We start from the raw sequence: 144,179 nt of genomic DNA, 5'->3' as shown, positions 1-144,179 counted from the left end.
CTAGGCTGACAATAAAAGAAAACTCAAATTAGTAAAATCAGAAATGAAAAAGGAAACGTTATAACTGATACAACAGAAATATGAAAGATCATATTATTATAAACAATCATACACCAACAAATTGGAAAACCGAGAAGAAATGGATAAAGTCCTTGATGTATACAATCTACAACAGGTGAATTATGAAAAAGAGAAAATGTTAACAGATCAATAATGAGTATTGAATTAGTAATGAAAGTTTGCCATGAAAGGAAAGTCCAAAACTAATACCTGCACTGCTGAATTTTATCAAACATTAAAAAAAATACTAATATCAATTCTTTTCAAATTGTTCCAAAAATTGAAGAGGAAAGAATACTCCCAAACTCATTTTATCAGGCCAGCATCACCCTAATATTAAACCCAGATAAAGACACTACAAAAAAAGAAAATTATAGGCCAATATCTCTCATGAACATAGATGTGAAAATCCTTAACAAAATAATAACAAACTGAATTTAAAAGCACATTAAAAAGATCATTCACCATGATCACATAGGATTCATGTGCAGAATGCAAGGATGGTTCACCATACATAAATCAATAAATATACTACATCACTTTAACAGAATGAAGGACAAAAACCATATGATCATTTCAATAGATGAAGAAAAAGTATTTGACAAAATTTAGCATCCTTTTATGATAAAAACTCTCAATACATTAAGTATAGAAAGAATGCACCTCAACGCAATAAAGACCATAGATGACATACCCATAGTTAACATTATACTCAAGGGTGAAAAATTCAAAGTCTTTTCTCTGATATCTGGAATAAGACAAGGATGCTCACTCTGACTACAAAGCTACAGTAATTGAAACAGCATGGTACTGGTATGAAAATAAACATATAAAACAATGGGACAGAGTAGAAGAGCCCAGAAATGAATACACACATGTGCGGTCAGTTGATTTTTGACAAAGATACTAAGAATACACAATGGGAAAAAGACAGTTTCTTCAATAAGTGGTGTTGGGAAAACTGTATATCCACATACAGAGAATTTAATTGGACTCTTATCTCACAGAATATACAAAAATCAACTCAAAATGGATTAAAGATTTGTAAGATCTAAAACTATGAAACTACTAGAGGAAAACATAGAAGAAAATCTCCATGATAATGGTCTGGACAACACTTTATTGGATACGATCCCCAAAGCACACCTAACAAAAGCTAAAAACTGACAAATGGGTTTACATTAAACTAGAGCTAAGCTAAGCAGAGCTAAGGGAAAAGTCAACAGAGTGAAGAGATAAACTACACAATGGGAGAAAATATTTGCCAACTATACATTTGATAAGGGGTTACTATCCAAAATATACAAGGTACTCAAATTACTCAGTAGTTAAAAAGTAAAAAATCTGAATAACTCAGTTAAAAAATGAGCAAATGACTTGAATAGACATTTCTCAAAAGACATACAAATGGCCAAGAGGTATATAAAGAAATGCTCAACATGACTAATTATCAGAGAAATAAAAATTAAAATCACAATGAGGTATCACCTAACACCTATTAGAATGGCTACTGTCAAAGACAGAAAAGACAGAAAGGGTCCTGGAACCAATCTCCTGGGGATACTGAGGGATGGCCATATAAGGATATTGACAGCAGAATCATGGCAGTTTGGAGAATTTTAACAAGTCAAAGACACTGTTGGTGAGAATGTAAATTAGTACAGCCATTATGGAAAATGGTATGGAGGTTCCTAAAAAAATTAAAAATAGAACTACTATATGATCCAGCAATCTCAGTGGGTATATATCAAAGGAAAGGAAATCAGCTGTTGAAGAGATATCTGCACTCCCATGCTTATTACAGCACTATGCACAGTAGCCAAGATATTAATTAACCTAAATGTCCCTCAACAGATGAATGGTCAAAGAAACCATAGTGTGAATACATACAATGGGATACTACTCAGCCATAAAAAGAATGAAATCCTGTCATTTGCAGCAAAATGAATGAAGCTTGAGGACACTGAGTTCAGTGAAATAAGCCAGGTACAGAAAGATAAAAAAACACATGAACTCACTCGTATGTGGAATCTAAGAAAGTTCATCTCATAGTAGTAGAGAATAGAATGTTAATTACCAGGGGCTGGAGTGGTTGGGGGAAATGTGGAAACGTTGGTCAAAGGATAAAAAATTTTACTTAGGAGGAATAAGTTGAAGAGTTCTATACACAGTGACTATCGTTAATAATATGTTGTATTCTTGGAAAATGCTAAGTGAGTGGATGTGAAGTGGTCTCACCACAAATGATAATTATGTGAAGGAAAGCATATGTTAATTAGCTAGATTTAGTTATTCCATAATTTTACTTGCTAATATAGACATGCTTTGCAACTGATTTCTCAAGTAATTTGGAAAGATAAAATTCTTACCTTAGTTTTTGGATTCTTTACAGTTTCATGGATCTTTTCATGTTTAGGATTGTTTTACTTTTCATTATACATTATTTGATTAATTCTTTTCACAATGGAATGTAAACTTATGGTTAAAAGCTCCCTCTACTGGTTCTCTTCAACATATCTGAAGAAAACTTTACACATACATACAAGGGCTGTCCAGAAAATATCCAGTCATGAACTATGAAAAATTATGAAAACTATGGCTGGAAACTCTCTGGACAGCCTCCATCCATCGATCTATCTATTTATATATGAATACATATGCACACACATATATCCAATTTATATTTTATAAAGATGTTATTACTAAATTATAAAAAAAAATCAGAAAACTCAGTAATGTTATTAGCCTTTACAGTCTGTGATTTTACTTATATGATCCAATTTCTGAAGAATTTATGTTCTTAATCTTTTATTTCTTCAAAAAAAAAATTGGATTCCTATTCTGTGCATAAATTCTAGAACCCTTCATCTTGTAGACCCAGCCACGCTTCTGCTCTGATGTTTCCTGGGAGGGAGGCGATGCAATGCAGTGATTGAGCCCTAGGATCCCGCAGTCAGATGGCCTTACTCTGCACACTTGCTCTGCGCATTAGGAACAGCAATTAAATCAAGTTACTTAACATCTGCTTGTATCAATTTCCTCATGAAAGAATGGGGAATAACAGTAGTTCTTCCCTCATCATGTTGTAGGTTTCCGATGTGCAGGTAAACATTTAGCACAAGTAAATAATAGATCCTCAAATCCTCATAGGCCATGCCTCAGAGCCTCCTCAAAATCAGAGGCTGAGCACATTTGACTATCTTTTTTTCCCGTCTTTGACTATTTTTTAAATTCTCTGAACTGCCAAAATTCTGGTGCCAATATCCTTATGCAATTCTCCCTCAGGATCATCCGCAGGAAACCGGATCCAGGACTGCTACACCCCCATACCCAAATCCAGGGATGCTCAAGTCCCTTATACACAATGGCATAGTGTTTGCATATAACCTACGTACAACCTCCCGTATGGTTTAAATCATCTCTGCATTATTTATAATACCTAATATGATGTCAATGCTATGTAAATAGTTGCTATACTATATTTTATTGGTATTACTTTTATTATTGTGTTGCATTTTTACTTTTTATTGACCAGTAATAATTGTATATATTTATGGGGCACAGAGTGATATTTCAATATATTTATACAATACGTAATGATCAAATCAGGGTCATTAGCATATCTTTCCCTTTAAACCTTTATCATTTCTTCCTGTTTGGAACTTTCAAAATCCTCTCTTCTAGCTATTTGAAAATATACAATAAATTATTTTTAACTACAGTCACCCTACAATGCTGCAGAACACTAGAACCTATTCTTCCTACCTGGTTATACTTTTGTACTCATTAATCAACTTCTTCCCATCACCCCTAATCTTCCCAGTCTTTAGTAACCACAATTCTATTCTCTATATTTATGTTTACATATAAATACCCATACATGTATGTATGAAAACATCTGTAAACATAGATGGGCAGTGCTAAAAAGGTTATTATGGTACAATATTACAATGCACATTTAAATATACACATTTCAAATTACATTTTTAAAGGCTTTAATGTGAAATCACATTGACTTCTTTTTGGTAAAATGATATTCCAGGAATTTACATTTATCATTCAATGGTAAAGCTAAAAAGATTAAAAAGAGACAACGATGAATGCTTTCCACATACTACCAGGTTGTTAATACTGCTTACAGGGAAGGTCATTTCAATAGCAATTTGTTTTGATCTTCATGATATTTTGAAAGCATTTCAGCATATTTTCAAAAGACTGTTTCAAATTTAGATTTCATGGTTAAACATCTGGATTTCTTTCTCAGTCCATTTAGCTGCCTTTAATATATACACCCTCAACTCCTTCAGAAAGTAGGAAAAAATAGATTTCGTGAAAACTCAAGAGGTGAAAGATAACAGCATTATGCAAAATTAAGGATTTTGGAGACTCATTTTGGACATACTTAGCTTTAATTTTGGAAAACACATTAAGATCCCTGGAGGAGAAGATATTATGCACATTTTAGCATCATTATGTAGAGTTCAGAATTATGAAGTATACTGAAATTCATTTTTTTAAGCACACGTATTAATAGCATCACAAATATTTAAAATTATCTAGTAGCCACTATTAGTATTTCTTGCACTGTATAGTTCTAAATATTGGTCCAGAACTCTTATCTTTATACCATGCTACATTTTAATCTATTCCCTTGACATAGATTATGTTGACTTATGCAAAATCTATATTGTCTAAATTTTATGTTAACAGCTATAATCGGTCAGTTCTAGACTCTCACACAAGACAATTTTCTGTGTTAATAAAATTATTACTCCTTATAGATTTTGAAACTAAGTTGTTAAACATAAATCTTCAGACATGGTTTATGCTTTTTTTCTTGGTATTATTTGATATTTATTTACACTAAATTCGGTATAGAACTCTATTTCTTTTTTCTCCTACAGTCACTTCCATTAGGTGAACTCCTAAAATGCTTTTTGAAAATTCTTTTCATGTTCTGTATGTTTATATTAATAAAACAGTACAACAGGTGTATAGCTCTACATTCAGCCTTGTAAAATAGACTTATGTATTTCCTCGAGTGGGGTCAAATACAGGAAAAACTAAGCTTCTGCCGTCCTCGCTTTTCTCTGATGCACCAGTGGGTAAAGCATTAAGTTGCCACCCTCCACCCCAGCCACAGATACCCCAGTGCAGAATAGATTTTTCTTATCTCCTGTTCCAAAATGATTCTGGCTCACCTTTAATACTACTATATAATCAGAAAACATTTTTTGTTTCGTTTTGGTGACCAAAACCATAGATACAGACTATCAGTATCTTCATTATTTAAATTATTTTAAGGAAGGCAATGACAGATACACAGGAACTGATTCATTCACGATCTATAAGAAATTGATACGCTGAGATAGCCAGAATCTAGGAGATAAATATTAAAAGAAGAGAGGGCAATGAGAGGAGTTTCCTGTTTTATCAGAAATACTTGTACATTTAAAAAAAAAAAGAAAATTCTCACACCATGGACATGATGAAGAAACAGATGTGCAAATAAAAGCTTCTTCCCATGATTATATTCATCCCTCAGACTCAGTATTCCCATTCTTTCATCTCTCCTCAAGGCTTGTCTTGCTCCTTCTTTTCTCTCTTCCTTTTCCTCACTTATTTTTCCTTTTCAGTTCTTGTAATTCCTACCTGACTGCACATCCTCATCAGTCAATCTTAACTATCAGCAAGTAGCAGCTTTTTAAATGTCAATTTATTCACTTTAGAAAAGGAAACTAAAACTAAGTAAATGTCATTTACTCTTGATAATATGAAACCTCACTAGTTCAAACAGATTAGAAAAATAGTGTTATTTATTTCAAAATCTAAAGTTAAGTTTTTAAAACATAGCTTAAAATTTAAATTTAAAAATGAATTTAAATGTATAAATTTTATTTCTTGGTTTTTTTTTTGGCTTTTTGAATGTAATTATAAAACAATATACAAATAATAAAACAAAAAGACAATTGAAGAGAATAATGTTTTCTTCCCAAATATTCTGTTTTCATGTTTTATTTCCTAGGTAAACACTTACTTTGATGGACAATCAGTAGACTTGACATTGATCAAATCTGTAGCGTGTACTGAGGGTCAGGATTCCTAAACGTTTGACTAAACTGAATAAAGTGTCTATTTTCCATGGGCCTCTGAAAGACTAGCTAATTAACAAAATTAATCTATTCAGCCCATCAGACTTTTCAGCAATCATAAAATTCTCATTCTTAATCCCAATTAAGATACTTTCTATTAGTAGTCTATGATTCTTAGTGCATTATAGTTTTTCTAAATATCAACTTTTGAAAATGTAGTTTCTCTTTTATATATCATAAATATAGTCACTCCCCCATCCCTGCAAATTCAACCAACTGCAAATAATGTATTTAAATTAATAGATAAAAATAAATACAATATAACAACATTTGCATCACATTTTTACATTGTGTTGCATCTAGAGATCATTTAAAGTATATGGGAGGATATGTGTAGGCTATATGCAAATACTGTATCATATTAAATAATGGATTTGAGCATTCTTGGATTTTGGTATCTGTGGGGTCCTGAAACCAATCCCCTCCCCCCTCAAATACCAAGGTACAGCTGCATTTCTTTTTAGTATGGTGGTCAAATCAGTTTTAAACAATGGTTCAAAAATCTATCATCTCAAGAACAACATGAGTAAACCTTTGCATTATAAATGCATTGAAATTATCTCTCTTCCTTATAAAAGCCATAGAATAACATATATAACAAAAAAAAAAAAAAAAAACAAAGACAACAATTTCAAGAGGGAAAAATAGGGCCAGGAAAAGTAGCTGACATAGATAGTTTTCTCACTGACTTAATGGTTAGCAGCAAGAAATGCATGATATATTCTGAGTTTAACTGGAACAGCAAGGTGAACTCATTGTAAATTGAAACAAAGTCATAACATATGAAGGGAAAAACAAGTTTTAGGGTACGTGAAATGCACTTTTTTGTATAAAATGCTTTTATGTTATTAGTTCCATGGAAGAAAATGATACCTGCTTCACAGGATCAAAATAATGAAATTTATACTGCTGGAGGTCTACTGAAGCAAATTGGAGGCTACTACCACAAAACTGTTTTGAATCATCCAGGATGTTCTAATTCTGGTGTTAAATGTTCTTAAGGGGGGGGGAAAAAAAAAAAACAGAACTCAATTGATGATTTTTGGCCATTGTATTTTATCTGACTCTACAGACTAATGCTTACTGGGAATAATTATGTAATTTGGGGTGGGTAGTCTGCACTAAATACCACTCTATTCTCAAAAATTTTGGATGCTCAGATATATTTAAAAAGACCAAAAAATAAAATAATTATTACCAAATATCTAGTAACTATTGACAAAAACTAAGGAATATACACTCATATATACTTTCAGGGATCATTTCCAGTATATGTATTCAACAAATGATTTACTGCTTTCTGGGTTCCAGGCACTAAGCTTTAAGTTAAATTTCAAAAGGAATTTTGAAAAAGCAATACAGAAATCAAATACCAGGCCCAAATGACAGTGTTCTGCTTTCCTAACCCACTTCTGTCTGTGCTATTTGAGTTTCTTGAAAATTCTCAGCTTAAGATTTCCAGGTACTCCTTAACTGAAGATACTAATTTCCAGGCTGCCAATCTGATATTGTGAGTTATATCAAAACCCTGCAGACCATCTTCCAAATTTATGAGACGTTTTTTGATTCCATCTCACTGTATTGCTCAGGTCTTTGAAGCCAGATCTCTTGGGTTATGTTCCCTAAATGTTCTATAAATATTCAAATGAACACCTTGATGGAAATTTAAAAAAAATAGTACACAAATATTCATGTGATTCTATGTTTCCATGTGATCTGTGTCACAGTCCAGCAATTCTGGTGCCTTTGGCTCCTGCGTTTCCTGACTTGTCATCCAGCTGCACTGGGAGACATTAGCCGGGGCTCTTCCCTCCTCCCTGACTATGGTTTTGTAGCTGAGATACCATGAAGCTCTGGTATAATCTGGATGCAGCCAGGGCCTAGTGGACTTTGATTTCAGCCTCAGCTGCCACTCACTAGTGATTTGACCTTTGGTAAATCATTTAACCTGCTTGACACTCAGTTTTCTCATCTGTAAAATAAAAGTTTGTACTAGATGGTCTCTTAAATCACTCCAAGCTGGAAAATGTCATGAGTTTATGAACACAATAAACACCAGGCTCCCGAAATTTTAGCACAGCCCTAGTTTGTTTTTTTGTGGTTAGAAAATTCCTCCAAAAACAACATTGCATTTGTCGAAAATAATAAGAATTGATTACTATTTGTCAACATGGTAATCATCTAAAACCCAGGTATAGAAGGCATCATTAGGAATGGGAAATGATGCAAATAAAAACACAGAATGGCAAGGAGAAATGAGGTGAGCGAGAGAATTAAAATGTCACAGAGAGTAGGGATTCTAGTCACTGAATTATTTAGTCACGCATTCAAGAAACTGTTATTGAGCATCTATATATGTCAGGCATGGCTCTTGACCCTTAGGACACAACTGTAAATAAAACAGAGAAGGTCTCAGTCTTCCGGTACTTACATTGTAGTCAGCAGGAAAGGATGGAACATATGTAAAGAACTGAATGAAAGATGTTCAGTTATAAGCAAGGAATAAGCTGGGAGAAAGAAAAAAGAGAGCATAGAGTTGAGAGACTACTATAGATAGATAGGATGGTTAGGGAAGGTCTCTGTGATAAAGTAACATGAACGTTGAGACTTCAGTGATGACAAGAGCTTTCCCATACAACCATCTCCGTGCAGAGCCTTCTAGGGAAAAGTTGCACCAATGCGGAGAATACCAGAGCGCCAAATGCAGGAAGTGCTCATGAGTTAGAAAAAATAAGAGAGGCCAGCGAGGAGAAACTGCAGTGAACAAAGGGCAGGCTCCGGAGACATGAGGGCAGGTGCAGTTGGAATCCAGTCTCCCTGAGGAGTGTTAAGAATTTGGGGTTTTATTCTATTTCAATGTAATATGTAAACTTTAAGCAGTCATTAGCTATTTTCAAGAAAGGTGGTCCAATTGACCTTTGAAGACATTTGCTTGGCTGATGAATAAAGAGGACACAGTGGGAAACAAATTTCCAGTGGAAACAATGGGATAGGATGTGTTAATATTTTAGCACCATAAGAGAAAAATGATGAAATTTTAGAGGAGTTAGGTGAAATAGTTCAGCAATTTATAATTATATTAAATAAAGCCTGAAGGTTAAGTAACATAGGAAATATGTGCCAGGTGAAGGCAAGTAGTAGGAAAGTCCCCATGTTGTCATATTTGTGTATTTGCAAACGGGACGACTGATTGTCCTATTGCATTGTGAGCAGTAGCCAGGGCTTCTTTCAGAGTCTTAACAGGCCTAGACTTCAAACTGCTTCATTTTCTAATGCAGCAAGATCAGCCTGGGGCAGTTCATTTTTGTGGCTTCAGTGAAGGTAGCAAACTGCAAGCTTCAGACTGCAGTGGTTTGGAGAAACAGTACCAAGTTTTTAAAACTTATGAATCCATGTTGTCTCTGTTTTTATCCCAAGGTAGATAGCTGTTCTCACTTGCACTAAGGAGTCAAAAACTATTTCCATGTTTTGCTTGGCTAAGGTAAGTTATTACAAATAAAAAGAATGGAATCAAGATTTCAAGATTTGTAACATATAGTTTGCCCTGGTGTTTAAGCAAATAATTACAATTTTATAGATGTGTAACGTCTTAGTATGTTTTTTGTACCTTCTTTTTCATTATTCATCTGAAAAGAAAGATCATTCATTACACTCTTTGTGTGGTCCTGCCACTGAATTATTGATATAAATACAGATTGCAGAGATGATGTAATTAGGCACTGTAGGGAATATTTTGTAATTCCAAATCTACCAAGTTACTGACAGAAAATGTCACAATCTCAATTCTGCTCAATTATAGACATTTATTAAATGTGTGTAATATTATGGAATGGAAGGAGGAATTACAAAAGATATGCAAAGATCCAGGGGCTTAAAATCCATTGGGAAAAACAAAGGACATATGGAACAATGAAACGACAATGAAAGTTAATGTGATATTAAATGTCAAAATTAGTTACATAGACAATAATCTTTATTGGAATAGGGAAAGAGCAAAACTGAGTTTGTCACTGAGTTCTAAAATTCATTTACTTTACATGTTAGATATATTATTTTCATGATCAAATTCTCAGAATGTTGCTTTTGGTTTTTTGGTTAGGGAAGAGTTGTAAGGAAACAATCAAGGTTACATTATCAGAAGAGAAAGGGAACCTTAATAGCTGTTCAGACGTAACAGATAATGACAAGATGTTGTTGCCTAACAATTAATTGTGTACTAAGCAGCAACGGGGCCATTCCTTCCTGACTGGTGATGATTAACTCCCCAGCTATTAATTATCTAATTGTTAAAATTGATTAACTAAAACTTGTCAGCACTTCAAATTAGCTCCACTGTTCCTCACCTTTTATAAACTATGTAAGTGGCCAAAACATATTAGAACTTTGATGAAATTTACAGTAAGCTGTAAATTTTTTGTTATTTTCAAGGGGAATTTTCTTTCAAAGGATTTGAAAGATGTAATTTCCCTCACCTTTTGTAGAAAAAAATAGATGCAAACAACAAACAGATAAGAACCACCAATTGGGGTAATGGACCTTCAGATTAAAGTCTTTAGAAGGGCTACTAAATTTAATAAAAGCCTGGCCTGCTTTTTATTAGGGGTGTGTGTGTGTGTGTGTGTGTGTGTATAATGTGATATTTAATATGAACATATAGAAATATATACACATACATATATATTTTATATGTATGTGTAATTACGCATCTATGCTAGTAGTTAACACAATTTCATTTTTGGAATCTGATACAACAGTATAAATGTACATTTCTCTCAAGTTCTTCTTCTTCTTTGTTAGCACAAATTGTTTAGCTCCAATAGCTTCAATAACCTCCTAACCTCTGCACATCCTCTTGCCCTTCTCAAACTGATGCTTCCACTCTGCCTTCAGGGTGATCTTTCAAAAACTGCAATCTGCTCATATGAATCCCCTGTTTCAAACTCGTTGTTACGATGCCTATATTTCAATTTAAAATGCTTTTGTCTGAACAATGTAATATTGTCTGTTTTAGTCTACTCCCTAGAGGTGGTGAGTTACTGTCTCAGGAGCCCTCATGGAGAACACATTTGCTGTGCTGGGACTCAGGAGAAACACACCTCCCTGAGGTGACAAAGTGCTTCAACTGCCCTCCACTTGCATCAGCACCAGAGGGTTTATTTGTATATTGAATGGCAGAAATGATTCTTCACTGGTGAAATGAGTGGTATTCAGGATATGTGGTCAGGCTTGGAAGACTGAGCAGGCATTTCTACCCCTTTCTAAACAAGGGTTAAGAATAAACCAAAGGCAAGTAGTCTCTACCAAATACACTTCCACCGAGAATGACAACCTAGTCCTAAGCGGCCATCCTGTTCTATGGTCGCACTGCCTGACTGGCAAGGTATGTAGTGCAGTACTGCTGCTGAAATATTGTCCCATTTGAATGCAAGCTTTTAGGTTTAGATCTTTTAGATTGTCTAAAAGGACAGAAAGATGAAGAATTAATTCACAGATTGTATGACTGCTTTTTGTCCCACTATTTAATAAGTGTTTTAACGTGTGGCAGAATTAGAATAACTGAGACTTTTATTTTTTTGTTTTGTTTTTCCAGATTTATTGAGATATAAGTGATAAATAAAAAGTTTGTCTGTTTATGGTGTACAACGTGATGTTTTAATGTAGGTATACATCGTGAAATGATTACCACAATTGAGTTAATTAGCATACCTGTAGCCATTACCTGCATCTACCTATTGGGAAATACAGGTATCTAAAAACAAGCAAAACACTAATGAACGTGAATGCCCAAACTGGCTTACATCATTTGCAATACACACTGAGGGCTCCCCATTGCATATTTGATAAAGGTGAAACTCACTTGCAAGTCTTACAAGCTTTTCCATGACCTTCCCGCCCCACTCCCTTTACAGCTTCTTATCTTGACAGACTGGGTCAGACTGTACTATTCTTATCTCCTTCAGACCCACCTTGTTGTTCCATGCACCTCCTCAAGATGTACCCTTGACCTGGAACGCCATACCCTGCACCTAAACCTCATTCATCTTGTACAACCCAGCTTAGGTATTGTCTCTCCAGAAAGCATCCCTGTCTTTGCAGGTCTGGTTTGTTGCCCACCACCTCCACGTGCTTCCTGAGTGCTCTCATGATGCCATTTGCACTGTGTGTTGAAATTGTCTGTTTAGCACTTGAACACCTTCTCTATTTAGTGACCAACATAAGAGCAGGCACTTTGTTTTTCTGACACACATAATACTCAGCAAAATGCTAGTTGACCCAAATAAAATCTCCTGTGAGTACTTCAATGGACATGTAGAAAGAAAAAAAATCATTTCTCCTCTAGTCCAAAAAAGAAGTGTTGCTTACTATAAGCATTTTCTTAAGATGTTGACCTATATATTGGCAGTGCTAATAAAATAATCCTCACATATTTCTTTTAACAATTACACATATATTTCCATAAACATTACTGTGTAGATCTTGTTACATTGGATATGAGGATGTTCTTACCTAATGTCAAAATGTCCTGAAAAATGTGACGCTACATGTTAAAGGTCTGCATTTAGTCAGCATGCTAGTGCAAATAGCAGACAATTGGGAAATGTCCACATAAATCACAACCAGGCTATCCAGATTCTTTGGTCTTCATTTATGTAGGTAAGTGCTAGTTTTAAATTTCTTATGTGAAGAACACAGAAATGGTCTCATCATCTTATGGATGTGGCTTACAAATAACCTCATCCCTACATCCTTCCTGTGGCAAGTGCCCTGGATCTAAAGCACCGTTCTGCTCAGGGATAGTAAATTACTGACTTTGCTTATGCTGTAAGGACAATAAAATCAGATCCATTAGCACGTGCATTTATATCCCATATACACCACCTATGCTTCGGTGAGTCAGTTGTTTACTGGAAATTACCAAAACAGGTGTACATAATCTGTCTTTTTATCCTTTACGATGTGAAGGACATTGTATCGCACGTAATTGTTTATCAGACAATGGCAGATTCATGGGTATTTCTCATATTTATTCTATTGATCACCTGAAAGCTGCTGATGGTGGGTTATAGGACCAAATGTTTCCTACAGTAAATGCTCCTGCTCATATCAACTGGAATTACAAAGTAACTTCAATTTTTAGCATTTATAACTTCAACAGAAATAAAAGTAATGAAAATTCAAACAACTCCTCTTTACCCCTATAATTCCCCCACAAGAAAAATACAAAAGCAAAACCAAAGAATAGTATGTATCTGGTTATGTTTAATTGGCATATCTGAGCAGTTTATATTAAAAAGTGAAGGAAGGAAGAGAATATATTTTGAATATTTTCTATTAAAAAATCTGTTATAGGCACTTTACTAATCTGGAGTAAACATGAAAATTGCATTATAAGTAAGTATTTAATCCTCATTTATAGATGAGTAAACTCAAATATGAGGTCATTCACAATCCAGAACTTCTCTTATTACACCCCTCTAATTTTGGAAGTATTTGTGAAAGTTGTGATTCTTATGAGTAGTGAAAATCTATGTGCTGGCATTTATTTTTTGGGCTGAGCAAAATTTATTCAGATTTCTTTGGAAAATGATAAAAATTAGATTCATGCAAGAATATTAGTTTAACATACTTTAGCATTCAGTTCATCTAATCTCTCACCCAAAAAGGAAATTTGTATTATTGCTTAGTAAACACTGGTTACACAATTGAAAATTGAATGGCACTTTAAAAATAATGAAGTATTTCAAAATACAGAGATGAAGGCCCACAAATAAAGGAATCTAAAAGAAAAAAATACTTCTGTAACTTTACTTTTTCTTCCCCTTATTTCTTCCTTGAAGATTTGGGAATTCTGGGCTCTGAAATTTATTTTACAATCAAATCATAATATGTTTAAATAGAGTATTCATGTATTGCTATCTAGATATTGTTTCCCTCATTTCTAAAACTGTGCTCTAGAAATTTTGACAAAAATGCTATTTTTTGAAAGAAAACATTTTCATTTCTCTGTAGCAGTGATAAACTGCACAGAATAACTCAAATGTTATAAAAAGATGTGTATCAGTTAATATGTTGCAATTGTTGAGGCTTTCGAAATACCCCTGAAATGTAGATACTGGCTGTTGTGTGTTGGATCATGCTCACCCAAAATATGTTGAAGTCCCAGGCCCCATTGTCTGTGAATGCAACCTTATTTGGAAATAGGGTCTTTGCAGATGTAATCAAGTTAAAACGATGTTATGCTACGTTAGGGCAGGCCCTAATCATGTATGGCTAGTGTCCCTCTAAGAAGAGACGCAGATACACACAATGGGGAGAACGCCAAGTGAAGATGAAGGCAGAGATTGGACTGATGTGTCTACAAGTCAACGAACACCAAGGACTGCCAGCAATTGCATGGAACAGATTCTCTCTCAGAACCTTCAGAAGGAACCAACCCTACCAAAATCTAGATTTCAGCCTTCTAGCCTATAGGACTGTGAGAGAATACATTTCTGCTGTTTTAAGGCCCCCAGTCTGTGATACAGCACAGCCTAGGGAACTAATACACTGGAAGCATAAATGTCTAGATCCAATAGCAGGACTTTCTGATGCTTCTACAGTCAGATGCTTCACCAGGCACTGAAACGGAATCTTACCACATGATTAAAACAGAACAAAACAAAACCTGTCTTTTTTCAAAGATTTGATTTTTAGGATTCACAAACAGATTAGATATTTTTGTTAGCAAATGTATGCATGTGACCATGTTCTGTATCCTCACTGAAAACACAAGAAAATTCTCTATACTAAGCATTACACTAGATTTTGAGAAAAAAAATCTTATGCAACATTTACAGTGCCGTAACTATTCAATAGTAATGACTGTAACACACATAATGCACTACACCTCATTTAATCACCAAAATAGTCCTAAGACTTAAGTACTACAGGTGACTTTGAAAACTGTTAACAGATCCACGGAGATAGCAAATTGGCAATAAATAACAGGAATTGTAGGACTATAGCTACTTCTGGGTGATGGTCCTTTAGTTTCTCATTTTGGGTCTCTTGCATACAACTTTTACTACTACCTAGGCTGCCACATTTAATAAGTGAAAATACAGGGCATATAGTAAAATCTGATTGCCAGATATCAAATTTTTTTAGCATATGTCCGAAAGATTGCATAGGACATATTAATGCTTAAAAAATGGTTCAACAAATTCAAATTTAACTGGCCCCTTGTATTTTATTTGACAACCCTACTACTGAGCTCTGGAAACAAAATGCATCATCCTATAGAGAATTCTGAAGTTTTGCATAATAATTCTAAAAGGAAATACCTGGTCTTTGTTACATGCAGAACCAAATTTTGTAATCACCTCTGAATTATCTTTGCATCCTTGTTCTTCCCACAGGGCCTAGGATGTAGTAAATTTGAAAAATGTAACTCAATGAATTAAATTTATCATTTTACCTAATTTCTCCAAATTTATACTATTCAATTTATCTTAATAGTCCTTCCCAGGTAAGTCATTAGTGACAATGTTTCTCATTTGTAGTTTGGTAATTGAATCTAATTGATAGCATGTATGTCATAATTCTGGTCAACTTCTTTGATTCAATTTGTGAGTGTTTTGTAATAAGTAGGATTTTAGTAAGTCCAAATGATTAGGAAGAGGTTGCTAACTGCATTAGTTTCATAGGGCTGTTACAATAAAGTACCACAAGCTGGGTGGTTTAAAACAACAGAAACTTGTTGGCTCACAGTTCTTGATGTTTGAAGTCTGAAACCTGCTACATGAAGGAGTTGTCAGGGCCCCCTTCCTGCCTGCCTGCCTCTTCCAGCTTCTGGAGACCACAGTCATTGCTTGGCTTGTAGCTGCATCACTCCACTGTCTGCCTCCACTTTTACACAGCCATCCTCTCACTGTATCTCTGCTGCCGTGTGATATGGTATTTCATGTTCTGATAAGGACACCAGTCAAGTTCGTGCCCACTCCAATTACCTATCTTAACTTAACTACATTTGGAAATACCCTGTCTCCAAATAAGGTCACATTCATAAGCACTAGGGTTTAGGACTTCAAAATATCTTTTTATATGGATATAATTCAACCCATCACACTAACTTATAATGTAGTATTGGCAGAATGCACATTTTTTTTTAACAATGTCAGCTTCATAATTTATATAATGAATACGGAAAATTCCTAGTCCTTTGGACCAAGGAGATCCAACTGCCTCTCCTCATCTCACTGACCAGCATTAGAATAAAAATTCCTGAACTATTAATACATTGAGAAATGAGAACAGAAATGGTTGTTGCTAGCTTGAACCTTTGCATTAATGTCCAGGTTATACATCTAACCAAATGGAGCAATAATCACCACCTGTGTTTGGCACATTAGTGCAATTAATTTTTTGTCTCCTCCACCCCAGTGTCTGGAGGGCACAGCCAATGACCTACACCTGGTAGGATACACAAGGCCAATGGTCACCTAACGCAGGGTTCAGGCCACTCTTATCACAAACTGTTCATGTTGTACATCTCAGAAAATAATGAGTGCCCTACAGGTCAATGTTTACACAGGTTAGGTCTCTTTCCTCAAATAATACTTTCATAATTACTAGTTTTGTTTTCTAGTTCTAATGGCTACATTCCCTACACATTTCTAACAGTTTATGAACACATGACATAAGACTAAAAGAACCAAACCAAAGGGAGACACACAATCTTCAAAAAAGAGTGAATACATAACAGATGGTGGGTGGAAATGAAAATAAGACACTCCAAAATAGGTGTCATTTCTATTTTAGAGTTCCTTTCCACATTAGTAATTACCACGAGAATTATTCAATATTTGCAGTTATCCTAAAAGGGTAATTCCTAAATAAAAATGTGGCAGTTTTAACCTTATATACAGGACTCAATTTGTATTTATAGGCATCTAAAATTGATTTAGGTCAGCGCCAGCATGAACAGAGTATGTAGGCACTTCCCTGCGTGAGCTATTTTTTTGTGTCCCCTAAGCATAACAGATAATTGCCTTCTCTGGGGAGACTACCAGGGTCTTTTGTAATGTGGAAAGCTGCAACATTAGCAAACTCAGGTATTTTAAAGCGAGTGAGTAAAGAGGCACTACCCTGCAGAATGATAAATGGGGCTGGAGAAACTGTGCTGACAGCATTTTGAGACAGACAATGGGGATAAGAGCTACTAAAACCAGAAATGTGCACCAAACCACGGACACGATCCTTTGTGGACAAAGTAAACATCTTCTTTTTCATGAAATAACTGGGAAAAAGTTTTATATGAGTGTAATAAAACAAAAGATCACAAAAATTCAACTTTCCTTTATAAGCAAATCAGTTTTGAAACCAGAAAAATGCTCCCCCTTCCCCATTTTTAAGGAACTTAATGTATTCAGCTCTCTCAACATTTCAACCTTTGGGTCTTGGCAGGTCTTGATGAAATGGAAGCTAGCAATCCTAGAGGCTGTTCACCGGGATTCATGCTATAACGATAGTTTTGGATATTTATCATGTCATTGAGAGAGAGGGAGACAGGTTTCAAATACTCAGATGTCTTTGAGAATTGAAATCAAGAACAAGTTATGCCTTTTCAATTAGAAATAATATGTAAAGATAGCAAAAATGTCAAGCCAAAACCCTAGGAATAATAAAAAGTATGAAGGTAATGGCTAAAGTGGGGTTTTTTTTGTATTGTATAAAATCTGGAAATCTCCCTGTGAGTTGAAATGTAGGTTTTTAACATAATTTCAATTCACTAATTTAAAGTCTGAAAAAAAAAAATGAAGGCAAAACTTTTCATCTTACTCTTATATTTTTCTCAATTTTTCTTCAATTTAAGATTGTTTCAGGGTATAGATTAGAAGTTGCTGAAATTGTGTTTTCCTCAGATCAGCAGCCTTTGTGAAGTTTCCAGTTTAGCTTTCCTGTCACCCATTTATGGGGACGTTACATCTCTTCACGTTCTCAGCAAACGTGACCACTGGGCTGAAGTGTCCCGATACAACAGATGCTGAAAGCTAGAAAACATCCATGGGGGCAAATAGAATGACATGAGGTTCCACATCAGATGCAGGCCCCTCTGCTTATTATGAAGGGTGAACTTTTGGAATTAAAAAGTAATGGAAAAAACAAAATCCTTCTTATTGCTTCAACATTGGGTAGAGGACACACTAGATTCAATTTAGTAAAAAATAGAATGACTTATTTTTGTGAGTAAAATCTTCCTTAATTCAGGGCTAATAAATATAAATCATCCTATGAAAATAAAAACTCTGGAATGAAGGCATATTCCACTTTCAGTCAGTAAACGAGATAATTGTAAAAGAAAGACACATCATTTTCACGCTGTAAATGTGAAGACAGAAGTTACATGCTTAACTTTGGCATATTAGGAAAACGAGAGGAGCCTTCTCAAATAAATAACTGTCAAAGGAACAAATAATGAGACAGAAGTAAACTTCTGGGCAAAAGAGACTGTTATTGTTTCTGTATTTATGATTTCTTGGTGGCAGGAAAGGGAATCACGTTAGCTGGTAATTAACTACCAAACAATAAAACTAAAACTGAGAAGAGAGAAACTTGGATGTTCTTAGCCAAATGGCAATAATTATTAAGTTGAATGATAACCAAAATAGTGTCAGCCAGGCACTCAAAATTATTGATTGCTTCCAAGTTGTAAAATTAAAACTTGCTGTTTTCAGTTATTTCATTGTTTGTTAAGTGATAAAATCCGGCATCCTTCATTCTAATTAAACAGAAAAGGTTTAAGAAATAGATGTTGTTTCCAGTCACTGAATGCCATTTTCTTACCCACTAATAAGACTCAAAGCAGTCTGAGCACCCACACGCACAGATATCCACCAACAGACACACTTCTTCCATCCAGTGAGGCCACCAACAAGCCACAGAATCTTTTATTCCAGTCCTCATTTTCAAGACCCTTTTCTTTGGTAGAATTTAGGCTAAGCTATCAAGAGAAAAGTGGAAATTCAATTTATTTTATTAGTTAGTAGACAACTGATCTTGCCGAATTGGACGAAGGCACTGAGATTTTTGTAATATGTGACAGTGTAAATATTTAGTTCAGTCAACAACACGTGCACTGATTGTTTACAGCTATGCAGATGGTAAACAAAATGGACTAGCATATGGAATATTAAAAGAATACCTGAAGTTGGAATCTTCTGTATGTATTATAATTAGGATCGCGATTGTTTTTATACAGCAGTTTATTGACTGCTGCCTAAAATGTGTTTTCATACTATCATTAATTTGTGAAACATGCAGAATGAGGATCTGACAATAACTTCAAATGGATTGCTTCATTATGCAAAGGTATTTGATTCCTGTTTTGACAATGCCATTGGTCATCTGTGTGACTTTGAGCAAACTACTAACATCATTAAGGCTCAGTTTAATCAACTGTAAGGTGGGATTATGCATTACTGAACTTCCAGGATCACTGGGGCACTTCATAAAGTTCTAAAGAATATACAGAGAACCTGGCAAAAGAAGTGCCTAATTACTATTAGTTCCTATAATTTCCCCATCCTTGTCATCATCATCATCATCATTCACTACTCATAATCATTATGAAAAAAGTTAAATTTAGACGTGAGTTTATAGCTAAACATTTTGTGACACAAATCAATTCACAGCTCTCTTTATCTGTTGGCAGTTCTCTCCTTGGCAGTTTGAAGGCGACTATTCCCCAGTAATATGTTGTGCAGACACATAAGGATCTTTCATATATGGGTACATTTAAGGAAATCCACCCAGATGGATGTGTGCTTATGGGATTAAGGGAGGTCATTTCACGACCAGTTCAGAAAACCAATCTTGGAGTGGTTTTGCCTCTTGCCACAGACTTCTCTAGTAAGAGTCTATCTCCTTGAATACCTTTCTAGGTGTAACTGAGGCCTCCGTTTATTGTAATTTTCCTGATTATTGAAGACACTTTATTATCAAATGCTGTAACTGCATGATAGAGGTGTGACCTTATCTGGAAGTTATCTAGTCCAAGCTCCTACTTAAGTTTCATCCTTTCTCACTAATGAACATTTTCTTTCTACTAAAAGTTCACAAAGTGTGCTCACATATTGATCTAATATGCGATCCTACTAACCACTGATAGAGGTAGGCAGGTATGATAATTACCCTCTCCACAGCAGAGATGAAAAAACTAGGACTTGTCCTAAGGTGCCCACATAGCTCACAGAATGCCAGACTCCTAAAATATTAACCTGATTATTTGGTTAACAGGTGTCAAACAGAAATGCATGCAAAGAGCAAATACAACATCAATGCACGTATCAAGCCTGGTATAAGGTATCAGAAACAGAGGTGTTTGTATTGCAGCAAAGCATGACTGCCTGGTTGCATTATCTTTTAGAAACACTTTGGGGAGCAATTTAAAACTGTTCAACAAAAAACCTCTTAAAGCTAAATATTGTTTAAGGGTCTGAGTTTTTGATCTCTGATTTCTTTGAATTCTGTCGGTCATTTTTTAGCCCAGGAAAAGGAAATGATATGTACACATTTACCCAACTAGTACCAGAAATACTAAGGATTTGGCCTCTTTGCAGCAGAGCCAGGACCCCAAACCAAGTCTTTTTTCTGCAGACTTAGCTTCCTTCCCAATGTGCTACACCAGTGCTGGAGGAAGGGAACTCAGCCAAAGCTCCAGGTCACCGTTTAGAAGTAAGTATTATACTTCAGGCATTTGGTCTCTTGTGCCAAAAACTCCTGTTCTTTTCATATGGTTCTACCTCAATTTAATGGGTAAGGGAATGATGTAGAGAACACATTAATGATGTATTGTAGCTATTCTTCTTCTCTCAGTCTGGCATAGGTAAGTCAGCGCCACCTGAGGCCCAACACTGCGACCAAGATATCATTAGGAACAATCTAACATTTGCTGAATACTCAGGTCAAGTCTTAGAGCCAACGACGGGGACAGGGAGATGGACATGACAGAGCTCCTGCGTGCCCAAAGCTCACAGGCCAGCTAAAGCTGTGGCTCAAATATTTTTTTCATCAAGTCCTTTAGATAGGCGATTAATCCTCATTAGGATAAAATTACTGAAATATAAAAAGACCTATAGTATTAGTTGGTTTGTACCAATATTCTAAAACTTCTATGTTAGTGATTCATCAACAGCAACAATTGCCTGCTCATCAATTTGGGTGTGGTGATTTTGAGTTTCTTTTTTCCCCCAGTGGCAAATGGAGCTGAACCTAGAATATGGTCTGTGGGGAGTTTGCTGTTGAAACTATACACACATCCAAACTACAGCCCTTTAAAAAATGAGAGAGATCCAGGTAGATTATCTCCTGATAAGGTGACTGAGGTAGCAGACAAATAGTCCTGGATAATAGATGAGGTCTTGAGTGAGAGAGCCATCAAATGCCCAGAAACTTGCTGTAGCTCACAGTATCTGTGACACTATAGAGTTTTACAGTATAAAAATACTTTATCTCGTTTCCTTCTCTTACATACCATTTGAGTAGGAAAGAGAGAATTATTAATCCCTATTCCTATTTTACAGATGAAAACACTGACAAGCAATGAGGCTGAGTGACTTGCCTCTGATGACACAAATAACGGGGCTAGAGGGCCCAGAATGTCAGACTTCTGATCAGGACCACATACCACAGCGATTCTGTTTTGTCAAGTTCAGTAATGTGTCATCAACTATTTGTATAAGCATGCAATTTCCTTTTCTCAGTTACATGTATTTCTAGAGATAACCATTTTCAATTTAATTCCCATGTCCATATAATTAAAATTAGTCATTTTAATGTAACTTTACAAACTTGTCTGCGTCTATGTTCCTATATCCATGATATCCATGGACATTTCTATTTCCTATAGGCACATACTTTAAGAAAAAATAAGTAGGAAATAACGGATTTTTAACACAATACTTATAAATAGATTTGTTAACCCTAAACTTACAAATGGCTCTCATCTCATCTGAGATTTAAATATAAAATAATTTTAATGTGAACCTCAAAGTGACTCTCAGTCTGAAATGGTTCCACCTTAGTGTCTTAATTCTACTATTAGAAACTGTTTTTTTTTTTTTTTTTTTTTTTTGAGTTCTATTGTGGTATTTCTAGGGTCCATCTACTCAAAAGCAAATACTGACATCTATCCTGTTCCAGGCACATGATAGCAGAGAGGACCAGAGTATGAACAAATAGTTCTAGCAAGAGTCATTCTCGAAGTCTCATAAAGCAATCAGATGTGCAGCATAGTTAAATGCAGCATAATGAGAGAGATAATGAGATATGCCCAAGGCACTGTGATAGCACAGAGAATGAATCATCACGGTAGCAGGCAAGGAAGGCTTTTATATGAAGGTTGTATAGAAGATAGATCTTAAAGGATAGGCCATGCAGAGAAGTGCATTCTAGGAGAGAACAGTAGTAACAAAAGAGAACAAAGAGTAATTTTTTTGTTGTTATTTACTCTGTGACATTCATTCAACAAACACTGAGTGTCTTCCAACCCCCAGGTAAACAGCCTACCCTTTATATACATACACTGGTTTGTTCTATTTTTACAATGACCCTTTGAGCTAGGTATTAGCTCTGTGGATAGGAAACCAAAATCTAGAGAGGTTAAGTCACCTGCCCAATGCCACAGAGCAAGTGGCTAAAGAAGCCAGGAATCAATAGGAATTTACTGATTTTAGAGCCTGGGTTCTGACCAGGCTTTCCTGAGTAATATGCTGTGGCTGACATATAGGATGAATAGGATTGGGGAAAGAGAGAAGATGGGTTTGGAAATGTCACCTGGAATCACATTTGGAAAGGTATCTGTCACATTTCAAAGACCACAAAAAATTAGCCATTCTATCATTTTACATAGAAAGAATCAAGATAAATAGCAACAATGTGAAGAACAGATTGCAGGTGAGGTGGTAAGGCAGGAGAACGGAAATCTGGGGGCAAAATTCTCCACTTTATCTAGAGCCAGCCCAGCTCACGAACCCTCTGGCAGGCAGGTAGTACTGGGCAGAATGACGGAGATGAGGACAAGCTGAATCATTTCCCATTAAGAAGCAAGCTACAAAGCAAATGGCCTGCCAGAGAAGCAAAAGTATTGATTGACCATTTAGTGCAAATGATGGAACACTAATTAATAACTGCAGCTGTCAGGAAGCAGTGATTGTTTGGCTTCCATATAGATTTCTTCCCCTCACTTTCATTTGCTTTAATGTTCAAAGCTTTGTTTGATGTGAATTTAATGCTTCCTTTTCTCATTCTGTTAATTCTTTCAGTATTTTATATTTTATCCTTTTGTGTGTGCCTGCCTTCGTATGTTTTTCCTCTCTTGCATTACTAATGTTATATTTAGGGTTCTGAAAGTCTGAGATTTCTTGCAAGTTTTAGTTTTGAAAACCAAATGAAATACTTCAGAGAGGCGAGTGAATCTCAAGGTGAAGGTTATCAAGGGTGTTTCGTCTCTAGCAATAAATTTGAAGGGAGGGACATAGGTCAGCTTGAAGAAATCAACATCAAGGGAATGTGTATATATTAAAAGAAAGGAAACTGAGCCAATAGAAAGAAAAACAAAGCTGAAAAAATATCCCAAGAATACCATCTAAAATGTATGGCTGTGAAGTCACGGTTAATGCTTTTGAACTAAGTGACAGGAATAAAATATGAAAGGTAGATTCTAAAGATCAAGTAAGATGTGATATGAGGAAAAAACCATGTTTATAATCAAATTCAGACAAGATATGTAATGGATGTTAGGCTATTTATTTTATCTTAAACTGAAAAAATAAAAAAAAAAAAAAAACAAAGGCTGATCAGAATTCTAGCAGTGGGAAGGAGTTTATAAGAAAAGAAGGAAGCATATATAAAGAGATTGTCAAGTATTAATATTCTTTTAAGGATAACACTTGATATAAATCACTCTGTCCCTTCAACTGTTTTCACTGCTTTAGGGGGAAAAAAGCTTACTATTCTCCAAAGTCCAATTCAAATATCTCAAAATTATTTTCTTTCTCCTCTGTACTCTGGAACCATACATTTTCTGTTTTCTAAATATATATACATCTATCTTTTTAAGAGGAAATTAACACTTGCAGAGCAGAGTTTGCTCTGGTCAAACCCTGTGTCCCCCCTGAACCTGAGCCATCTTAGCCAGGCAGAGAGACAGGAGGTTCCAGGTTGAGTGACACACCCAGGGAAGCAGGTGCGTGTCTGGGCTTGTCACTCTGCCGCAATGCTTTGTATTTGGCCAACTGGAGAGTATGCAACTTGGCCAATTATTCCTACTGCCAAGGCCAGATATATATCAGTGAGGAGTACCACACCCTTATCTTCAAATATGCTGCGGTCCTGTGACATAGCTTTGCAAGACTTCAAATGGTAACTGATTCCAAGTTAGTGATGACTCTAATGAAGCTAAGCAGCAGCTGCAATGGCCACTGTCTCAGTAACGTATAACCTGTAAAATAAATACCATATGCAAAAGGCCAAATAAAATAAGAGAGTAGGACAGAAATAAAATCAGAAGTGTTTTAGTGGTGAGGCAGGTATGCCCCCAATGTCTCAGAGTGCCCCCTCTCTCTCCTACATAAAAAAATGAAATAAAACTGATAAGAAACAACAACAAAACTCCAAGGAAGGAACTAGAGTCGATTCTATTTAAATGAGTATGTCCTGTCTGTTTCTAGGAAGGATAGGGTTCTGGTGGCTAATTTCAAACTTCCCTTGAAATCTACGTCCTCATCAATGAAGGAGTGAGAAACAGAGAAGAGCTGGGCCTCTTGTCCTACAGGTTCCATGTGTGCCTCATTTGCCCGACTTATGGGATCAGGGCCCCCACTCCCAAGCAGCAACCCTAAAGTTCCTTTGAGAAAAAATTCTGACCCCCACTGCATTTCTTGCTGTATCCTAGAATTGACTGCAGGTTCTTAGTTTTTGCATTTGTGTCCTGGTTCTGTACCTGCTAGTTCCCGATCCTGACCCTAATCTGTGATCCCTTCCCTTACTCCTGGGTCACTGCCTTCTAATTCTGAGCCACACTGCCTGCCTTGTGGATGGCCCTTGGTCACACCACCCTTTCCAATCCAATCCTTGTGTCTCACTTCTTGGTCTCACCAGTCTAACTTTTCTGAGCTCCCAATCAATTGTGAAAACATTGAGCCTTTCCTATGAAATGCTGACCTTTTTGTTGTTCTAAAGCTCTGTACATAGCCTGTATTTTCCTCACTGACAGAGGCAAATTGTTGAACTCTGAACAGAGCTTGGACATTCAAAACTTGCTTTTCCCTCTGGCTCCCCTTTACATCCTAAGCACATCTCAAGATATGACATACACCCGGAGCCATGGTGACACCAAGCCCCAGCTCTAGTCCTGGCCATCCCTCACCTACCTTATTCTGCCACCATCCAATTTCTCTTCTTGATAAGTAAAGGCTGAGACCAAAACCTGGTCAAGACTGGCCCAGTGTTATAAATCGGGCTTAGAATCAGGCTGCGTCTCTGAATTAACATCTCTGCTTATGTCTCTGTGTTATTTGGCTACGTGATTCTCTGGGCGATTCTATCCACAATTTTGCTTCCTCCTGAGCAAAAGACTGGTTAGATTAGGCATGAATGGGAGTCTAAACTGACCCATTCTCAGGAGTGAGGCCCTAAAAAGCTTTTTTGGTCTGTACTTCTGAATCTAGACACCAATTTCAATCACTTTTATATATATGAGATCCTTTCCATTTTAGGTTTTTCACTTATTAACACCAACAAGATTTATTGTAAAGTTGTGGATGTATGATCACTTTCATAATTACGACCTATTGTGGTGAGTATAGTAAAATGAAGGTTCATAAACATGATCTGGTTCTGCTACCAGTGAGTTAAGGATTTTTGACAAGTCTTTATGAACTCTGAATCAGTTTCCCTGTCTCTTAAAAAGAGGGAATTTGACTAAGATTCATATCTAATACTGATTCTATAATATGGGAAAAACTATCTGAACTACATAACATAATCTTATATTCATCTTTACAAAGGAAACCACAAAAAAATTACCCAGAGAGATGACGTTTAAAACTGTGATTCACTTTATCTGTTCATATATAGAAAATAATCCCCTCAAAAATCTCTTAAAAGTTCATATTTTATTCCTGTAGTGGTTTTAAACCTTCATACTTCTGAAGTGTTATTTATATCTCAAACATCCATATCAGTGAGGAGTACCATACATCAACCAAGGCATATGCCTTTAAGAATCACTTTTATTTTTTTTTTCGGTTTCTTAAACAGAGACTGTAGAACACAAATCTGCCATTTTAACACACAATAATATAATTTCTGGAAATAGCACTTTAACATTTCAGGGTTAAAAGCTCATTTATATGTAGTGATTAATGTAATTATTTTAAAATTATTTTTAAAGCATTTAAACTTCGGCAGTTTCCCAAGAGAGAACCACAAAAAAAAGGTGCCAAAAAATTGCTAACAAGTGGTTATCTTCTTGATTCTGTTGAGATTTATATACACTAAATAATTTGTTCAATATGTAGTCATTGAAGACCTCTTTCCAGTAAGTCATTGTGTTATACTGAAGACAGCTACGGCTGCAAGAGACTTTAGCACTTTATAGCTTTGCAAAGGGAAGCACAAGTGTCAAAATTATGTAAGACAAGGTATAAAGCAATAATTCTTAAGTAAGGAGACAAGATGTAAGTGTTCATTGTGTTTATTTCTTTACTATTTTTATAGATTTTTGTTTTCGCCAGTTCTTTTACTAAACTGTTACTTCTCAGGCCTGAGGTGTGAATACAGTAGCTTTATTTTTGGCTTAAAAACCCATCACTCATGGAACAGATACAAACAGGTGCCATAAATCATAGCTGCTGATGCATACATAATAAAAAATGTCGCCTTGTGTTACCTGCGCCCTGCATGAAATGGCAAAAAAAAAAAAAAAAAAGGTGCTCTGCCTACCCTTCATACTTTGCCATCAATTATCAAGACACAGTTGCACTTTATGGCTGAGACTGAAGAGTTAACCCTTGAAGCATTAAGAGTTCACATTCTTATTTTGGTAATAAAACAAACATATAGTGCACAATACTTTCTTTTCTATAGCATTTCCATTAATTGAATATGGAACTTACCAACAGACTTAAAAAGAAATGGTAACCGTGTACAGGAAGGCCTGACCATTTCAAAGCTCAGGTTGAGCTAAAGGAGCAGGATGCTTGCTGAGAAGTGGACGTGGCAATCAAGGGCAGCTCTGAATCTGGAACAAAGAGGAGCTGTGGAAGGCATGTGAGGTGGCCGTGAATAGAAGTGGAAGCTTGTTATTAACATTCTAGTAAATAGTCATTCTTCTCAAAGAATCCAGGCACACCCAAGTGGCTTCTAGTCCTGGCAGCTAGAAATGACTGTGATGGGGAAAGCACGACTTTTTAAAAGGTGGCTAACTCTCACTGCAAGGATGCATTTTTGCTGGGCTATTCCAAAACAACATCACTGGATTTTTGCAAGTCTGTATTTAAGACTACAGAACCCAATTCATTTTAATCTCAAGCATCCAGAATTTGGATATTCAGTGGCTTCCATTTAGAATGGATTCTTATTTTATTGGCATGGCATACATGAGTCTGTCAGATTATGCCCTTGTTTCTGTCTTTAACTTGCACCCCTGGTCCCCTTACTTATTCTTCTCCAGCTATCTGAAATTTTAGGATTCCTCTACTACACCAAGCTCCTTCCAGGCTCTAGGGCTTCCCTCTTTCTGGAATTGATTTTCCATAACGATTCATCTGGGTAAACCCCCCTCATTCTTCAGATTTCAACACTCTCACAGATAGCACTTCCCTAGCCATTCAGGCTAAGATCCTCCACGGACCTCATTTTGTTCTTTTCCTTCATAGCACTTACTTATCACAACATATAATTTGTATTTATTTACTTGCTTAATGCCTTTCTCACTAGGCTATAAGCCTGGAGAGGGCAGGACCCATTTCAGGTCAGTTTGCCCAGGCATCACCAGCACCCCTGCGAATACATGACACAAAGTGGTGCAGGCAAATGCTACTTATTTCCGTTCCCCCACCACAGTGGCTCTCGACTAGGCAGATTCTGAGCCTCAGGGATATTGGGCTATGTCTGGAGACATGTTTGGTTGTCACAACTGGGTGTTACTGGCACCTAGAGGCCAGGGATGTTACTAATCTTATTACAATGCAGAAGACATCCACCATGACAAAGAATTATCTGGCCCAAACTGTCCATGGTGTTTTTCTTGAGAAACTCTGCCTGCTATGGTCTGAATGTCTATGTCTCTCTTAAATTCATATATTGAAAACCTTATCTATAATATAATCCTAATTCTAAGAAAGAGGAGATACCACACCAAGGTGATGGTATTAGCATGTAGAGCCTTTTAGAAGGTGATTAGGTCATGAGGGTAGAGACCCCCATAAGTGTCATTATGCCTTTATAAAAGAGATGCCAGAGGGGTCCCACCATGGGAGGAAACAGAAAGATCTGTGTACCATCTGTGAACCAGGAAACTAACTCTCATGCCATTGAATCTTCATGCATCTTGATTTTGGTCTTCCCACCCTCCAGGTCTTTGAGAAATAAATCTTTGTGGTTTATAAGCCACCCAGTTGATAGTATCTTTGTTATCACAGTCTGGATGGACTAAGACTCTGTCCCAATCGAATTGATTCCATCAGTTAACATACTGAGGCAATGGTCAATAGCTCATCCTAAACACTTTTAGCCAAAAGCTGTTATTGAGGCCATGCCATGGCAAATGTTTGTCAGATAGTCAAATCCTTCCAGCGGAGAGGCCCCTTCTTTCAAATGGGAGAAACATTCAACATTTTATATCCCAGAAGTTTTAGGGTCCTGACCACCTAGTTAGAAAGGAATGTTCTCTTAAAGGAAAGTTGCCAGGAAATAAGCTTTTGGTAACATCCCCCAGCCCAATTCTTAGAGCCTATATTGCAGACATGGGCAGATATCTTGCTCATATTGCAGATATAGTCAACAGAAGATACCTAGATAAGGATGGAGTGTATTTCTATCCTAACATCCTAATATAGGAACCAGATTTATTTTTTACATTGTCAGTTACTCAAAGTTCCCTGAGTGCCCTTTTGTTTTTAAGCCAACCTGACTTACACAGGATGTGGGGAATATCTGACCTTATATTAGGCTAGTGTTTGCTAACCTATTTGGTTAACAAAATGACCTTACATTAAGCTAGTGTTTCCTAACCTATTTGGCAAAAATATGATCCAGATTATGTTAATGTGTATAGCATTTGTAAGAGTCTAATGGGAACATGGGCACAGGACCTGAAATCGAAATATTAGTCCAACTTTGCTGCTAATTTCTGACCTTGAACAAGTCATGTGGCCCAGCTCCATATCAGCCTTTTCATCTGTCTAGTGATGATTTCTAAGATTCCCTCTAACTTTAAAATTCTATAGTATTATTGTAATAAGTTCGTATTTGCATCTATCTGGTTTTGGTCCCAGGTCGTAATATCTAAATCTTATTTTTTATTTCCCTGCCCCATATCCCCCTACTAGAATATAATAAAATTTCTGGGAACAGGCAATGAGACTGGGCTTATAATGCACGTAACACACTGGAGACTGGTGGCAAAATTAAGCAATTTTTACAATGAGTGGAAACGACAGACTTTAAAATTGACCATGTGTATCAATGCAAAAATATTCTGTCTCCATGATTGCAATGTATAAAATGTATTTACTATTTGACATTTTGTTCCCTTCTCCTTAGACCTGCAACTTTCATATCAATTAATTTGTTCAGTCCATTTTGAAATATGATACATCTAACAATCAAAATTAAGGAGACATATGACCTATAAAATTCTCTCTCTGAAAATATTTGAATTGGAAATGAGAGAAAACCCTGATGAAAGGAGTTTATCAGAAAAAAAAATAAAGATGACTAGGATTAAAGCAGGGAGAGAGGATTTGCAAGACAAATGGAACACATTTCAGGAATACAGTGCTGTGGTACAAAAGTCTGTGTTTCCGCATGATGCAATTGTTGAAACTTACTTCCCAATACGATGTTATTAAAAGGTAGGGCCCTTGAAAGGTGATCAGTTCATGAGGAAGGAGCTCTCACGAATAGGATTAGTGTCCTTATGCCTCTTCCACCATGTCAGAACAGAGCAAGAAGGTGCCTTCTGTAGGACATGTGCCCTCAATGGACACCAAATCTGCCTAAACCGTAACCTTGAACTTCTCACAGCCTCCAGGATCATGAGAAATAAATGCATATTATTTATAAGCTACACACTTTATGTTATATTGTTATACCAGCCCGAATAGACTAAGATATAAAGTAAATGCAAGAAAAAACTTAAAATGATGAGTTTAGAGCCTATTTAAAATCACAGATGTCTGCTTTTTTGCAGGGGGGGTGTTAATAATGATAAAGTTATTAGCTCTAAAAGCATTTTACATCATTTGATTTCTTCATTCTTTGTAGATATTACCAAAGAAAGTAGTTGTAACAGGAGGCTGGGCTAACCCTCATGGGGACCCCTCCAGAGAAACGGCTACTGTCTCAAGTTTCAAGACCATATGGTTTATTTCAGTTTAGGATATTGATTTGTCAGTAGAGCTGAAAATAATAGTGTTACTGAAGCTCCTATTAATTGACTAAATGTTAGTACAATAGGTCAAGAATACCTTACAAGTGTAGCTACATCTGCTGACTTTGCTTCCTCTCCTGTAACTATAATGAGTTCAGAATTTATGGGAGGGATAACTTGCTTTGTGAGGAGAAAAAAAAAAAAATCTTTGTTTTTAAAGATCCCTTGAGGATTTGTTTCAAATAAAAACAGAAACTATCAATATGCATGTAAGATCAACAACAAAGCTTTCCTGAGGTATGCTAGCACCGTTGCCAGTGCTTACAATATTTGGATGGAAATAAACTTGTTTTAACTTTGCAGTTTTCAGTGTTGTTTGTATATGATGCTCAGCATGTTAAAGATTGTTAAACAAGCATCTGAAAATTAAATTGAAAGCCACACAAAATTAACTTTTGATAAAAACACAAATATGAAAATTATGCCACTATTAATATTATTCAGAAATGAGAGATTCTGCCTAAATGGATTTCTGGATAACTGAAGTTTAAAAATTTTGAACTATGCTGTCCAATAAGGTATGTTAAGCACACATGCCTATTTAAATCTCAATTTAAGATAGTTAAAAATAAACAAAACTAAAACTCATACCAACCACACTTCTAGTCCTCGCTGGTCACATGTGGCTTATGGAACTGTATTGGGCAACGCAGATACAGAACATTTAGACCATCACAGAAAATTCTATTTGTCCTGATTTAGAGTATTTAAAAATATTTCTACATAGATTGTGTTCTGAAGAATTTTTATAATTCTCTGCCCTTGTAACAGAGAGAAAATACTTAGCTTTTTCTCATTTATGATCATCTATTTTTTAATACAGTAATTCAGATGTAGTTATGTACATTGATGTAGGATTAAAGGGATACCAACTGTAGCAGTGTCCCTAGGACTTGTTTCCAAGAAAAATCATTTTATATCTATTAGAAATTTTTGTTGTTTTCTCACAACGAGGAAGAATAAAATTAGCATTTGCATGGTTTCAAAGAAAGTACAACATAGCTGCATGTCTTCAAAATTATGTAATAAAAAGCCAAAGTCTTCAAAAGGATTATTTCACTTTCCAACAAATCACCACCCCTTTCTTCCCCCTTGTTATAACTTTCTTTTGTTTTGACAAGAAATTCAACATAAATATTACTTTTCCAGGTGGGTTACAAGCATATTCTATATTTTGTCCACTGAAGTGTATTATAGTTTTTGTGACTGTAAGTGAAAGACTTCCTTTTTTATGCTGGAAGACTTCATGGAAATAATATTTTGGGGAGGGCTTTCTTTAAAGCATACAAATTTCTCAACATCAGAGTATGATATATTTGCAAGGAAGACAGCAGAGTATATGCCACACTACTAATTCTTCTTCAAACACAATTCTACATATATGCGATATTTTAAAAATTATATTGAATAACATAACTTTGTATCTAAGTGCTTTTAGGATTGAAATCCTCTATATTTTCTCCATAAAATATTAAACTCTAAATAACATCCCTGACTATGTGTTACATCAATAAAATGATTCTGAAAGACAAGAAGAAAGCTTCTTAAAATAACAACCAAACATTGTAGTCTCCTTTGTCCATGATTTGAAGGAGGCTATTCCAAATATTTAATAACCAATAGAGCATGGCACTGATCCAGGATGACGTAAGAGTAGGGTCATGCTGGACCTCTGCTGCTGCAAGTGCTGTCCATAGAGCTGCAAAAAAGGTCAGGTGCTCTGAGGAGATGCTCAGAAGGGCTGAGTGGCAAGGGGCATCTGTAGGTTTAGAGCAGTTGGCAATGGCTTTACCAAGTTGAAAAGGATATTTTAATAATGGGTAGAGCCTCACTGAAACATGCCAGCTAAGTATCAGCTTTGTACAACTGTCTAGCTAAAGCATAACTTTATTGTCATCAAACATCTGGTCTTATTTATTTTTTCTATATGTATTAAATAAATTAAATCAACCATTATTAACCTTCCAAAACAGGAAGCACCAGTCCCAGATGGTTTCACTTGTGAATTCTGCCAAACACTCAAGGAACAAATTGTATCAATTTCTGCAACCTTTTACGGAAAATACAAACATAAGGGATACTTCTTAACTCATTCTATGAGGCTAGAATTACCACAATACTTCGGTACCGAAGACATTATAAAAAATAAAAATTCATGACTCATGAATATAAATGCAAAAATCAACAAAACATTAGCAAATCAAATCCAATGCATAAAACTATTATGCATCGTGACTAAGTGGGCTTTATGCCAGGTGTATAAAGGTTGGTTCAAGACATTCAAAAACTGATTAGTAAAATGTGTAATAATACAGATGTTAATTAGCTATTTAGCCATTCCACAATGTATACATATTTTAAAACACCATGTTGTACATAATATATACAATGTTTATTTGTAAGTTAAATATAAATTAAAAAACCAATTGATGTAATTCATCACAATAGGCTAAAGAAGAAAATCATATAATCTTATCAATAGAAGCAGAAAAAGCATTTGACAAAACCCAATGCACATTCTTAATAAAAATTCTGAACAAACTAGGCGGAGATAACTTCTACTTGATAAGGGATATCTACAAAAACCTACTGCTAATATCATAGTAAATAGTATGAAACTAGATGCTTTCCACCTAAGAAAGAGAAAAAGATGAGAATGGCTGTTCCCACCACTCCTATTCAACGTTGCAATAGAAGTCCTAGTTTATGCAATAAGAAAAAGGAAAATAAAGGTTATACAGACTGGGAAGGAAAAACTGAAACTGTTTAAGTATGCAGATTACATTATTGTCTATGTAGAAAATTTCAAATAATTAACAAAATATTTCTGGAACAAATAAGTAATAATAGTAATGTTGCAGGATCCAAGGTTAATGTACAAAAATTTAATTGTTCCCATGTATACCAGCAATGAATAATTGGAATTTGAAATTAAGAACACCAAACTGTTCACATTAGTACAAAAAATTATGTGTTTAGGTATAAGTCCAAAAAATATGTACAAGATCTACATGAGGAAAATTGCAAAATATTGATGAAATAACTAAAAGATGATCTAAATAAATCTAGAGATTTCTATGATCATGGATAGGGAAACTCAATATTGTTAGAATTTGAGTTCTTTCCAACTTGATCTGTAGACTGAATGTAATCCCAACCAAAATCCCAGTAAGTTATTGTGTAAGTTTTGACAAAATGATTCTAAAGTTTATATGCAAAGACAAAAGACCCCAAATGGCCAATACAATACCGAAGAATGACAAAAAGGATCCATACTACCTAATTTCAAGACTTAATATAGGTTATTAACTCTGTAATCAAGACAGTATGGTGCTGGTAAAAGAACAGGTGAATAGATCAATGGAACAGAACAGAGAGCCCAGAAATAGACGCACATAAATGTGGTCAATTGTTCTTTGATAAAGGACCAAAGCCAAGTCTATGGGAAAAGTTCAGACTTTTCAACAAATGGTGCAGGAACAAGGGGACATCCATATGCAAAAACATAAATCTAGATACAGACCTTATACCTTTCACAAAATGAAATTCTGTTTGTATGTTACTCAAAATTACTTTCACAGAATTAGCCCTTTCTCTGTTCTTTACAACTGTAACTCGCCGCCTCAGCTCTCTCAAAAAGGAGTTTCAGTTGTATTTCTTCTTCCGCCAGTTCGTCATTCATATTTTTTATTTTCTAATTATATTCTTAAACAATGTGTAATTTTTCCCTCAACACAAAATATTTTTAGCTTCAAAAAACCAGCATACAAATATTCAAACTATGTGAATGATTTCTTTATTCTGGTATTTCTAAATAGTAGCACTGTTTTTCAACTTAAAAAAGTATTTCATTTGATACTAATGAAAATAGTAACATCAATAACATCACAATTTAACAGATGAGTCAACAAAAGCTCAGAGAGGGGAGATGACTTATCAAATTCCAATATTCTGGTAGAATTAAAATTAAATCCTTATCTTCCAAGACCTTTTCCTAGTATCAGGATGCTGGGGCCTAGCTCAGTTTAATAATAATCCATGTCTCAACAATTTCCACTAAAAAGAACACATGCAATGAGAAAATCAAAACAGAAAAAAACTCAAAACATATACAGAGTATAAGATGAAACCAACCTAATGGAGTTATAAAAATTTGATTGAATAAATTATTTGATCCTACTAAACTGATTTTTTTGCAGACAATGCCAAAAAGTAAGACAACTAACTCATAGCATCAGTATAAGAAAATACATCAAATTGTTCAGGGAAATAAACTTAATTTATCAAATAAAATTTTAGAGGCATTTAGTATATTCAGTGCCAATTTATTAACTTTAATTGAACATTATTAAGTGCCTAATATGTCAAATACAATGCTATTTTCCATGTTATCTAATTCTCTCAATGATCTCTTGAAGAAGTATTATCTCTATTTTATAGCTAAAAAGCCTGAATTTCTGAAATGTTAAATGACTTATTCAAGATCACCCAAGTCAATGACACAACCAGAATTAAGACTCATTTCCCTGATCGAGTCCAGCACACTTTTACTGTACACTGGAAGCTCAACATGAGGGATACTGATGAGCATAATGGATGGCAGGTTTAATGGAAGTTTTGCACTACTGGTGGATGGTGGATGGTTAACTGTAGAGAAAAAAGGATTACGTTTTGGTTTGCTTTATGGCACGAGGATCATCAGGATTACTTTCCGGGTGACTAGCACATGTATGATCTATACTTTGTTAGGTGGTTTCCAGCTTTGATCTCAGTTCTCCACAGCAACTCTGCAGTGAAGGTATCGTGACCCCATTTACAAATGGGAAAACTGATACTTACAGGAACTAGGGGACTTGTCCAAGGTCAGACAACAAAATTTTTGAACTAAAGTTTGTTCCTCAAGGGCCAAACTCTTTGTTCTATTTTAATTCTTCTTTAACCACAGTCAAAATGGTCATTTTCATCCTTTCTATTTTCCCTCTTGACAATAGGTTAAAATTGCACATGCAATTAAACATTTCTTCAGTTTGCTAATTGTGTGCCCAATTGCATGCTCTGGCTGTAAGCACCTACAATTAGCAAGCACTAATTAGATGCTTATGCAATTTCCAAAAGGATAACTTTTAGGATGCATTAAAGGAGGACAGATTTTAAGAAGTTGGCCTTTGCTGGTATAAATTTTAAAAGATTTTATGTAGTGAAAAATGTCAATTCAAATGCAACATGAAACTGCATTTTCTAAATGCATTTTAAGTGCTTGCAACTGTGACAGGCCTCTATGTAAATGTTTATTGTATGAAAGCATAAAGTCTGACAGAAAAGTATTTTTACAAGACAACAGGAAGTGTACAAGACTAGATAAGACTGCAGAGATGACAGTAACTAGAGATGAAAAACATAAATGTGCCCATTATCTCCAGGAACCTGGAAAACACATTCCTTGTTTGCTAGTTACACTGCCATCTCTGACTAGTTTTAGGCATTTTAAAGTCAGCAATTCTAGAACGATCCCTGTGCATCATCAGATGCCTCAGCAAATTACTAATGGATTTTAGGATCTTAAACTTCTAGGTCTCTGGTTTGAATCCAACCCAAGCCATTGCCACTTACATACCATACTTCCACAGTCCAAAGTAGCCACTGAAAACTAATTTGCCCATTTCATACATCTCCAAGTACTGCTCAGTTTACATAGTAACTCTTTCATGCCAACTTGGCCATTGCACGACACATAGATTTGAGGTGAGAGTGAGAGAGAAAAGGGGAGGGGAACTATACTGTTCAGTGGGTTAGGTGTATTAAATGCATTTCAACTTATGATATTTTCAGTATACAATGGGGGTACTGAGTCATAACCCAATCATAAGCTGAGAAGTACCTCTAAACATTTTCTCATTGAACATACTGTTTAGAGAAAAGAAACAATCCCAAATCACTGGTTTTATATTTATCACTATTTCTCAGTGTTTTCTTAAAGAAACTGATTACACAATGGAAATATTAAGAAAGTGGAGAGGCTTGTTTGGTTAAAGTAGTTATCCTTTGCATATAATTAAGAAGCTGTACGCCTATGTATGGACATGCATCATATATCATATAGGTATTAATTTAAAGTAAGATTTCAAGACAAATTAAAATGAGAAATGAGCACATTGTGTATTTTCCAAAATCACAGCATAATCACAGGATTGTGAATTAGTGACTAAAAATTCATTCTGGGAACTGTTTCAGAAGAAAGTATTCAAAATTCTTTAAAAAATCATTTTATATATTTTTAACCAAGAAGGCTAACAAAATGAGCTACGTGCTCCACAAACTAAATTTCCTTTTCTCCTTTGTACTCAAACTGCCTTAGAAATTAGAATTTTTAAAAAAGCCTTTTAAAAAATCATCTGTCATGACGTAGTTCGCCTTTTCTGATAATTTATACATAAGAATATATAAAACATTACTTGTTTTCATAGAATTATCGGCTACAATTATATAATTTCTGGCAAATACTATCTCACCTTCTGATTAAGAGCAGATTCTAGTTATAGTATGAATCAAGACACTTACAAATCAGAGTATTAAAGAGCCTGGCAAGTTTTTTTTTTTTTTTTTTTGAGACAGAGTCTCTCTCTGTTACCCAGGCTAGAGTGAGTGCCGTGGCGTCAGCCTAGCTCACAGCAACCTCAAACTCCTGGGCTCAAGCGATCCTCCTGTCTCAGCCTCCCGAGTAGCTGGGACTACAGGCATGTGCCACCATGCCCGGCTAATTTTTTCTATATATATTTTTAGCTGTCCATATAATTTCTTTCTATTTTTAGTAGAGATGGGGTCTCGCTCTTGCTCAGGCTGGTCTGGAACTCCTGAGCTCAAACGATCCGCCCACCTCGGCCTCCCAGAGTGCTAGGATTACAGGCGTGAGCCACCGCGCCCGGCCCCTGGCAAGTTTTTATTACCGGTAACATTTATCTCAATCTCTGGTATTTTGACTTCAGTAGTCTAGAGAAATCAAACCCTATCAATGATTATGTTTTAAAAGGACTTTTGAATGCTGCAAACAAGTGGCCTTAGCCACAAGGCATTCTGGGAACTCCAACTGGCCAGAAAACAATGGGCTGAGGGATGAGTCCCTGCCCCTGCACATGCGCAGTGACCAATCACCGGTGACACTGAAAGAAGTGACATGACTGGTTACTGATCATGATGTACATCTACTTTGCATAATGCTTTGTAGTCTGAAGGCCTAGTAGCAAAGTTTATAATTTATGCAATTACAGTTAATATGCTGTGGACTAAATTGCAACTGCATTTTTGAGAGACTGGTATTATTTAAATAAACCTTGATAAATAAAATTCTTGCAGATGGAAATCTTACAAAGAGAAGACTGACTGTAATTATGTGAAGTAGAACTCTCACCAAATTTAGCAAGATTTTGTTGTATCTATTTGCAAAAATGTCTCAGATTTAGAAATTTATATATATTTTATACTAAAATTTGATTATCTATATGAAACAATCAAATTTTGATTCAAACACCATTCTCTTCCCATACAGATTTTGACATATGTGAAAAACTGGAACTTTAATAATAACTGATTGAGATTTCCATCCTGCTCGCTCCTTTCACTAAAGAAAGGAAAAAAAAGGATACACAGTATTTCTGCATGACAAACTGGATAAACTAGTAGATTCACATGAAAGCCTCCAGAAAATAATTCCAATGTGAAATATTTTTGATTCCCTGAAGAAACCAAATATATTCTTCATCGTACCTCACAACTGTAGCTTTTTATCAGATTGTTTTAATAACGGCACAAATGTTCAATTTGGTATATTTCATCAGACATGCATGGCAGTCAGTACAAAGGACAAGTTAGACTTTAAAATGAACTGTTCAAATCTTCTGATAATAAAAGGAGAGTGACAGATATAATTATAAGGCAGTGACAGATAAATGAAAGATTCTCAAGGACGTTGTGGCCTACTGTTTTGAGCTTATGGAACAAACACCACTGAGAAAATTCCTTTGTGTGAAAACTTCCATCTTTTTCTTTCTTTCCTTTTTTTTTTTTTTAATTTGCGGAGGGCTTCTACCCTGGATGATGTCATGGTCATTAAGAAGGATATACATATAAACACATACTTACAATAACAATACAAATGTGATAAAATACGCATAAAGAATTTTATGGCAATTTGCTGCTTTATAACCCCTATCTTAATTTAGCTTTCAGAAGACAAGGTGGGCATTTGGATTACCATTCACAGAGAAGAAAGTAACAGTAAGCAAAATGGAGTAATTTGCTCAAGGTTACCAGCTCATTAGAGGGCAAGTCAGAAAGGAAATACTCTTTTTTTTACTACCTCAAGTATATACAACTGTATACAGTTTTGCCTCTTGAGTGCTGATTAGAAGAGAACTTTCAAGTAAATTCTTTAATAAATGCTTTTGCAAATGACAAAATTTATAATTATTTTGATGTTTTGAAGGATCATGTAAGCTGTATACAAAAGACAAACACAAAGTTTTAATGGCTAAATATTAATATCTTAGTTTTGTACGTTATTAATTGCTTACCAGATAATTTTTTTCATGCATATGCTAATCAGCTAATAAGAGTGGTAGCTAACTGATGAAGAATTTTGATTTCCTTCCTAGTGTAATTAGGATAGTCATTAATAGTCTTTATTTATTTATATTTCATCTCATGGCAGTATTTTCCAATTGGTCTGTGATATAGCATGATGACTTAATTGTTACAGAATTCAAAGTAGGACTTGTAAAAGAACAGTTCTTACGTAACTATTGCTGTATCATTATGTAACTGATTGATATTATTAGAGTAAATAGCACAGAAATTAACAATGATTAGAATATTACTTCAAATTAGTTCCTTCCTTATAAATGAATCACTTCATTGCAGAGTTTGTGTCTAAAAAATATCATTTAACACTGTGGGATTTCCTCTCCACTTTGGGTCAATATTACCTTAGGAATCAACACTGTTTGGTGAACTCTTCACCTTCAGACGTTTTTAGCCACAGAAATTAAGTTTCTGCATATTCACCCTCTTCACCACAAAATACAATCCTTAGTTGATTATCATGGGCAAAGTTTGTTTTTAAGCGGGTAAAACATAAAAAAAAATTGAACACACATACACATGTACACCCACAGCCCTCTGTTCTTTCCATGGGAAGTGTCACGGCTAGATTGCAATACGGTTAAATCTATTTGATTTATCCTATAAACAACAGAATCTTGTGCTTACTCTGGCAAGACATTGCTCATGTATTCTCTGATTTAAACCTCACAATGACCCTATGAAACTGGTATAATTTTTGTATATTAGGAAATTGAGGCACAGAGAAATTTTGTTCCAGATCACATATTTAGTGTCTGAGCTAAGTTTCATTCTAGGCAGTTTACAGAGCCTGCGCTTTTAACCAATAGTCAATACTTACAGATCTTAAGACTATTTTTGGTAAGTTCTGTGGTTTTAGAGAGCCAGGCATGGAGCATACTGAATTCTAGAGATATTTAGATATTTCATTTTTGCAGGACAGCTTTTGTCCCATTAGGACCTATGCAGCGTAGGCTGCAAGGATCATTTTCACCATTTGTCCCTAGGTTTTGACATACGTTGGCTGAATCCACTCCAAAGCATTACTAGAAATTACATTGACTACATCTCAAAGCGGTATCTAGAAATTATATATTTTGTTACCAAACTTCTAGAGAATTAGTCAAGTAATATTTTTAATTATCATATAGTCTTTTTAAGCACCATATAAGAAGCCGGTGTTTTGTTCTAATATATCACGTAAAAAAGTAATCCTGTGGGAAGTCATCAAAAATGTTGGGAAATTAGAATTCCTCAAAACTTATCATCTTTTAATGTCCTTTTATACTAAGTATTGTGGGGTAAATGTTTATGTCCTCACAAAATTCATATGTTGAAATCCTAATCTCCAATGTGATGGTATTAAAAGGAAGAGTCTTTTTGAAACGATTAGGTCATGAGGATGGACCCCACCATGAATGGGGTTAGTGCCCTTATAAAGAGACCCCAGAGAGCTCTCTCCCCCTCTTTCCTCCACGTGAGGAACCAATGAGAAGTAGACAGTCTACAACCCAGAAGAGAGCCCTCACCAGAACCCAACCATGCTATTATAGCACCTTGATCTCAGACTTCCAGTCTCCAGAACTGTGAAAAATAAACTTCTGTTGTTTATAAACCACCCACTCTATGGTACTTAGTGTCTTAGTTCAGGATGCAATAACAAAGTCAATGAACTGGGAAAGTGGACAATAAGGCCCCATGGAAGGATAGAGGGTTTTAAATTAATTGAAGCTGATTTAAAATATCTTTAAATTTGTGGTTAGTTTTTATTCTATATGAAAATGATAAAAGCTATTCATATGTATAAAAACTCTCTCTTACGCATTATTACCACATTGATCTGGTATTACAGAGAAGATAATTATTTTAAAATAATATAATTTTCATAGTAACTGTGAAACTTCTTACTAGGCTAAGTGTCAATATTTATTTTGTTTTAATGGCAATCTTTACAGCAATAAAGTGAAACATTAAAATACATCTGGACATAGGAGGATATATTTACAAAGGAATCACAGCAATATTATGATGCTAACACCCGGACTTGGGGATTACACGTGCCTTTAGTCTTATAGCATATGTAGCTCCCCAGTAGAATGCAGTCCCTATAAGAAGAATATATTATTCTGCATTTGTATCTCAGTGCCTAGCACATATTAGTTCCCATCAAATATTTGTCAGTAACTGGAGAAGTGAATGCTGGAGATTCTGTCTGAAATTTCACAAGTATCCATGCATGGAAATGTGTTGCATTCTCCATAAATAACACAGGATAAATATAGTAACACTGAGGCTCTATTCTGACTTCAAAGATAGTTTCAGATTTTTTTTAATGTAAGTTCCAAGGTCAGTATCACACAGTTATTAAATATTATGTTTTTGTTAAACTGAAAAGAAGAAACATTTTCTAGTATCAATAACCACTGAGCACATGATTTTAGAGATTTAGATTGTTTTCCTCTTTAAATTCATTTTCACATACATGAATTCTGAATGATTCTTTTCATTTGACAGGTAATTATTTCTAAGGTTAATAGAAAATATATCAGTAAGTAAAATGAATATACAACATGTCTTAGATGTTAAAAACATTTTTTCTAATATATCCAGAAATCTTTATAAACTATCTCCTTTACCTCAGGACAGAATAATTACTCCTTCCCACATTGTTATTACTACCTAGATTTGTTTTTCATTCAAATGATCTTTATCTAGTGCTTATTGTGTATAAAACACTGTTCTGCGTGATAATAGCAATGCAGAGTGATAAATCAAGCATGGATTCTTTTCTAAGGATATTATCCAAAGTCATACCTGAGGAAAGAAGTTTTATTTCAGGTTTTCCCATCCTTTTGCCACAACATGTCAACCAGCCTGTACCAGCTCAACTTAAAAGATCAACCAAACCACTAATGATGTATAATGTTCATATATGTCCATGTAAATATTTGTGGATGACCAGAGAAGTGAGTGCTGGAGATCGATCCTGACTGAAATTTCAGAAGTACTCATGGAGAGGTGTTATACTCTCCACAGGTAACACACTAGCTGTTCAATAATCTGAGATGCATCTTGTTAGTTGTGGCATCTCAAATGCCCTGGCAGTCATAAAACCACCTTTATGTAGGCAGGTTCCAAGTTTTAACTATTGTTGATTCTTTTACAAGATTAAAGTGGCACAATGCCATAATATGTTTTAAAACTGGCATGATAGTGAGTTTAATTTAGTGGTTAAAATGTTGTCATTCTTGTATGTGAACTTGTTTGGTTTTGAGACCTTGCTCCCCCACTAACTAGCTGTGGGATCCCTGTACATTAGTTTCTTCAACTTTAGAAAGAATGTTGAAAATAAAAAAAAATGGTACTTGTCCATTCTTTTTTTTTTTACTTTTTATGAGGATTAAAGTGCTCAATACTAAACATTATGTGGTGCTTCTTTGAGGATCATTATTTTTAGGAACTTTTCTCATTAACATTTATGTAACATTTTAAAATTTACAATTCTTTAGCTTACATTACTGAATTTGAACTGTGCAAACACCAAATCCACTGCTTACAGCTATAGGGTGATGCACCATGGAACACCATTCATAAAGAGTAAACATGAATGGCACCTCCTGGAGTTGGGTAGCCTGATTGTGTAGAAACAACCCTATGAGGGGCATTAGTATCCTTAATTTCTGAATTGTCATGTGATTTGAAAATGTCAAATAGGTAAAGTTATTTGCACAAGGTCACATAGTCAATAGCTGGCAGAGCTGGAGAATCCTACAGCTCTTGGTTTTGTGCTGCATCTATTGCTCAAAGCTATTCCGGGGACATCTCATTCTGTCAAGGTAACCTGCCATTGTATAAACGTTAAGACTCATCATTTTCTAGTTTATTTGGTCCATACAAGTTATGCCATATTATTGAGTAATTTAAAGATCTGTAGTGATTTAAGGTAGTCAAATTAAATTAAAAAATATCTAGTTTGGAGAACACTGATTTTAATTTTTTGCCTCCATTTGCTTTTACATAAATATACTTGTAAGAAGTGTTCAACACACAGCTATTTTTACACCAGTAGGGAGATTATTATTGTTTTATTCTTATTTAGTTCATTGATAAAAGCAGTTCTTTGCCCTCAGGCTGTTCCATGAGTTCCTTCAACTAGTTTGTGAGCTGGCCTTATATTTTGGTATTTGATATAGAGCATGCTCACCAACATTCCCATTCCTGGGAGGTAAAACCATGGGTCAACGGGTCCAACCTAAGGCTTTGTTCTATGGAAATTACATCCAGCTCAGTAGCGGTAGATGGAAGGAGCCTGCTCTGGAAGTCAGTGCACAGACTCTCCTGTTACTCTCTGTGGGGCTGGCTAGAGAGAGAGCCAGCAGGGCAAGAGACAAGCTTGTCAGAGGAGAGCACCAAGGTTTGAACTGGAAGGTGAGAGAGAGAGCTTGGGGAAATTCTCTATTCCAGCAAAAACGGTCAGCTGCTATCACTGTTTATAGGATGCCAATGGTCTCATGCATAGGAAAGGAGTCACTAAGAGCCCCAATCCTGCAAAGCCACAGGGCAGCGTTCCTCGTACATGTGTCGTTTGTTCAACATATCTCTTATGAGCATGCATCTCACACACCTTGTATCATATGCCACATGCAATAAATCTTAATGTCTCAGTAATAGGGGAATCTTTATATGCATTATCCTTAGGCTATTTTTTAATCTTGTGACTAAACTCCTCAAGGGGTAGGTGACCCATTGAACACACATAAAAATGCCCAACACACAGTAAGTGCTAAGTAAACTATTTGCATATTTACTTGGCTAGCCTATCCAAGTAATTCCAATTATTTGAAATATAATTAATATCATGTCTAGCAGGACACACTGCAGAATTTCCAATGTGTGTTGTGTTGACCTGTAGCTTCAGTTCCCCAGGGTTTCTGGGAGTTTCAGGTGTAATAATGACCATTGTAAATATTAGTAATAAAAGTGAGATAATTTACAAAGAATTTAGGAGATTACCTTTTGGTAGATTATCTAACCATCTGATACTTTTACTAAGGAAAATATTAAGCAAACAGGATTCCCCCCCACATACATTTAAATATATTAGGTAAGAAAAGTATTATACATATAATGTTATATATGTGTATGTACACACACAACATGAGAGTGGCTAGCATAGCAGGCTTGCTACTTTAGCTAAGTACTTAATTTCACCAACATGGAATGCCTTCATAATAATTGAGGTAACACCTGCCTATAAATTATTACCAGGATTAAATAATCTAATGTATGGAACACATCTGGTACAGAGATTATAATACATCACGTACAAAAGGTCTTCAATGTTAGTATATTATATGCAAAAGAGGAAAAAAAAAACTAACTATATGTGCATGATGTTTATCTGCTTGGCAGTGCAAAAAATCTTTGCCCTAAAATGTCTGTTGACCAAAATATCATTTTCTTTGATGGGTATATTTTGATTATCGGTATAACTTTTACAGCCCTTTTACACAGGAAAGGTAGATTGAGATCTTTTGCTTAATGTTTTTCTGTGGTTTTCTTGCTTGAAAAAAAGACCTCTCTTCTTATCCGGTTTATATAATTTGCTATTTTCTGACAGTGTTATGTTTGCAACCCAGAAATAAAGGCCAATCACATTAGATCTGTAGACTAACATGCCGTTCAGTAATCATGTTTTGGTTGTCACCTATGTAATAAGCCACTGATAAAACTGGTTAACATGGTCCTTACTATAAATGCTCCCAGAACTTTTATGTACTGACAATGTTCAGAGATTATTAGTCTAATATATTCTTTCCTGGTTGGAAGTGATCATGTTCTTATACTGGGTTTATGACTTTATAGTGAAAATTTCCTGGATGAGGGAGGACTTGCCTTTTACATCAGTGTATGTACAAATACACACATTACACATACCATCCTTCCACAGTGAGGAGACTAGGTCATAATTCTAATTAAAATTTCGATATGAAGAATTTGGAAGATGAATGATGTATGTGAAATTCACTTTCTCTTTTCATAAAGCATCATGTTTATTGTCTTGCTACAGAACAAGCAATGATTTGTGACTTAAAATGTCAAAGTGGTCCTATACGATTATGTAGCTTATGCATGTGTTCCTGTGCTTCTAAAATGAGAAAACTTTGGATGGTTTTATCTGGAAACATGAAATATAAAAATATTCAATATTCATCAGTACTATGTGGATGCAGATTATGAACTAGAAAACTAAGATAATCTAGTGAGGAGGGGCAAAAAAATTAGGAACACTTGGTTTCTGGGTATAACACATTAGCATGCATCTCTGTAACATTTAGCAAGGCATTTAATCTTTCAAAGCCTTCACAATCTCAAATATGAAGTAGAAATAAAAATTTTACTGCCAACCTTAGGTCTACATTCAGTCAGATGAACAATAGATATGAAAACACTTTGCAAACCGTAATTCAAAATACTCCAGCAAATACTTATATTAAGTGTCCTATACTGTGCAAAGTCCTAAGTAATTGCAAAAATGTCTAAAATGTCATAAGACTAACATGCCCAGCTAAACTTGTGATAAAGAATGTGAACCCAAAAGAAACCCTTGGGAAAGAGGAGGACAGTGGAGGATGAGCAAGATTATTAGAATGCTAATAAGCAAAGACATGCTATACCATAAATGTAGAGAAAGACAAAAAGAAAACCTAACATTGAAATCCAACAATCATTCTATGGTTATAAAGGGTCATCTGTGGGCAAAACTCCACGTGAAACTGGCCAGAAATAATTTAAAAAATTTATCTGGTCATTTCAATAATATGTAATTTTTCAAAATAAGCAAGGAAATATATAAGGAATAAACTTGTAAAATGAGGTGAAATTGTGCTTGTGAGAAGAATGTAAAAATTATGAAGTTTCAGAAGTTTGTATAATTTTATGCCTCAGCACACACCGAAGGATTTTATAAGCTCATTTAACACAAACTTTACATGAGTATTTAACTCATATTTTAAAGATATTATTTTGCATATTAATACTGTAACTCATGACCTTGAAAAATTATGAAGTAAAATTTTTCCTTGGGTTTAAAACAAATTCTATCAGGAGTTTAAATTATTTACACAAATTAAAGTTCTTTAAGCAAAGTGAAAACTGTCAATTTGCATGCAGAAAAATTATTCATTGGTCTTAAATTAATATTATTTTACATGAGGACCAATGACAAGTAACAGCATACCTAAATTTGTTAATGCACATAAGCAATCCCATCACATGTTAAATCATTTTTTATTGTAAAGATAAATTTCTGGTAAACTAGATATGCAATATAAGTCATAAATAAACATACAAAATTTGACAGAATTTAGTCAGTCTTTTATAATCCTTACAAGGTACTATTTGTGTTTATACAAGATGTGGGTATACAGTAGATGTGTAGCTTCTTAAAAATGAATTGAAACCTACCAAGATAATAGATCCTACTGTTCACATACAGCTCTAATCAATTGATTTCCTTTTCAACCTATGTCTTTTCTTCCGAATATGCACTTAGAGGGGGAAAAGGCCAGTAATTAGTCTAAAATTGTTGTTCAGTTGAGAGACATGAAAATGAGTATTGATTGTCTCTAACTTGCAAAAATATTCATATTTTGTAATCAAGATTGGTCAGTAATGCAACCAGCAATCCGAAGTGTCTGAATTACATGTTTTGTAGAAGAAGGAAATATAAATAATATGTCTCTAGAAATAGGTCAGGTTGACTAGCTGATTGGAAGTACTACTACCCTGCCCATACCCACACCCACACACAGAGCTAGGGAGAGTCAGAGAGGAATTTTGTTTAACAACATTGGAAGGGACCGAGAAAAGATATTTTTTTCACTGAAGATTATTGTTCTTTGAAAAGGTAGATACACTGAGAAGGGAAAAAATGAAAGGTAATTAACATGTATAGAGGCGCTAATATTTTTCTGGAATATGATAGGCTTTTAGGTGTGTAATCTTATAGTAGAAATAAACAAGAAGTATAGGTTCTTAAAGTGACATTTTCACCATCTATAGGAAAAACTGTGGGCAGAATTGAAACAGCTTGTATTCATCCCTATTTTACAAACCTACATATTTTGCTAAATGTCTAATATATAGCCTATAGGATATAATAATGGACCATTATTTACTCATGTATAATAATGACAATGAATTTAGTAACTATTACACTATTTTTTAATAATGTGTCATATACAAAATGGAAATCTAGATGAACATAAAATTTAGGCTTGGGGATAGGGACAGGGGAACATTTTCTGAAAAACCATGAACAAAATTTTGAGAACAAAGAGCTTTAATAGGGGAGCTCACAGTATTCTTCAGGATTCCTAGAAACAAAAGTAAGCATTTAGTGCAATTTATTTTAACTCTATATACATGCTTAGAAAATGTATTTTATATATGCATGTTATATATATAGTATACTTATGCATATGTGTCTAATAAAGCAATTGCACCATTTCTAAACATTCAAAAATAACTACATTTTATATTCTCAAAACAACTGTTACATTGAATATCGCCTCTTTCCTTGGAGGAGGGAGAAGGACGAGGAAAGGGGCGGAAGAGGGAAAATATATACATGAGAACATGACAAAGGAGAAACCGAGAGGAAAAAACACCAGAGAGAGGCAGCAGGTATAGATTCAGTCAAAATTGGGATCGATACTGGTTTATTACTACCTACTAGTTTGGAATCTTAAATATGTTGTTATCTCTCCCACCCCCCAGCCTCTGTTTTCTTATTTCCAAAACTAGATAAATAATATCTACTTCAAAATGCTACTGAGAAAGTAAGATACTACTTATAAAATGCCTAACACATAGTTGCTCAATACATAGGACTTTTCTCCTTACCCCTATATATGTTATTTTGGTTAAACTCACTGAGGTAGTTTTAAGGTCTTGAAAGGTAACTACAACTTGGACTTTTGAAGATTTTAGAAATTTTCCTTTGAATCTTGGTCATGTTAGCTTAGTAGCTGTAGCTGATAATTACTCCATTCATTCATTCAGTCAATTTTCATTAGGCTAATTTTTATCAAACTGCTGTTACGTGGTGACATCATGCTGAATACCAGGGAATCAAACTTAGTGGCCCCTGCCTGGGAGGAATTAGGTTTATTTACAGAAGTAATTGCACAAGCATTCTAGTAGTGATAGGTACAGAGTGCAATGAGAACACATCCTGGATGACTAATTTGGTCTTGGCTTAGTTTTGCTGTTGGTTTGCTTAGAAATTGGGGCTCCTTCATCCTATAAAACATGAAAGTAACATTTGTCAACAACCTATACTTTATTGCTGGGGATGATTTTTCTTAAATCAAATTCAGTTTGTGGCTTTCATAGTTCTATTCTACCAGAAGTAACAAATAATTTGCAGGAAAAATTTGTCCTGGACAAAAATCTCTACGAAATAAATGGGTTAAAATGTAATTTATAAGTACAGTCTTGTTTCTGATTGAATTTAGTGTGCCTGAATTTGTGCAATTTCACACAAACACAACAAACTAGATTGTGCGTAGAAAAAGTTTGTTTATTCCTATAGATATATTAACATTAAGTCTTCCAACTACTTGTGCTATTGACAATATTTTTTAATACTACCGCCTAGCTCACATGTATTCCAGGGTACTTGTCCTACAACTCAAACATGCCTTTTTTTTTTTTTTTTTGCAAAACATTTAGGCATTTTACAATCCTGATCTAACTCACTGTTCAAAAATTTTTGAGTGCTAAATCATACCAATTAACAGATACCAAAAACATCAGCTTTTTATTTATAGAGCACCCTGATTATAATAAACTCTTGTTTAACATAAATATAAAAAATAAAGTAGAAATGGAAGAGTGTATTTCTTGTTCTATACAATTTATAGGAAATTGGGGGAGTGTGTATGTGTGAGAATGGAAGGTGTTGTGAACATTATTTACAGAATAGCGTAATATTTATGAAAACATCTCCTCTTTCAACTGCTTCTTGGCCTCTACTTTATTTAATTATTAGCTGATAATTACTTCATTCAATTTTCATTAGGCAAATTTTTATTAAACAGCTATTTGGTGACATGATGCTAAATACCAGGGAATCAAACTTAGTGCCCCCTGCTTCGGAGGAATTAGATTTATTTACAAAAGTAATTGCACAAGTGTTCTACTAATATACACTTGAAATTCTTTTGTTTGATGCTTGTTCTTTTCCCTCACATGTTAATTCCTTGAAAACGTGTAATATTGCAATAAATTTCAATTTTCATCACTTCCTTCCTCTTTATCATGCCATAATCTACTATTGCTTTCATTGTGCAAAGAGACATCCCCACTTTATGGTTAAGAAACCTCATTGCCACGGTCATAGAACTCATCGACGGTCATAGAACTCAGACTCGATAGAGTCTATGAGTTTATTTTAAAGAGTTAAAATAGAGTTTAATAGAGTTTATTTTATAGAGTTAAAATAGAACTCACGGTCATAGAACTCATAGACTCTATGGACGGTCATAGAACTCATAGCCCTGACTGCTCCATTACCTGCTATAGTTACAATTCCCTTCCAATGCTCTCCTGAGTATTCTCTTGTATGTCATTTAAAATGGCTAGCATTTCTTTATGACTTCTGATTTTTACTTCATAAATGTTGGTACCCTGCCTTCTCAGTGGCTTTAAACTGAAAATTTTAATCAATTCTTTCATTCTGTTATTTTTCCTACCATTGACAAATGAATTAAGTAACCAGTACATTCTATATACTCTTAGGCTAGATCTCAGTCACTCTTCAAGAACTTATTGGTAATTTCCACCTGTTCATTAACCACATAACATCATCTTTTTTCTGAAACTAACTCCCCTTCTTCATTTCTGCTGATGCTTCCTTCAATTTTTCTCTATAAAGATTGGAACTTCCTCCTCATTTCTGGAATCCTAGAACAGTTTTCTGGCATCATTTTCTTTCTATTCTGTCTTCCTTCATGGAAACTTTGCCTATACCTCTTGCATATTCCTGCCAGACTGTATGATTTATACATGATTCTTGTTGCATTACCTCCCTGGAAAAAAACAGAATATTAATTTCTTAGCAGATAAAGCCAAGACTCAAGAATCTGGAATTTTAGGTCCTCTATTACCGTAACTTTTCAGGCATGTAGTTATTAGTAACAGATAAATATTGCTGAAATTTTAACAATTTCTTGGCATGTGTTTTCATTTATTTTTCATAAAAACCCATAAAATAGAGATGTTTGTTGTAACCATTTTCAAAAAAAAAATAAAATAAAAACATGAAACTTTGAGTGGCAAAATAGCACGCTCAAAGTCATGGCCAAGAAGTGATGGAGTGAGGGCTCCCGGATCAGTTTACATAAAGCTACATCATGTGCATTAAAACACCCACTGCCTTCCCATTATAATCCATCCTGTCTGCTAATCCCCAAAAATGCAACTTCTGTTCCAGTAAGTTTAGCATTTCTTTATCACTATGAAATTGATTTCAATTTTTGCCCCATCTCTTAACACATTCTTTTGTCCTATGCTGAAATAAGTTTCTCCTAGTTTTCTGAAAGTGCACACTCTATATGTTCTTCAGTGTCTAGATAATTTACCTTCTTTATGAAACCTCTGACAAGCTCTATGTTAACTAACCTTTTTGACAAAAGGTTCTAAGAACACTCACTGGGGAAAGTGCAGTCTCTTCAACAAATGGTGCTGGGAAACCTGAAAATCCATATGCAGGAAAACAAAACCACCTCTTACCCTATACAAAAATCAACTTGAAATGGATCAAAGACCTAAATGTAAGACCTGAAAGTATAAAAACCACTAGAAGAAAATTTAAGGGACACAATTAAGGAGGATTCACACTACCTGTACTTATTATAAAGTTAAGCAATCAAGACCATTTGATATTTGTGAAAGGATATAAATAGAGATCAATGAAATAGAATAGAGAGTCTGGGCATAGACCCACAAATATATGGTCAATTGAGGTTTCACAAAGACACTAAGGCAATTCAAAGGAGAAAAGGTAATATTTTCAACATTTTTTAACAATTGGATATTCATATGCAAAAAAAGACCCTCAACCAACTTAAAATGGATCGCAGACCTAAATGTAAAATACAGAACTATAGAACTTCTCAAAGAAAACACAGCAGAAAATCTTTGTGATATAGGTTTAGGCAAGGATAGAAAAAGTATGAACTATTAAGGAAAAACATTGATAAATAAAGTTAATACTTATTCTCTTTGAAAGACACTGTTAAAGGAGAAGAAACAAATCACAGACTGGGAAAAATATTTGTAAAACACATATATGATTAAGGACTGGTATGCAAAACATGTATAATGAATTCCCACAACTCAATAAGAAAATAAACATAATTAAACAAAACCAACATAAAATTTGAACAGAAATTTCCTCAAAGAGAAAAGGATGGCAAATACACACATGAAAAAATGTTCAGTATAATCAACCATGAGGGAATTACAGATTAAAACCACAATGGAAAACCACTACACCTATGGAAATGGCTATATACATTTTAAAAAAGACAATACCAATTGCTGACAAAAATGCAAAGCAAATAAAACTTTGATATTTTTCTGCTAGAAATTCAAAATGGCACAACCACAGCTTGTTATTTTCTTGTGAAGTTCAACATATAAAAAATATTAAGTATATTTACCATACAATCCAGAAATCCCACTCCTAAGTTGTTACCCAATGGTAATAAAGATGTAAATTCACACAATCTGTAAATGAAAGCTTATAGCAGCTTTATTCAAAATGGACAAAACCAAGAAAAATCTCAACTGTCCACCACCTAGTCAATGTATAAGCAAATTGTAGTATATATATATATAAATTGTGCCATAATGAAATAATTCTCAGCACAAAAAGGAACCAAGTGACACATGCTAGACAACTATGAATCTCAAAAGCATTATGTCAACTGAATGAAGCAAATATCAAATGGTTACAAACTGTGTTATTATATTTACACGACATTGCAGAAAAAGGCAAACTATAGAGACAGAAAACAAATCAGTGGTTACCAGGGGCTGGGGACTGGGAGAAGATATTGATTACAAAGGGGTATGAGGAACCTATTTGCGAGCACTGGTTACAAGACTGCATATCTTTGCTAAAATTCATAGACACGTACGTCTGAAAAGTGTGAATTTTAACACATTAAAGTATAATTTAATGAACCTGACTTAAAAAAAAAGTGAAGAGAAAGCATTTGAGTATAGATGGTTAAAATTAGCTCAGGAATGGTTAAACCCAAGGTTGTCTGTAGATATTTGAGCTAAAATGGTCAAAAACTAGATACATGATTTTCAGGAAGAAATCCAAAAAAGAGAGTGTGTTTTCAGGAGAAACCTTTCTGAAAATCCACAACTGTGAGTGGAATTACAGCTTAGTGCCTCTGGAAAAATGCCAACCTCAGCACTGTGTGAATATCAGTAAGCCGATCAGAGCTGCTGAATCTTTCAGTTCAAAAATCAAAACTGGGGCTATTCCAATACTTTTTACCCTCCATTTCCCATTCTTATCTCTGTGTTTCAACCACTTAATCACAATCCTTTTTACACTCCCTGCCTCCCCTCAGCATGGCAAGGTGGCTAAGAGCCACGGAATGTGAGAAAAGGACAAGGAAATGGCTATGTTTAGTCTGTTAAAGAAACAATGAATGAAGTTACAATTCTTATCTTCAAAGATGTGAAAGGCTGCCAGTGAAAGATAAAATACCTTTATCATGTGAAGCTCTTAAGCCATAATGAGGATTATCTGGCTCAAGTTACAGAGGAAGTAAAATTAGTTTAATATAAAGAACATTTGTCTAACCATTAGAGACACCCACAGATAGAATAATAACAGTTTCCATTTATTGAGACAGTGTTATACACATTATATCTTAACATTATAATAGTTTAAAGCAACATTTATTACCATCTTAAAGATATGCATGCTAAAATTTAACTAGATGATAATAAAATACTTAAGTTCATACAGCTAACCACCCAGCATAGTGAAGATTTGAACCCAGATTTTTCTAACTTAGCCCTGCTATCCTCTCGTCCAGTGGGGATCCTGAGCTTCTATCATTATACTTAAGCCTGCTGGGAACCACTTGTCTGAGATGTTTTATAAGGGATTCATTAAGGGATGAGCTAGATACCACCAACTTGCTACTCAGGTATCAAATCATGAGATATTATGAGATTTTTTTATTAGTGCATTTTCTTATTTGCGTAATAAATGAATATGAACTGTCACCTTTGCCGTGTTTTTGGTCTCGTATTGAACAAGTCTTTATTTCTTTTGCATACAAAGAAAAGGCATTGTCTTCATAACCCTGAATTACCAGAGTTATGTTCAGCTGCAAGGGAAAGCTTCTTCATCACCAACAGTACGACTGTGCCCCTGCCAGTGAGTGGAGTTTGCCAATATGATAATCTGTCCCCACATGCAGATGCTGCTCCTGGCCCTGATATGTGACACTGGCAAGCTGGTTGCCACCCTGCAGCACCATGCCAGTATCTGCATGGAAGGAGGAACTTTTCCCCACCCACATCTTGCATAGAGCTCCAAAGGCTTATCTGGAGCACTGATGGATATTTAGAAGAAAAGTTCAGAATCCTGGAAAGGGTTGATAAGACAGCTCTTTAATGTTTGGTTCCTCTTCATGCACTCAATTTCTCCCAAGTTCAACATATACAAACATCTCGAATGTGTTTAACAACTTTGGCTAGTTACCTTTTATGTTTTGTATATTAATTCATCTACTTTTTTTTTTTACATTTTTTTTAATGTTTATATCTACCCTCCCATAATCTTCCCTATACCCTTTTCTTAGATCATTGAGAATCAGAAAACTGAAGTCTGTAAGACTATCTAGCCAACTGTATTTAGTCAAGTTTGGAGGTAAAATGGAAGACCAGAGAAGAAACAGGCATTGGATCTCTGCCAGCAGCTACTGAAGTACCAGCATGAAAACAGGGTTCCTGCAGCATCAGCAGCTCTGTTATCTCTGCCAGCTGCAGGGGAGGTGGCTTCTGCTCAGAGGCTGCAGTGAGTGTGAGGTTCAAGGCTCCAGTCCAAGGACTACAGCAATATCCTGATTTCTGCCTAACGCCACCTTTTTCCTCTTTCCCTAGATCATCACATCTCTTCTGCCTGTAGTCTCTAGAGACACTTGTTTTCCTGACTATACACTGATGTATGAACTACTGTTACACTTTTCTCATTCTGCACTGTGGTATAGTTTTTTGCATCCACATCTTACCTCATCACTAGATCAGTCATGGGAATCATACGTAAAAATTGACTCATAAATGTTAGACAGGAAGATTTCTTATCAGTTTGCATTATGCCTCCCCTTAGCCTTCTCATCTTCAGACTACACGCTCCCCATTTACTCAGTGTTCCTCATAAAGCATGAGTTGCAAATATTTCATCTTCCTGATCATTGTCCTCCTACCATTGTCTCCTACTTCTGTGGCGCTCAAAATGCCAATGCAGAAATAAACAAAACATTCCAGATATGGCCAAATAAGAGCAGATTTCAAATGAAAGGAGCCAATATTGTGTTTATCTGAACACTCTTGTTCCATTAATGCAAACTTTGATTGTATTTACTTTTTGCAAAAATTACCTAACATGCAAAACTCTTATTAAAATTCCATTCAAAAACTAATACCATACACCAGCTCAGAATTCCAAACTCCCAAGATAATTTTAGTTATTCATTAATTTATCTTTACGATTTATAAATTTAATAAGCTGCCATTCTGTCCATCATTCAAAATATTGATAGAATGTTGAATACGAAACCTCAATGCAGAGCACACTATGCAATGTTTGCAAACGAGCCTCATTCCAAGCCATAAGTTATGGGTCCTAATACTACTCCCAAGTTCATGACCCTCCTACCCTGGTGTTTTAAATCTCTCACTAGTCAACAGTTTAGAAATTAAAAAATTATTTTAAATGTTTATTGTACATGTTTATATGTATAAGTGCTTGAATTTATATTTCATAGACTGAAATCAAATTTTTAGGATTTGGCATGGTTGACTTTTTAAATGATGGGTTAATTTTGTCAGGAAGAAAAGAATTATAGTTACTACATTTGTTTTTACTGTTGTTGATGTTTAATGAAATCCAAATCCCTAGATACTTTGCAGTCTAAAAGTGTTTTTTTTTAAAAAAAAAAAAATCACTTCTTTTAAAAACGGACTCTTCTTGGCAATGAATATTATCAATAGGATGGATATATGGCTCATGGAAGTACATGAAGGAGAGTCTTTTTGACAAAATATTGCATTTATATAGTATTATCGACCAGAATGGAGGTCTGCAAACCAGAACTGAGGAGCAATGTCTGAAACACAAAAGAACGAATGGAATTATGGAAAATAGTAATTCAGAGAACAAATATTCAAAGTTAAGAGGGTCAAAATCTAAGAGACATCCAAAATTTAGTATTTACATAAAAGGGGGGTGGAAAGAAAGAGACACAGAAAGACTGAAACAGAAAGGTAAAGAGAGAAAATGGTTGGAGAACTACCAGAACAATCTAGAAAACTGTTGTTTATGAAGTAGTTACTCTAGTAATAACATTCTATACCAGGTACCCGAAGAAGGAAAGCAAAGAAAACCCAGGTCTCTTCTCTCGTAAAGTTCATAAACTAGTTGGAAACCTATGAAATGAATTACATGCTAAGTTAAATATGTAAAGCAAACTTTAAATATCAATACAAGGCCACAATGGAAACATATAAAGCAATGCCAAAGATGTAAGATGGAATGCCACAGGAGTGATAAAGAGGATAAGAGTTCAAGAGAAGAACATGCCACCTCTTGAGGAAAGATTTTTGTTAGAAGTCAAGCCTTCCAAGGGAGGATGTGGAGATCAGTGTTAATTGTAGAGTAAGTACATACATATTTAGATACACACAGAGACAAGGAAATACTTGCCCTATCTTGGTGGGTAGCTCAATTTTGTTTATAGCAAAGCGATATTATATAAGCCAAAGTTACAATAAGATAGAACAAAAGAGAGAGGTATTGGGGCTGCAATACCCCCCCAAAAATGTTTTGTCTAAAGGCTGTGGGAAATTGCTGAAGTTTTTGAATAGGAGATTGACATAATGAACCATATTACTTTTATTGTCTGTCTTAATTCCGTCTCTCAGGCAATCAATCTACTAGTAAATATTAATTGATTAAGGTGTTTATTTGCCTTTTGAAGACAGAAATCAAGAAAAATGTTTCAAGAATATTTTGTCAAAGTTGACCTATTTTAATCATTGATTTACAGCAGTGATCTGATAAGTAAGGTGTTGGCAAAATCTACTGAACTCCCTTAATGGCAGCTGCTCTGTGTTTTCCTCCTCACACTGGCACACCCGTTAAACCACTGCGCCTCATGGGCTTGGGAAATCAACAGAGTTGTCCAGCCTGGCAAAAGATGAAATCTTACCCTTACAAGTGGCCATTTAGTAAAATGAGGAAGTAAATGCCTCATTTTTGTTTGCTGAATTTGCTATGGATCAATGACAATTTCTAACACTGAGCAGTTTCAGAGAGTCAAGTACATTGTTTCAAGTTGTATTTTTTTTAAATATACCTGATTACTTTTCTTTTTTGTTACATCTCATTTTCACAATTCAGTGATTTGAAAGATAAAATGAATAGTAATGAAGATGGGAGACAGCGTTGCTTAGTCTCTTTGCCAGGTAAAACCGTTTGGAATGCAGAGCAAGTATGCGGGCAACATCTTCGCAGATGGAGAGGAAGGGGCAGTAAGAGATGAACTTTGGTCTTCAGCCAAAAGACCATAAAGGTTGAAACATGCAGAACCAGTCGGAATGATTGAAGGTTGTTTTAGTGTTTAACGGGGTTGCAGTTTTACTCAGCAGTTTGTCTTTAGCGCAGGACAGTAAATTACAAATTTTCTAACAGCGCCTGTTTGCCATCTGTTTTTGAGAAATTATGTCTGATAATAGACAATACAAAAGCATGACCTTGCTAAGCTTCAATGGAAATCACCCAAACAAAACCTAGCACATTTTTTTTGCCCTATTTCTACAAGGATACTCAGAGAAGACAGGCAAGGAAAATTACACAATTAAACTATCCCCACATTAAATTTTATTTTACTTAAGAAGAAATCACAGAATACTGGTCTTATGAAGACTATTTTGTAAGTAGCCATAATTAATTTCATAACAGATAGTTTCCATAGATTTCTTTAAAAGGGCTTACTATATAAAGCAAAAAAATCACTGACACACTTTCCAATGAATGTTTGTCAGAGACACCTGTTGTATTAGAGTGATTATTCACGTTTGATTTAAAAATGCAACATGCAGAGTCATCCATTATCTACTATATTCACAAACATGGATTATAACTGGCATTGGTCTGCTTTCAAAAATCAAGCATACTTTAGATTAAAAAAAAAATTCATTGTGGATGATTTTTGAAAGAATATATTTGTAGACAAAGCAAAACAAAGCATGATTTTAGGTACTGACAGTGACATTAAAATAAATATATCTTTTAAAAACAATATTTAAAGAAAATTGCATTTATGTCAAGTGTTTTGGACTTAAAACTTGAGTATGCGTGATATAAACTAGTCACATATATTTATAATGACATATAAGACAACATACTAAATTGACATAGATCTTTTATGAATTTGTCTATTATGTAAAAGAGTAATTTTTCTAAGATATTTAAAAAGAGTATTTAGTTTTATAGAGCCACCTAATTTTCCAACTAAAATACCCATAAATGCAATTTGGACTTTCATCCAAATTCCTAGTAGTCATATGATTTCATGACAAAATTACTTTTGAAGTCAAGAAAAATGACTTGTAATTAAAACTCTCAGAAAAGCAAAAAAAGACCCTATTAAAAAAACTTTCTACTATAAGCCAAATACATTATTTCTTGTAACATCCTACCACAATCATTTCATTGAAGAAAATGGTACATTAAAAAGCCACAAAATAAATATTGAATTATATAACCAATCAATATAGAACTAAATTCAGTAAATTTCTTAAACCACAAATCATGCAACTCTAAGTATTTGTTTTTAACTAATTCTGTGTATTAGTGACATAAATAATATTATTCTTAATACTTGATATTTATGTCATTTTACCTAGCTGCAAATTGTTTTCATGTGAATTATATCATTTATTTCTGGGAAGCCAATATATTCGGCTACTTGTCTCTCACTAGAAAGATACATTCTAGAGCGAGTTACAAGTGCTACAAAAACCATACAACTCAATGTAATGATGCAGACGAGGAAAACCACACACATTCATCAGTGTAAACACAGGTGACCTAAGCATGCCGGGCCATCTATCTGTTTCTAGCTGCCATCCTGCTGAGACAGCCCAGCTCCCTCACAGTAAATCTTTACACCATTATTTTATCCCCTGTGCTGACAAGACATCTCATACTGTGAGTAGCCAAATGTTTACGTGCAAGGACATCACGTCCATTATTGTTATTAGCATCCTACCCACATGCGTGAGCGACGAGAGTTAAAGGCCAAATAGGGGAGAAAAATGGTTGCCTCTGGGCCTCAGCTTTGCAATCCAAGCCAGGTTCCTACAGAATATGTGCAGGGATTATTATTTTTAATATACAAGGAACTTTTCTGAGACTCTAATTTCTTACCAAACTGTCAATGGAAACAACAAACTCCCAAAAGTGCAGTAGTAGAACACTAGGTAAAGAGTCCAGTCCAAAGATGTGATTTTTACCTCTGCCACTAGTAAATCCCTTACCTTGGTCCTTCCTTCTCTTTTTCTGTTTCTTTCTCTTTCAATAAGAGGTTTCCTTTAAACTCAAAATGTATTTAAGGACTAAATGATCAGTAATATCCTGCTCATCTCTTTCAATACATAAACTTTCAAGATAATGTCCAATACTCCCTACGTTATTATAATATATGGGTATTCAAGAAAACTTCTAAAGTGTTTTGAATTGTAATTTTTTTCCTAGTCATTGATCATTTCAATAGCATTCAACTGTTGACTGATCTAGTCTAATTTTAAAATGTAGTATTATTTTTTCAAAAGATACTTTGGGATTTAGTATACTTTTCAAAGAGTAGTTTACAAGTGCCAGTAAGCATTAGTATTAATAAAAATGCTCCATTTTTATTAAACAAAGATATACTCTATATATATATTTTATATAAAATGCTATATGATAATCTTCATGAAGGCAGTGAGCATTGGTGTCTTGTTCACTATTACATTTTTAGGTACCTAAAAATGTATCTGACACACAGCAAGTACTTTATAAATATTGATAATGGAAATTAAACTACCATGATTACAAAGTAAAAACCAAAAAGACAGAGCTGTGTAATTATTCGCTCATCTGAAATGAAGAGTTAGTAACTACACAAGAATACTTTTTCAATGACTTGAGGAGTTAAGGAAAGTTTAGCATGGACCAAAACCAGAAGCAGATTACTTAATGAGAAAAAAAAAGAACATGAGCTGACAACCCCCCAGTATTAATCTTCCTTTCATCTGTAGTCACATGAGTTCCTAGCTTTATAAGTCACTGCATGTCTTGCAACTTTTTTTGTATTTAGAAAACCAGCCCATGAATGTGGAAGTCCTGCCAACCAAATGGTGATTACTTTTTTTTTTTTTTAAATCATATCATTTCCAGAAAGGAGTCCTCAGTCTCTGGATGGTAGTAAGACAGTGACACAACAGGGAGACTATCCCTCTTTCTTCATCCCAGCTAAGTCTTCAAAGCTAATTAAGTATAATCCCTTTCTTCTTTTGTGTGCAAAATTACAACGTCCAATAGACTGAAATAATCCAGTTCCTTTACTTCACTCTTACTGTACACTTTGACTCATGTTACTGTTTATTTGGTTTGAAAATATCCCTATATCCATAATACATTCAAAAATGCGTTTCTACTACCTCTTTAATTTCAAACATATTTTAAATAACTTTGCTTAATATAAAGGAAGCCTATAATATCCTTCTATTTCTCTTCTTTTAAGGATAATTCAGTCATTAGCAATCACCCAAACGAGAAACACATCTCCAGAAGTAAAAGGATTTTTAAAGAGGTCATGACAGTTTTAGTAAAGTCAAATGTCTTAAAATCCCACTTACTAATGCTTGTCAAAGATCTTTTGTTCTAAATTTCAGAAAAATTCACACATTAATTAAGTCCTGACATCAGTCTGGTAATGTGCCCACATCACAATAACAGCCCATAGTGAGGTAATCAGAGAACCAGGGGTCTTAGGTCTGTCTCCCAAAAGCCCCGTATCCTTGCTGACTCTATTCTCTCAAGAAAATGTTTCTGGTTAGAGTCACTTTGGAATATACTAGGAATACATTGTCAATCCTAACATTAACTAACAAAACGTAACTTAGGTGGCTTTAAAATAGGGTCCCTCCTTTGTAACTGAATTTAAATCTTTTTTTTTTTTTTTCCTTGTCCTCGTTTTGGTAGCACTTCAGGAATTTCCTTCATCATTATGTATCCTTATTCCTAATTTTCCTATCTGTTTTCCCCTTTGAGCATCCTCCTTCATAGTCTTTTTAAGTCTTTTTATTACTGCTCTTCCTTGCATTTGTTTTTTTTTTTCAAATGAGGACAACCAATCATCACAATATACGCCCTTCCAGCCTGTCTACACAGTCTGAATCCGAGCGATTTGAAAATCACTACTTAGTGATGCTGAAAGATACTTTACGGTGAAAAGCCAATCACTTGAGTTAAATCACACAATTCTCAAAACAATATTTAGCGTTTGTGGCACAGGATCTCATCATTGCAATCTGCGCCCAGATGAATGAGTCTATTGGTTTTTGCAGGTTTCTAATGAAGAGTGTGACTTCAGTAAGGGAAGGCCACAGGCTGCTTCCACCTAGGTGCTGTCTTACCCATTGTCTTGGGTATCATTTTCTATGTCATAACATGGGAAAAAAAAAAAAAAAACTGGGAAGAACGTCATAAAATATGAAATTTCTGAGTTATAGAGTAAGTTAATGTTCAACTTTGGAAGACCAAATTGTTTTCCAAGGCAGCCGCCAGTTCACACAAAGGCTGACGCCCTCACTTTGCACACCAATGAGGAGAGCAAGGTCTGACAGAAGGAAAACTCACCCACAGCCCCAAAAGGACCAGAGGTGGTGGTGTTTACACTCTCAACAGTAGAGTATGTAACTTTCTCTACATTCATATAATCCACAAGCCCTCGGTCAATCCTGTCATGTGAAGTGGCATCTTGTGAATTTTACTTACATTTTCCTAATTACTGATGAGGTTGAGCGTCATTTCATATGTTTACAGACCATGCTTGTGCCCTTTCCCAAGTGATACCTGTTAAAAATTTTTTTTTTTCTTCCTTCAAAGTTGTTTATAAATTCTGGATAAGAATGTATCCATTTGTTAGGCGTTCTGATTTTTTAATACTCTCCTTTAACTTATTTTCTCTCCAAACAGTTTAATTTTTTTCAGTTTTCCACTCACCACCCCCTGTGTCATGGATCTCAGGGAATGAAGTAAGAGAGCTTGGAGTTCTAATTTCCTATGAACTCAGTCATGTATTACCTGAACAACAGCATGACAGTGTGTTTTGTAGAGATCTAGTTCTTTTTCTTTCTTTCCTTCTTTCCTTCTTTCTTTCTTTCTTTTTTTTAAGAGATGGTGTCAGCTGCTATTCACAGGTGTGCTCGCCGCACACTATAGCCTCCAACTCCTGGGCTCCAGTGATCCTCCTGCCTTGGCCTCCACAGTAGCTGAGACTACAGGCACAGGCCACTGCTCTTGGCGATTTTCTCATGTGAGGAACCTTCAGAGTACCCAGCATGCTATACTGGCAAAAGCTATAATTAGGCATCTCTGCTTATTACCACCGCTGTTTTATTCTTCCCTTCCATTCAAAAGTATACCTTACAGTGTACGCTTTCTATCACATGTTTGGGGGTGAAATAATCAGATTTTGTATTGACATATTTCATGATCTTTAAAGGCTATGATTTAAGGAATAAATAGGAAGGTGACAAGAAAGGGGATGAGGAAAAGTCTGTTAGAATATTACTATCACATAGTCTAGAAGATAGATTATGGAAGTTCAGATTAAAATAGCATCACTAAGGGTGGACATAAATAAGCAGAATTAAATAAAGGACTCTTTTGCTCCTGAGAAAATGTAAATTTTGAAAACATTTTAAAAGAGTCTACTTAATAAGAATGGTTATTCTTACTAAATAATGTACAATGTTCAGAATAATTCCCACTGTCTTCCATTTATTTTAGAATTTCCATTGGAAAAAGATTACAGAAATATAAAAGCAATGAAGAATTCATGTATTCATTTCACTGAAGTTTGAAATTATGGCAATATGTAGCTATATGAAATTAATCCTCTGGCATACATCATGTAAGCAGTCAGATGTATCATAAGTTCTACTACTTTACCCATTCATCACACTCAGTAAAATAATATATATATGTGTATATATATATATCTCAATGTATAATGCAGAGAATATTTATTACCATTTTAAAAGGGATTGTCATTGATTAATACAACTTGACTCTACCATTGCTCCAGGTATTCAAGCTAAACATATCAGATAGGAGCTAGATAAACTGCACAGTATCTTGAAAATATATAATTGAGTTGACTATAAATCCCTTTCAAGCTACAATTAGTTCTCTAAAACCACAGAACACTCATTTAACAAGTTTTCATTTGAAAATGCAAAGAGGCAGTGTTTTCCTTAAGAAGTCCAACTTTGTTTCCATTATCAGTTTACTCTTTGATTTATCCTACTGAAATTCTGGTTTGTGTGTGTGTGTGTGTTATTTTCTCTCCCTGTTATAAAGAACAATATTTTCCATCATTTTTCTGCTAACAATTATATTTTATATGATTAAATTGGGAATTATCCTGTGAACTGCAGTAATCAGCCACCCCCCCCATTGATTTGATTCATTCCTTTTCTTACATTTCCATTTTAATAATAATTTTATCATTTCACATGAATTTGCTTCCAATAAATTAAATTAAATGCATCAAAGAGCCTCAAAGCAAATTAGCTTTTTGCTATGTCAGGTCTTAAAGAGCCAAAATATGATTTTGTTTTTCACTTTGTAGGTTATAAATATGCATTATACAATGGGGAAAAACACTTTCAAATTAATTTTCCATTGCTTCCAAAATATCTGAGAATTCCTTCTAGGCCAAAGGAAGTTTTATCATAAATATATTATGTCTTTAGAGTCAAAATCTTCATGAGAAGTTTATTTCAGGAAATATTAGACACAGTAGTAAGTTTCTTTTTAAAAAATTTAAAGAAGCATTGCATGATGAAAATTTCACTCATCAGATAAAAATCTAGGTTTTAGCTTTTTCTCATTCTAGGGAAAGAATTTCCTCATTAAATAATTTCTCCTGATTATAATTTATCCTGATCATAATTATAAAGAAAAAAGTAATTTTCTTATAAAGTTGAGAAGAATTCAGTTCTTTTTCATTGGGAAAATATTTGTGTCTCTCCATCCCCCATAACATATATCCTTGAGACACAGAAAAGTAAAGACAGAGTTTTTCCAAAGGATCACTTGAAAATAATTTGTTTAGAACACAAAATCTACCTGTAAAAAGGTACCTACACCTGTCTGCATAATACTTCTGAAGTGGAGGGCTAAGAAGGTATTTTATAGGAAAGGTTTATCCAACCTGAGATATTGAGGTCTTGTTTTCCTGTGCAGTGTCAGTTACTGGCTCCAGGTCATCTGTGGAAACATCTACAACCAAAATCCAGGCTCTGATAAGGTAAGAGTCTTGGTGGATTGGGTGATGAGTTAGAAAGGTTGGCAGCTAGGAAGTGCTAAGGGCCAAAGCTGCACTGAAATCTTCATAAATCCATTATTTAATGAGAACTTAGGTCATGCTGCTATGTCGCTGGGATGTATAAATATAAAACTCTTTTTCCTTTTCACGTGGGAATCATTCTTAGGATGACTATCTATTAGTAGACTAAAGCATTTAAAAGGAAATTATAATCAAAGGGATAAGTGAAGAGATATGAAAGGCTACAGGAGAAAATAATTGCTTCTAACTGTTGGGATCAAGAAAAGCAAAATTGAGTTCCCGCCCCGGATTTTCTTTGCCAGGTTGTTTCCCGAGTCCGTCCTTATTTTTATTTTTACTTTTATTCTTTTCACAGCCACCACATAGAACCACTCTCCGAACACGCGTTGCTTCCCAGTGCTTTCTCCTTTCCATCATTTACGAAGGAATACGGCACAATTTCACACCTTTTTGTTTACATGTTGGCCCACGATTAAGCAATTTATGTTTCATAAGGTTTTTTTTTAATGGTCTAATAACAACCAAGAAACAGACAAGAGAAACATGTTTCAATATTATATTATTATGTTTTTAATTATTTGCCTTTTTAAATATAATCCCTCAGGCAAGTTTCTTATAAAGATACTGATTTTTTTTTTTTTTTTTTTTTAATGTATGCCAAGGAGCAAGATTTTATTTGGGGGGGGGGTGGGGAACAGAAGGGCACCGTGTTTAGATTTTCTAGGCATTTCTGTACTGAAACTGGAGTAAGGAAAGGAGCCCAGTGCAAAGTCCAGATGGGGCCCTTTAAGGGCTGCTGTGGGACAGGACAGGAACCAAGTTGGGCTGAGACACCGCAAAAACAGTCTCTCCCTGCTCTGGCATAGCAACTGAAGCTGGGGTTTGCCAGCCTGCCTCGGGTTATGCCTTTCCTCCTTGACACTGCAGCCCCTGCCCTCTGTCAGGCCTCTGATAAGGCACAGGCATATGTCAGAGAGTCCCCGTCCTCCTGCGGCCACTGACACTGTGCTCTGCCTCAGAACCTCTTTGGCTGAAGAGTAATTGCGCACCATCTCTCTCTGGCATGCCCCAGGGTCCGCGCTTGGATTTGTCCTGTGTCAAACTGGCTCAGATTCTATTTCATTTTGTTCTTCCTCCGTCACCAGCACTGTCCCTCTAGCAGACTCGCGCTGTGACCCTTCTTTCTAGTGCACTAAGCTGCAGGTCACAGAATAGTCTCCTGCATGTGATTTTCATGGTCAGGAGACACATCTTGGTGTAACTGGTGACATAGGACTCTACTCCATGAAACAGAAACTGGTCAGATAAGTCTGTTTAATGTGAGTAATAATAATTGCTTTACTCAGAAGCCATAATATTATTTATGCCAGAAAATCTGAAGGCTATCACCACAAATAGAACTTACAGAAAAAATATTTAGGAATGAACTAGCAATCTCAATTATAATTAAAAATATATATATATATTCTATTATCTACACATGTTTTATATAGCTTATATATACTGTGTGTTGTATTACATATCCTATTACTCATTTATATATAACTTATATGTTATATATTACTGTTAATACATTATACTAATTATATTTATATATGATCCCTCTGAAGAATGTAAATAAATGTGATTGTTTTCTTTAATTTAAATATATACACATAAATACATATGTGTATGTACACACACAAGCATGCATACACACGTATTGCATAATGCTATGGCATTAAACACACAAATAGACAATAACAATGTTTGAACTCTCTTCTGGAACATGCCATTATGTTACTTTCTAAAAGGGAGATTTCTCTAGGCCTCATTTTGTCAGGCTTTTTACCAGCTATGTTTTTACTTTTACAGGAATGGGTGAGGCTTACTTAACCGCGGCAAGGCATTTTTGTAAGCTGTGAATAAAAAGCTGTAAATCATTAATGTGGATTTAATGTTGAAAACCTTTTTACTGAAAGTTTTAACATCCTAATTCATTTGTCACATGTAACAGTGACATATGTCACTTTTCCCATAGCTTAATATGAAATTTCAGGCAGTATCTTCGAATAAAATACGGTTCAGAGAGCTCACAGGAAAACTTTGTCAATTTCATAAGGGTATTTCCAACACTATGGAAGAGCGTCAGATCCAGATGTCCTGGTAGCTTGTGTCCCTTCCCCCACCACACACTAATGTGCACATACACAGATTTCTCTCTCTCTCTCTCTCACACACACACACACACACAAACACACACACAGGGTTGATTAGCTGAGACCAAACTCCACAGACATGACTTAGGTCAAGGACACACAACTCTGTGAATACACCAAAAGCCATTGAATTGTAGTACCCTTTCAATAGGTCAACTGTATGGTATATGAATATATCTCTATCAAGTTGTTAAAAAATGTTTTGCAGTCACTATTTTCCTGAGTGCCCCCTTTTCATCTCCAATAAGGCACCTCCTCAGTCAAGGAGCTTCTGTTGTGTCATAGCCACAGGGATATCCCCTGCCCTCGTTCCCAGTAAATACATAGAGCTCTATGGGGAACAGACCCTTCTCCAAACTGTGGCCGTGGGGCATACAGATCCTCTAGGCCTGACATAGAATGAGGGATTAGAGTCAAGGACAGTGTGTGCCCTCCATTAACTTATTGATTTTTAAATCCCCCCCAACCCCCATGCAATGATCCTGTTACATCCGTACTGCCTACCACTAGTGGTGTATCTCTGTGACATGTCTGAATAGCAACTGTAGCCATGATTTCCCCTGTGAAACACACATTCACTCATTCATTCATTCATTCATGCAAGTAAACTGTAAATCTGGAGGTAGAACAAGTGTATCAAACAGATGCCCCTCCTGCTCTTGGGAGCTTACGTTATCAGAATACACGATCAGTGGAGAGGTGAAGCACAGTTTTCAGAAGCACTTGCCTACTTTACTAATTGATTTTTAAAATTTCTACCTTTCAAACAAAGTATAATCGCACCAACCTAAAAGTTCTCAATTATATATTTTTTCCCTGATCATTCATACTTTGTTCCATGATCTCTTTCTTGAATGTTCTCATTTAAAAACTAGGACTGATTAAAAAAAATTTTAACTCAATCATAAAGCATGAAGAATCATGTTGTCTTCATGGTTGCTGTGCTGAGTTTACAAATAATAAAAACAAAAATAAAGAATTGGGTTTTAATATGCTCACCATTGTTAGGTATATACTCATCTGTCCTGAATTGCTACTATCTTTGTAAAATTGTGATTCTTTTCTGTGATGCCAAAAATGTCAGGGAAAAAAAAAAACATCCTTTTTTTTTGCTCTCTCCTCCCAAACACCTGCACAAAAAGATCAAAGAGAATACAATCTATTAGAGTGTGATAAGCAATGGGCCACTGTCACACCAGCACCTGCCTTCCATTACCGCACAGAACTACAAATTGAAGAGCAGAAAGAGCTAGAGATTGAAACCGAGAGCAATAATCATAGAAATGGAAAAAAATAAATGAGAAGCAAAGAAATCAAAAGAGGACAAAGAACTGAAATAGAATTAATTGTCCTGCTATTACTTACAAAATATAGCATTTGTAATAAGCACCATAAAATACATTCTTCTCTTATACATTTTTATTAGAGACCTGCCCAGGTAATTTGATTTTCTTCTAGAAGAGGCTTATTTTCTTTCCCTTCCAATGCCAAACTATTGGAGGGCTTGCTTCACTTTATTCCTTGTTAGATTTTAACTTGTACACATTTTAGCATTTTCCCTCTAACGCAAGCACTAATAAATAGGCCTTATTCATAGTGTCTTCCTTATGGCTGCTGATTATTCTTTCTACATTATCTCTACAGTGAGATTTGTTTCCTTTTCCTTTCTCTAAGCCTATCTATTATTTTCCTTTGCAGAAAATCAACATCAATTCATCCTTCAAACACTGGAGTTTAAAACTCTCTCAGTTAAGATGCTTTATATTAAAGAAGAGAAAAATCCACCAAGAGCACACTGCTGCAACTGCAGGGTACTGGCTCTTTCACAGGAAGCAATTAGTAGATGCTATGGATAACCTTAGCTGAAATAAAATAAGCTGTATGGCAAAATCCTCTTTTAATCAAACAGAGGTCCCCACATAAATACAATAGTCCTCATTAGACTAATTTGCTAAATTCCCCTCCTCATGTACATTTTGCCACTTCACTTAGAGAACATACTCTACACAATGCAAGGGAAAAAAGAACTGGCACATCCTTAATGAGGTAACAGGCTAATTCACCAAAGCTGACCTTGTAGCCCTAAGGAGATCTTCAGATAATTGATCTCCAATGTGCACATTATCAAACAACAGTGCAAATTAGAACCAGCCACCAAAAACACTTACTCTCTAAATGATTTCCTGACATTTCAGAACATTAGAGAAGAAACATAGCTTTCCTTTGGGATTCACATCAGGGTTTGGTATAATTTCTTTGTAAACTCCAGATACAAATATTACAAAAAAGGAAATCACAAAATGAAGCCATAAATACTAGTTTATGTGTTGACATAAAAATATCCTGCGAGGATATTTTATGAGACACTGAGACTTTTACAATTTTCTTGTTTTCTCTCCTAATAATCATTGGAATCAGAACAGGTAGGTAGAGTACACAGGCAGGCATCCTGTTGTGCGACTTAAGGCCCAGGAAAACTTCCTTATACTCTGACCTCACCTTAAAAATGTGCATCCTCAGTGACAAAGCTTCATAAGCTGCCGAGTCTTGGGTGATGCTGGGTCATAGCAGTTACTAGAACAGACCTGCAGTCAGACTCCCTTCCTCCCCTGACTCTGCCACTTCTTAGCCAGACAAACACTTAAAGTCTGTAAGTTCCAGCATCCTCTTCTAAAATTGTGATAAAAATATTATCCACCTCTTTGGTTATGTTCTGAGTATCATGTGAGATAATGCCTCTAAGTGTTGGTCACAGCGCCTGTCACATAAAAAGTGCTCACAGTGCCTGTCACATACAAAGTGCTCAGCCATACTCACTACTGTTATTACTAAGTGAACACTCAGATCAACTCACTCCCCTGAGGAAGGATCTGCAAATGTGAGATCACAGGCTCATGAGCGGATGATAATATTGACAAAGTCTTAGTAAATGGTTCACAATAAATAGTGGTGAGGGGGAAAAAAAAAAAAAAAGCTACTTTACACTCAAAAAATTTTACTTAACTTTCTACGGTATAGCTTCCTCCCCCATAAATGAGGATAATTACAGGATCTATCTTAGATGGGTCTTGTGGGGCTTACACGAGATGAGAGGATGCTTAGGAAACCGAGAGCACGGAGGATGTGGCACACAGCAAGTGCTCACTGAAAGTTCGTGGTCTTTGTAACAGAGAATGATGTCATATTCTGCTTTTTCCAGGAATGAGTTTCGTCCTTTTTAAGTAGTGTAGATAAGGACAGAACTTTTCACTATTTTCTATCAGATGGAAAAACATGCTTCCTCTCCCATCCCTAACCCTAGAATCACCACTCAGCTCCTGGCTGGGTGTGTACCTGTAAGTTTGAGACAGAGACTGAGGGAGAGCTCTGCGTAAGAGAGGAAGGGTTATTATAAGTTTGGGAAAAATCAAGAAGGGGAGTAAGGAGACTTCCAGGCTGGGAGAGGAACTGAGGTTCACAACTTTGTCAACACTGCAAAGTATAGGCGATGGGACGTGACACCGGAGTGGGAAACCGAAGGTTAATCATGGGACAGTGAAGTCCTGGGGACGCAGAAGAGACTGTGGGGAGGCTTAAGGCTCCCTAGGGATGGACTGGGGGTCATAGACAACCTCAGACATGAAAGGCTGGGGTGGTTCCTGTGACACTGACACCACACAAAGATAGTACACGCAAACTCTCAAGTCCTAAAACATCTACAAGTCATTTTAAATTTACTGTTTGGGCATGGAGGTTTTTTTTTTTTTTTTTGTATGTTTCTATAATCCATGACTATTTACACTTATCTGTAAACAATCAAATTATGTCCAAACTTAAATAATAGTATAGAAAGCAGTGGATTCAGGGAGACCTCGGATGTAACACCGGTTCTGCCCCTAACCAGACAACATTGTCAGTTGTCGTGTATCTCTGGACCTCGAGTTCTTCATTGGTAAAAGGAAAGATATAAGAGTAAATATTAATACATTCCTATTCATAATTTATCTATTCTCTTAATGTTCTTCTCTAAAAAGGGCTACATGAACAAAGGGAGAAGGAATATAATTTGAGAGGTAAAAATGACGTGATTTAAAAAATAAATTGAGATATAGGCCTTTTAGCCGCAGATACATTATACTCGGAGAGAGGCTACCAGATGAAATAAAATAATTTACACTTGAGATATACAATCATGTACTGCATCATGATGTATTGGTCAATGACTGATGCCATATCACATATGTGATGGTGATCTCATAAGATTATAACACCGTATTTTTATTGTACCTTTTCTCTTTAGATATGTTTACATGCACAAATATCTACCATTGTCTCATAATTACCTGTATTCAGTACAGTAACATGATGTACAGTTTGTAGCCTAGGAGCAATAGGGTATATCATATAGCCTAGGTGTGTAATAGGCTATACCTTCTAGGTTTGTGTAAGTGCACTCTATGTTTGCACAACTATGAAATTGCCTAACGATGCATTTCTTAGATCATATCTCTGTCATGAAGCAACACATGACTGTATCAAATTTTTTTAAAAATATTGCCAGGTCCATAAACTTCTGCATATTTCTTTTGGATGAACTACTGAGTGAGACTTCCCGTGACAGCTGCCCTAGCCAAAACAGAACACACGTGTCAGGGCTGCCTTCACATCCCACCCACTTTGTCCAATAAACTAGAGGTCACTTGTAAGAGCCTCAAGGAACTTAACACTGCAGAAATACAGGGAATTCATCTAATGCTTAATCATTTAAGTCACTGTCAGTTCATCTGTTTGGATATAATATCATTTGGGAATAGTCAAACTCCCCTTTATTTCACTCAGTTTGTTTTAACCTTGATGTGAGTTTATAGGCAGAATATAATGACATGCAACACAAGCAACTGGCAGTGGAATTTATTATTAGAAATGATTTGGGGTGTCACACAGCCTGCCCACACAGCATGAATTACTGTAACAGGAGTGCACATGACTAAACCACAAGGTCATTATAGGTTCCCTGGGATCACATGGGTTATGAACAATTACGAACTATAGATGTGAACGTTCCACAGAAGAATGTGCATTTGTACACCTCAAATAATTTAAGTATTGGTTTTTGTTCTTTGAAAAATCATGGATAGGTAAATATAATTAATACTGACTTAAAAACCGAACCTTAATAATTTCTCATGTCTTCATTCAATTGCAATTGCCTTTCGAAAGCAGAGTTACACATATGTGGGGTTTAGGAATCACTCCCTTCTCTGCATGGGTTGGAGGTGTTCTGCGCGTGGACTTTACACACCAGTGTCTGTTCAACTTCACAGTCCTGGCCCGGAGAAGACAGACATTAGAAAGAATCAAGTCAAAGAGCCTTTCAAATAGTGATTATATTATCCAAACAATATGCAGCAATACTGCCACTTCTGGGAGAATGGTGGCGAGATGGAACAAAGCACTCAGCCATTGGGGCAAGCTAGGCAGTGGCCACAGAACTTCCTGCTCAGAAAGAAGAGAAATAAAATGCTAATAAAAATAAAAGAAGAATGAGAAGCAAAGAATGCGACACAATGAGCATGGCTACAAAGATTATTGTAGGAGACATCTTGTCCAACAATGCATAAAGCACAAACCCACGAGTCCCTTTGTTTAATGTAAGACTTTCAAGTAGTTTTCAATTGTAATATACACGGAAAAATGTAAAATTAAAAAGTGAGTATGCCTTTGTTTATGCAGTTTCACCATTTTACAAGGTGTCTCAATTAATGTATCAGGGAATCTACTCGTCATAATGACTTATGATGCCATTGCTAGAGTTTATGAAGTATTCCTTTGCTCATTTAAAGTGAGCCACTCAGCAAAATTTCAATATTTGGTTTTCAGAAATAAACCACCACTTCTTCTGAGGTTTTAATTTAATTACATTTGTTGCTGACATTATGCCCAAATTGTGACTATCAAATTATATTTTTGAAGTTCGGCGATGTGCAATGTATATGTATGCGTGCAATGACACTGTGACACTACATTTCTTTCTGGCTATGCCTCTGGCGATGACCACAGGGTCAATTTCAGTGTTATGTCTGGAATACAGTTGAAAAGCAAGGTTATGAGAGGATTTTGAAATCACAGCTTAGACTTGGCAAAGAGAATCCTAACATTTTCTATACAAATAAATGAAATGTCAGAGCAGAGCCTCAATGTCAGAGATTTTGAAAGAAATCTGGTTTGGTTCAACCAGAGTTAGCAGTGGGTGCTAAGACAATTTGACCAAGAAAGAAATTGCTCTCTACAAATTATCAGTAAAGCTGACGGGAAATTAAAATGATTTTTAGTGGTTGACCCTAGTTACATACTGGACAATTACGAGAAGGTAATAATTATTATTTGTGCATAGATTGTGGTAATGACCATTGCCAGTACAAAGTTGCCAAGTAATTTCAGATTTAGTTATTTAAATACAGAATTGTAAGAGGCAAAAAAAAAAAAAAAAAATGGAAAAGATTAAAAATCATAGCCTATTTTGGCAATTTTTTTAGATGAGGAGAAATCAGGCTTGTTTCTAGTAACACCCCCTGAATTATGTATATCTGAATCTTTAGAGCCATAATATAACAGCTTTTAAAAAAATTCTAACTTAAAATATGATAGATACCGTAAAATTAACTCTCTTTAGTGTACAGTTCCACTCAAATTTTGACAAATGCAAAAGTTGGGTAATCACCAGCACATTCAAGACACTGAATAGTTTTATTACACCCCAAAATTCACTCCTTTGTGAACCTTTGTAGTCAACCCCTCCTTCACCCTCTTGTCCTGGAAATTACTCATCTGTTTCCTGTCTCTATAGCTTTGCCTTTACAACCCACATTTTAATAACACAAAAACTACATCTGTCTTTTGTTCAAGTTGTTTGGAGGAAACAATTTCACAAAGTATTGCTTATTTATTGTACGGCGATATTTTCCTAAATGTGAACAAGTGATACTTAAGGCTGTCTCCTAAATGCAAACAAGTAATATAATACTTAAGGCTGCTCTTTCATTTGCTACTGCAATAGCCCCTTTTGCCCCTGCCCTACTTCTTGACCCAGGTCTACAGAAGAGCATTTGGGTACTCTTGGCAGAGTAATTTATTACCCCTTCAAATTGATACTCTAAGTATCTACGCAACATTTTTTAAAGGAAAGGCCTAACGCCTGTGGTTCAGGACAAAGGCAGAAAAGGAAGACTCTGGAAGGCAGTGCCCTTGCTTCTTGTATCCTATAATCCACTTAACCAAACACACAGACAGCTATTAACCCACAATGCTTGGAACCTACAAGCTTTCCTGCGAGGGAACAGACAAGAGCTTCTTACCTTCCACCCCAGGAAGCTTGACTAAGAATTCCTATAATACGCCCAGTATTCCCTTTTAAGAACAAGTCTAATAAATACAATTTTCTTCTTTGCTTTACACTTGCAGGGATGTTTTATCGTTCAGTGTCCCAGGAGACCGCCTTCCTGACCTCCTCTTCTTACTGTACCACGTGTGGTCTCTGTAACTTACCTAAGAAGATCAACACACAACAGCCACAGTCCCTGACACTGCAGGCGTCTCATCTTCTCATGCAACTACCAAAGCATCCTGGAGAGTTGACCAGTTGTGTGGGAGCAAAGTGTCACCTACCGCTAGTTACTAAGGTGCATAGGGGCAGGAAGAGAGTTGTCATGTTTCATAGAGCCAGCACTGAATTTTCCATTAAGCTTTCATATAGAAACAAAGTTTAAATCATAGTTAGATTTTTTATACTCTAATAGTGTAACACATTCATCTATTTCTCATTTCTTTTCCCTTCCTTCATTCTCCTAATATTTACTGAGAGCCTGTTATGTTTGTGGCACTGTGCTTGTCACTCAATGCTTTCTTTGCCCTCGGAGAGCCCAGATTAACTGAGGTTAAATCAGCCCCCATGATGTGGTCTGAGATCACTCTTTGTTAAGTCATTTTTTATGGAAAATGTGTGACTAGTTTGAACTTCAAATGTATTTACAAATAAAGTTTGGTAATCTCAAAACTATCGGTTTTGAATTGCTTGCATATTAGAAATAAACTAGTCCTCTGTTAATCACTAATATGTCTCACTCCTGTTAAACTGAAGTGCCACTGATTTAACTGGCATGAGACACAAAAAGGTTATTGCTATCAGTGAGTTTGTATTTAAGAAATTCTCTTTTCCCTTGCCACAGATATATGCCTCACAAGATTTAACAAAGAAAAATAAAATCCAAATATCAAACTTACTTCGTTCGCTGCTTCTTTTCCCACAAGTTAGAAATGGAAGCTGCTATCAACATTGCATGATTGGTTGCATTTTAATATTCAGTGTCTAATTATGGGCATATGATAAATCTCCCACTAAAATATTCATGAATAATCAGATTAAATGTCACATCGCCAAAGAAAGATCATCTGATCAGGGATAACGTCAGTTAATTTCTTTATTTGTTTGTAGAGCACTATTAAAGTGGAAGCAATCAGTACGAAAAACCTCTCTCTTGGTGTATGAATTACATATAAATTATGCGTTGCCTTACACTTGGAACAGCAGCGAAAAATCAGAAAACATTTCCACCATTTCTAAGAAAAACCAATGGGATCAGTTTTCATTAATGTTCTAATTGTTTGTTTCTACCAATATGTTACTTCTATATTAATGTCATCACTCTTCCAACTGAGGATTAAACACAGGGAACTCTGAATTTTCAGGGAGATTTGAGAGTAAGATACTCTGGATAATCAAGTACTTCGGTTAACAAGAGCATTGCCATACCATAATCTTATAGTCAACAGCTGATTTCATTGAGTGTCTTTGCACAGGATTCAGCCAGTGTGTAGCAACGTGCAGTAGAAGAGAACTGAAATAAAAGGCTGTGCTAGATGGTATGTAGCTAGAGTGGGGGAGCTGAAGAAAGGCACCTCACCCTCTTTCATGGGAAGTGAACAGGCCCTTGAATTGGACCATATGGCACTCTTGATACTGGGTCAATCCTATTGTAGGCTGCCTTCCAGAAGATGACAAAACAAAAATAGATGAAATGTTCATCCTTTCTTTTTCAAACACCCCAAAATTACACCTACTGACTCCCTACAAGTTAGATGTAACTTCCCAATACACCATCCTCATATCTCTTTTTTAATCAAGATTTTATATTCATTTTTCACTAAAGGTTATTGACACCAAAATTCACATGCTGTGCAGATAATAGCAGTATTTTTACATTCAATTTATTATGAAATTATATGATGGCCTATCATGGAGCTTGTGATTAACTTCACACTAACATCAAAGCCATATGGTATCTTACCCATTTATGGAACAAAGCTCTTTCCTTAATGTCATTTACTGTAGGTTAATTTATGAGTTGGCAGAAATGCTGTAGAATAGTAGCTCTTCTCAGACAGAGAATTTTTTAGCAGACCGAAAAGCATTAACCTTGATAATATTCACTCTCACTCCATTCAATACACAGTGGTACAAGGCTCTAGGGCCAAAAGGCATCTGACCCTAAAACTTCTCAATTTAATTAGATTTGTGGAAGTATTTGGTAGACTTTGAGTTTTAGAAATCCATCTAGACTTCAAAGTATAATCTATCAGGGTGTACATGCCGATAAATATCCCTGGGATTAGATACCTCTCACTGGGAAGGGAAAAGTGTTCATGTTGTAAAACCAGAGGCAAACTGCTTAATAAAAAGAAACAAAAGAATAAAAGACAGTTCCCTTTTATTTCGGAAAAGCTGGGATTATTATTTTTTTTTTTATAATGTTGATTATAAAGAGCTTTCATTCTCCTAATTCAGTTATACTTCCAATTTTTTATACTTTTTTTGCCAATTTTCTTATGTGTATAGTTTAAGTGACCATGTCATTCACAAATTATTAATAGCTTACTCAAATTGCTAATTCATATAAACAAACTTTTTAACATAATCCAGAGTCTTAATGAATTCTAATATGGCTTTCAATGTGTATGACATAGCTTATAATTATATATCTTTATTACATGATTGTTTGTAATTTTATGTTCTTCAATTATATGTTAAAGGTAATATATCCTCTATAAATATAGGCCAACATTTACTGATAGTCTTTGCAAATTTCAGACTAGGCAAAGATTTTTAAAAGACTTCTGGATTACAAATATTCTTCTACATTATAGTTAATATCTTTTTCATTTTTACCAGAAAATGTTGATTTTTAAATAATTAACAAAAATATTCATTGGATATTCATTGTATTAATACATTAGAGCTCAACAGTTTGTATGTTAAAATCAAATCTTATAAAGCTCATGACTAATTTTACTGAAGTCTGAATAGATTTTAAATCCACATTTTTTTAAATCCTGCCATCATTGGATAGCAATATGTTTGAGACATTTTATATTTCTTAAAAATTTTTCATGTTATACTATGTTGTTCATATATGCTTAATATCACATTTTACTTACTGTAAAATAAGAAAATTGTATTCACATGAAATAAAAATTGCAGGTTTTTTTTTTTTAGTTTGAAAACCTAAAAGTTTTAGCTTATGTTTGGGAATAGGTTGTGGGAATTTTTCAATGAAAACCACGATCAAGAAGAATCCACTTATTTTACTAATTTAGCTAAAGTCTTTCTTAGTCAGACAACCAAATTCCCTCATTCTTCATTTGAAGAAACTGAAGCACATGGAAGTGTGACGTGTTATGGTCACTTCTTTGAGACCAAAGCCCAGTCTGTCTTGTCTGTCAAATATTGCTGTCACTAGTCAAGTTCCCGACACATACTAATCACATCATACACATTCTTTGAGTAAATGATTTAACATTGATAGTCTTTACTTTAAAAATGAGATTTAAAAAGCATTTATGAAATCTTATGAGTAGGCTTTAAATAATCTATAATCTTTAAATAATCTTATTTGTAAAATCTTGAAAATTTGTAGTTGGTGGAACAAGAGTATTAATTGACTTATATAAACTTGGAGATTGGTCGAGTTTATATATGAGTAAGAAATTCTTAAAAATTACCAGCCACCATGTAGTTCACTGTGAGATAATGTATGAATTGGATGGATCTTAATCTCAGACACAGTATGATCTAATAGTTTGCCACATGCCTATATACAGAATTTGATCTTTTTAGAACTCTTCCTTTAAAAAAGATCTTTGCAACTTAAAGATGACGAGCAAGAACTTTGAAAAGACTAGAAAACTTCTCTTGTGAGAAACAATTGCAGAACCTGGGATTATTTGTCTGAGTAAATACATCTTAACACATTGACTGCCACGTGCATTGTATTTAACCCAGCCTAGTTTTGAGCCCAGGACCTCATGAAGCATAACCCTGCAGTTGATTCGTGAAAATCTTATTTGTTGATGCTCTTATTGTTATAATTAATATTGACAAGTTAATTCTTAAAACATGGATTGCACTGCATGTAACTTACATACAGAAAACAATAAAAAATAACAGAAAGGTTCGTTTGGTTTCAATAAAACACCATGGCCCCAGGGGAAAAAAATTTTTCTAGTGTTGTACTCAATGTGCTAACCTACACATTTGTACCCCTGTAATACGCTGAAATTATACACACACACACACACACACATATGTTATATATATATGTTTTACATATATGTGTGTGTGTGTGTGTGTATATATATATATATATATATATATATATATAAAACAAAGAAAGCACGTGGCTCTCAGAGAGAAGAGGGCACAGATGTGAGCAGAACTGAAAGCACTGCTGGAGTTGCTGGGGAAGTGGATTTCAGCTCAGTGTAAAATGTACTCCCTTAATAGAGGATGGTCACATATGAAATGGGTCCCCAACATCTATGATTCTGATAAAATTTCTTTCTGAAAATGCTAATTTCACTCTTTTCAAATTCTCTCAATGTGGTTTGACTTAAATTGACTATTTCAAATTTCTGTTTTCCTTTTAACACAGTCTAGATAAAAAGCCATCTTTGAAAACATAGTATTTTATGCAACACACAGTTGAATTTATTTTCTGAAATAAAATTTCTTAACTATTCAATGTACACTCCTAATAAAAATGTGCAGAAGGCTAATATAATACAATATTCCTCTGTAATGAAGCCATCATTGGAGCATTCCCTATGTTAACAGTTGATCACAGTTTCTGCATGTACCATTCTCAAAAAATAAGGTTCTGATTTGCTCCTTTTGCTACTACTCATGCACAGCATGCAAAGAAGTTTTTAGAATTTTTCAAATAATTTATGAAAATCAGATTGATCTTATGTATGGCCTTTTTACAGTTTCAGTAACTATAACTGCCCAACAAATATACTTTCGATGATGATTAATCACAGGTTGCTGGAAATTTTATATAATCAAGGGGGAAATTCCTCTTTTAGGAAATCATATGACACGATACATTGTTCGGTGTAAAATATCGTATTATTTAAAATATCTTATAAAAAATAATTTTACGCTTCGTATGGAACCAGAGAAGACCCCGTATAGCAAAAGTAATCCTAGAGAAAAAACAAATTGGGAGATATCAATTTACCAGACTTCAAACTATACTATAAGTCTATAGTAACTAAAACAGCATGGTACAGGCACAAGAACAGAGACACAGACCAATGGAACAGAACTGAGAACCTAGATATAAAACCATCCTCATATAGCCATCTAATCTTTGACAACCCAGGCAAAAAAAGACATTGGGGAAAAGATTCCTTATTCAATAAATGGTTCTGGGAAAACTGGATAGCCACATGTACAAGACTGAAACAGCATCAATACCTTTCACTTCTCACATCTCACAAAAATCAAATCACGATAGGTAACAGACTTAATCCTAAGGTGTGATACTATAAGAATTCTAGAACAAAATGTTGGAAAAACTCTTCTAGACATTGGCTTAGACAAAGAATTTATGAAGAAGACTCCAAAGGCAATCATAGCAACAAGAAAAATAAATAAATGGGACCTGATCAAATTAAAAAGCTTCTGCATAGCCAAAGAAACTGTCATGAGAGCAAACAGACAACCTACAGAATGGGAGAAAATTTTTGCATGCTACACATCCGATAAAGGGCTGATAACTAGAATGTATTCAGAACTCAAGAAAATCAGCAAGAAAAAAATCAAACAACCCTATCAAAAAGTGGGCAAAGGACAAGAACAGAAACTTTTCAAATCAAGGCTAATGGCCAACAAACATATGAAAAAATACTCAACATCTTAATCATCAGGGAAATGTAAATCAAAACCACAATGAAATATCACTTATCTCCAGTGAGAATGGCCTTCATCAAAAAGTCTCTAAACAATAAATGTTGGCATGGATGTGGAGAGATAGGAACACTCATAACACCGCTCGTGGGACTGCAAACTAGTGTAACCTCTGTGGAAAGCAATATGGAGATGCCTCAAAGAGATACAAGTAGGTCTACCATTTGTTCCAGCAATCCCATAACTGGGCATCTACCCAAAAGAACAAAAGACATTTTATAAAAAAGACATCTGTACTCAAATGTTTATAGCAGCACAATTCACAATTGCAAAGATGTGGAAACAACCCAAGTGCCCATCAATACATGAGTGGATTAATAAAATGTGGCATAAATATACCATGGAGTACTAATCAGCTGTAACAAACAATGGTGACATAGCACCTCTTGTATTTTCCTGGATAGAGCTGGAACCCATTCTACTAAGTGTCCCTAGAATGGAAAAATAAGCACCACATGTATTTACCATCCAGTTGGTTTTAATTGATCAACACCTAAGTGCACATATAGGAAAACATTCATCAGGCGTCAGGCAGATGGGAGGAGGGGATGGGTATATACATACACAATGAGTGCAATGCGCACTGTCTGGGGGATGGACATGCTAGAGGCTCTGACTCGGGTGAGGCAAGGGCAATATATGTAACCTAAACATTTGTACCCCCATAATAGGCTGAAATAAAAAAATAATAAAACAAAATATCTTACATACTAGAGTACAACAAATACTGTTGAAATGATACACCTAGAGAAACCATTCAATTGCTCTGCTCTACATTTTAAAATATATGCTATGTTTTTGATAAAGTTGTAACATTTTAAATGTATTTTAAGAAATCTAATTTTAAAGGAGAGAAAATAACTTCCTATGAATTTTAAAATGGTTATGAAAAACTTTGAGTATGTGTTATTAAAAATAGCATTAAATTTGTTATGTGCACATTAGCCCTTAAGTTTCCAGAGAGTGTGAAATTTCCACTGTGGCTGACACAGAGTGAGAGGGGTAACCCAAGGGAAACAGGTTTGGGCCAACCAGTACAAAATCACATGCAAATTGCAGTATAAGACATGTAGTATATTATTTTTCAGGAAGTACATTTCTGTATTACGTTGAGTACAGAGGTAAATAACATTAAAAAGAACATGAATCAAGACATGAGAAAGTAACAAAATACTTAAAGCAAGGACCATGTTGGTAGACTGAAACTGGAAGGTTATGTGAAAGTTTGAGCCCAACAAACTTAACATACTTACTTCTGTAATAATAAATTATACAGAATGCAGAGTAGGTTGTTATGAGTCTCTATTTCCATTCATAAAGGATAACCCTTGAGTAGTGTGGGCAAAAGATGGTTCTGGAATTGCTTGTTCCTGCCCATGTGTTTCATCATCTCTTTGACCTAGTCTGTGTGGTGTGACTGTTCTTGCTCCAGGACTCTCATTACTAAGTGCCTCTTTGCTCACGTACTTGCTTTAAGTACAGTCTCTAAATACTAACCTATTAATTTGACAGGAGAGTTTTGTTCCCCTCAAAGTGCTCTAAGGCTTTTGTCTTTTTTTTTTGTAATTTATGTTTTAAATTGATAAAATTGTATGTATTTACCATGTACCACACGATTTTTTGAAATACATAAACACTGTGGAATGACTAAATCTAGTTAATTAACATATGCATTGCCTCACATAGTTGTTTTCATGGTGAGAACACTTTACATCCACTCAGCATTTTTCTAGAATATGATATACTGTTAACTATAGTCACCATGTTGTATAATAGATTTCTTGAACTTACTCCTCCTAACTAAAATATTACTTTCTTTGACCAGTATCTCCCTGCCCCAAACCCTAACTACTCCAGCGCCTGGTAACCACTACTCTACTACTTTTATAAGATTGACTATTTTAGATTCTACATATAAGTGACAAAATGCTCTAAAGTTTTGATGGGACAATTCGATACTCTGGCTGTTGAGTTCTCTAATGCTGTACTCTAGATTTATTATCAACTTATCTTCCCTTGAGGGACCAATATTGTCTGCATGCTGAAAGGATAGGATGGTTTGAAGCCCATTTTAGTCTAAGAAATTACTTCTTGCTTAAAGGAAATGGGGGGAAAAAAATCCCACATACACAAGCATGGATGTCACAACATTTCTACCTAGCACTATTAAATATCTCTTTGGAAAAACTGAGTAAAAAATATTACCGTATAATCAATCATATGTGTATATGTGACCACACATTCATTCAAAAACACATATAAATTAGTATGTGTGTTTATATACATACATAGTATGGCTTTCCTAAACCAAACAGAACAAACCTGAGGAATTAAAAATGAAATTCAAAACCAACTGTGCTGTATAAAAGAAATAGTAGATATAGTGACTAGTTTATTTTGCTGTATAAGTTGCTTCCATTAAGTAGAAACAGTTTTCCAAATGTTAAAATACATTTTAGATTTTTTAAACCTTTTGAATCTAAATGATGGAGTTGATGAGAAGATTAGCAGTGTAATTCAAACCATGTTCAGAGACACTGATAATTCCCTAAAATAGCAGGTTGCAAAATACATACTATAAAGGTCACTACAAATATTTTTTAAATTCCCTGGCTTAAAATTAAAATTCTACTATCAGTATTTGTTAAGTCAGTTTTCTATGAAGCTTTTGAAGAATTAGACATTATAGAAGAATGATATGAATAAGTAGTCATTATGTTATAATTAGTGTATCTCCAAATTTTAGTTTGGGATTCTTTTACTCATTCTTTTAAGCCTGACCAATGAAACAAATTTTTCTAGATACTGTACAAAATTGCTTTCTTTAGCAAAATCAACCAGCTTTTGCTTGATCAATTATTCAGTTAACATGAAGTGATATGCATTTTCATACATAATACATAAAAATATCAAGCAGTCAATTTAAGAAAGAAATGAAAATGAGCCTCAAATTGCAAAAGGAACATGGACTTGGGAAGTTAGAGATGGCCTAAAGAATTTGGGTCTGCAGAGTGACCTCCCTTTTTAACCTGGAAGGTTGTAACTAGCATGTTGTTATACAGTATAAATGAGAGGAAACACACAAGAAGCACCAGAAGCCTTGATACACGCAATAAAATTGAGCTCTGCTAACATTACAACTGTTATTTTAATGAGGATATTATCCAAGAAAGGAATGTATTTCAATTTGTCTTTGCACATTTTTATTTTTATAACTTTTTTCTAATCTTTAATCCATGAGGAGCTTATTTAGTATAATAATCTAAATAAACATTGAATATATTGACATTTCCATTATCAATATTAATCTTTAAATATAGGTACAGTCATATGCTTACTACTTACTACTTTATGCTTACCATAAATTATTCAAATTATAGACAATTCTGTATTATCAAGCTTCAAGTAAAATTAGTAAATCTGAGTCAGCATATTTGATAATGATATGAAGTAATGTATTGATTTACATTTTAATGTATGCTGGACTCCACTAAGTTTTTAAAATGTGTTTTATTTATAGACACTTATAAATCACCCCCCTAAGGACAGAATAACAGATATAGGCACAAGGACTTCATTTTAAAATGGTTTTTATTTTGTTAAATTCAGTACTATTAACTGAGCTTTTAGATGGCTTAAAAAAATATTTGCTTCAAAAGAGGATCCAATATGGTTTTGATTTAATGTATAACTGAATACTTTTAGAAAGGTAAAAATCAATTATTGTTATTGTGCATCATTGTTAATATCTAGTGCCTGTACATTTGTTTTGTATATGGCAGTAAATTTGTTTTGTGCTTTGTGTATGTGCAAATGTGCATGCTCCTCTTCCAATTACATAAAGTATCTCAAGTTTGAAGCTCTGAAATTGGAAGTTGAGAAATACAATGTATATTTTTAGACAAAATAAGAAATGATTCATCCATTTCCTATTTAGTGTATGGAAGATAAATAACCTCTCATCATTTAATATGTTGCTCATGAGATATGTATTGTCAGTGTGGCATTATAGCTAATATTAATAAGATAGGGTTCTTTTACAGCCTCAAGTTCCTTGTAGCATCCCAGCTTGTGTGAGTATACTGGGAATAAATTATTTCTTTGTAGGAGAATTCATTACCAGTAGCTGATAGCTCATGGCTGAATTACTTACGAGAATTACTGAAACCATATTTTTCTGAAGCTAAAAAAAAAAAAAAATGATCTTTTCAAAACCAACCTTTTGTTGGCATGTTAACAACCAAATAATTGTTTAGAATATTTACTTCTTCATTTCTCTTTTCCAGTCTTCCCTTTCAAGTGCATTTTGGAATTCTAAAAATTGTCTTCTTTTATTTGGAAGAAAATAATACTCCTTAGCTTGCTGAATGGAACTTGGTCAAAAATATAGAATTTGCAATACAAAGACCAATAGTAGGCTATTAATATGAAAACAAATGTTTTCCAAATCCAAATCCAGATCCAAATAAGAAACTTGTGTTTTATGTTCAAAACATTTTATGGTATCTTGGTCATTGTTTTTCAAGTATAATTGCTGGGTTGAAGAAGGATGTCTTTCTAGGCCATTTGTCTCTGGTACTATAACTTGAAATTCTTTCTTTTTTTTTTTTTTTTTCCCCAAGGTAGTCTTTTCGAATACCTTAGTTTCTTTATGCATGTCTATTCCCTCCAAAATTGTTTCAGCTTCTTGCTACTTTCATGTCCTTTTTTATCCTCCATAGAGTCTTGTATTTAGTTAGCATCCCTCACTGTCTAATATACTACCTCCCTGAGACTTTCTTCTCTTAACATATGTGGCAATCTTCTGCTTAATGAATTTAAATTTCTATACTGTCTATAATATTCAATGCAGACTCATAATTAATATAAATCAAATTATGTTCTGATAAAGTTCTCACATGAATATGCTTGAAATCCTAATTAGCATGACTCAGATCTTGGCATATCTATTTAATCTTGATTTAGGCTTTTTTGCTGGATGGAGATCATTTTCCTTTTTTCCTCTTCTGGAGCTACATGAAGAAGAAGAGATACTTAATGAAGCAAACATACGTGTTATAAAATAATGGCACAGAAGTTTATTATTTTACAGAATAAAAACAAGAGGATGTTGGAAATGTATTCCCGGTTCACAGGTTGGAAGACTAAACGTTGTCAAATGTCAATTCTTTTCATGTTGATCTATAGATTCAACACAATCCCAATCCAAATCCCAACAAATTCTCTTTTAGATATTGACAAACTGTTTCTAAACTTCAGGTGGCAAAGAAAGACGTGAAATACACGATAACCGAAGAAATGGACAAAGTTGAAGGATTCACACTATTGTATTTCAAGACATAGTATAAATCTACAGTAATCAAGACTATGTGGATTGGAAGAGGAATAGACAAGAGAACAGAATAGAAAGTTCATAAGGTAAAGCCACCCAAACATAATCAATTCATCTCTGACAATGACAATTCAATGGAGAAAGGATAATAGTTCTCCTTTGGTGAAAGGTGGTGAAAAAAATCGATGCTAGGCTTTCATTGCAATATATATACAAAATTTAACTCAAAATAAATAATACACCTAAATGTAATATAAAAAATTATGAACCATTTAGAAGAAGATGGATTTTCTCGGATTTGGAGATGAGTTTTTAGACAACACCAGGTTTATCCATGAAAAATATTAAGTTGGACTTTATTAAAATTTAAAATTCCTGTTCTTCCAAAGACACCATTTACAGAATTAAAAGACAAAGCACAGACTAAGAGAGGACACTTGCAAGACATACCCTATAAAGCACTCATAATCAAATTGAAGAAAAACTCTGAAAACTCAGCAATAACAAAAAGCCCAAGTACTAATTTGACAACCTATTTGAAAAGCTAAAACAACTATGAGATGCTGTTACACAGCTATTAGAATAACTAACATTCAAAAAAGTGAGAATACTATTCCTAGTGAGAATGCACAGCAACAAGAGCTTACATTCATTGCTGGTGGAAATGCAAAATGACATAACCACTCAGCAAGACAATTTGCTAATTTCTTACAAAATATAGTCTCACCATAAGATCCAGTAATCACGTCCCAAGGTATTTACCAAACTTAATTGAAAACTTGTGTGTATGCACATGCATGCACACACACAGACTATGAATGTTGACAGAAGTATTGTTTATAATTGGCAAAAACTGAAGCAACCAAGATATCTTCAATAGGTGAACGGAAAAACTATGATACCGTTATATGACAGATTTTTTTAAATAAGCTAACAAGCCATGCATAGACAAAACTGAATGTTAAATGCATATTACTAAGTAAAAGAAGCCAGTCTGAGGAGGCTACATAATTTATGATTCCATTTATATGACATTCTGAAAAAGACAAAGCTACAGAGAGAGTGAACAGATCAGTAGTTTACGGGATTTTTTTTTTGTGTGGGTGTGTGTGGGTGGAGAGAGTTACATAGGTGAAACACAGGGCATTATTTTAGGGCATTGAAACCATTCTGTGTGACACTGTAACAGTGGATATATGACACGCAATTGTCAAAACCCATAAAACTTAACAAAAGAATGAGAAAATCTTAATATATGCAAAAAATTTTGAAAAGGATTTAGGAAGTCAGGAGATTGGAGGATGGAATGCAGGCTGTGCAAAAAAAAAAAAAAAAGAAAGAAAAGAAAAAGAAAAAGAAAAAAAAAATCTAACCATAATAAAAATGTACAAAACCACTTCACTGATGTGGGGCCAGGGGAGAGGGAAGGATACTGACCTAGGCACTTTGGAAATGAGTGGTCACTGCAGGACTAAATTTAAAAGGGACTGCACATGAATGCGTTACTGTAGTTGATAAAGTTATTCCCCATTGGGGTATCCTTAACAATTCTGAAAATACTACACTGGAAATGAATGATTAATTAAAAGGATGGCAAATGATCTGATCAAGGTTATTCAATGTTGGGGTGGTCATTTACAGGTAAGTGGAGGGAAGAAGTAGAAAGATTGATATGGTGGTGATGGATTATACCTGGAAATGTCAATGTGAACACATTTAGCTTAATACAAATGGACATAGATATGTAGATTAATATGTATAGATACATATATAATTAGGTTAGTACACACATATATTCCCTTGCTCTATCAGCTAAGAAGATCTACAAACTATGATAACCCAGTATCAACAAGCTTACCTAGTACCCAGATATTGGTTTCTAGTATTATATCCCTAAAAAAGTATTCCATAGAGAAATGGTTGATTCTAAGAACAGGGCAGGAGATACACAAGATAGGACTCATGCATCTTGTAGTGCTAGACTTTTTTAAAAAAAAATGCTTTTAAAATCTCTGTAGTGGTGGGTGTATGTCAGGACAACTAAAATAACTTCCAGTGGCTAAAACGAGAACAATTTGAGCAATAAAATGAACAAGGTAGTACTGGATTATAATACAAAGTATAATAAAATCCATTTCTATCCGTCCATACTGATATAAATGATCAAATAACAACAGACACATGCTATACATGTCCCGTATAGAATAATTTCAAATACTTTATGTCAATATAGTCCCCTCAAAGAAGTAAACATAATCCCCCACTCTTTAAGTGTGGACTGTACATAGTGACTTTCTTCCAAACAGTACAATATGGAAATGGTCTACTTTACAGTAGGAAAACTTTATAAACTCTACCTCAGCCAGATAATCAAGATTAACGTAAACAATGGTAAGTCACATTAACATCAACAGTGGTAAGTCACACCTAGTATAGTGTGATGAAATGGCACTTTATTTCTATTGTCTTCCACCCCAAAATCCATAATGCAAGTCTAATCACAAGAAAAACATCAAATCAATCCCAGTTGATGACGATTCTACAAAATACCTGACCAGTACTCTTCACAACTGTCAAGGTCATTAAAACCAAGACAAGACTGAGAAATTGTCATAGCCAGAAGAATCCTAAGGTGACCCAATGACCAAATGCAATATGGAAAACTGAATGAGATTTTGGAACAACAACAAAAAAAATCACTTTAGGTAAAATCTAGGAGGTTTTATTTATTTTACCTATTGAGGTAAAAATCTCAGTAAAGAGTAGACTTAATGTATGGTTCATTAATTACAACAAATGTTAACACATTAAGGTAAGAAGTTAATAATATGGGAAACTGGTTGTTGGTTATATGGGAGATGGGAGATCTCTGTATTGTCTTTACTACATTTCTGCAAATCCAAATTTATTCTAAAATATAGTTTATTTTTAAAAAAGAAGCTCTAAGACCTTATGTGAGCATGTAACAAGATGAGAGGAGGTGAGCCTCTTTACCACTATATCTACATAAATTTCATTCTAGCTTGGCACTTGCTACTTGTAGGAAACTGAGCCAAAGTTGAGATCAACATATGGGCACATGTCCCAGTTCAGTGTGGTTAAATGAGGAAAGCTCTCAAAGTAAGAATAAGACATGACGATGATATGGTTAATGGAGAAAATTTATAAATATTATAAATTTTACAATTCCAGAATGATATAAGCAGTACTTTATTTACTCCCTCTTATAACTTGATATTAAAAACTACCTGGTATTTTAATTTTTTTGTAATTATTCAATTAAATTATAAGAAGTAAGGTCATAAAAAGCAGGAGGAGCCTGGAAAGAGTTCAGTACACATAGCAACAACACTAATGATAATGCACAACCCTATGTTTTCCAAAATTCTCTCTCCTTTGTACTGTCATTGGATCATATCACGTTTTTCTCTATTAGGTCAAGTGTAATATTTTTCTATATATTCACAGCTAAATGTGGTGTAATACATGTGGAATACAGAAGACTTAACTTTAAAGATTTATAAAAAGCTAAAAAAATTAGTATACTATATTTAAAAACATTCTCCACATTTTATAATTAGAACAGGGGTCCTGGTACAAACCTCCACTGTTAGTCCCCTTGGTAATATCGATTAACCTCCTTCAGTCATTATTTCACACAATAAGCATAGAAATGCTAAAGAAATGTCTTGGGATTTCAAGGCTACGGTTAACATTTATGAGAAGAGAAGCGAAGGAACTAGCTAGTAATTATCAATGCCCTGCATTGCTCGACATCTCTGGCAAGAACCCGACTTTTTGGATCAACTACCATGCAACACTGTTAGCCATGAGCACCCACAGTCACAATGAGATTGCAGGTCTTGGATGGTTCAACAGGTGTCATTATATGCCATGGCAGATGCAAGAAAAATGCATGGAGTATTATTCTAGAATATCTCCGTAATTCAAAGTCTTTGTTGAATGAGTACTTTCGTTAATTTTCAGTGACAACAATTAGCTGAATTAAGAATATTGTGAGAAAGCATTCTAATGAATAAAACTGTTAAAATGAATAAAATATGCAAATCTTAAATATAATTTTCACTACTTACAAAGGTTATATGTTTTTGAAATATTCTTTTGTTGTGGCAAGTTTATATTTTTAATTTTTGTAAATTTTTAAAGATGTTTTTATTTTTAATTATTATGGGTACATAGTAGTTATATATCTTTATAGGGTGTATGTAATGTTCTGATACAGCATACAATGTGAATTAATCAGATCAGGGTAACTGGGGTATCCATCTCCTCAGGCATTTAACATTTCTTTGTGTTAGGATCATTCCCATTCTACTCTTGCAGTTAGTTTAAAGCATACCCTAACTTGTTGTTGTTCATAGTCACTTTTTTGTGCCATCAAATATTGTTCATTCTATTAATAAATTTTTGTAAATCTTTAATTTATAGAACCCTCCAGCACTGTGTGGATTCAATTATAAAAATGAAACATTTTACTAGAAGAAATCTGCATAGTACTTGAATACTTAAATGGATGTTGTCAGTAAATGGAGAAAACACATCAAAACAGAACACATTTAGAATAAAATTATGACCAATTTAAAATTTTTTAATGTAAAAAAAGTTATTTTCAGAAGAAAACTTTCAAGGACATATAAAATGGCAATATTATGAATGATGTGGTTTCCTCTGTTATGACATATTCACTTGCTTCATATACTTGAGGTCAGAAGTTTGAAAATGAATTGAAACCTGTATAATTTGTCATAGTCACAAATCCTTATCAACTTATGTCACATAATTCCTGTATCTATTTTCAGTAAGAAGAATAATGAAGGCAGATACTCTAACTAGAACATACTAGAATTGTATATTATTGATTGGATAGACTACCTTTATTCAAATCAAGGTCAACAAGGTTATAGAAATGCCAAATTCACATTGGGAGATAATTTTAACAAAAATTATAACCCTCTCTCTTACCTGTTTAGTGAAGTAAATTTCCCACTACTTTAAATGTTGCACAAAATGAATAGTGACAATGAAGAAAGAGTATTTTTCTTCATGTAGTATCTTGAATCTGGCAGTATAAAATGACTATAAATGATATAAGTTAGGGCATTCTTTAAAATAACTAAAATATTGGAATTTGAACATTCCTAACAAAAAGAAATGTTAAATTCCCTGTGGAGATGGATACCCCAATAACCCTGATTTAATTCACATTGTATGCCTGTATCAAAACATCACATGTACCCTATAAAGATATACAACTATTATGAACTCATAATTAAAAGTAAAAATATACACATGTATTTTTTTAAAGTATCTTGAATTTGAGTTTAATCTACCATTAGGGTTTGGTATATCACATACTTAACAAATGCTGTTGAAGATATTAAGGCATTTGGCAAAGGGAATTTAAATATTACATACTATTCTCTGACACTGTATAAAAATGAACAATACTTCTGTAACTTTCATAGGTTTCTTTTTTTTTTTTTGAGTTTTAAAAATGACTATTTTAGGAATTCCACTTGTATTTATCAACTTATATGGTTTTTGACACAGTTATCCTTACCTTCTGTGACTTCAATTGTTTTGTATAAACATGTATGCATTTTTTTTGATAAAACAAGATTCAAATAAAATTATTTACACATTTAAAAACTAGCATTCTGTTATCATCTAAAACAATTATGAAATATTTACAAGTGCAGAGTTGCTTTGTTGCCCTAGGATTGAATTTTAGATTTGAGTAAACTGAGCTCTGGATTTTGGAAAATATATTCATTCACACACAGGGGAACATCCTTCCTGAAAGTGATGGCAATGTTCCTCTCTTAGACACGATCATAGTATAGTACAGATAGGTTGTAAATAATCTGAAAGCATTACCCTAAAAATAAAACATTGTAATCTCTGGTTAATTGAATTAATCTTTTGAAAGAAAATCCTAAAATGTGTAATTCATGAGATTTATCTTAATTGGTGAGTGGTTTCAGAGAAACAACATGGTATGTAAATCAACAATAATCGTGTAATTTTTCTACGAGGTTTAAAGTTATTGAACCTCCAGCTGTATCAATCCCTTTCAAGCTTCTCTCAACAAGCAGCTTCTGAAACAAGTGATTTGTCTTCTGAGCTATAACCCATAAAATAATTGCACTTTCAGTGGAGTGGCATGTCTACCCCATGCTGAGCAGTGAATGTGAAGATGTGAGAAATGATGAACATTCAATAAACGTCTTCCTAAAGGATTTTTTTACTCCAATTTCCTGTGTTTTTCTTCTTTTTTTATTAATCCTAAAGATAATACAAAAAAAGCAAATCAAATAAAACCACCACAGCAGTAAGAACCAAATAAATATTATGAGATACAGATATTATGAATTGAAATAGCAATAAACTCCTGAAAGATAATGAAAAAGGTATCTATTTTAAGTTATTCATTTATTTTAGTCATTTTTGTATTTGCTGTTTTTATTAAGGCATTTTACATTATGAGGGCCCTGAGAAATTTTATTTTTCAGGCTTGATTTTATAAGCTGCTTGGAGCAAAAAGTACATTTTACTATGGTCACTATTACTGGAAATTTGGAAATTCCACATTTCTTGATACTTTATTTATAATTTTGTTTCAACTATGCATCACAGTTTTAGTTTATTCTAGTATTTGATGATGTACCAAATTTTAATTTTCAAAGAATCTATACCACTCCTTTATATGTAAAAAACTTCATGGCTAGAGAAACCATTACTTTAAGATTATGTATGATTTTGATGTTTATTTTAAGGGGCAAGTTTATTTCATGAAATTGGTTATTCAAAATTGCCACAGAGGTAATCATAGAATTACAAACCAAAATATTTCAGAAAAAAATAAGATCTTCAAAGTACTACAATTTAGCAATTCTTAAAATGTTTTGAATAAAAGCCTTCTTTTGAGCATCTGATTAAAAACTATTTTCTCTCTCCCAGAAAAATGCACAGGCCCACAAATTTTTGCATTCAGTTCTAATACATTAAACACACACCTGTGTAGTCTATTCATCAACCTGAAGCTGTAGAGTCTGGTATACCGAACTAATTTTATAAACAAAAGAATGTTAGTTTTCACAGGTTAAATGACTTTCCAGCCTTAAACCACTCGGTACAGCTCAAGATAGGACACCCCTACAGGTTTTCTGCAAGGAGCACGTTTTTTCTATTACCTTCAATATTATAATAATAACCAACTAGAAAGAAGGATTCCCAATAACCAAGCCCATTTTACAATCACTTTAGATTTTATTCAATTCAGTAAAGTGTATCTAATTTCATCATTTTCATGTTTCATTACAAGCCATAATTGTGTAGAGATCCTGACTCCTCAGTGAGGTTGAACAGCCCCTGATATAGAACAGTAGCTCTATAAATGTCTCTTTTTTTTTTTTTTTGAGACAGAGTCTCACTCTGTTGCCCAGTCTAGAGTGAGTGCCGTGGCGTCAGCCTAGCTCACAGCAACCTCAAACTCCTGAGCTCAAGCGATCCTCCTGTCTCAGCCTCCCGAGTAGCTGGGACTACAGGCATGCGCCACCATGCCCGGCTAATTTTTTCTATATATATTTTTAGCTGTCCATATAATTTCTTTCTATTTTTAGTAGAGATGGGGTCTCGCTCTTGCTTAGGCTGGTCTCGAACTCCTGAGCTCAAACGATCCGCCCACCTCGGCCTCCCAGAGTGCTAGGATTACAGGCGTGAGCCACCGCGCCCGGCCTATAAATGTCTCTTAAATTTTAACAATGGTCCTGCTTTGGTACGACAGTGGGAAACTTGGTACAAGTGTACCAGTAAGAGATGCTGAATTCCCTGATAAACTAGATGTTTCAAGATGAAATCATATTACAAAGTATTAAATAGATGTGCAGACATTAGATGACTGCAAAGAAAGATCTGCCCTCCATCACCTTAATTTTTTTTTTTTTTTTTTTTTGACATAAACAGTTACGGAATTGTTGGAGACTATGGAGTAATATAATCCAAATTCATGTCACGTAATCCCGGAGAGATACCACACCATATGAACTTCATCAAAGCAGGGTTAAGTCTCGGAGAGGAAGCTTTACCTTGGAGATTTTAGTTAGAAAGTCCATCCTTAAACAGTCACCCTCACTGTAAATCTCATTTATTTACCCATATTCTTCCACTTGAGCCAATCAATATAAATAAAAAATTCTTGTATTCTCTAAGTGCTATGTGAAATTACTCTGTTGCTCATTTTCCAAATTTACAGCAAGTCATTTTAAAGAATTTTACCTTCTGCAAACATATTCACCTCACCATGATTTCTTGCTTTCCATACAACTTTATTTTTGTCAGTCCTAACTCCCTAGGTGATTCTCTTTTTCCTTATTTTCTTTCTTACTTTCATCATCTGTTTCTCTCTCATCCCTTCTTATTTTTACAAACTTTTTATGTTCTCCCTTATGAATTCTCCTTCATTCTTTTGCTACATCAAAAAATAAACCAGTCGCCCTTCAAGAAATTTTAAGATTATCAATCTGATGTTAAAATTTCAACTTTCAGAACTGGCATTATAGATTAGAATGAATTCCCTCAGAAGAAGGTCTTGAACAAATATGAGTACCAATATATTTTTGGGTGGGGAGGGTGCGGGAGGTGATTCCAGGAAAGCACTAGCATGAGAGGAGTAAATGAAACAAAAGAGAGAAGTCAGTAAAATGTGTTTTCTTGAGTAGGTTACTGGTGTTGGCACCTGAAGAACTTTGGAACCTAATGTCACTGGACAACTGTGAAAATGTGCATACCACGTCTGTTTTATACTCCGCACACTACAATGCAACTAGAATATTTATCCACAAAGCTGCCAGCCATTGATTCGTGGCTGCTCCCAGGTGATATGAACTCCTGGCATTTCCATTTGCCCTCCTGCTGAGCCAGATACCTTGGCCAGAAAAGCCTTCAGAAACAGTCTCAGGTGCTTCCAATTGGAATGTACCTGAGTAACGTGTGCTGATGAGATACGGGTGAGTTACCAGCCCATATCTGCAACAAATTATCCCTTTGGTATATTTTTGAACTTAATACCCAAGTGTGACTTTTACTCTGCTACACAGTAGATATTTAGTATCTTGTTTTGATACGTATTATTTCACCAGAAGAAATTCCATGGCTCTTCTAGTAGGCTCTAATAAGCACACTGGTGAAGCTAGTGATTCACTAGAGGGTCCAGTGGGCCACTTGCCTATTCAGGAGGTTAAGTGGTGAAACTCAGAGGTGAAATTTCTAGTGCCATTTGCTGGACTGGAAGCCATGAGCAAAGCATGTGGGCTCTGCAGTTATATGGACTAGTTTTTAGTGTAACTGCAGTTAATGGTGGTTTAGTCCAGTGTAATTTGCTTAATTCTTTTCAGGTTCAGTTTCCTAATCTTTCAAAAAGAGACGTTAATAGCACACAGTTGTGAGAACTAAAAGATCAAGTAAGGTATGCAGAAAAGCACAATTTCGTTACTTAGTAAATGCTCAACTCTCAATGGTTACTTCCATCAGCTCTCCTCCCCCCTCCCCAATCACCAAGATTAGTGTTTTACAATTTATAGAATTAAAATTAGTATTTTCCAGTATGTTTTCTTTAAAAATAAGTTTATTCTTATTCTCTTTTATGTTTTTATAATCTGTGGAATATGGATATATACAGCAAGCCCAGTGAGATATGCAGTGATAACTGAACAGAGTATTTAAATAACCCAGTTCTTTTATTTGCATGGTAATGACCACAGTTTATTAGTACCTATAATGCTACCATTTGGAACTTCAAGTTTTCTAGTTCACTCAAGTTAGTGGCATTCTATAACTTCAAAATTGTTTCAGTGACTTCAGTTGAACCTAGTTTTCTTTTTAGCATGATTATACATTATTGTATAGTTGTCTTTGACCTTGTTGCCTCCATATAGCCCTGCAGAGAAACAGATTGCAAGCAGAACATTTAACACATCTACCTTAACATCTTCCCTGAGGTTTGTGTTCAGCTGGATGACTGTATTGGTGCAGGGGGGATTCCCAGCAGACATGACTGTGGCCACTTTCTCTATCACCGCATCACATCCTCTTCACATCTAAATAACCAACCAATCATATTCCCTGTATTCAATTTTTTCTTAGTGTCTCTGGATTTCCTTGTTATATTCAAACCTACTAGGCAGAAAAATTTTCTAAATTCTCTAAACTACTTTCTCTATAAACATATAGCATCAGTGAAATGCATGGTTTGCTAACATTTGCATGCATTTCCTTAACTGCTTATTTGGGAAGTACACAAACACAATTTATACAAATAAATCCTATCTATAAAATATGGTTCATAACCTAGTCAGTCATTAGTCAAATTACCTTTTGTACACATGAGCATTTGAACATATTTCTAAAAGGAACTCTTGAGTAGTTAGTAGAAAATGAAAGGTTAACTATAGTAAAAACAAACCATACAAATGCATTGTTTAAAAAATTAGAACTTACAGGACATCATAATAGAAGCTTAAAAATGTATTTAGATGTATCAAAGGAAGAGTAGTAACTGAGAAACTGTATTCCTTGATTATAGGAAAAAGCTGATAAGAATGAAGCTATTACTTATTTCTTTCTTTACTGAAGATTTTAGGGAAATATCCACTTTCTAGTTGTTCCTTGAACACATAAACCAGAGGTATAAAAAATTCATTCAATAGAAAAATGTAAAAGATAAGCTGAAAAGAGACAAAGATCATCTAATTTATATTCTTTATTTTGGAATTGATCCCTATACTGTTTGATATGGTAGTCATGGGTCATTGTTACTATCAAGCACTTGAAATGTAGTTAGTCTACACTGAGAGGTGTTGCAAGTATAAAGTACACCCCAAGATTGGAAATGTTAGCAAAAAAATATGTCCAATATCCCACCAAAAATTTTTATATTGATCACATGTTAAAATCATTAGTATTTTGGACGCATTGTATTGAATTAAACATACAATAAAATTTCTTTTTTACTTTTAATAATGTAGATACCAGAAAATTTTAAGCCACATTTATGACTTGAACTATGTTTCTATAGGACTGTTAGATATTGCTATAATCAAAAGCTATTACACAATGCAAGCCAATGAACAAAATTATATGTGTCAATATACCATAAATACCTGTGAGCAATTTTCTTAAAGTTTTTAAATAATTAAAGAAAGAAATTGGGGAATGGTTTGCCAAAACCTAAGCATCATTCTTACGGAGTTTCTATCAGAGGCCTTTTGTGTCAGAACCTCTCTGTGGTCACCATGATGATGTTTGTTCATGAAAAGTCTTCTAGTCATGACTCTAGAAATTACAGACAAGTGTGTCTCATTGAGACATTTGGCATTTTAATAACAGTGTATGCAATCGTGATAGTGTGTGTCTGAAAAGGTCTCACACTTCTCATAGAGCTCTTTGAGGAAAGCGATATTACATACATAGAGAGGGAAAATACAAGAAAGTCAATCAATTAGCTTGCTACGAGTCCCTTAAATCATCATCCCATGGAGACTAATCGGTAGTGAGTGGAAAGGCAAAACTCATGGAGAGCTACTAATTTGAAGGCAGGAACAAAAGAATTTGTGGCGAGAAAGATGTCAGGGATGTAAGTAAAAGAAAAACTGTCCCAAGATTAAGAAACATTGAATAATATCATTTAGCATTTTTGGAATTGAGCTGAAGAAGCAACATCACAAAAAAATCTTGAGTTTCATAAAAATAAATTAATCATATTAAGGAAACGGCAAAGTGATAAATATTTAAGTATTTTCTCTGTGAATTGAGGGTTGAGATGGTAATGACATAATTTTTCAAGTGAGCAGTTCCAACAATCCCTATCTTAATAATCAGATCCAAGTATTACAAATATTTTTTTAGGAAAAATATAGTATCTTAAAAAAGAGAAAAACATTTCTAATCAATGTCTGTCCTTGGAGTTCTGACTCTTTTGTTCAGTGTCTTAAAAATAACCCAGTATGTCTGGCCAAAAGGATGGAATCTCAATCTCTGGCCTGATTCCCTGAAAATACTTCTTTTTTTTAAGATCTTAAACCATTGGTAGAATCACTTTTAAATACTGTTTTAATAAATGATAAGTTGAGCATTTCTTTTTTTTTTTTTTTTTTTTTTTTTGTGTCTTGAGATGTTATTTATCTCCCATCCAAGTACTAACCAGGCCCCCAGCCCTGCTTAGCTTCCGAGATCAAATAAGATTAGGTATTTTCAGGGCAGTACGGCTGCAGACTTGAAATGTAATTTATCGAAAAGGTAGCAACACCTGCAATAATCTCTTCCCTTTCATTTGTATGACCTGGAAATGAATTCTGCTGTTAACATATGTCGGCACCAAGAGAGAAGGTCCTTGCAGGCATATGAGAGAGATTATGTTATTTTATAAAATTAAGAATATAAATCACAGTAATAGTATTTTTATTAAATATTTATTCCTATCTACCAGGGTCTATTCTAGGCCCTTTTTCTTTGTTATGTTCTCAGTCTAAGTTAGTCTTCACAACACTATTACTTGAGTCCTGTTATCCATTTAAATGAAACTTGGGTATGTTATCTGATGTAATAATAGTAATTCTCTTATTTTAAGAAAGTGTTGATTACACATTTGTTCCCTTGACTCATCCAGGAACAAGAGTAACCTTTTCTATGATATGTATATATGATCACAGAACTGGAAAGTTCAAACAAATCCTTCTCACATTGGAAGGTCTGAAAGATGATATTGCAAAAATGATGTTCTGTTTAGCCTGTAGAGAATGCACATATACCCTGAGGTTCCCGGCAAGGCCAGTCTACTTGAGAATCAACGTGGTCTGAAGGCACAATACATAGGAAAAGCAGTACTTTTATTTAAAACTTGCCTAAAGTTATACCAAAAGATATAATTTAAATTATGTATTCTGTTGCAAAGTTTTAATAAAGTTTCATTTCACTAAAGAGACAAAGAATACAGAGGAGAAATTTTTACTGCTAAAATTTCTAAAACATATATAATAATTGTTCTTCATAGAAAGAGTTTAAATCATAGTATCATAAGATTCCTATTTCAGTAACTATAAATTTTTATTTTCTTTCCCCTAAGATATTTTTAATTTTAGGCTCCAAATGTTTTCCTATATGGAGGGACAACACATTTTCTACAATGCTAGCTATTTTTTCCTTCCATAGCATTTCTACAAATAGAAGAACACTTTTCCCACCCAACACATTAATGATTTATTAACTTCAAAAGCAAAATACATAAACAGCTTTGCTTTAAGATTCACAACTCTGATTTTAATACTCCTTAAAAATCACTGAAAGTTTTATTGGTAATTCTGCTTCCATTTTTGATGCTTTTTTTTTTTTAGTTTGTTTTAAATTCCAGATTCAAATCCCAGAGGTTAGGGCTTCTCATTTGCATTAATACAATTTCTTCTTAAACATATAAGAGGCTGACTAAATTAATGTATAAACAGTATTGGGGCACTAAGGGCTCAAGGCAGGAACATCATTACTCAAGGGAAAGAACATTTCCAGAACATATTCTAATTCAGAATACGTTTGTATGCTAATATGCTAACAGATGACTAGCACTGTTTCTCAATCTTGAATAAATACTTGAGTTAATATGTTCAGAGACCAGACTATATGTTTCAAACAACCAAAACCTTTTAGAGTCTAGATTTTTTCAAATATAAATTTTGGGAGGAGATAGTAATTAAGAGGAAAACGCAATGATGTCTCAAAAATGGGACTTAAAATACTGTCATATTTTGAGTTAATAAGATGTTATAATCAAGTTTACTTTCACTAATGCTGATATCTACCAGGATTGTTTCCATTTATTCTGAAATTGATACTGTCTACCTATATTACTCTTTAGTCTCTCAAGTCATGCCTTACTCCAAATTTGCACACAATTGAAAAACACAAGTCAACAAAGCCAGTTTTCAACTTAAACAACCAATTACAAATTCTCCGTACCTGGAAAACTTGCACTATTTTCTGTTATGTCAAGTCTTCGAAAATTGCTCTATTTGGGTGCTATTCATGTTTGAGGCCTTTCCAACTTCTGTCAGGACGCTGCTTTCTGCTAGATGAGTAGCGTGAAAAGAAACCCTAATATATGCGGGAATGAATAGGTAGAGTCCACGTGTTTGCTTGTTAATTTAACAAGTACCACGTGAAGATGATGTATTAGTCAGTGATTCTCAAGGTTTCTCAATTTTGGCAGTATATAGGACTCCCCTGAACATTATAATTTAATTGGTTAAAACCAATGCTTCTCAATCCTTCAGGTACATGAAACTCACCTGGGTGGCTGGTTAAGTCACAGACTGCAGGGTCCCACTCTCAGAATTTCGTATTTATTAGGTGGGGGGGACTATTAGCATATCTAATTTATACCCAGGTGATTTTCATGTTTCTAGTTTTGGGAGCATACTTGAGAATCACTGGTCTGGAGTTAGACTTAAGAAATCTCCACTTGACTCCTATGTTATCTAGTACTATGATAAACTTTTCTGATCAACACATAAAGACCAAAAATGGGCATTTCAGAACTATGTCATCCTAAGTGTATTATTTTGTCATTAGGTTAAATAAAATTTACTTAGGGATGATTTTGTTTTGTACATATTTCTTAACTGATTACTATTTTCTGTTTCTATACAAACTCCTACCTATATCAGGACCAAAAATCTGTAAGCAATGGTATCTATATTTCTGGTATATAATAAAAATGTCCTTACTAAGCCTTTCTTCAAAGAACTCAAATGTTTTAAACTTACCACAAAATGGACAGCAAATAGATTAGGGTTTAAACTTTCAAATGTAGATATAATGAATCAGTAATAACAATATCCACAGTGAAATACTACAACATTATAGTATTAAGTAATACATCAGAAATCCTATTTTCAGGATGACCCTTGGATATTGTGGAAAAAAAAAAATGTGAAATTCCATTTGTAAGAGAGGAACAAAATCCCACAATCCTAAAATTATAAAATGTGAATAAATACTGCTCCAGACACAGGGTAGGTAAAACGTATAGAAAATATATTTACCTTATCATATAAAAAACCAAACCAATACCAGCTGATCAACAGAATACAATGTGTGTGAATGTAGCACCAGATGTTTTTTTGCTGAAGCTCTCTGACACAGAATGTAAAACTGAGATGATCAACAGGAAGAAACTCGAGTCATTTGAAGCAGGGAAAAATGAGGCTTTTGAGTCCCAGTAACAACACTGACTGAAAAATACCATAATCTTGATTGTCCCCAGGCTTGAATAGTCTTGGAAACAAGATCTATAGTATATTTACTTATTAAAGCTATATTTCTACCTTTACTTCCTTAACCTAGAAACAATTTGAATTTTAAAAAATCTATAAAAGAGAAATAATTTGAATGACTTATGAAAAAATTAGAATGCAAGCAGATAAGTTTAGGAAAAAGTAAAAGATATGTGTGTGCATATATATACATATATATATGTACACACACATACACATAGACACACACAGACACACATACTCTACATGTTTCTGAGAGAGTGAAATTGAAAATCTAAAATCACACAGAAAAAAAGGGAGACTTCATATCAAAAAGATATCATATTTAGAGATGGGACACATTTAAATAAAATGAACAGTATCAACAATTTACACCAAAATCCTTTAAAACTACAGAATTATTTAGAAGGAGTGCTGGGAGAACAAATCAAAATAAATAGTGGAAATTTTAGTAGCACAAAAAGACAATTTTTTTATACTTACATCAATTATTTTGAATGAAATATTGTGCAAGAGAGGGATAGAAGGAGAAATACATTGTCTCATGATTCTCTGCAATTGTGTACCCAACAACGTTCTTTATTTTATGCAAAGGAATATGCTTCACTGAAGCATGTAATCTGTATTGTCATTATTAAGCCAATAAAAATTTTACTTTCTCCTGACCAGCTTATTCACACATATTTTGATTCTAGAGAAGAGAATTAAACTTGTTTATTCACAGTATTAATTCAAGTAGATCTGAATTATTAAGTGCATTCTTTCAACAAATATTGTATTAACATTATACAGTGTACTAGATCTATCTTCTACAAACAAATGTATGACTAACCACATGCTCTGCCCTTAAAGAGTTTAAATCTGACAAAGGGAACAATACATTTGTGTAAACACCTTCAACGTATCAGCACATGACATTTGAGTGATATTGACAATACAAGGAGGAAAGAGAGAACACATCCTGCCCACATGATCAAGAAACACTTTATGAAGATGATTTTTTAGCTTAACATTAAAAAATGTAGAACATGATGTTCAAAATACTAATAACACTTAAATCTGGATAATATTGAAAGGGATTTCTATGTCTTTTTAATTTTTATGCATTTTCTGCTTCCTTTAAGTGAATGTTATTTTTATAAAATAAAACTATGAATATCATTAAAGCAAATAAATGAACTGAAGTCAAGGCAAAGTGTAAAGAGAAAATTAAGAGAAGCTGTTAGTTCATAAGACTTTGGAAGTAGACAGGACAAAGTTTTTAGGTTTGGATAATAAAATTGTGACAAGACAGGGGAGAGAGAGAGATGGCAGACTACTAATAGAAGCAGCCAGCGTGCTGCTGTCAGTACAGGATTGCAAGTTGCAGGTGGATGCCCGGCTACCGATGGGTCTCCTTGGAACAAGCACTGTGCATCACCAGTGACTCAATGGGGGACATTCAGAGTGAAGGACAAGGTGACGGGGCGATCAGTCAGCAAGGTCAGACGGTACCTGGGGGAGGCCTCCCCATGCGGGAAGGACAGGAGCAGAGAGCCCTGGGGCTCCACACTGCCACTGCCTCCACAGAAACTGCAGCCCAAGCTGTGAAGCCCCCGCCCCCCACCACCGCAGACCTCTGGACTGCTCGGAGAGCTGCCTGGGGTCGGTGCAGCGATACTGCACTGGAGAGAGGCATAGCAGGGACCTGGTAGCTTCCCTTCCTGGGTTGTTAAAATTGACGCCATTCTGAGATCTCAGGTCCAGAGCGCCAGGTCTGCGCAGGGCTTAGCTTTGCATAGGGGCCTCTGCGTCGCCCTGCCGGGCCGGGAGGGAGCAGGAAGAGCAGATGCCCTCCCACGTCCCATGACTGGGAGCTAAGCAAGCCTCCCACCGACGGGGATTTTAAGCAGAACGGGTGCCACAGACGCCAAAGCTGCCCTGTGGTGACTGTCTCCATGAGACTTAGGCAAGTGGAAAGCCCTGAGCACACACACAGAGGCCCAGCCCCGCAGCCACACCCCCGCGACCCCTATGCTGCCACCTGTCCCCAGAGTGCGGCACCCCGGCTGGTGGCTCCAACCTCTGCGGTTCCCACCCTGCTGTCCAACCCTGTGGCCCTGCACGTAACTCCTGCACTGCCCCTGGCCCACGGGCCCAGCTGCGAGGATCCCACTGCCCCTACGTCCACGGCTCTGCCCTCAAGGCTCCCGCACTGCCACCAGGCCCTGCAGCCGGGGCTCCCAATCTCTCTGCTGTCGTAGGACCAGGAAGCTTCACCGCGAAGGATCCACTGCTGCTGCCAGGCCCTGTAGCTCTGCCCCCAGGGTCCCACCAATGATTTAGGGCCCTGCAGCTCCACTCCAGAGGTTCCAGCACTGTCGCTAGGCCTGCGGAACCTGCTCTGAGGCTCTCGCTGCCATTGGCTCTGTGGCCCCGCCCTCAAGGCTCCAGCACGACCACTGGGCCAGGCAGCCCTACCCCCAAGGCTCCCACTGGCCGCCTGGCAGGAACTGCCCTCCTGATCCAATGTCCCCCCAGGGACCCACTAGCCTGGAGCTACCATCACACCTGGACGTGGTTTGAGTGACTGCCTGCAGTCGGCACACCCACAACCGCTGCCTTGACAGCCTGGCCCAGCTACCACTGTCTTCTCCATGGGGAAGCACTGACAGAGCCATCTCCTGCCAAGCCAGTGTCTGTGGAGAGGGTCTCACTCAGCTCGCAACCCAGGCTTCCAACAGTGGGTTGGGGAACAAGCCACCACTCCCCACAAGGATCACCCAGCACCGGCTTGCACTGTGACAATCACAGCGAAAGGGACAACACAGAACAGCTGCATTACAGCCTCTCAGTGCATCTGCCCCTTCCCTGCCAGGTCAGTCTTCCAGGGTCCGTCACAAAATTGCCCTCTGGGGACCTCTCCTTCCTCTCACTAAGCAGGACAGTTCCCAGCAAAGGAGAACAGGCCGCAAACCTATCTGCCCTGAGCTGAGAGAAGAGGTTTCAGGTGAGAAGAATCCAGCAGAAGAAATCTGGCAGCAGGAAGAAAACAAACTAGTTGGACACCACCAAGGCTCGCCGCTGTACGGGCTGAGGCACGAGGGCCTCAGCTGGGAAGTCCAGCATAGGTGACACCATTGGATTCATGAAACATGTTCAATATTTGATGGAGATAAATCCATAAATATTTTTAAGATTGAACGTTTGGGAACACTTCCATAGAAGATTCAAATCTTAACCAATCTCTATTTGAAATTAGCTCAAAACCTAACAGACCATCAATGTTTTTATATATTTTTTTTGTGGCATTGACTGACCAACCAATACTAATCTAATAATAATCTTAGAAACATTTTGAGTCAGAAGGAGGAAAATATACCTTTGTCTCCTTCTTTCTTAAAAGAAGAAATACAAATGGTACTGTGTACTTATTAATTCCTCATAGTAGTAAAATATACAGCTGGAACTTAGGTCCAGTGTAAACTACTTTGCTGCATTCTTTATGGCTGCACTGAATAGCATAAAGGGTTGCCAGCAGGAACATATTTAATTTTTGCAATGCCTAACTGAGTTAATTCCATGGAAATTATGACAGCTCCTTGATATCACCAACTACTTATTCACTCATTGAGAGTAAATGAGTGTTAGCTGCCAGAAAATGGAAAAAAAAAAACAATGTCTAAACCATACAAGATACTTTGCTTTAAAATGATGATAATTTCAAGTACTCAATCTTAGGCACCTGCTGGCTTTGTTTTATAATTTCTAAAGCAAAATAAGTGAGTTTTGTTGAATAAAAAGGGTCTATTTCTGCTTGGCGAATTAAATATTTGTGGTCAAAGTAACAGAATAAGTTCTACATAATCATGTAATAGAGGTAAAACATAAAAGTGAATGCTATATATTTATGTCTAGGTTTAATCAACTCAATCAACAGAATATGACAACATGACTAATATTTTTCAGTCTTCTCAATAACAGACAACAATATTCAATTATATTTCTTCACAGAAGTTGATATTGTGAAATTTGAAAGGGTCTCTCTTGGTTCCCCTATCAAAAATTGTCTTTATGTCAATTCCTTCAAAATAGTAAAGTTCTTTGACTAAAATAATCAACAAGACAATGCTTTGATGTAATACTTGGTGTATTATATTCCATTTGGATCTTCTGACCCACTTAATTCTTGACATTCAGAGTCAAATAACCATGTCCTTGCTTTCCACAAGATTATGTAACTTGCCATCTATATCACTAAAACATATATACAACATAATCCAAAGCTGAAGAGAAAAAATATTTGTAACGTGACTCATTCTAATTATTGTAATTATCATACTCATGCATATTCATAGACAGAATAATACTAATTACATTAATAATAATTATACCAAAATAGTAAATGGTTGGATGCCAACAATCCATTTAGGACTTTGGCAAATTTACAACTGCATCATATCTACTTCCAAAAATGTATATGTAAATACCACTGTCCTAAGTATATCAGAGAGTTTTGCATTTAAATTGATTTTTGAGAATAAAAATAGCTGGTATTCCTGCTTTATACATTTTTAGTTTTCTCAAGTAAATTGAAATCTTCAAATCTTATAAATCTTCAAATTCTATAGATTTATAACTCTGGGATGACTTTAAAAGTTTTCAACAGCATCCACGACAGATGATCACCCATTCTATCTGTCTGGTCACCAGCACCAAGGACAAATAGTAGCAGTCATTTCACTGTGCCAGTTATCCAACAATATCTCTCGATTGAATTAAAATGTATTACACCTACCACACTTTGCTCTAACTTCTTTTTGGTGATTCACATACTGCTAACAAAAATAATAATTAGGCATAATTTCTCACCCCTGATGTGGTGACCCTCAAATATTTATGAGAGCTTACATATTTCCCTTAGTTCTTCTTGACTCCACATTGAACATCTATAGTTTACCTTTTACATAATTTGGCTGTGAGACCCTTCACCATCTTAGAGTCCTTTTCTATTGCATAACGATATTAAGGGCATTAATACAGTTAAGGAACTGGGATACCACCAGTGCCTCTGGAGTCAGAGTTATGTTTGATCTGGGGAAAGTTAATCTCTGAGTCCATTCCCTCATTGGTAAAATGAAAATGATAACAATAACAACGCCAAACATCTGCTAATCTTGGAGTATGGAATAAGTACAATAATACATAAAACACTCATCACAGTTTCTAGCCGTTATAGTAAGATGAATACAAGTAAAGAAATAAGGCATTAGTCTCTGCCTCCACAGAAATTTCACTTTATTAAGGAGATAAAACAATCACAGGTAACAATGTAAAAGGAATTATGTATTGTAGGAAAGATATAGTAGCAGTTTAAAATTTAAATGGACTAAATGTATTTTGCTAAATTAGATTTACTTGTACATTTCTGTAAGTGCAGAGCCCCATGCTTGCTTGAATATGTTTTATTAAGATTTAATTTACACACTCTATATATTGTCACACTTTTAATGCATTTGGAAATTGAAGATAATGGCAAAATTACCTCAGAAAAACTTAGGAGATAGAGCATAGAGTTATGAGAGATCTTCAAGGTGGAATCAACCTGGTGAATTTTTACGATACTTTATTTCCCCCATACTATAAAATATTTGGTGTTTAAGATTTGAAAATTTTCATTCTACACTCTTCCATTTGGAACACATCAAATAAGACTTCTACCCAAACTGACTCTTAATAGACCCCACTATTTCTCTACCTTCTGAAATAAATTAGTCTGCGTATTTCCCAATCAGTGAAATTTTAATTTTAACTATTGTCAATGGCAATGCAGTTATGTGATAGTTAACATTGATATGTGACAAATATTTTTGAAATGGTCACTTATTAAAATACAAAGAAAATAAAAGATCTCTAATTCATATTCTTTTAAATAAATATAAAGTGAACTTAATGTTTTGGAAAGGGAAATTAAAGATAATTGAAAATCATAGTGTAAAACATAGAAGGAACATCCCCTCGTGTTCTTGACTTTGCTTCCCTTGTTTTATTCTGCATGTATCATGACCTATTGCAACATTTGGTTCTGCTGATCACTTAATTCATTCTTTAAACTGCCCCCTTCCTTGAGGTCTTGACATGCCCAATCCCTTTTACATCTTTTCAGTAGACACCACCAACAGCTCATTCTTAAGATTATAGCTCTTTTCCCTCTATAATCTAGGGGTCTCTGTGCAAATGAATATATATCTTTTCTTAGCATCAAACCCAATTTCCACACTGTGCATATGGCTCAGGTTTCCATCACTTCAAACTCATTACTTCCTCTCAAGTTAAGCCAATTTGAATACCACTTTCTGCAACATTCCCAAAATAAACCATCTGTCTTTACCTACAAGTTTTTGTTGATTCTTGTTTTGAGTGCCTTGTATATCCATCTTGGCTCTATCTTTATGATTTTCTTCTACCTTTAAAATTATGTTCGCTATTCTAATTGCTACCATTTTAGAGTTCATGTAAGTCTTTGATCTTGTTGGAATTTTGCCTGTATAAAGAGTAGGTTATGGAGACAACTTAATATTTCTATTTTTTTATTCTCACCATTTCCTACATACACTAATTTTTATATGTATTTTTGTGTATCACTATTCTGTTTCTTTGTACTAGTCATACTGTTTTATTTATTGAGACTTTATCATATGTTTTAATAGCTTATAGAGCTGGTCTTCCCTTATGTTTCTCTTCAACAGAATTCTCCTGATTATCCTTGCATACTTATTTTACCATATAAATTCTAAAATAAATTTCTCTAGTTCACAGGATTATTTTATTTTATAAATATAGATTAATATAGGAAGAACTGACATTTTTCTAGTATTGAGTCTTTCTATTTACAACCATGGGGTAACTCACAAATGAAGAGTGATACGCAACTATACTTTTCACACTTAGACTATAGTAAGCTGTAGAATTTTAAGAACCCTCACATTTTCAAATTTTTCCTGAATGTTTAGGTGGGAAAAATAACCACTGTCACTGTATGCACAGAAATCATATAAATTCATTATACATTTAAGCCAAAATTCTCTATTTTTTCATATATATGACTTATCTGCCATTTGATATTGGAAGCTCTCAGGAAAGTTCTGTTCCCACTTCCTGAATTGAACTTGGCATGTAAAGTAGATTCATGCTAATCTCAACCTAGGTTTAAGACAAATAATATTCCAATCACTTTGTGCACATTTATCTTAATGCAATCTGTTTCTAAAATTGGGACATCAGCGGAAAGATATAAAAAAGCAAATGTGGGGAAAGTTAGTTTGTTTATATCTTAAACAGTGTTAAAAAGGATTTCTTTTTTGGTAATTTTTAGTTTCCTAGAGAGTATAATTACGTTAATGAGCATTAAAACATCCCAAGAGGGGGTGTAGTATTCAGACTATTCTGTATGTGAAACCTTAGAATACCACTCTCATCTTGCAGAATTAGTATATCTCTGAAAACAGTTTGTGAAAATCTGGCTGAGTGAAATACATTTCAGTAAAGAATAAGAAAACATTTATTGACCATTATTACATGTCAGATACTAAGCTGGGGTTTGGAAATACAGAGATGAATAAGGGAATAAGTCCATGTTTTCTCATGGGGCTTAGAGTGGATGGTAAAGATAGATATGTAAAAGAAGAAAATCCAGTTGTGATACAATGCAGTGATGTAACAGTAGAATTACAAAAAAGGCACAGAATATATATGAGTACAGATATACATACATATAGGTATGTATATATATGGGCATGCATCCAAGGTACGAATAAGAACAAAATACTATGAACAAGTACTTTATGGCCAGTAATTCTTGTCACCTCAATTTTTAAAATTCAGATTGCCAGTACAAAAAATGCAGAAAAAAATAACTTGGAAATAAAAATATTACCTTTTGAAGCCAATCAGTTTTATAAGTATTTTCTAATCTGGGTACTAATGAGAACAAAATCTATGATACTTTAAACATATTTTAAGCAGAAATATAATTTAATGTCAAAATGCAAATCACATATTTGCAGTATGTGTGTTCCAGTAAAAAGTCTGCATTTCTGCTAGTGAACGTGGCCAGGTATTCATGAGTGCCCTAGGGTTAGCAAGCATTTTCTTCCACCCCAAAATTCACCACGTGGAGTGTTGCTAATGAATGGTTAGGAATCACCTGGCCATTTAAATAACTCTTTAATGGGAGTTGTGTGGGAGAAATTAATGTGCCCAGGTTGCAGGCTTACAAAGAGAAAATGCTCTTAAAGGTAAATGTTAGAACCCTTCAGTGTGTTTAAGGTCATTTTACTTCCCAGAGAAATGTGTTTCTGAAAGCATCATGGAAATTAATGGGAAATGCAAATGTGCATAAATCATCATCTTACACATAGTTTTACCGAATGTTATCAAAATCATACAGTGCAATTAATTAATTGTTTAATTTATTCACAAATTCATTTAGTGTCTTATATTTTAGGCTTGTAAGCCCTAGTGATTCTGCAGCAAATAAAACTAGGGTTCTCTCTATCTCTACATTTATCTAAACAAGGAACCAAACAAGTGACAATAAGCCAGGTGTTATGAGTGCAACGGGAAACATTTAACACAATATAAGGAGAAGGACCATGGGTGGCAAAGGGGGTAGTTCAGACTTTCATATGCGGGATGATGAGGGAAATGGCCTGATTTGAGGGAATATGTTGAGTAGAGATTTGAAAGAAGAGAGGAAAGAAGGCACGTGGATAGTTCTAGACAGAAGAGAGCAAGTTTGCGGTAGAATATGCCTAGCAAGAAGAAGAGTGGTTTATTAATACAATAAGATCAGAGGAAATAGGGAATCCAGATCATTGTAGGGTATTGGAAGCCATTGCAAGACCTGTGCTTTGTATTACAAGTGAGACAAAAAGGAATTGCAGTATTTGCAGAGGACAGACATCATCTGACCTACTACTGAATGATCACACTAGTTAATATATTGAGCATAGATTATTAGAGGGCTGCAAGGGTGGAAACAGAACAGTTAGCAAGTTACTGCAGTAATTTATGTGAGAGATGATGGTTTGGGCAACGGTGGTAGTGCAAAAATTATAATAAGTAATTAGATTTAGGGTATTTTTTGAATGGCGGGACAACAGAATTTGTAATAGGTTATATTTGACATGTTAGACAAAGTAAGGAGTCCAGTGGAAAACAAAAAAGAATGCAATATTTTTGACCAAAGCTAGAAGGTTGGAGTTATTAATTAGTAAGAGGGGGAATTGCTAAGGGAGAAGCTTTTGTGGGATTGGAAAGATTTCCATTTTTAGCACATCCCACTTGAGAATTTAAATCATTGAAGTGGAGTTTGAATTGATGTAGCATTTAGGAAAGAGGTCTGAGTAAAATAGGCATTCTGTCTTCAGAGTCTAGGTGATATTCATAGCCATGATCCTGAGGGAGATCACCTGTGGAGTGACTTAAATAGAGGAAAGTCTGGTATGGAATTCTGAGGCACTCTCATATTTAGAGGAAAGGAAGTTCTAACCAAGGAGACAGTAATGGAGTGAATAAGAAAGCCAAACAAAAGTATTCCAGGAAAGAGAGGAGCATTCTGTGTCAAACGTTTCTGATAGGACCATAAGTGAGGACTGCAAATTGTTGTAATTAGCAACATGAAAACTATTGGCAACCTTGCAAAGATATATTTTGATAGAGTAGTGGGAACAAAAGCTAAAAACTGGAGGTGTTCAAAAGATAATTGGAGCAGGAAAAGTACAGTGAGTATAAATCACTCTGCAGGAGTTTTACCCAAAAGGTGTGAAGAGAAATAAGCAGGAACTCAAGGAGTGGGTCAGGTCAAGGGATTTATCAATATTATTATTGGAAAAGAAATATACCAGCATGTTATAATGATGATGGAAGTGATAGAGAAGAAAGGTAAAATTGGAGAAACAGGAAAGAAAAGAGACAATAGGTTTGTAGATGACTTGAGCTGATGAGGGGGATGAGCCAACACAAAGCACTTATTTAAAGTTAGTGGTCATGAAACACAGTGAAACTAGTCATCAAAGTTGTGCATTTTTCTCTAGCCTGGCTTAGTTGCCTGCATGAAGAAATAGAGTAGGCAGGGATTAGATTTAATATGACTCGAGGTTTACCTAGGTGAGTGTGGCAGAGGAAGAGAGAAGCACACCTATGCTCAGCAGTGTGTGATTTGAGGGAGACCAAACACTCACTGCCCTTCAAGGGAGAACAGGAGTCAGAGCCAAAAATAAACAAAATACTAAGCAAAGAGGCTGAGAGTAGAGGGGATTTTGTTGACAGCTATGATTTTAGCAATTGTGTGAGAATATTTTATAGTTCAATTTCTACTATCAAAATTATTTTACCTGCCAAATTAATAATGTAAAATTATCATTATAGCATATAATATTTTCTTAACAACATTGAAATAGTTACCTATTTCCAACTTTATATTTAACTCAGTTTTTAAAAAAAGCAGTATTCCTGGAAATGCCCATATTGTCTGAGTCAAAAATAGTTGTGCTTGTTTTTTAAAACTGTGAAATATTTTTCAATTATTTGTGGTCAGAATTCTAGGTATAATTAAAATGCAGAGAAGACAAAGGATTAATGAAACAGTGTGTATTACGTAAAGCACCGAGAAAGGGCAAATACTGAATTTATACACATACATACAGACACGTGTGTATGTGTGTGTGTGTGTGTGTGTGTGTGTGTTTATGGCAAACAATTAAGTTGTATAATTTGGGCTTGTGGTTCTTCTCAATGAATTCATTTTTCAAACAACCGTTATGGACTATCAGGTATTTATTTCAATTCTAAAGCTAACATTGAGATTATTCCCTGTGGATATGTAACCAGAGGATACATGCTCATGGACATTACAGCAGATATTTCTATTATAACAGAATACACTAATCTTTAAAAATCTCATCCAAACATACAATTCTACAATCCTGATTTCCTCCCAACAACAGCCACCACTATAGAATGATGATAATAAAATTCCAGTGGTGATCAATGCCATGCTTTCTATGAGGTACTATCAAGAACACTTTGCTAATTCCTTAATGAGTATAAAGTTATCCCTGTGCTGCAATAATGTTTTTGTTTTTATCTTCCCCTAACGGGATGTACACCTTGTTTCACAGTTACTTTTGAAAGTGTCTTGGATGGTAGTGTGAATTAATTCAACATCAACATTTATTTACTGCTACAGACACCCTATTTATTAGGCAGTGGGATGAAAATAATAGCTGACTTTTGGAACATTTTCATCACGGGAGGCACAGTACCAAGGGCTTTCTTTCCATTATTTCATTTAATCCCCACAGCATCCTTGTGAAATATGATACCATCTTAATCAGCATTTCACAAATGAGGAAATAGAGGCATAAAGAGGTTAAGTTACTTGCCCAAGGTCACGGAAGTAGATAAATCCATGGTGCCTGGCCCCTGAACCCAGGTTCTACACCACTATGTTATAATAATAAATAAGAACATCATAGCTCATGTTAGCCCCTCAAGAATTTTTTTATTTCTCTTTTTTTTTTTTTTGGATTGAATGTGGCCAGAGTTCTTTGAGAGAGTTCTTTTTTGGGTTATAATGTAGCCACATTTATAAAAAAAAGTGATGGTGTATATAGCTCAGCCTCATCATTTCAGAGCCTATGCACTATTTCTGATTGCTAATTATTTGCTTTTTCTTCTATTGCTGTTTTCTCTCATTATTACATAGCACTTCTTTATCACCAGGTATTCTACATCTGGGTGTCCCCTGTACCTATTCACTCCAATTTGTCATGAAGCAGCTGGTTTCCTCTTACACTCCATCCATTATGTGTAATCCACAGAATTATCTCACCAAGATTCAACATTATATTTTAATAGTTACATTCTACTTACAGTAACCAAAAATCTATATGCATGTAGAAGGAATATAGGGATATGCAGCAGAATTCATACTACTATTATTTTGTAAATATCTGTCTGTTCTGGAGCATGCTGCTACACTGTCACATGATTTCAAGGAGAATTTATTGTTCTACTACTAATTTATTCACAATTTCGTATAATTTTAGATAATTCACTGACAGTGCTACAATATCAATAAAATGGTTTTTTAAGAAATATATCAGTGATAGCAATTTTGCTTTAACTAGAGGCCTTAGCAACTACCATTTATACCTGGACACATTAAAAAGAGTGATTATAAATCAACACCCAATAGTATAGCAAAGATCAACTATACCTCAGGAATAGCTATTGAAAAACCAAGTTAGAGCCACGGTGATCCAGAAACAAGTTTGATTTATGCATATGAAATTAAAAGACCTCTCTACCATCAAGCAGCATTATAGGAAAATTATATATACTTAGGGAGCCTAGATTTAGTAAGTGAATATTTTGGATGTCTTTGATGTTATGATAACAGGTGGTAATTTAGGAAATGCCTGGCAGGTGTCCTGAATGTAGGTAATCTTGCAGCTTAATGAGTAGATTTCCACCTACTGTTTGAAGAACTGCTCCTGCCAAAGGCTCTGAGCAATTGTATAAGATACTGAAATCCATAATGTACCATCATTTTGGTCTGTGAATTAGTGGCCACTGGGGTTATAAGCTGTAAATTACCCAAATCTTTCTGAAAACACAATATTTCTGTTAAAGAATAATGTTCATGTTTACCGTAATTACATGTATTAATGCTATTATATTTTTACCAATGTGCCTTCCTTGTACATTCATCCAATTCAGTAACTAGATTATTAACATGTTTGGATGGTAATCTTGAGGCATTTTGATGATTTTATAACCTTTTAAAATAGCAGAGCTTTTAAGAACAATACTGATGAAATCAAATATATATTAATAGTTTGTTTCTTGACAACACTGATCTATTAGTTATTTCTTAAATTTTATAAGTCAGTTAATATTCTTGTTATATTATTGAGGGTGATTATATAATTTGAATATGCTATAATCTATTTTGCTGATATGCTAGAGCCAACTTGTACCAATGGTTGAGAGTTGATAGTTACATTTCAGGAATTTGCAAGCCAGTTGTTAAATATAACCATCATTAAAAATTACATTTTACTATTACTTATGTGCTTGACTTTATTTACAGCTATCAAATCTGTGTGGTAGAGATATGGTGCTGTGCCACTTCACATCTCTTGCTAACTGCAGGGTTAGTGACATCACACTGCTAATTAGAAACCTCCCATGATGGGCATATTTATATCATAGAAATAAGCAAACACTGCAAAGTAGGACTACAAAAACATTTTTTTTTTTTTATTTCAGCATATTATGGTGGTACAAATGTTTAGGTTACATATATTGCCTTTGCCCCACCCCAGTCAGAGCTTCAAGCACGTCTATCCCCCAGATGGTGCACACTGTACCCATTAGGTATGAATATACCCATCCCTTTGATCCAGCAATACCATTACTGGGCATCTACCCAAAGGAAAAAAAAAAATTCTATAAAAAAAACATCTGCACTAGAATGTTTATAGCAGCACAATTCACAACTGCAAAGATGTGGAAACAACCCAAGTGCCCATCAATACATGAGTGGATTCATAAAATGTGGTATATGTATACCATGGAGTACTACTCAGCAACAAAAAACAATGGTAATTTAGCACCTCTTGTATTATTCTGGATAGAGCTGGAGCCCATTCTACTAAGTGAAATATAAAAACATTTTATTGAGAGCCAGTCATTACATATTTACCAGTCTATCATTGTCTTTAATGCATAGTGTATCCTCTCTTCATTTATAATGAGTATGGGAGATGTGGAAACACAAAATTGCAGAGGATTAGTTATTTATTTTTAAAGCATCTCTGAACCACCAATGGCTACTGAAAAGATTGGCATAAAATTTTCTCAACAGTTAATTCCATGAAAGAAACTCACTTTTTATGTAATTTTTTTATAAAAATGTCTCCTTAAATCCAGATGATTTGTAAGTTGCTGAGACAAAAAGGAAAACTTTAATATATTTACTCATGGATGCATACATCTGGTTGTATGCGTGCATGAGTGTAAACACTAGTCAGAAAATAAGTTACATAAAAGAGTAATATAGAAGTGCAAACTACAAAAATAACTACAAAAGCCTAGAAGAGGTAGTGATTAATTACCTAGTACATCTGGAAAAACCTGACTGCTCCATGTGGGAAGAGACACTTAAGTTGTTGTGTCAAAGAAAACCAGAGCTGGACCATAGCTTAAGTGGCAAAAATGATTTAATTCAGGACTATTGTAATAGAAGAATATGAGTGTAGAATTGGGCTAAATCCCTAATAAAGCATGGCCAAGTAGGGTGTATTACCAAGGAGCAGAGTGTGAGTCAGTGTAAGGAAAATTACTTAGAGGAAACATTAGGGCTAAGGGCTAATTCTGGCTCAACCAACCTACCAGGATTCTTGCTGAAGACAGGCCAGGGTCATCATATGTGATTGCTGTTGGCATCACCTGGGGGATGGCAGAGCACGGGGAACCCGATCAGATATTGACGGTGATCAGATGTGGAGGGTGGGAGACTCTGGCCAAACCAATTTAACAAGATTCTTGCTAAAACTGGACAATGCACACAGGCACTAAAGTCAGGCCTTGTTGAAAAAGTTCAGATGAATCTGAGTAGAGTATGGTGAAGTAGAGAAGCTTTGTCAGTTGAGATAAATAAAATTTCAAAAGAAGAAAAAAGAAGGAAGGAGCATTGCAAATTAAAAATAACATGAGCAAAGATAGAAATGAAGTATAAAGGTACTAGTTGGTTGTTAGTTGTTTTGTGCAACCTAAGGCATTAACTGAGCACCTGCCACGTGCCAGGTACTGACCTTTGTTCTGTGATGAAGCCAGGGATCTTCTGTGCTCAGGTGGTAGTGGTGGAGGGGGTGGTGGTGAGGATTGGCAGGACGTTAGGCCCTAACTAGTAGATTGAAATCAGATTTTAAGGGTCTTAAATATCATTGTTTTAAAAGCACAGAGTTTTGAAACAAAGAAGAAGGCTAAGTTTCTCTTTTCAGATACAAGTTTTTACATCTATACATGTTTTTCTTCTAAATTCAATATACCTGCTGATCTCCTCTCTGTCCCTAACAAGGGAGCCCCAGGAACACGAAGAGCTGGTTCAACATTAGCCAGATATACAAGCCAGCTGTACCCTTCCCAACTGCCATCTGGTTACAGATGGACTGGCCTGGTTTAGGGCTGCCCCCAGGGATGGGAAACGGTAACCAAGCTCTCAGGGAGAAAGGCTCTCAGGGTGCCACCTGTCAGAGACCAACTTGTCTATGTCCATGTGCACATTAACAATAAGCAGAGCAAATATGTCCCTGCAAATGAGGGAGAATGATGAAATTGGAGGTTTTGGCCTGTGGTAGGGAGCAGTCTTGGTTTGGGTAGGTATGGATATCTTTGCACTGAGTGGCAAACTGCAATCTTTCCATACACTTTAACCTAGGAGAAGATTTTTTGAAGTTGAATTCCCCCATTGGTTCTGCTCTGTTGCCAACAACCTTTCTGTCAGAAGATAGGAATTTAGAGGGTTTTTGTGTACTAGGAATAATTTCTGAAATGGCTGAATTCTTGGGAATTGGAACATGTGGTTTTATGCATATGGTGCAGAGACCAGGTCACACACACCCATACACATCACAGCTTCTCCCTGACTCCGGCAGTGAGCGGGGAGGTGGACAGACACGCAGTGCAGCACGTAGTGCCTTTGGCACCACCTAGCCCAAAGGCAGTGTGAGGACACTCACCAAACATTTAAGGAGAACACTTCCACTCCAACCCTGTCCAGACCTTCTTTCTGTCTTTTGTTTTTATTTTTTGGAGACTATTTTCTCATGATATCCTCCTGGGCATCCCTCTCATCCCAGCTGCCACAGAGATCCCCAGCCCAGAATGAACTTTTTCTGTAGGAACCTGGGAGGCTTCCAGCCCACAGATATTTTCCAACCTGCTGCATGGCATTGGCAGCGGCTTTCTTTTCCCATGCAGATTTCACGACAGCCAGATTTGAATTGGCACCATGGACTGAAGCAGACATCTGGGATCAGGAGGTGAAGTTCTTCCTTCTCTTGGCCATGGTAAATATGGGCTGGGGGAAATGAAAAATGACCCTTGGCTTTGACCACTGATGGATGCTTTTGCTATGGATTAATGCAGAGAATCCTCTTAGAGGAGCAGGATGATGAAAAGGTGGGGAGTTATCCCTGAAATTATTTAATAATTTGAGGCAGATTAATTGCCAGGTGAATTCAGAACATCTTTGAGTAAAGTGGAAAAAACAAAAAGCAGAATTAGGACTCAGAAGACAGGACTTAGAATGATAGAATTTGGAGCATTTTATGATAGGTAATGCTATCAGAGTAGTTGACACCTACAAAGAACATTTTCAACATGAAGAAATCAAGAGTTAAGTATAACTTGGGGAACACCAAGCTATAAATATTGTATTGGGAAAAAGAAGCCAAAGAAAAAGACAGACACTGCATTCAAAAATGTTGAAATATGGAAGCAGTGTTTCTTCTATCTAATAAACCGAATGTAAAAATCATGCTAAATGTTCTATATTCTCTGCCTTGACACTGATAATGGAAGCCAAATAAGAGGGGGTTTGACTGAGATTTTACCAATAGACTGCTAAAACACCATATCTATTTTTACAGTCAGATATTCTTAGCCATTTGGCCAAGATGTTTTATACATCTTGAAGTCCCATGGCATTGTGTCAGCTCCACATTTACAGGCTATTTTGACCCTTTAAAGGTCACAACCAATTACTCCAAAGAATCTATAGTTTTGTGTCTATGGCCAAGGCTTCACAGTGTGGGAGTACAGCTTGAATATTCCTTATCCGATATGCTTGGGACCAGAAATGTTTTGGACTTTGAATTTTTTCAAATTTTAGAATAGTTGCATATACATAAGGCGATATCTTGGGAATAGGACCCAAGTCTAAATACACAGTCTGAACATAATTTTATACAGCAGCTTAATAATTTTGTTCATGAAACAAAGTTTGTATACATTAAACCATCAGAAAGCAAAGGTGTCACTATCTCAGCCACCTGTGTGGACCATCTGTGGTTGTTTGGCATCACCGCCATTCCTGACTCTGAATGTGTATGCTACCAATAATCCTTTTTTTACACTTATTCACACATAAGTGCTTAACAGTTAAAAATATAACACATCATTAATACAGTGAGAAAATGGCTTCAGGGTCACTAGGCAGCACAGTAGCATCACCAGGATACCTGTAGCGTCTGTTAAACAACAAGCAATGGCAAGTTCTCAGTCTCCATCTACAATGGTGTGTATCAGCCTCTATGGGTATGCTTGCATGGGGGAATCAGGGCATGCCCAGAAAAGATACATAACCACTGGGGGGAGGGGCAGCATGAGGGTCTTTCTTCCCTTGGTGAGGCTGAATAAACTGTGCACTGTGCACCTGCATTTTGACTGCTACTCATCACGCGAAGTCACGTGTGAAATTTTCCACTTGTGGCATCATGTTGGCATTTTAAAAGTTTTGGATTTTGCAGCATTTCAAAGTTTGGATTTTTGGATTAGAGATGCTCAATGGGTACCATCATTGAGAGTTGGAGGGTAGACTTTTGTTGTACTCATTAATTAAAATGTAATAATTTCATGTTCTAGTCTCTTTGATAAGGAGCTGTGTTATAATGGAGAGTGGTCATTGCCAGTAAAAACTTACTCTATTCTTGGGCAGATAAACATTTGTCAAAAATGTTACAATATTACAAATTGTGTGTTATGAATAATAATACCAGGTATTATAAAAGGCAGGCATCCCTGATAAATATACATTTTAATTGAGTTCTAAATGAAAAATAGAAGTTAGCTGACTAAACTAGATAAAGAGAACAGCATTCCTTGTAGAAAAAACAACCTATTTCATGACTCTGTGGTGCTTTCTGGTAACTGGAAAAAGAAAAGCAAAAAAGAGATCAATGTGGCTGGAACAAAGTATGAGCAGATGATGGAGGTTGATGAAGCCAGATAACTAGGCAGCTGTCAATCCTACAAGCCTATTTTTCTTTCTTTCTAGCACAGCTAGAACACATTCCTCAGAAGACAGGGCCAGAAGATTGACTTCTAGCCAAAGTAACATGAGTGAAAGGGGCACAGGCTTCTTCTAGAACTGGCTTATAAAAATCTCTCTTGTACCATGCTCCGTTCTTTCTCTTCCTTGTCTACTGTGGAGATGCAGAGGTACCAAGAGAAAATTCTGACTCCCCATGTCGTATGGATGTGCACCTTCTGCAAACCATGAACACATGTTTGTACTTCATTTTAATAAGAAATAAACTTACTTTGTAATGTTCCATTATATATTGGGAACTTGTTTCTTACAGCAGCTTGTATTGCCCTAATTAGTACACTTCGTTCTGTATGGCAAGCCTACCTCCACTCCACTTCTAAGACAATTACTACAACAACAATGCTCATGTGGCTCAGAAAAAATAATGTTGTATAAAACATTACAAAAATTTTCTAAAATGGAATGGCAGGGCTTGTAAAGTAACAGGAAAATTTCAAGGAAATTTTCTGAGGCAATCTAAGAGAGAGGCTAAGGATATAATAAATAAGGTGACCTCTAAGAATTATAGTGAAACAAAATTTTATAATTGATTTTTTTATTTCAGCATATTACGGGGGTACAAATGTTTTTGTTACATATATTGCCTTTGCTAAGGGGTCAAATATTGTAAATCATTATAAATCCTTAAATCCAGCAACTAAAATATATCTCATGTGACCAAATGTGACTTCATATCATTTTCTATAAAAAGAACTCAGAAGATTGTTGATTCAAAATTACATACAATAAAAGCTATAAATTCACCCTTGTGGGATACTTTCTTTTGGCTAAAAAATATACTTAAATGTATCTTGAAATAATATAAAATAATATTTTTAAATGTTTTGTCTATGTCTACATAAACATCAAGTAATGACATTTAAAAATTTTTTAAATTTATAAACTATATAAAAAGTACTTCACTGTTATAATCACCCATTCTAAGCTCATTAAGATGTATGCAGTCTGTCTTTAGAATGTTAAAACATCAGGAAAAAACAGAAATATTTAGCCCACTAACTAATAATAATTATATTTATAATAACAAATTACAAACTGCACCAAAACCTCTACCCATCGAAAATTTCTGGAGGTAGGAGAGAGTGTGTAGATTACAAATGCCTCCCTAGGATACTCTCTAATATACAGCAACTTGAATTAAGATCTGGCACAATACAGTTATTTTCTAATATGATTAATATTTACACACCACACACAGTTTTTGTCAGGGTTCAATAAAGAAAATTAACCATCATGTATATATTAATCACACACACCCAAACATGCACACACATATTAACACCACACAAATACATATTAACCATCACAAATATAACATCACACACATATGACATCACACACATATATAAATAACATGACATAGGTATGTATGTTGGCTTTTGCTTTCAAATGTTTGCTTTTAAATCACAATACTAAGATTTGATTGAAGTCCTTAGCAAGGTCCACACCTGAGAGGCAATGACATGGAGCTCTCCAGGTGTTCAGAATCACACATGGGTGTTGGCCAAACAGGGGCTCAAACAACACTTGGTCTCCAGAGATCCTACTGACAACCTTCTCAGCGGGTCCCTACTCCTCATCATTTCACTGAACTAGCAGGATTACATTAAGTTAATAAAAGATATTTGTGGGAGGGTGTACAAACGCTTCATAAAGTGCTATGTTAGCAGGGAAAATAAAATTAGATTATGGATAAAGCATACATTTACAACAAAAATTGTGGATAGAAAACCAGAATAAATGCAGTTTGGTAACTTCGGATCTTCTCCAGCCTATTAATAAGTATGTATTGTTTTGCCTGCAAGGATAAAATCTCTTTAAAAAATAATTGTCAGGGTTATTTTTGCTACCAGAGAAATCTTATTTTGATATGTGAAAGAACTGTTTAAAGTTACAATAAGAATGCAACCATCATTCCTAAATATTTTCCAATAAATATTGTGATAGCACAAAACATAGACTTTTTTTTATAAACTCACTCATTGCTCTTCATGTAAAGTTTTACATTTTAAGGTCATATAGTGAAAACTAAGTGTTTCTTCCAGGTTGCTTTTTGCTGCCACCAGACTTGATACCACCAAAGAATATGTACAGATAGATCCCATATGATTATACGCACCAAGCTATTCCTTTCTTGGAGCCCGTGTACATGTGTGCGTGCCTTTGTCATGCCACCTATCATAATATATGGCAATCAGTTATTAGCTATAAATATTTCCTACTAGACTGTCAGCTCCTTGGGGGCAGAAAAATTATTTTTCTTATTTCTATGTTCCTAGCATGAAAAATTATTTACGTCACATCTTAAAATATGGGCATCACTTTGCCTACTATATTAGTTCAAATATTGCTCTCACAGAATAAATAGTACAGACTTGAAATGTGAATACAGATGAAATATGGGTAGGCAACAGCTGGAGGATTTGATGGTGTGGAGACTGTTCACATAATCAGACTGAGCTCCTGAAGCTGATGCCCCAAACAAGACATTAGGAAAATAAGCACTTCATGTGTGCCACATACTTTTCACAATCTTCTCTCTCTTACACTCACCTTCCCTGCTTTAACCAAAACATAAGCAATGTCCCAATAGACTGAGATTTATTATCCTGTAGGTTAGATTACTGGGCAGGTGCATAGGTTGGAGGGAACTCTGATCTAAATTTCTAGGCCTGTTTTTGATAACTTGTCAATTTCATTTCTCATTCTCAACTCTGCATTTCTACAATAACTTGGCACTAGTAGGAGAATACTGTAACAAAGCCATATTTAGAAAATTAGTTTATCTTTTTAGATAAACATCTTATTTGATTAAATATGTTTAAAGCCTGTGCACATGTTCCTCATTTTATGCCATAATCTCATTTAAGACTCAAGGGCCAAAACTCAGGATGAGAGTAAAGATACTAGGATAAGTATTAGGCCAATAATCTTGAGACCACTGAGATATTTTAATCGCGTATGCGCATTGACATCAGCTCAGATGGGACTTGCCCTTTGACCTCATTTTTTGGTGGGAAAGAATAGACCCTGGGATAGGTTACTCACAGCTGTCATTTAGGTGCCTTATCAGCAACCCACAATTTGTTCCCAAATAACACTATTTTTCCAGGATCTTTCTCTTCCTCTTGCAGTGATTCAGGGGATGCCGACTCAACCCAAACTCTAAAGGTGACCCTAACTGGACAAAGTATAATCCCGTAAGCTTTCAATGACCTATTTAAGAACATTGTCCAGTAGATCCTTGGCTTCCCCTGACCAAAAGAATTGCTTCAGAAGTGAGCATGAGACCTACTCAGGCCATTCAGACCCAGAAAAGGTTTGGGGTCAGGGTGGATTCTGGAAGAAAGAGCTTCCTTAATATGACAAGAGAGCTCATGAAAATAATGCTCTTTTTTCCTGTGAATGATGTGGTGTGAGGATGTGAACCCAGATTTCTGTAACAGACCTTCATAGAAGAGGCCCCTGAAGACAAGGCAAACACGCAAAGGCAGGTATCACTGCGGGAAAGGAAGCAGACTCCTTAAATTGATCCGGAATGTTTCCCCAGCTCATCTGCCAAACCATGTAAGCAAACAAATTCCCTCATCATTTAGGCTCGACCTAAGTGGGTTTTCTGTTACTTGCAGGTAAAGTTTTACTATGTACTGGGCACTCTAGTAGCTTTGACTAACTTAATTCTTATTTCACACAATGATGATTATCTGCATTATACAGATAAGAAAGCTGAAGCTCAGGGTGTTAATTAATAGTGTCAGTGTAACACAGAGAAGCCATAATTTTAAACAAGCATGTTTGGTTTCTTCCTGACTCCAAAACCTATGAGTGAAACTGCTTCACTTTGAAAAATAATAAAAAAAAAATACCATCTAACAAATTATTTCAGTCTTTCTACATCAGTACTTATCATGGTCTATTAACAGTTTTGAAATGTTTTGTCTTGCAAAAATGGATATGAAAACTTGGACCACGAGGGCCTGAGTTAATGTTGCCTTATAAACCTAGATTTACAATCTACATCAGAGACAAGCATGTAAGACTCATATACTTGACTTCAAAAAAGTGGCATTGAGAAATACATTCAGAAAAAAAGGATCACAATCCAAAATAGTTATATAAAACCAGCTGTCTTATATTAGAAGAGTATGACACAATAGTGTATTTTTGGCTCATATCTTTGGGGTATTTTTCTAAATTTAATTTCAATGATTTATGTCATTTATCACAAATAGCAGATATGAGTAAAGCACAAAGGCGGAGGTCACTCAAAAGTAATGCTAAAGGAAATTGGTATTTCTATAAATTGCATTATTCTTAACAATGAAAAAATAAAAATATAACAAGAACCATATTAATCTTGTCACCTCAATGTTTTATAAGAACTGATTTAAAATATGTATTTTCCACTTATTTTATAAACAGCCTCTCATTCCTTGAGTTTCTCTCATTTGTCTTAAAAATAGTTGTAATCATTTGTTAAACAACAAAACCCAAACCTTCCCTGACCCACTTCTCCTCTGGTTATGAGTAATCTGAGCGCTGTCTTCTCCTTCCATCTGCAGATTCATTTGCTGCTCAACCCTCAGACATCTCATATCTTCTGCTAGTTCCTCACGGTTATGCCCTTAATTTTCTTTACTTCCCATATGGCATTTCCCACCTGAGGAGTGATTCCATCCCCTCCCATACTTTAGTTATCGTCTAAATGCCGATGACTTCAATAGCTTTCACGTGGTTACCGTATTTCAGCAACATACTATAAGATCTCTTCAAGACATTAAAAAAAAAAAAAAATAGAATAAAATATGCTGTTGCCTAGTTATCTACCAATGAGCTTTCTCTCTCTCTCTTTCTCTCTGTACATAACAGAATGAGGATATTATAATTACAGTTACTCAGAAAAGTAATGATAATAATAATAATAAAATCAAGAAAATACATTTCTTTTCCTTTTTAGAGAAAAGTTCACTCTGCATTATCCTCTGGCTCAGTTAAACTTTGTAAGATCTATGAAAAAAGAATACATCTGGAGACGTCTGGTCTCTGCATTGCTTAGGAAAATTTAAGCCAACATTATATTAGTACCTTTGTGCTGTTACTCTGGATAAGGCTTTCTAGAGTTGCCCATGTGAGAAATACCTTCATCACAAATCAGCACTTGCAATTCCAAGTGTCTGACCTTGTGACTTTCAAATCAGGGCTTGTATTATAAATCACTGTTTATTTTCTCTCCCTGTAGCATCTTAATATCTATGGCACGTCCCTTATTATCAGCAGTTATACAGCCTTCCTCAGGATGATAGCCTATGTCTTTGGGGTGTCTTCCAAGACTACCCAAAGTTAATGTAAACGATAACATAACCTTTATTTTAAGCCCAGAGTATCTTCTAGAGAACACTCGTTCAGTTCTTTTTGTGAAACACAGTAACAGAAACAGAGTGAAATATATGTTTATTTATATGGTATACAAAAGACCAAAAAAGTTGCAGAAATGTAATCTCAAAGCCTTTGAGAAGCTGTAATTGATTTTGCTATGGTGAAATCTTTCCTTGCAATCACTCACCCAAGATTATATTTTTTGTGTGCGATGGTAGATTGATTGCCCATTAGATCTCCACCAGAGATCCAGTAAGGGCGCATGTATAGGGGACAGGAATCTTATGTCCCCTTCCTGCCAGACCATCCTTTTGTCCATCACTGTTGCCCCAGTCATGGCTGCAGCAAGGCTACTTATACATATGACCACATCTCTAGACTATAAACTCCTCATGGTCAGACAGTCCTTATATTATCAACTCTTGCCCCATTATTTTGTATAACGGGAAAGAAAACACTGGGAAAATTCTCAATGAGTTTAGGCAATGCTACTATTACTTGGCAATCAACTTGGAAGCCTGATTTTCTCTGTACCTTAGCTTTGTATTCAACAACAAAAAATTGTATGATAAATTAATTTTTAAAAAACAAAAGATTCTAATTTTAGATAAAAAAAAGTCTCACAGTAAAATAAAATCAGAAAATTCAAATAAACCTTTTCTTTATTAAAAGTGGCCATCATTGGCCGGGCGCGGTGGCTCACGCCTGTAATCCTAGCACTCTGGGAGGCCAAGGCGGGTGGATCGCTCAAGGTCAGGAGTTCGAGACCAGCCTGAGCGAGACCCCGTCTCTACTAAAAATAGAAAGACATTATATGGACAACTAAAAATCTATATAGAAAAAATTAGCCGGGCATGGTGGCGCATGCCTGTAGTCCCAGCTACTCGGGAGGCTGAGGCAGTAGGATAGCTTAAGCCGAGGAGTCTTTGGTTGCTGTGAGCTAAGCTGACGCCACGGCACTCACTCTAGCCTGGGCAACAAAGTGAGACTCTGTCTCAACAAAAAAAAAAAAAAAAAAAAAAAAAAAAGTGGCCATCATTATTTTGTTTACTATGATATGTTACATTGAGCCTTGATTCTTGATGACTATTTTTAAAACTATGTTGTACTAATGCACCTGATTTTTGTGACCTAAATTTCCTTCTTTTCCTCTCAACATAGGTCACTTTCAGTATTCTATCACCAGCTAAAATTGGAATTATTATAAAATTCCAATTCTAAATAAAATTTATGTAATGTTGAAGGGTTCAGCTATAGCAATTATAATTTGTTCTGATCTTCCTTTTTTGCATAACATTGAAGCATGACATCTTAGGAGATGCTGACTCTGACCTTGCTATGTAGTGGGAAAAGTCATGAAAGTTGCTTTCATTTCTTGCATATAACATCCTAAAGAAAAATGCTAGCTCCTTCTGGAAATTTCCATTTCAGTTACTTAGGTAATGAGGGCCTTATAATTTAAAAATAATTTACCCTCTGTAAATGAGGCTAGATTTCTACCAATTCTTGGATCCCTATATTTTGTGGCATTGATTAAATACAGAAGATGTGTTTGTCAGTCAGCCTTTCCTTGAAATGGTTAAAGGTGCTTGAGGCCCAGAATTTTAGCCTTAATCATGACTCGGTCATATTGTTAAGAATTGTATGATATTTAACAGTTGGTTCCATATCAGATGAATTAGGTTTTTTTTTTTTTTTTGAGGCGGAAGTATCACTGGGCCAAATGTATACAAACATTCAATGCATTCAACTGCTGCTGTATTTCAGGCACTAACTGAGGTAGTGGAGATAAAGCTGAGATGAACCATACCTATTTCCAGCATTTTAAGTATGTCTTTGTTATAGGTATTTAATAAACCAAACCTCAGATGTTAAGCACAAGGCATATACTGATTGGATACTAGCCAAAAAGGGGACAGAATGAAATAGAAAGTAGATTGGGTTTTGCTCTCAGAAAAATGTGGGATTGTGTTCTCATTTTCTTCCTTATTTTTAGAGTTTGCCAAGGTATTTATTTTGAGTCATTGTTTTTTATAAAAAATTGGAAATATTAATCTATTTATTTCAGAGTTGTTTTGAGGATTCTGTAATTGTATAAAATATTCTAATGTTTGCAAAGTAGCAATTAATTAAGAAGATGTTATATAAAGATGTGGCCCCTGCCTTATTCCCCCCAAAAAACTTCAAAATATAATTTGAGCTGTAAAGTTTAATAAAAAAGCAAAGCAATATGGAATCACTATGCTACTTTCAACAAGAAAATCATATAATTCTGATTTTCTAAGTGAAGTATGAAATTGACTGTTAAAGATAAAATATGCCTGATAAATTTCCACTGCTACAGGATTATTCTATAAATTAATAAACCAGAAATGATAAATATTAGTATTTAGTATTTTAAAAAGCCATGCTGTCCTTCTAACTGCTTACTGAAAATGCATGCCTCAAGGATAGGAAACATAATTGGTTGGGAGTGGAAAACTGTGTGTTTGAGGGTCAATTTGAGCACGCTGCCTTGGTTGAATCTAAAATTGCAGAATGTTGAGCAGCTAAAAGCCACACGTAAGAATTGGGAGATAGGATCAGAACGAGGTTTAGGAGAGTGTGGGTTAAAAATGAGAAGGGTTATTCTCTGCAATATTACATAGACTGAGAAACTTTAAGGCAAGCTGTTACTTTCATGGCAATAAATTATTTTGCATCATGTAATAATGAGGTACCAGAAATCATGTTATTTTCTACTCTATGCCATTCATATTTTTGGTTGCTTGTTAGATGCATCTGAGGGGGTTGAAATGAACCAGCTTGTGCGTGTGGTAATTTTTAGTCTCTTCCTGGAACCAAATTTGTGAAATGATGAATGATGAACTGCATATCTTTCAATGAGTGAGTCTCTAGCCAGCAGTCAGCAGCACACAGAGCACCCGTTTGACTGATTTGAAAGCTTAAGTGAAGGTTAACAGTCTGTTCAATTTGTGGAGCTTTCTGGAGGGTTGCAAACACTATTTACCATAACGTTAACTTCTCAGTGGGCTGGCAATTTGGCACACAAAGAGGTCTGAGGTGTTTTGTATCATGACATTCTCATTAGTCAAGAGAATGTTGTGTGTAGGTTGCTATTATTATCAATACAGTCCATCTTTAAGATTTCTAGGAGCTGTTTATTTATGTTTATAAATCCTATCATCTTTCCTCTACAGAGCTAGTAGGGAATAAGATTTTGAGCATTAGCTGTTTGAGACTTGATACAAATAATATTTGTTTAGAAAATGTTTAGCAAAGTTTAGAGAAGGAATCAGCTATTGACTGTGATTTCATAACTTTAAAGCCCAAAACCTTTTTTCCAGCAAGAGTATTTATTTAGTAAATAAGCAAATAAACACAAATAGAACAGTTTAGCCACAGTTTTGGAGACCCAAGTCTCAAGGGCTTGGCCATCTGTTGAAGAGTATTTAAAGGGCTTTCCCATATGGAAACTGATAAGAAACATATTCTTGAATATAGAAATAATGTAAAGGGTAGTTTACGGAGTGGGGATAAAAAATCTGACTTAATTCACATATACTAGATGTATAAAGCAGGTAATAAACACAGAGCTACAAGTATGCTGCATATTGCAAAGAGTATTTAGAGTTCACATCCTGAAGCTTACCATTTACAGCTTAGATGATCCTGAGCATGATATTTCAATTCTCTGAATCGTAAATTTCCTAATTTATAAAATGGGATAAAATGAGGTTTGGGATAAGTACATAAGAGAGAACATAGAAAATGCCTAGTTATAGTAAATATTCAATAAAAGTAGTAGAAACAAAATTTAAGTACACTATTATTTTGTAACCTCTGATGGAATTCCTCTTCTTTCTAAGACAGCACAATGCAACTTAAAACAATTAAGTACCTTATTTGAAAAATGAAACTTACATAAGATTCTTATATATCTTAGGTAATACTGTGCTTTTCTGAAGCTGAAGATAACATGCATATATCTAAGATGCAGGTACAGAATCCAAGCAACAAACACTATATAATGAGAAATTAAATATCCAGTGCCTCAAATTTTCTCTCAACAAAATTTAATACAGATTCACTAATTAACACTTGGGGAAGTGAAGATTTAATAGTGGCTCCAGGCAAAACTATCTCACTCAATTAAGATGACACAGTTTAAATTCTAATTGTTGGATTTACTTTCTACTAGACATATTATAACGTAGAAATATTATTTAGTGACAAAAAAATTAGAAATACTTAAAACTATAAAAAGCAGTCAATATTAAAGAAATCAAGCACAAATGATTAAAAGTATTGAAATAATGAATAATCAGACATAAATATAGTCCATAGAGAAGAATCCTATGATGACTTCTGTGCATCAATCAATAGCTTTGACCTGGGCTTGTGCTGGTAGAACCTGCTACTCCCTGGTCTCTGACTGTGCACACAGATACTCATCACTCCCAAACAACCCTGAGTCACACACACACAAAAAAAACCCAAAATATCTGATTTTTACTCTTCACTTTACAAAGCTGTGAAAAATGAATGCACTTGATTTTTACTTGTATTCATTATAATTAAAGTAAAATAAAATATTAATGTATTCAAACTTTTATTGTGCATTTTAAATGAGAAAGGAAAGTGCTTTACAAATACTGATCTTGTTTATAGCCTCTATATAAATATTCAGCAGTTTTATTCTTATACTAAGCTTCTTTTGTATGTTGTTGTAATAGAAATCTACTTATTCTTTTTAAGTTGAAAATTTTCCTGATTGGCTGGATGCATATTTCAAATTTAATCAAGAAACACAAAATTTTAAAGATCTACTAGATTACCACTGTGATATCTTGTTTAAATCTAAATGTTAGATTCTTCACAATTATTGCTACTACTATATTCTATAGTCACAGTAGAAGTCCTTTACATTTTGAACTTCTTAATAGAAGTTAGATTTGTGAAATCCAGCATATATTCTTGAAGGAATGTGTATATGTGTAAATTTAGGCAAATCTCTTTGTAGAAGGAAGCTCTAAATCTAATCTCAACACGGGTAAAAATTTAACTTCAAACAAAACAAGTCACAGATACCTATTTCTTGTACATTTTTGTTTGTTTTTGCCTTTAGCAAGAATGTTGCTGAATCTACTCTAAATTTTTCATTTTAAATATTAAATAAAATTGATATAATAAGACTTTGTTAAATTGTTTGGGCAGATCTAATTCGGGAATCTAAGCTGGACAAAGAATATCAAATTTGCAAAAATGAACATTGGCAAATGACAATATCAGACATTAGATAGCAGTTTTTAAATTTGGAAATCCCAAATGGAAAGCCTGATTGGAATAGTCCATCATCTATAGTTGTTATTGTGGAGCCCTCAGCATTCTTAGTATCTAGGGATTTTATCAATCATCTAAATACAGTGTTTCATTTAATATAATTCTAACAGAATTAATTCATTCACTGAATACATGAAACTAGAAAAATTGTTATTGTACATAGAGATAAACGTAAATGTACTATTTTATAAAATCATCCCTATACCTTTTGGGATAATGAGAAACAGAGAAAGAGTGCTTGTGAGTGGTGCTTCCAGGGCCCCAGGTATACATCTCCCCCCTTAACAGAAAAAGTCTTCCCCAAGTTTCTGGCCTGGGGATTTCCCAACCTTATTAGCTCCTCTAGCTTAAGGAAGAGAGGCAAAATGGTGTGTTAACGCCTAAAATATCACAATTACAACCATAATCAAGAAGCACAAGAAATCTAGAATTTTTAGGCACAGAGTGGAGGAGAACTCCTAAAGTACTCATCTGATCTGCCTTGAAGCTCAAAGCAAACTCCGCTGTGACTGCTGCCCACACCCTGATTCTTTTCCACTGGCTCTCCTGAGGACACTGGAGATTACCCAAATTTGGTTAGTTTTACAATATCCTTATCAACTGTAAGGAAATATTTACCCCCTAAGATTGTGGAAGATGTAAGCTGATTGTGAAAATTCTCCCTTGTAAAATGAGCTTTCCTTTAGAAAGTGTTTTCTAATGTTTAGAGTCTATTAAATAATGGTTCAGGATGAAATCTTAATGGCAACCTGCAAAGAAAATCCAACAAATCTTATCATCTTATCACATGGGAGTCACATGTCCCAAATTATCCATTCATTATCCTTCCTCTGGCTCCTTTTAGTAGCTTAACAAGGTTGAATATTCAGTGACAGTATACAGTTCTTCACTGCCATGGCCTCCCACTGCAAATTACAAACAGATGTTTGCTGCTTTCCAGCCAGATGCCAGCACATCAGCAGGTGTTGAAGCCTATTTATTTGTACACAGAATATGCTGCGGCCTTGAATCACAATTAAGGTACATGTCTTTGCTTCCTCCCATGTTCACTCTCTCTCTTTCCTTTTTCTATTTTGTGAGCCTTTCTGTAGACAAGATTTAAAACATTTCATTTATTATTGGTATTTATGGATTAAAATGGCCCAAAACAAATTGCCAAAATTAATGGTTATGTGGTTGTTAAGAAGTTGCAGTCTGTTATATTTTTCTACCAAATTTAGAAAGTTTTTTATTGCCTTAGAGACATCGGTAATAAAATTTTGTTACATTTCTTTCAAACTTAGTTCCCACTGGTACCATATTTCAGCTTCAAATGTTGACAATCTGGTCTTTTCCACCATTATTAAAATTCCTTCAAAGAGAAGTCACCCTGAATACCTCATTTATTTGGATAACCTAAATAAATTCATAGATCAGTTCAAATGAGATTTTCTTAAATATAGGAATGTACTTATGAGATTGTTCTTGGGTATTTAATTCTTTAAAGTCTCTTCCCACATAATCAGTAATCAATAAATATAAATAAATATTTACTCAGAAGAGTAGGCTTTTTTAACAAAAAAGTTCTCCTGAAATACTAGGATATAACTATTAATAGTTATGACTAAAACTCAAAGTGAACAGTTGTCATATAGGCTGAGACTATTTGGGTTCTACCTTTTCATTCTAAGTCACTGGCCTCTTGTCAAAACTCATCACTCTCTTGGACAGAAATGCGTGAGAGGAAACTGAAGAGAAAACAGGGAGCGAAGGACGGCTTGCAAGTGTGTCTGGCACCCCTATGTTTCAGAATAGGGTTTTTAGCCCACAGGTAACAACCTCCAGTTCTGAGAAAAAGGCCACCAATTGTGTCAACCAGTAACTCATTATTTACTGCCCATACTGCTTTCAAAAAATAAACAAAAAAGAGAGAATGGTAAAGAATGAGAGAAAATTAGATTTCTGGTTCATAGACATTTTATGAACAACTGTGTTATATTTCTGAGCCAGTTAGCATAAATGAACATTGTACATTTGACCTTCTTAAAACAATTTAACTTTATCAAAAGTAGAATTATTAGGTCATTTTACTACATGTGGCTGTTATTGTGTGTGTGTATGTGGAGAGACCATGGTAATAAAACAACAAAATTCATCACTGAATTTCATAAGGAAAAATGAGTGTGATTTTTGTTTTATTTTGTTTTTTAAAGAGTGAGGAGTGAAAGGATAGCTGAACCTTGGAAATACTCAACACGCTAAAATCATGCCATCTAGCATTGGAATAAAGTTTAGACATCTCTAAGCTAACCATACTCCAGGTTTTAATCTCTTCCGTCATAAACCCACTAAGAGTCTTCTATGCCTGAGACTAAAATTATGCATTGACAGAAAATATTTACCTTCCTAAACAAAGTTTTAATCAGAGTTTTATTTCTTGTCATCTGTTAAAATAAAAACTTTAGACAAATTAAATTTAACAGAGTTTAATTGAGCAAAGAAGGAGTCACGAATTGGGTAGCCCCCCAACCAGAACAGGTCGAGATCAACTCTGGCTCTGCTGCTTAGTCGGAGAGGATTTATGGACAGAAGGAAAGTGACACACAGAAAACAGAAGTGAGGTATGGAAACAGCTGGATTGGTTACAGCTTGGAGTCTGCCTTATTTGAACATGGTCTGAACAATCGGCCACATTTAACTGGTTGAAACTTGGTGATTGGTACAAGAGTAGGTTATAGCCTGTTTAAATATCCAGTTAGTTTACAGATTACTGTGCGTGGAGAAACCCTTAGGCTGAACTTAAAATATGTAGCTTTAAGCTAAACTTAACACATCATATAGACTAAATCTAAATCTCTCTCTCTCTCTTTTTTCTTGTTATTTGACTTTGCAATTTTTTGCCTTTTTTTTTTTTTATATATAATTAAGAGAGATGATTTCACTCTGTCATCTAGGCTGGATGCATTAGTGTGATCATACATAGCCTTGAACTCCTGGGCTCAAGTGATCTTCCCACCTCACCCTTCTGAGTAGCTGGGACTACAGGTGCGCACCACCATGCCCAGCTAATTTATTATTATTTTTTAAACACTGGGTCTCACTATGTTGCCCAGACTGGTCTTGAACTCCTGCCTCAAGCAGTCCTCCTTCCTTGGCCTCCCAAAGTGCAGGGACTACAGGCCTGAGCCACTGCACCCAGTCTAAATGTCTCTTTTTAGTGTTCAAAGATAGCTAGTTCACATCTCCAGTCTTCTCTCTAATCCTATCAAGCAGGCATCATATGACAGGTTTGCATTGTCTGTTTCCTTCTCTTAGCATGTTGCAGTGAACCTCTATTTCTTGTTAAATGAGGTACCCAGAAAGTTTCCAGATACAACCAATTGAGGCAAAACAATAACACCTAATGTTATTGAAATAATACCACATTTGTTATATGCCAGACAATATGCCATATACTTTATATACCTATCTCATTTAATCCTTTTAGCAATCCTGTTTAAAAAGAAAAAAAAAAAAAAAGCCCTATGAGATAAAGATTATACTGAAAAACGCTTGCTCAGGAAACTGCCCACGGACACTTACCCCATGTCAGAGCCTGGATTTATACCCAAGCAGTTTAACAACAAAGCCTCCAGAAGGCAAGATCACCACACTGTGCTGTTGTAAGGATGATAAGTAAAAATAACTCAGTCCTCTTTTATTTGCACTGCTGCTAAATCATTTTCTGTCTTTATGCAGGTGTTCCTTATCAACCAAATGTAGGACAGCACATTTAAGCACTATTCAATATGATATTTTGAAATTTCACACAGTGCTTCATAGGCTTGAGTTGTGCTTTGGGTCATGGTCCTGTCAGACAATGTTTCTATAATCCCTCCTGACTTCTTTGTGCCACCACTGAAAAAAAAAAAAAAAAAGTAGGAGAGCACATGCATCTATATATGTTTTTCTAAAGCACTGTATAAAATATGTCAAAACAGAAGGACTAGGAGAGAAAAATGCCACTTGATATTTACCTCCAAATTGATATCATGTGCTAATTTTTTTGCATATTGCTCCATCATTCACCAGTTCATCTAATTTTTCCAGCTTCTCTACAGAAACCTAAATCACCAACTTGTCAAACAATCTTCCCTTTCTTCTATTCCATGAACCTTCTTTTTCTGCTTGCTCCAACTTTCGTTTTACCACTGACACTAACTCCTATTATACAAACCACATTTTTATAAAATATGGTTATTTTTGTCCAAGATCATAAATATGATAGAAAAATATATATTATATCTTAGGAAATTCAACACATAAAAGTGTGCCATCCTTTACCTACTTTTTCATTATTTTATTAAATTTACACTATTTTTGAGCAAAAGGGACATCCAGTTAAGAACAGAATGGAGATTCCCTGTTAGAAAGTTTCCCATGACACTTTGCTACCCTTTGCACAGCTAATTTAATGTCTGCCAAAAGTATTATTTTGACCATACCATGAATTAAATCATCTTCAAGACACGTACTCAACTAAAAAGTCTAATAGAGTCAATGAATCAAAATGGAGCCAAGAATATTCAGAAGATCTCTTTTCTAGGTTTAAAAATGACTCCTTTCATTGTTACAAAGAAGAAAAGTTGTCTCTTCATTAATGAAAGTGATTTTCTAAACATCTAGAACATGTCTTGAGTTTATTTTTAGGTAACTGAAATATAAGTACTATCTTATTTTTGACAAAATGCTGATGAGTCAGCTAGAAAATTATTTCTGTATTTTGTGACTAAATTCTCATTTATTCCCAAGGTTTTTCATTTTCTATTTCAAATTTCTGTCCATACTAGTTTAATTACCAATATATTTTATGACTGAACACAAATCATTGCTGATAGGAAAACCACTTTTTTTTTGCTAATTTTACTATTATTAATGTCCATATACATCATTTTTACATGTTATGTCAACATATAGGATCCAAAAAGATAACTGAATTTCCACTCCCTCCAAAAAGAATTTAGAAGAGTGGGGCCAAAAAGTCAAAAATTGTTCAACTGGAGAAAGTTATTCTGCCTGTTTAGAGAAATTTATGTATTACATTAGCTAGTGTTTGCTCATCAGTCAATTGTTTCTTGATAATCTTAGAGACAGTAAAAAAGAGATGGGCTGTGAGTACAGACCACTGCACTGACCAACTTCAAATCAAAATTCATAACAGAAATTTCCTCTGCAGTAATGAGGTGTACTTATGTACTAACAATGTAGAAATAGGGCAAAGGGAACTTGAGTAGCTTATATCAGAATGCATTAGGGAAAAAGCACATTTCTTGTCCTTGCAAGTCAGTATGGTGACTTGCACACCTTGATATGTCTTTGGAGGGAAAAAAAAATACAAGTAGTCCCTAAAATGGGCCTCGGGAACTCATGCATTTAATTACTGTCAGAGGCATGGAAAGTTACAATGGCTTTTCTTAAAATATTCAAATATACACTGTGAGGCCATCTCATTAACTGATCTTGACACTGTCCTGTCAGGTAGGAAAGTTATAACAACATAGAGAAGATGGCACGTGACACTATCTCGTAGAAAGCTCGTTTGGCCATCTGTCTACCTGAAGAGGTATTGTGCCTTTCTTTTCTCTAATATCCCTCACAGGGAGCAGCACAAACACTTTTTGCCCTCATCAGTGAGCTTCAAAGTTGACAAGAAGCTATGGGTTACTTTTCCACTGAGTTTATGAAAATGAAAGTTATTGTAGTATTTTCCAGGAAAAAAAAAGCTAAGATGCCATAGGTGAGCTGAGCTAATAATAATCAGTGCTTTGGGAAAGAGTAATTGACTTTACTGGAAAATAAACACTCAAATTTTCATGAAAGTTTCAATGAGTGATGAGCTGGTCTCCCTTTCTTTTCACTCAAGGTAAAGTGTGGAGTGTAAAACACACCAAGTAAGTGGGCCCAGAATAGACAAACAGAAAAATCCCCATGAGGAAGCTAGGACAAAGAATTTCTCTGTGGTTACTCCCAATGCTAGAAGTAACCACAGAGAAAAAGACAGATGGGAACTTGTGATTTACTTGACTTGGGGTCACTCTTAAATTATCTTATTTAATCCTAACAGCCACACTATGTAATAAATATCACCACCATACTATGTGCACTGTTAATAAATTGTTACAGTCACAGAGCTGGGAACTAGGGTGCCAGGATTAAAATGCTAAGTCTGTCTGACTTTCAGAGCCCAACTTCCTTCCTTCGTGGCATTTGGAAAGACTTTTCCAAGTGATACACTGTTGAAAAATTGATCTCTTTTAACTGAAAATCAGGCGAATCTATAAAACCTCTCCTGAGGCAAAAGTACCAAAACCGTGATATCCTGAATCAAGATTCATAAGCAGCCTTCATAGGTATGTAGTATAATAAGAGGATTTTTAACCTCAATAATTAGAGTAGAACATAGGAAAAAATATCATTAGAGCAGTGGAAGTATTGTTTATGAAAAAGTGTTATTTTAAATCTGAAAATTGAGTAATGAAGGAGATTGATAATCCTATACTATCAGTACATTAATGATAATGTAAAGAAACTGTTAATTTTCTTGCTAATTACTGCTAAAAACTTCTAATCAAAGAGGTGGACTAAAACGTCTATCTCTCTGCAATAAATTGAGAGAAAAACAGAAAAAAATGATGACAAATAGACAATAACACAGCCAGAGATATTAACTCATCCAGGCCTGACTAAAGATTTTGTTACTACCCTAATTAGGAACTTTGAATAGTAGATTATATATGTTGCTCAATAGTGTGGTTTCGGCCTTTCATCTATTCTTCTGTCATCTTTATTAAATCTTTTTGGAGGGCGAAAGTTAAAACAATTTGGGTCTATTTGATATGGGTGGACCATCCAATCACTCTGTAGTCAAGATGCTGGTGAACTGATTGATCTGTCATACAAAATGCTAAGGTAGGTCAAATTCTAGGTGCTAACTAAAGTATACATACTTCTTGAAATAAAATATTTGAAATAAATCTTAACTAGGTATATTGTCAAATTTGAAAAATACTTTACTATATTAAAATTTTCCAAATAAAATCACAACTGACTCACTCAAGCTAAGTTTTCAACTACATGGCACTAATATAACTATATTGAAAGTTAAAGTAACAATGTATCAATAGTTGATTTTCTGAAATATCTTTTACACTATTTAATCAGAAAAGGAAATATAGCTTGATAATTTATGCAAAATAAATTAAATTAAACTAAATTATCTAAAAGTATAATCCCACTTTGAGATTTCTTTATCCAAATGCAATGAAGATAGTCAGTTTTAGACTATGGTCTAATAAGTAGAACTAGGTACTTTTTACTGCTATACTTTCAAATATAATTAAGTTGATGTTCAAATCTATTTGTTTTAGAAATTTGCTTTGAGAATACTAACATAGTCTGTTAATTGTTTTTTACTGAACACATGATACTTTAAGATAAAAAGGGAAGGGATAACATATATTATTGTCATGTGGCTTTTTAAAAGGATTTTTGTTGAGAAAGAGCACAGTATGCCAAGACTGACATAGAATGAATTCCTATATTGGGTAAGGGATGTAGTCTAGATGACCCATATAATCCCTCACAAATGCTTATTATTCTAGTCTCTGGTATCGTTCGTAAACTGTTTGTTACAGAAAGGGAACATAACCTTTTCTAAATTTCAGTTTCATCACACAATTTCACCATCTATTCAGAACTATATAGAATAATTATATCAACATCACTTCAACCAAGAGAGAAATAATTAAGGTAGCTTTCTATAGTTTACTGTGTGGTTCTAGTCAGTTGCTGTAATAGTGGTGGAAGACATAACTTCACAAAAAGAAAATGAAGTGTATGTATGTACTATGGGACGGAAATTTTTCTTTTAGCTGTTAACTCAAACACAAAAGTCCAAAAGCATCCTTACATTGTGAAAATATTTCTAGGGTCACAGAAAAATAAATTTGTAAGGAGAGGATTATAATCCAATTAGGTTACTTGTAAATTTTGTACTCTTATCAGCAAAATCCTTCAAGATAGAATACCTTCCACTAAAAATCTACAAATTTAAGAGTCTTAGAAAAAAATTACGAGATGCATTTTTAGAAAAAAAAATTACTATGAGATGTACTTTATTCTCCTATGAAATAACAAAATACTTAACCACTTGCTTCATGGAAGTGAAAGATAGTATCTTCATTAAAAATATAAAAAGTCATCTCCTCTTAGGAGAGTTCCAGTTGTGAATTAGATAGGATTTGTTGCTATGTACTCACTCTCCTGATAAATGTGGTACTGTTTTAAGGAGGATTAAAGTTACTAGCTCAAGGACCATAGATAGCATCAAGCTGTAGTAGGAAAACTGACGTTCGCTGCCCTGGAGTCTATGCCCACAACAGGCGACCTGCCTGAGGGGCCTGGCCCGCTCTGCTCCATGGCAGGGGTGATGCCGCCATCACAGAATCACTGTGTGATTTGCCAGCGAATATGCATGAGAAGCTGATTTTCAAGGATTCAGTGAAAAGTAAGTGTTTTGATGAGGAAGACTGAAATAACAAGAAGGGAGGAGTGAGGAAATGGGATAAATATACCATAATCCTTGATTACTCTGCAAATATAGCAGGCATCAGAGTTATCTTGTCCTTAAACCTCAGTTTTATTTCCGTTCATCTCTAAAGCATGACATGGGCCACAGAGAGAAGGGAGTTGAACCACTCACATCATTTATTTTAAATAGAAAATGAACAGTTCATGTGCAGATTTCCTCTAACAACTTTAAAACTCATTTTTATACCTACATTTTAAAGAGATTTAATTTCTTTTTTTTTTTTTTTTTTGTTATGACAAACCTTCTACTGTACCTATAGACCACAAAGGGTTCTCTACATCTAATCAGTCCTATTCACTAGCTTACATTGACATTTTATTTTAAATAAAAAACATTGGTTAGATTTGGGGAACTAGAACAAAATAAAACTTCTGATTGTAGCAGAGGGTCTATATTGCATGGGATGTTCCTGTAAACTTAAGTGAGAAGTGAACCAATTAATTAACTTGTCCACATGTATTTTAGAATAATGAAGGTGATTTTTAACCCTGTGTCTGCCACTAGCTGTATAAACTTGGACAAATTAATTTCTCTAAAATTCAATTTTATGTCTAATATGAGGATTCTTTCTTGCAAAGTAGGGGAGTACATATGTGTGATTCTATAAATAAAGACATAACAGAGTGTCTGCTGTGTAGTTTAAGCATCTAAATAATGCATTTAAATAATAATAATGGTAATAATAAATATGATAACAGGATCAAATTATAGTCTCACTAAATTGAGGAAGTCAGTCAAGGTCCCTTGAGTTGACACAAAGGAGGAGACCAATAGATAATCAAATAATGACAGCAGAGTATGCTGAAATGCTGGAATAGAGAAATGTACTAGGTGCTGTTAAAGTTTAGCAGTGGAAGTAGTTGACATTTTCTTGGTTAGAAAAAGATGAAAGGGAGGTCAGGAACTTCACTTTAAAGATGTCAAACATTGCTCTCTAAATATGAGAAGTGACAAATTCCCACCTCTACTCAGTTGACAGGAAAGTATCATCTCTCACTCCTACTCTAACGTAGCAGCATTCTGAAGGGAATTCAGGGATGAGCAGCTCGAGGGGAGCTTAGCTGTGAACAGTGTCTGAGACACCATCTCAGCATGAACCTGCAAAAACTAAAGACATGCTTATGAGACACTCTTAGCAAAATATGTATACCGTCATAATAAACATCCTGGCTTTTTAAAACCTCTATTGAGAGTAACTTATATAATTTTATTTGTACTTGAACAAACTCACTGGCATTGAAAAGAAACCGTCAAGCAAGATGGCTAACTTAATGCACTTTCCACCTTTCCATCTTGATTCAGTAGAAGCCAGACAGAATCAGATAACAATCTAATTACCCGGCAGAGGAATTTAGCGATTGGAAATGAGATTATTATAATAACCAAATCCTAGCTGGAATTGACTGCAGTGTCTGCTACTGTTTTATTAGAAAATGGTAACATTTCTGCAAGCAAATAAAAGTGCTTTTTTAACTGATGAAAGATAATTATTCATTTTAAATACTGAAAGAAAGACTAAAATTATAATTTGAGAGAAGGTATTAAATGACAAATGTGCAGATACGTATATGTGTGTAGGTGTGTGAGAAGAAGGAGGCATTTAAATGACATCTATTCAATATAATTGTGTCATGTTTTTATGTGTAATTTAGATGACAACTTAATAACATTCATCAAATATATGAAACATATGTATCCAAAGCAGAATGAAATGATGTTTAACATTGCATAAAATAAGGAGAGTGGATGGTTAACAATAGGCCAAAATGTATCCAAAATATAGTTAAACTAAATATCAAAAGATATTTAGAAAAATTCAACTATACATGAGTTTTCCATGGCAATTCATAAACTGCCTTAAAAAATAGAAAATAAAAGAATTAGGATTATCTTGGTTTTTTCATTTTTTTTGTATTTGTATTATTTTAATTGAAAAATCATAATTGCATAATTTATGGGGTACAATGTGATATTTTGATACATTTGTATGATTTATACTGATTGATTCAAGTTCATTAACATATCTGTCACTTCATTTAGCTATCATTCATATGGTGAGACATTTGTAATCTACTATCTTGGTTACTTTGAAAGATGAAATGCATTATTTTTGACCATAGTTATCCTACTATGTGCAATAAATCTCAAAACTTATTCCTTCTATCCATCTGAAACTTTGTTGTTTGTTGGTTTCTTTTATTTTTTAATACGTTACTTCATGTGTATTTTAGTTAGTTGTATGAGATAGTTAACAAACCTTTACCTGTTAGTATTTGAGATACTAATTGGAAGCACACACTTGGACAACATGGATGAACCTGGGAAACACTATGCTGAGTTAAATAAGCCAGACAAATACTACATGATGCCTATTACATGATGAGTCTAAAATAGTCAAACTCTAGAAGTCTACAGCGAAATGGTGGTTGCCAGGGGCTAGGTGGGTGGGAGACATGGGAGGTGAAAATGGGGAGGTACTAGTCCAAGAATACACAGTTTCAGTTATCCAGATGTCTAAGTCTAAGAGGTCTACTTTACAGCATTTAGCCTACAGTTAACAATACTGTGTTATATCCTTAAAATTTTTCTGAAAGTGTAGATCTTATACGAAGTATCCTTATGCTCCCCTGAAATAATAATAATAATAAATAAAAATAGCAGAAGAAAACTTTGGAAGTAACGGACAGGTTTATGTCATACACTGTGATGATGGTTTCACCAGGGTATACTCATCCCAAACCTCATTAAGTTGAATACATTAAATATGTAAAGTTTTTTATATGTCAATTATACCTCAATAAAGTAATTTCTAGGAAAAAGAAGCACACACTCCAGATGAGGTTATTACAATCCTTCAACTACTCTGTTATCCAATAAACCTTCAAAACCTTCATTATCATCATGGAGAGCATCAGGGATTTCTCATTGGTGAAGTAAAACGTGTGGACTTGCTAAGATACCGTGTCGGGGCCTCTGTCTTGCGTGGACGGTGTCTCAGTGCCTAGTGTGCCGAGTCCCTTCTCCTTTCGTGGTGCCTTCCTTAGGCCATGAATCCCATCAAGTTTTATGAGCATCCCTTCCAGAGGATGCTTTGCCCTGATTCCAGCTAGAGGTCACCAAATCCTGCTAATAGCAAACTGCCACATATGTCTACGTGAAACTTTCATGCACGGTGTTTTTCAAAATACTCAAAAAAGACAAAAGTCTGGGATTTCTTTAAACTCGTAGAGTAGATTTTATGACTTGTTCTGCTTGATTGCTAAGAAGTACTGGAAAATGTAGAATTTGATTTTAGTGATTTCCTCTCATTTTAACATAAGATGATAGTGCGATCAGGAAAAACAACTGTACCTCTCACCTCCGGCAAAGGGCTGCCAAAAAGAAGTGTATCAATTGTGGACAAGCAAACTGGCTGAGGTCAATTTGTAACAGACAGTCACACACACAGAGCATACAGATATGCTGATTTACCTAATTAACGAGTTAGGAAATGATAAAGAAGGAAGGGTAGTGGCAAGTCCCCTACACTGAGTATTAAGACATTTAGCTCTTAGTTTTATTCTAGACAACTAATTTGGACCACTGGCAATTGCCCATAAAGCTTGTTATTTTCCGAGAATTCTAGACTATGTGACTCATTAGGCTTCTTACAGTCCTGAAAGTCTATAATTCTATAAATTTTACAAAATAAATTTGATACCTATCCCTAACTATATATTCTAACAGACAATATAATTAATTAAAAACACACTATTTTTCTGGAATAACTGTACATAATACAACGAGATCCACCTGTCACCATTACCTCCCTCCCTTGGTTCCAATAATTAATATCAAAAAATAATCCTTATAATTAGTTTTATAATAGTCTTTCAGACCTCTTGCCTGGAAGGGTTAAAACATAGTATTAAATACACACTGTCCCTGTCTCCTTTCTCCTGTCCTTCTTTTCGTTCCTTTCTTACCTTCTTAATAGTTTCTCTCTATGTATAATCTCAATATGAGGAGTAGGTTTGGCCCACAGTTCTCCCCTTACAGCTTTAACGGCACTAGTGAGAGAACAGTCAGAAAACACGGATACCAATCAAACAGATAATTTAGAAAACAACCATCACTGAGGGCAAGTACGTTAATTTAAATTGTATGTTGCTTTGAAATATTTTCGCCTGGTAGTATAGTGATGCTCATATTCCTACTCCAAATCTCAATATTTATACAACTTTGAAAGGGTTATTTCCATGTTTATTTAATCAATCAGAATAATCTGAAAAGACCCTGGCCTTGTAGAGCAAGATCCCTTGGGCTAAAGCTCCCGTATTTCTCTTGCGTGTGGCATTAACTGTACTGGAAACTAATCCCTTTCACCGAGGGAAAGGAGATTTACAAAATAGTGCCAGCTCACCAAAGGTCAGATTTCACTAACTCTCTTCATTTTTATGCTGCCCTTTCTGCCCCTGTAAATATTACGCTTTGCTTCCTAAATAAACCTCAGCAGTCATTCTTATGGGAAATGTTTGTTTTGAGCAAACATCAGTTCCAGTGAAATGATTAGAATTTTCCACAATCTTTTCTCTACACAAATTTTATCATCACTGCATCTTCCTAAGTGCCTTAGTATTTCTGTCTTGCTCCTTTTTTTCATGGGGGTGTTATGTTCAGAAGGATAGGGATGGACAAATGAAAGAAAACAAAGCGAAGAGAAGAAGAGAAATTAACATTTACTAAGCATCTATCATACTACCGGCGCCGTTCTATACTATTTACATGCATTATTTTACTCCTCGTCTTGTCACAACTGTGAGACAATTATTATTTTCTGCATTTTATCAAGGAACATGTTAAAACAAGGTGAGATTAAGTGATTCATCTAAAGTCACAAAGCTAGTAAGAGTCACATCTAGACTCCAAGACCATGTCTACCTGACATGCAATCCCCTGTGCTTTCCCTGGTGCTCTCTGCGGCTTCCTCTACCTCCTTATTCTAAGTGCTTCAAAGAAATGCAATATTTTAGGTTATACTGGTATTTTTTAAAGTAAGTTTTACTCACAACTTGAGCAAAAAAAAGAAGTCTGACATGATACATTAGAAAAAATTCTAACAGTGAAATATCCTATTAATTCATGTATTTGTTAAGGAATATTTGTGGAATTCAATCAATGTTGCCAAAAAATATTGGTATAAAACAAAATAATTAGGCATTGCTATTTAATGGATCCTATTGAGAATAACGGGTATGGAAAAACTGCTCTCTCTTCTGGGGGTATGTGGTACGCCAGGCACTAAGCTTAAGCTTTATACACATTAATCATTTAATCTGTGCAACATTTCTATAAGGAGAGTGTATTAACATCCCTTTTGCAAAAGAAGGTTGTGTGATGAAGAAATCAGACAAGTCCCTTAAGGTCACCTGATATTAATTAGCAGAGCCAAGATTTGTACTCAGGCCTTCTGATGCCGGAGCCTCTGCTTTTAAAGCATTTGCTACATTGAAAAAGTGATGGCTTTCACATAAAGAGACAGATAGAAGAATTTTATGTATAGTTCAATACATAATTAATGTTAACCTAAAGCAAAGATAAGGTTTATTTTCAAGGTGGAGGTGGGATGCGGTGGGAAGGCATGTCTGGAATTGCTCAGATTTAGCAGTAGTTACAGAACCCCTTTAGTTGTTCAGATTATTCTACCCGTGCTGCTTAAGGGAGGAAGCTGGTGGGGAAGAAAGGAGTCTGGAATGGAGCTCTGGACCTTTCCCTCCACAACACCTGCTCAGCAACAGCGGCTGAGTCGCTAAGTGAAGAGTAAAAAACTTACAGTATGAGGAGCAAGATTTGAGCCGTGACGCTCTCTCTTCTTTGGCAAATAACTTAACGTTTCTTAGCCCCATTTTCTTTATTTGGCAAGTGGGGCAAATAATACCTAAATAGATCGCAGGATGATTCTGAAGTTCAGGGAGACAAAAAGTACATGAAGAGCAATTTGTGGACATTGGAACGCTATATACATGCAATTTCCCTGTTTTTCACCCTGGCTAACTCCTATTTTGTAAAAACTGTCTTGCTGGCT

Source organism: Eulemur rufifrons, chromosome 29 (assembly GCF_041146395.1).
Source record: "Eulemur rufifrons isolate Redbay chromosome 29, OSU_ERuf_1, whole genome shotgun sequence".
Lineage (NCBI taxonomy): Eukaryota > Metazoa > Chordata > Mammalia > Primates > Lemuridae > Eulemur > Eulemur rufifrons.
The sequence above is the reverse complement of the archived record's forward strand: the minus strand, read 5'-3'. Positions refer to the sequence as shown.